A 144,179-nucleotide genomic window follows, 5' to 3' on the forward strand; every position below is an offset into this window, starting at 1 on the left:
GTCCACTATCTACCACACTAGTTCATGTGTCTATACTATGTCCATTAGCTACCACACTAGTTCATGTGTCTATACTATGTCCACTAGCTATCACACTAGTTCATGTGTCTATACTATATCCACTAGCTATCACACTAGTTCATGTGTCTATACTATGTCCACTATCTACCACACTAGTTCATGTGTCTATACTATATCCACTAGCTATCACACTAGTTCACGTGTCTACACTATGTCCACTAGCTACCACACTAGTTCATGTGTCTATACTATGTCCACTAGCTACCACACTAGTTCATGTGTCTGTAGTATGTCCACTAGCTACCACACTAGTTCATGTGTCTATACTATGTCCACTAGCTATCACACTAGTTCATGTGTCTATACTATGTCCACTAGCTATCACACTAGTTCATGGGTCTATACTATGTCCACTATCACACTAGTTCACGTGTCTATACTATGTCCACTAGCTACCACACTAGTTCATGTGTCTATACTATGTCCACTAGCTAATGCACTAGTTCATGTGTCTATACTATGTCCACTAGCTATCACACTAGTTCATGTGTCTATACTATGTCCACTAGCTATCACACTAGTTCATGTGTCTATACAATGTCCACTAGCTACCACACTAGTTCATGTGTCTATACTATGTCCACTAGCTATCACACTAGTTCATGTGTCTATACAATGTCCACTAGCTACCACACTAGTTCATGTGGCTATACTATGTCCACTAGCTATCACGTTAGTTCATGTGTCTATACTATGTCCACTAGCTATCACGTTAGTTCATGTGTCTGTAGTATGTCCACTAGCTATCACACTAGTTCATGTGTCTGTAGTATGTCCACTAGCTATCACACTAGTTCATGGGTCTATACTATGTCCACTAGCTATCACACTAGTTCATGTGTCTATACTATGTCCACTAGCTATCACACTAGTTCATGTGTCTATACTATGTCCACTAGCTATCACACTAGTTCATGGGTCTATACTATGTCCACTAGCTATCACACTAGTTCACGTGTCTATACTATGTCCACTAGCTACCACACTAGTTCATGTGTCTATACTATGTCCACTAGCTAATACACTAGTTCATGTGTCTGTAGTATGTCCACTAGCTATCACACTAGTTCATGTGTCTATATTATGTCCACTAGCTATCACACTAGTTCATGTGGCTATACTATGTCCACTAGCTACCACACTAGTTCATGTGTCTATACTATGTCCACAAGCTATCACACTAGTTCATGTGTCTGTAGTATGTCCACTAGCTATCACACTAGTTCATGTGTCTATACTATGTCCACTAGCTACCACACTAGTTCATGTGTCTATACTATGTCCACTAGCTAATACACTAGTTCATGTGTCTGTAGTATGTCCACTAGCTATCACACTAGTTCATGTGTCTATACTATGTCTACTAGCTATCACACTAGTTCATGTGGCTATACTATGTCCACTAGCTATCACACTAGTTCACGTGTCTACACTATGTCCACTAGCTACCACACTAGTTCATGTGTCTATACTATGTCCACTAGCTACCACACTAGTTCATGTGTCTGTAGTATGTCCACTAGCTACCACACTAGTTCATGTGTCTATACTATGTCCACTAGCTATCACACTAGTTCATGTGTCTATACTATATCCACTAGCTATCACACTAGTTCATGTGTCTATACTATGTCCACTATCTACCACACTAGTTCATGTGTCTATACTATGTCCACTATCTACCACACTAGTTCATGTGTCTATACTATGTCCACTAGCTATCACACTAGTTCATGTGTCTATACTATGTCCACTAGCTACCACACTAGTTCATGTGTCTATTCTATGTCCACTAGCTACCACGTTAGTTCATGTGTCTATACTATGTCCACTAGCTATCACACTAGTTCATGTGTCTATTATGTCCACTAGTTACCACACTAGTTCATGTGTCTATTATGTCCACTAGCTATCACACTAGTTCATGTGTCTGTAGTATGTCCACTAGCTATCACACTAGTTCATGTGTCTATACTATGTCCACTAGCTACCACACTAGTTCATGTGTCTATACTATGTCCACTAGCTACCACACTAGTTCATGTGTCTATACTATGTCCACTAGCTATCACACTAGTTCATGGCTCTATACTATGTCCACTAGCTACCACGTTAGATCATGTGTCTATACTATGTCCCCTAGCTATCACACTAGTTCATGTGTCTTCTATGTCCACTAGTTACTACACTAGTTCATGTGTCTATACTATGTCCACTAGCTACCACACTAGTTCATGTGTCTATACTATGTCCACTAGCTACCACACTAGTTCATGTGTCTATACTATGTCCACTAGCTACCACACTAGTTCATGTGTCTATTCTATGTCCACTAGCTACCACACTAGTTCATGTGTCTATACTATGTCCACTAGCTACCACACTAGTTCATGTGTCTATTCTATGTCCACTAGCTACCACGTTAGTTCATGTGTCTATACTATGTCCACTAGCTATCACACTAGTTCATGTGTCTATTCTATGACCACTAGTTACCACACTAGTTCATGTGTCTATTATGTCCACTAGTTACCACACTAGTTCATGTGTCTATTATGTCCACTAGCTATCACACTAGTTCATGTGGCTATACTATGTCCACTAGCTATCACACTAGTTCATGTGTCTATACTATGTCCACTAGCTATCACACTAGTTCATGTGTCTGTAGTATGTCCACTAGATATCACACTAGTTCATGTGTCTATACTATGTCCACTAGCTACCACACTAGTTCATGTGTCTATACTATGTCCACTAGCTAATACACTAGTTCATGTGTCTGTAGTATGTCCACTAGCTATCACACTAGTTCATGTGTCTATACTATGTCCACTAGCTATCACACTAGTTAATGTGTCTATACTATGTCCACTAGCTACCACACTAGTTCATGTGTCTGTAGTATGTCCACTAGCTACTACACTAGTTCATGTGTCTATACTATGTCCACTAGCTATCATACTAGTTCATGTGTCTATACTATATCCACTAGCTATCACACTAGTTCATGTGTCTATACTATGTCCACTATCTACCACACTAGTTCATGTGTCTATACTATGTCCACTATCTACCACACTAGTTCATGTGTCTATACTATGTCCACTAGCTATCACACTAGTTCATGTGTCTATACTATGTCCTCTAGCTACCACACTAGTTCATGTGTCTATACTAGGTCCACTATCTACCACACTAGTTCATGTGTCTATACTATGTCCATTAGCTATCACACTAGTTCATGGCTCTATACTATGTCCACTAGCTACCACGTTAGATCATGTGTCTATACTATGTCCCCTAGCTATCACACTAGTTCATGTGTCTTCTATGTCCACTAGTTACCACACTAGTTCATGTGTCTATACTATGTCCACTAGCTACCACACTAGTTCATGTGTCTATACTATGTCCACTAGTTACCACACTAGTTCATGTGTCTATTATGTCCACTAGCTATCACACTAGTTCATGTGGCTATACTATGTCCACTAGCTATCACACTAGTTCATGTGTCTATACTATGTCCACTAGCTATCACACTAGTTCATGTGTCTGTAGTATGTCCACTAGCTATCACACTAGTTCATGTGTCTATATTATGTCCACTAGCTATCACACTAGTTCATGTGGCTATACTATGTCCACTAGCTACCACACTAGTTCATGTGTCTATACTATGTCCACTAGCTATCACACTAGTTCATGTGTCTGTAGTATGTCCACTAGATATCACACTAGTTCATGTGTCTATACTATGTCCACTAGCTACCACACTAGTTCATGTGTCTATACTATGTCCACTAGCTAATACACTAGTTCATGTGTCTGTAGTATGTCCACTAGCTATCACACTAGTTCATGTGTCTATACTATGTCCACTAGCTATCACACTAGTTAATGTGTCTATACTATGTCCACTAGCTACCACACTAGTTCATGTGTCTGTAGTATGTCCACTAGCTACTACACTAGTTCATGTGTCTATACTATGTCCACTAGCTATCATACTAGTTCATGTGTCTATACTATATCCACTAGCTATCACACTAGTTCATGTGTCTATACTATGTCCACTATCTACCACACTAGTTCATGTGTCTATACTATGTCCACTAGCTATCACACTAGTTCATGTGTCTATACTATGTCCACTAGCTACCACACTAGTTCATGTGTCTATACTAGGTCCACTATCTACCACACTAGTTCATGTGTCTATACTATGTCCATTAGCTACCACACTAGTTCATGTGTCTATACTATGTCCACTAGCTACCACACTAGTTCATGTGTCTATTTTATGTCCACTAGCTACCACACTAGTTCATGTGTCTATTCTATGTCCACTAGCTATCACACTAGTTCATGTGTCTATAGTATGTCCACTAGCTATCACACTAGTTCATGTGTCTATACTATGTCCACTAGCTATCACACTAGTTCATGGGTCTATACTATGTCCACTAGCTACCACGTTAGATCATGTGTCTATACTATGTCCCCTAGCTATCACACTAGTTCATGTGTCTTCTATGTCCACTAGTTACCACACTAGTTCATGTGTCTATACTATGTCCACTAGCTACCACGTTAGTTCATGTGTCTATACTATGTCCACTAGCTATCACACTAGTTCATGGGTCTATACTATGTCCACTAGCTATCACACTAGTTCATGTGTCTATTCTATGTCCACTAGTTACCACACTAGTTCATGTGTCTATACTATGTCCACTAGCTATCACACTAGTTCATGTGTCTATTCTATGTCCACTAGTTACCACACTAGTTCATGTGTCTATTATGTCCACTAGCTATCACACTAGTTCATGTGTCTATACTATGTCCACTAGCTACCACACTAGTTCATGTGTCTATACTATGTCCACTAGCTATCACACTAGTTCATGTGTCTATACTATGTCCACTAGCTATCACACTAGTTCATGTGGCTATACTATGTCCACTAGCTATCACACTAATTCACGTGTCTATACTATGTCCACTATCTACCACACTAGTTCATGTGTCTATACTATGTCCACTAGCTAATACACTAGTTCATGTGTCTGTAGTATGTCCACTAGCTATCACACTAGTTCATGTGTCTATACTATGTCCACTAGCTATCACACTAGTTCACGTGTCTATACTATGTCCACTAGCTACCACACTAGTTCACGTGTCTATACTATGTCCACTAGCTATCACACTAGTTCATGTGGCTATACTATGTCCACTAGCTATCACACTAGTTCACGTGTCTATACTATGTCCACTAGCTACCACACTAGTTCATGTGTCTATACTATGTCCACTAGCTACCACACTAGTTCATGTGTCTGTAGTATGTCCACTAGCTACCACACTAGTTCATGTGTCTATACTATGTCCACTAGCTATCACACTAGTTCATGTGTCTATACTATATCCACTAGCTATCACACTAGTTCATGTGTCTATACTATGTCCACTATCTACCACACTAGTTCATTTCTATACTATGTCCACTATCTACCACACTAGTTCATGTGTCTATACTATGTCCACTAGCTATCACACTAGTTCATGTGTCTATACTATGTCCACTAGCTACCACACTAGTTCATGTGTCTATACTATGTCCACTATATACCACACTAGTTCATGTGTCTATACTATGTCCACTAGCTACCACACTAGTTCATGTGTATATACTATGTCCACTAGCTATCACACTAGTTCATGTGTCTATACTATGTCCACTAGCTATCACACTAGTTCATGTGTCTATACTATGTCCACTAGCTACCACACTAGTTCATGTGGCTATACTATGTCCACTAGCTATCACGTTAGTTCATGTGTCTATACTATTTCCACTAGCTATCACGTTAGTTCATGTGTCTATACTTTGTCCACTAGCTATCACACTAGTTCATGTGTCTATACTATGTCCACTAGCTATCACACTAGTTCATGTGTCTATACTATGTCCACTAGCTATCACACTAGTTCATGTGTCTATACTATGTCCACTAGCTACCACACTAGTTCATGTGGCTATACTATGTCCACTAGCTATCACGTTAGTTCATGTGTCTATACTATTTCCACTAGCTATCACGTTAGTTCATGTGTCTATACTTTGTCCACTAGCTATCACACTAGTTCATGTGTCTATACTATGTCCACTAGCTATCACACTAGTTCATGTGTCTATACTATGTCCGCTAGCTATCACACTAGTTCATGTGTCTATACTATGTCCACTAGCTATCACGTTAGTTCATGTGTCTATACTTTGTCCACTAGCTATCACACTAGTTCATGTGTCTGTAGTATGTCCACTAGCTATCACACTAGTTCATGGGTCTATACTATGTCCACTAGCTATCACACTAGTTCATGTGTCTATACTATGTCCACTAGCTATCACGTTAGTTCATGTGTCTATACTATGTCCACTAGCTATCACACTAGTTCATGTGTCAATACTATGTCCACTAGCTATCACACTAGTTCATGTGTCTATACTATGTCCACTAGCTACCACACTAGTTCATGTGTCTGTAGTATGTCCACTAGCTATCACACTAGTTCATGGGTCTATACTATGTCCACTAGCTATCACACTAGTTCATGTGTCTATACTATGTCCACTAGCTATCACACTAGTTCATGTGTCTATACTATGTCCACTAGCTATCACACTAGTTCATGGGTCTATACTATGTCCACTATCACACTAGTTCACGTGTCTATACTATGTCCACTAGCTACCACACTAGTTCATGTGTCTATACTATGTCCACTAGCTAATGCACTAGTTCATGTGTCTATACTATGTCCACTAGCTATCACACTAGTTCATGTGTCTATACTATGTCCACTAGCTATCACACTAGTTCATGTGTCTATACAATGTCCACTAGCTACCACACTAGTTCATGTGTCTATACTATGTCCACTAGCTATCACACTAGTTCATGTGTCTATACAATGTCCACTAGCTACCACACTAGTTCATGTGGCTATACTATGTCCACTAGCTATCACGTTAGTTCATGTGTCTATACTATGTCCACTAGCTATCACGTTAGTTCATGTGTCTGTAGTATGTCCACTAGCTATCACACTAGTTCATGTGTCTGTAGTATGTCCACTAGCTATCACACTAGTTCATGGGTCTATACTATGTCCACTAGCTATCACACTAGTTCATGTGTCTATACTATGTCCACTAGCTATCACACTAGTTCATGTGTCTATACTATGTCCACTAGCTATCACACTAGTTCATGGGTCTATACTATGTCCACTAGCTATCACACTAGTTCACGTGTCTATACTATGTCCACTAGCTACCACACTAGTTCATGTGTCTATACTATGTCCACTAGCTAATACACTAGTTCATGTGTCTGTAGTATGTCCACTAGCTATCACACTAGTTCATGTGTCTATATTATGTCCACTAGCTATCACACTAGTTCATGTGGCTATACTATGTCCACTAGCTACCACACTAGTTCATGTGTCTATACTATGTCCACAAGCTATCACACTAGTTCATGTGTCTGTAGTATGTCCACTAGCTATCACACTAGTTCATGTGTCTATACTATGTCCACTAGCTACCACACTAGTTCATGTGTCTATACTATGTCCACTAGCTAATACACTAGTTCATGTGTCTGTAGTATGTCCACTAGCTATCACACTAGTTCATGTGTCTATACTATGTCTACTAGCTATCACACTAGTTCATGTGGCTATACTATGTCCACTAGCTATCACACTAGTTCACGTGTCTACACTATGTCCACTAGCTACCACACTAGTTCATGTGTCTATACTATGTCCACTAGCTACCACACTAGTTCATGTGTCTGTAGTATGTCCACTAGCTACCACACTAGTTCATGTGTCTATACTATGTCCACTAGCTATCACACTAGTTCATGTGTCTATACTATATCCACTAGCTATCACACTAGTTCATGTGTCTATACTATGTCCACTATCTACCACACTAGTTCATGTGTCTATACTATGTCCACTATCTACCACACTAGTTCATGTGTCTATACTATGTCCACTAGCTATCACACTAGTTCATGTGTCTATACTATGTCCACTATCTACCACACTAGTTCATGTGTCTATACTATGTCCATTAGCTACCACACTAGTTCATGTGTCTATACTATGTCCACTAGCTACCACACTAGTTCATGTGTCTATAGTATGTCCACTAGCTATCACACTAGTTCATGTGTCTATACTATGTCCACTAGCTATCACACTAGTTCATGTGTCTATAGTATGTCCACTAGCTATCACACTAGTTCATGTGTCTATACTATGTCCCCTAGCTATCACACTAGTTCATGTGTCTTCTATGTCCACTAGTTACCACACTAGTTCATGTGTCTATACTATGTCCACTAGCTACCACACTAGTTCATGTGTCTATACTATGTCCACTAGCTACCACACTAGTTCATGTGTCTATTCTATGTCCACTAGCTACCACACTAGTTCATGTGTCTATACTATGTCCACTAGCTACCACACTAGTTCATGTGTCTATTCTATGTCCACTAGCTACCACGTTAGTTCATGTGTCTATACTATGTCCACTAGCTATCACACTAGTTCATGTGTCTATTATGTCCACTAGTTACCACACTAGTTCATGTGTCTATTATGTCCACTAGCTATCACACTAGTTCATGTGTCTGTAGTATGTCCACTAGCTATCACACTAGTTCATGTGTCTATACTATGTCCACTAGCTACCACACTAGTTCATGTGTCTATTATGTCCACTAGCTAATACACTAGTTCATGTGTCTGTAGTATGTCCACTAGCTATCACACTAGTTCATGTGTCTATACTATGTCCACTAGCTATCACGTTAGTTCATGTGTCTATACTATGTCCACTAGCTATCACGTTAGTTCATGTGTCTGTAGTATGTCCACTAGCTATCACACTAGTTCATGTGTCTGTAGTATGTCCACTAGCTACCACACTAGTTCATGTGTCTATACTATGTCCACTAGCTACCACACTAGTTCATGTGTCTGTAGTATGTCCACTAGCTACCACACTAGTTCATGTGTCTATACTATATCCACTAGCTATCACACTAGTTCATGTGTCTATACTATGTCCACTAGCTATCACACTAGTTCATGTGTCTATACTATGTCCACTATCTACCACACTAGTTCATGTGTCTATACTATGTCCACTAGCTATCACACTAGTTCATGTGTCTATACTATGTCCACTAGCTATCACACTAGTTCATGTGTCTATACTATGTCCACTAGCTACCACACTAGTTCATGTGTCTATACTATGTCCACTATCTACCACACTAGTTCATGTGTCTATACTATGTCCATTAGCTACCACACTAGTTCATGTGTCTATACTATGTCCACTAGCTACCACACTAGTTCATGTGTCTATACTATGTCCACTAGCTATCACACTAGTTCATGGCTCTATACTATGTCCACTAGCTACCACGTTAGATCATGTGTCTATACTATGTCCCCTAGCTATCACACTAGTTCATGTGTCTTCTATGTCCACTAGTTACTACACTAGTTCATGTGTCTATACTATGTCCACTAGCTACCACACTAGTTCATGTGTCTATACTATGTCCACTAGCTACCACACTAGTTCATGTGTCTATACTATGTCCACTAGCTACCACACTAGTTCATGTGTCTATTCTATGTCCACTAGCTACCACACTAGTTCATGTGTCTATACTATGTCCACTAGCTACCACACTAGTTCATGTGTCTATTCTATGTCCACTAGCTACCACGTTAGTTCATGTGTCTATACTATGTCCACTAGCTATCACACTAGTTCATGTGTCTATTCTATGTCCACTAGTTACCACACTAGTTCATGTGTCTATTATGTCCACTAGTTACCACACTAGTTCATGTGTCTATTATGTCCACTAGCTATCACACTAGTTCATGTGGCTATACTATGTCCACTAGCTATCACACTAGTTCATGTGTCTATACTATGTCCACTAGCTATCACACTAGTTCATGTGTCTGTAGTATGTCCACTAGCTATCACACTAGTTCATGTGTCTATACTATGTCCACTAGCTACCACACTAGTTCATGTGTCTATACTATGTCCACTAGCTAATACACTAGTTCATGTGTCTATAGTATGTCCACTAGCTATCACACTAGTTCATGTGTCTATACTATGTCCACTAGCTATCATACTAGTTCATGTGTCTATACTATATCCACTAGCTATCACACTAGTTCATGTGTCTATACTATGTCCACTATCTACCACACTAGTTCATGTGTCTATACTATGTCCACTATCTACCACACTAGTTCATGTGTCTATACTATGTCCACTAGCTATCACACTAGTTCATATGTCTATACTATGTCCACTAGCTACCACACTAGTTCATGTGTCTATACTATGTCCACTATCTACCACACTAGTTCATGTGTCTATACTATGTCCACTAGCTATCACACTAGTTCATGTGTCTATACTATGTCCACTAGCTACCACACTAGTTCATGTGTCTATACTAGGTCCACTATCTACCACACTAGTTCATGTGTCTATACTATGTCCATTAGCTACCACACTAGTTCATGTGTCTATACTATGTCCACTAGCTACCACACTAGTTCATGTGTCTATTTTATGTCCACTAGCTACCACACTAGTTCATGTGTCTATTCTATGTCCATTAGCTATCACACTAGTTCATGTGTCTATAGTATGTCCACTTGCTATCACACTAGTTCATGTGTCTATACTATGTCCACTAGCTATCACACTAGTTCATGGGTCTATACTATGTCCACTAGCTACCACGTTAGATCATGTGTCTATACTATGTCCCCTATCTATCACACTAGTTCATGTGTCTTCTATGTCCACTAGTTACCACACTAGTTCATGTGTCTATACTATGTCCACTAGCTACCACACTAGTTCATGTGTCTATACTATGTCCACTAGCTATCACACTAGTTCATGGGTCTATACTATGTCCACTAGCTATCACACTAGTTCATGTGTCTATTCTATGTCCACTAGTTACCACACTAGTTCATGTGTCTATACTATGTCCACTAGCTATCACACTAGTTCATGTGTCTATTCTATGTCCACTAGTTACCACACTAGTTCATGTGTCTATTATGTCCACTAGCTATCACACTAGTTCATGTGTCTATACTATGTCCACTAGCTACCACACTAGTTCATGTGTCTATACTATGTCCACTAGCTATCACACTAGTTCATGTGTCTATACTATGTCCACTAGCTATCACACTAGTTCATGTGGCTATACTATGTCCACTAGCTATCACACTAATTCACGTGTCTATACTATGTCCACTATCTACCACACTAGTTCATGTGTCTATACTATGTCCACTAGCTAATACACTAGTTCATGTGTCTGTAGTATGTCCACTAGCTATCACACTAGTTCATGTGTCTATACTATGTCCACTAGCTATCACACTAGTTCATGTGGGTATACTATGTCCACTAGCTATCACACTAGTTCACGTGTCTATACTATGTCCACTAGCTACCACACTAGTTCACGTGTCTATACTATGTCCACTAGCTATCACACTAGTTCATGTGGCTATACTATGTCCACTAGCTATCACACTAGTTCACGTGTCTATACTATGTCCACTAGCTACCACACTAGTTCATGTGTCTATACTATGTCCACTAGCTACCACACTAGTTCATGTGTCTGTAGTATGTCCACTAGCTACCACACTAGTTCATGTGTCTATACTATGTCCACTAGCTATCACACTAGTTCATGTGTCTATACTATATCCACTAGCTATCACACTAGTTCATGTGTCTATACTATGTCCACTATCTACCACACTAGTTCATGTCTATACTATGTCCACTATCTACCACACTAGTTCATGTGTCTATACTATGTCCACTAGCTATCACACTAGTTCATGTGTCTATACTATGTCCACTAGCTACCACACTAGTTCATGTGTCTATACTATGTCCACTATCTACCACACTAGTTCATGTGTCTATACTATGTCCATTAGCTACCACACTAGTTCATGTGTTTATACTATGTCCACTAGCTACCACACTAGTTCATGTGTCTATTTTATGTCCACTAGCTACCACACTAGTTCATGTGTCTATTCTATGTCCACTAGCTATCACACTAGTTCATGTGTCTATAGTATGTCCACTAGCTATCACACTAGTTCATGTGTCTATACTATGTCCACTAGCTATCACACTAGTTCATGGGTCTATACTATGTCCACTAGCTACCACGTTAGATCATGTGTCTATACTATGTCCACTAGCTACCACACTAGTTCATGTGTCTATACTATGTCCACTAGCTATCACACTAGTTCATGTGTCTGTAGTATGTCCACTAGCTATCACACTAGTTCATGTGTCTATACTATGTCCACTAGCTACCACACTAGTTCATGTGTCTATACTATGTCCACTAGCTAATACACTAGTTCATGTGTCTGTAGTATGTCCACTAGCTATCACACTAGTTCATGTGTCTATACTATGTCCACTAGCTATCACACTAGTTCATGTGGCTATACTATGTCCACTAGCTATCACACTAGTTCACGTGTCTATACTATGTCCACTAGCTACCACACTAGTTCACGTGTCTATACTATGTCCACTAGCTATCACACTAGTTCATGTGGCTATACTATGTCCACTAGCTATCACACTAGTTCACGTGTCTATACTATGTCCACTATCTACCACACTAGTTCATGTGTCTATACTATGTCCACTATCTACCACACTAGTTCATGTGTCTATACTATGTCCACTAGCTACCACACTAGTTCATGTGTCTATACTATGTCCACTAGCTATCACACTAGTTCATGTGGCTATACTATGTCCACTAGCTACCACACTAGTTCACGTGTCTATACTATGTCCACTAGCTATCACACTAGTTCATGTGGCTATACTATGTCCACTAGCTATCACACTAGTTCACGTGTCTATACTATGTCCACTATCTACCACACTAGTTCATGTGTCTATACTATGTCCACTATCTACCACACTAGTTCATGTGTCTATACTATGTCCACTAGCTACCACACTAGTTCATGTGTCTATACTATGTCCACTATCTACCACACTAGTTCATGTGTCTATACTATGTCCATTAGCTACCACACTAGTTCATGTGTCTATACTATGTCCACTAGCTACCACACTAGTTCATGTGTCTATTTTATGTCCACTAGCTACCACACTAGTTCATGTGTCTATTCTATGTCCACTAGCTATAACACTAGTTCATGTGTCTATAGTATGTCCACTAGCTATCACACTAGTTCATGTGTCTATACTATGTCCACTAGCTATCACACTAGTTCATGGGTCTATACTATGTCCACTAGCTACCACGTTAGATCATGTGTCTATACTATGTCCCCTAGCTATCACACTAGTTCATGTGTCTTCTATGTCCACTAGTTACCACACTAGTTCATGTGTCTATACTATGTCCACTAGCTACCACACTAGTTCATGTGTCTATACTATGTCCACTAGTTATCACACTAGTTCATGTGTCTATACTATCACACTAGTTCATGTGTCTATTCTATGTCCACTAGTTACCACACTAGTTCATGTGTCTATACTATGTCCACTAGCTATCACACTAGTTCATGTGTCTATACTATGTCCACTAGCTACCACACTAGTTCATGTGTCTATACTATGTCCACTAGCTATCACACTAGTTCATGTGTCTATACTATGTCCACTAGCTATCACACTAGTTCATGTGGCTATACTATGTCCACTAGCTATCACACTAATTCACGTGTCTATACTATGTCCACTATCTACCATACTAGTTCATGTCTATACTATGTCCACTAGCTACCACACTAGTTCATGTGTCTATACTATGTCCACTAGCTACCACACTAGTTCATGTGTCTATACTATGTCCACTAGCTACCACACTAGTTCATGAGTCTATTCTATGTCCACTAGCTACCACACTAGTTCATGTGTCTATACTATGTCCACTAGCTACCACACTAGTTCATGTGTCTATTATGTCCACTAGCTATCACACTAGTTCATGTGTCTATACTATGTCCACTAGCTAGCACACTAGTTCATGTGTCTATACTATGTCCACTATCTACCACACTAGTTCATGTGTCTATACTATGTCCACTAGCTAGCACACTAGTTCATGTGTCTATACTATGTCCACTAGCTATCACACTAGTTCATGTGTCTATACTATGTCCACTAGCTATCACACTAGTTCATGTGCCTATACTATGTCCACTAGCTACCACACTAGTTCATGTGTCTATACTATGTCCACTAGCTACCACACTAGTTCATGGGTCTATACTATGTCCACTAGCTATCACACTAGTTCATGTGGCTATACTATGTCCACTAGCTATCACACTAGTTCACGTGTCTATACTATGTCCACTAGCTACCACACTAGTTCACGTGTCTATACTATGTCCACTAGCTATCACACTAGTTCATGTGGCTATACTATGTCCACTATCTATCACACTAGTTCACGTGTCTATACTATGTCCACTATCTACCACACTAGTTCATGTGTCTATACTATGTCCACTATCTACCACACTAGTTCATGTGTCTATACTATGTCCACTAGCTACCACACTAGTTCATGTGTCTATACTATGTCCACTAGCTATCACACTAGTTCATGTGGCTATACTATGTCCACTAGCTACCACACTAGTTCACGTGTCTATACTATGTCCACTATCTATCACACTAGTTCATGTGGCTATACTATGTCCACTAGCTATCACACTAGTTCACGTGTCTATACTATGTCCACTATCTACCACACTAGTTCATGTGTCTATACTATGTCCACTATCTACCACACTAGTTCATGTGTCTATACTATGTGCACTAGCTACCACACTAGTTCATGTGTCTATAATATGTCCACTATCTACCACACTAGTTCATGTGTCTATACTATGTCCATTAGCTACCACACTAGTTCATGTGTCTATACTATGTCCACTATCTACCACACTAGTTCATGTGTCTATACTATGTCCACTAGCTACCACACTAGTTCATGTGTCTATACTATGTCCACTAGCTACCACACTAGTTCATGTGTCTATACTATGTCCACTATCTACCACACTAGTTCATGTGTCTATACTATGTCCATTAGCTACCACACTAGTTCATGTGTCTATACTATGTCCACTAGCTACCACACTAGTTCATGTGTCTATTTTATGTCCACTAGCTACCACACTAGTTCATGTGTCTATTCTATGTCCACTAGCTATCACACTAGTTCATGTGTCTATAGTATGTCCACTAGCTATCACACTAGTTCATGTGTCTATACTATGTCCACTAGCTATCACACTAGTTCATGGGTCTATACTATATCCACTAGCTACCACGTTAGATCATGTGTCTATACTATGTCCCCTAGCTATCACACTAGTTCATGTGTCTTCTATGTCCACTAGTTACCACACTAGTTCATGTGTCTATACTATGTCCACTAGCTACCACACTAGTTCATGTGTCTATACTATGTCCACTAGTTATCACACTAGTTCATGTGTCTATACTATCACACTAGTTCATGTGTCTATTCTATGTCCACTAGTTACCACACTAGTTCATGTGTCTATACTATGTCCACTAGCTATCACACTAGTTCATGTGTCTATTCTATGTCCACTAGTTACCACACTAGTTCATGTGTCTATACTATGTCCACTAGCTATCACACTAGTTCATGTGTCTATACTATGTCCACTAGCTACCACACTAGTTCATGTGTCTATACTATGTCCACTAGCTATCACACTAGTTCATATGTCTATACTATGTCCACTAGCTACCACACTAGTTCATGTGTCTATACTATGTCCACTATCTACCACACTAGTTCATGTGTCTATACTATGTCCACTAGCTAATACACTAGTTCATGTGTCTGTAGTATGTCCACTAGCTATCACACTAGTTCATGTGTCTATACTATGTCCACTAGCTATCACACTAGTTCATGTGGCTATACTATGTCCACTAGCTATCACACTAGTTCACGTGTCTATACTATGTCCACTAGCTACCACACTAGTTCACGTGTCTATACTATGTCCACTAGCTATCACACTAGTTCATGTGGCTATACTATGTCCACTAGCTATCACACTAGTTCACGTGTCTATACTATGTCCACTAGCTACCACACTAGTTCATGTGTCTATACTATGTCCACTAGCTACCACACTAGTTCATGTGTCTGTAGTATGTCCACTAGCTACCACACTAGTTCATGTGTCTATACTATGTCCACTAGCTATCACACTAGTTCATGTGTCTATACTATATCCACTAGCTATCACACTAGTTCATGTGTCTATACTATGTCCACTATCTACCACACTAGTTCATGTCTATACTATGTCCACTATCTACCACACTAGTTCATGTGTCTATACTATGTCCACTAGCTATCACACTAGTTCATGTGTCTATACTATGTCCACTAGCTACCACACTAGTTCATGTGTCTATACTATGTCCACTATCTACCACACTAGTTCATGTGTCTATACTATGTCCATTAGCTACCACACTAGTTCATGTGTTTATACTATGTCCACTAGCTACCACACTAGTTCATGTGTCTATTTTATGTCCACTAGCTATCACACTAGTTCATGTGTCTATAGTATGTCCACTAGCTATCACACTAGTTCATGTGTCTATACTATGTCCACTAGCTATCACACTAGTTCATGGGTCTATACTATGTCCACTAGCTACCACACTAGTTCATGTGTCTATACTATGTCCACTAGCTATCACACTAGTTCATGTGTCTATAGTATGTCCACTAGCTATCACACTAGTTCATGTGTCTATACTATGTCCACTAGCTACCACGTTAGATCATGTGTCTATACTATGTCCACTAGCTACCACACTAGTTCATGTGTCTATACTATGTCCACTAGCTATCACACTAGTTCATGTGTCTGTAGTATGTCCACTAGCTATCACACTAGTTCATGTGTCTATACTATGTCCACTAGCTACCACACTAGTTCATGTGTCTATACTATGTCCACTAGCTAATACACTAGTTCATGTGTCTGTAGTATGTCCACTAGCTATCACACTAGTTCATGTGTCTATACTATGTCCACTAGCTATCACACTAGTTCATGTGGCTATACTATGTCCACTAGCTATCACACTAGTTCACGTGTCTATACTATGTCCACTAGCTACCACACTAGTTCACGTGTCTATACTATGTCCACTAGCTATCACACTAGTTCATGTGGCTATACTATGTCCACTAGCTATCACACTAGTTCACGTGTCTATACTATGTCCACTATCTACCACACTAGTTCATGTGTCTATACTATGTCCACTATCTACCACACTAGTTCATGTGTCTATACTATGTCCACTAGCTACCACACTAGTTCATGTGTCTATACTATGTCCACTAGCTATCACACTAGTTCATGTGGCTATACTATGTCCACTAGCTACCACACTAGTTCACGTGTCTATACTATGTCCACTAGCTATCACACTAGTTCATGTGGCTATACTATGTCCACTAGCTATCACACTAGTTCACGTGTCTATACTATGTCCACTATCTACCACACTAGTTCATGTGTCTATACTATGTCCACTATCTACCACACTAGTTCATGTGTCTATACTATGTCCACTAGCTACCACACTAGTTCATGTGTCTATACTATGTCCACTATCTACCACACTAGTTCATGTGTCTATACTATGTCCATTAGCTACCACACTAGTTCATGTGTCTATACTATGTCCACTATCTACCACACTAGTTCATGTGTCTATACTATGTCCACTAGCTACCACACTAGTTCATGTGTCTATACTATGTCCACTATCTACCACACTAGTTCATGTGTCTATACTATGTCCATTAGCTACCACACTAGTTCATGTGTCTATTTTATGTCCACTAGCTACCACACTAGTTCATGTGTCTATTCTATGTCCACTAGCTATCACACTAGTTCATGTGTCTATAGTATGTCCACTAGCTATCACACTAGTTCATGTGTCTATACTATGTCCACTAGCTATCACACTAGTTCATGGGTCTATACTATGTCCACTAGCTACCACGTTAGATCATGTGTCTATACTATGTCCCCTAGCTATCACACTAGTTCATGTGTCTTCTATGTCCACTAGTTACCACACTAGTTCATGTGTCTATACTATGTCCACTAGCTACCACACTAGTTCATGTGTCTATACTATGTCCACTAGTTATCACACTAGTTCATGTGTCTATACTATCACACTAGTTCATGTGTCTATTCTATGTCCACTAGTTACCACACTAGTTCATGTGTCTATACTATGTCCACTAGCTATCACACTAGTTCATGTGTCTATACTATGTCCACTAGCTACCACACTAGTTCATGTGTCTATACTATGTCCACTAGCTATCACACTAGTTCATGTGTCTATACTATGTCCACTAGCTATCACACTAGTTCATGTGGCTATACTATGTCCACTAGCTATCACACTAATTCACGTGTCTATACTATGTCCACTATCTACCATACTAGTTCATGTCTATACTATGTCCACTAGCTACCACACTAGTTCATGTGTCTATACTATGTCCACTAGCTACCACACTAGTTCATGTGTCTATACTATGTTCACTAGCTACCACACTAGTTCATGTGTCTATTCTATGTCCACTAGCTACCACACTAGTTCATGTGTCTATACTATGTCCACTAGCTACCACACTAGTTCATGTGTCTATTATGTCCACTAGCTATCACACTAGTTCATGTGTCTATACTATGTCCACTAGCTAGCACACTAGTTCATGTGTCTATACTATGTCCACTATCTACCACACTAGTTCATGTGTCTATACTATGTCCACTAGCTAGCACACTAGTTCATGTGTCTATACTATGTCCACTAGCTATCACACTAGTTCATGTGTCTATACTATGTCCACTAGCTATCACACTAGTTCATGTGTCTATACTATGTCCACTAGCTACCACACTAGTTCATGTGTCTATACTATGTCCACTAGCTACCACACTAGTTCATGGGTCTATACTATGTCCACTAGCTATCACACTAGTTCACGTGTCTATACTATGTCCACTAGCTACCACACTAGTTCACGTGTCTATACTATGTCCACTAGCTATCACACTCGTTCATGTGGCTATACTATGTCCACTAGCTATCACACTAGTTCACGTGTCTATACTATGTCCACTATCTACCACACTAGTTCATGTGTCTATACTATGTCCACTATCTACCACACTAGTTCATGTGTCTATACTATGTCCACTAGCTATCACACTAGTTCATGTGGCTATACTATGTCCACTAGCTACCACACTAGTTCACGTGTCTATACTATGTCCACTATCTATCACACTAGTTCATGTGGCTATACTATGTCCACTATCTACCACACTAGTTCATGTGTCTATACTATGTCCACTAGCTACCACACTAGTTCATGTGTCTATACTATGTCCACTATCTACCACACTAGTTCATGTGTCTATACTATGTCCATTAGCTACCACACTAGTTCATGTGTCTATACTATGTCCACTATCTACCACACTAGTTCATGTGTCTATACTATGTCCACTAGCTACCACACTAGTTCATGTGTCTATACTATGTCCACTATCTACCACACTAGTTCATGTGTCTATTTTATGTCCACTAGCTACCACACTAGTTCATGTGTCTATTCTATGTCCACTAGTTACCACACTAGTTCATGTGTCTATACTATGTCCACTAGCTATCACACTAGTTCATGTGTCTATACTATGTCCACTAGCTACCACACTAGTTCATGTGTCTATACTATGTCCACTAGCTATCACACTAGTTCATGTGTCTATACTATGTCCACTAGCTATCACACTAGTTCATGTGTCTATACTATGTCCACTAGCTATCACACTAGTTCATGTGTCTATACTATGTCCACTAGCTATCACACTAGTTCATGGGTCTATACTATGTCCACTAGCTACCACGTTAGATCATGTGTCTATACTATGTCCCCTAGCTATCACACTAGTTCATGTGTCTTCTATGTCCACTAGTTACCACACTAGTTCATGTGTCTATACTATGTCCACTAGCTACCACACTAGTTCATGTGTCTATACTATGTCCACTAGTTATCACACTAGTTCATGTGTCTATACTATCACACTAGTTCATGTGTCTATTCTATGTCCACTAGTTACCACACTAGTTCATGTGTCTATACTATGTCCACTAGCTATCACACTAGTTCATGTGTCTATACTATGTCCACTAGCTACCACACTAGTTCATGTGTCTATACTATGTCCACTAGCTATCACACTAGTTCATGTGTCTATACTATGTCCACTAGCTATCACACTAGTTCATGTGGCTATACTATGTCCACTAGCTATCACACTAATTCACGTGTCTATACTATGTCCACTATCTACCATACTAGTTCATGTCTATACTATGTCCACTAGCTACCACACTAGTTCATGTGTCTATACTATGTCCACTAGCTACCACACTAGTTCATGTGTCTATACTATGTTCACTAGCTACCACACTAGTTCATGTGTCTATTCTATGTCCACTAGCTACCACACTAGTTCATGTGTCTATACTATGTCCACTAGCTACCACACTAGTTCATGTGTCTATTATGTCCACTAGCTATCACACTAGTTCATGTGTCTATACTATGTCCACTAGCTAGCACACTAGTTCATGTGTCTATACTATGTCCACTATCTACCACACTAGTTCATGTGTCTATACTATGTCCACTAGCTAGCACACTAGTTCATGTGTCTATACTATGTCCACTAGCTATCACACTAGTTCATGTGTCTATACTATGTCCACTAGCTATCACACTAGTTCATGTGTCTATACTATGTCCACTAGCTACCACACTAGTTCATGTGTCTATACTATGTCCACTAGCTACCACACTAGTTCATGGGTCTATACTATGTCCACTAGCTATCACACTAGTTCACGTGTCTATACTATGTCCACTAGCTACCACACTAGTTCACGTGTCTATACTATGTCCACTAGCTATCACACTCGTTCATGTGGCTATACTATGTCCACTAGCTATCACACTAGTTCACGTGTCTATACTATGTCCACTATCTACCACACTAGTTCATGTGTCTATACTATGTCCACTATCTACCACACTAGTTCATGTGTCTATACTATGTCCACTAGCTATCACACTAGTTCATGTGGCTATACTATGTCCACTAGCTACCACACTAGTTCACGTGTCTATACTATGTCCACTATCTATCACACTAGTTCATGTGGCTATACTATGTCCACTATCTACCACACTAGTTCATGTGTCTATACTATGTCCACTAGCTACCACACTAGTTCATGTGTCTATACTATGTCCACTATCTACCACACTAGTTCATGTGTCTATACTATGTCCATTAGCTACCACACTAGTTCATGTGTCTATACTATGTCCACTATCTACCACACTAGTTCATGTGTCTATACTATGTCCACTAGCTACCACACTAGTTCATGTGTCTATACTATGTCCACTATCTACCACACTAGTTCATGTGTCTATTTTATGTCCACTAGCTACCACACTAGTTCATGTGTCTATTCTATGTCCACTAGTTACCACACTAGTTCATGTGTCTATACTATGTCCACTAGCTATCACACTAGTTCATGTGTCTATACTATGTCCACTAGCTACCACACTAGTTCATGTGTCTATACTATGTCCACTAGCTATCACACTAGTTCATGTGTCTATACTATGTCCACTAGCTATCACACTAGTTCATGTGGCTATACTATGTCCACTAGCTATCACACTAATTCACGTGTCTATACTATGTCCACTATCTACCACACTAGTTCATGTCTATACTATGTCCACTAGCTACCACACTAGTTCATGTGTCTATACTATGTCCACTAGCTACCACACTAGTTCATGTGTCTATACTATGTCCACTAGCTACCACACTAGTTCATGTGTCTATTCCATGTCCACTAGCTACCACACTAGTTCATGTGTCTATACTATGTCCACTAGCTACCACACTAGTTCATGTGTCTATTATGTCCACTAGCTATCACACTAGTTCATGTGTCTATACTATGTCCACTAGCTAGCACACTAGTTCATGTGTCTATACTATGTCCACTATCTACCACACTAGTTCATGTGTCTATACTATGTCCACTAGCTAGCACACTAGTTCATGTGTCTATACTATGTCCACTAGCTATCACACTAGTTCATGTGTCTATACTATGTCCACTAGCTATCACACTAGTTCATGTGTCTATACTATGTCCACTAGCTACCACACTAGTTCATGTGTCTATACTATGTCCACTAGCTACCACACTAGTTCATGGGTCTATACTATTTCCACTAGCTACCACACTAGTTCATGTGTCTATACTATGTCCACTAGCTATCACACTAGCTCATGGGTCTATACTATTTCCACTAGCTACACAAATCCATGAAAACAGTATGTCCTCATCTGCCACTACTCATGGCACTGGTACTTCCACTTCTGCTCTTTTCCTACCTGGCTATTACCCACCAGACAAATATAATTGATTTCAGAAAGAAATAACAGTACAGAAAATAAGGAGAATTAAGCTAAGAGCCTGGAGAAAATATGAGAATTTAGGGAAGTTCTAACTTTTTGAGGAACCATCTCTAAATTGGTAGACCCATTATGAAAGTGGACCATATATGTGTCAATAATTTGTCCAATCCAAGTGATAATGAGTAGTTGAGGTGATAAAGTGATGGGTAAAAATTCATAACTATTGCCTTTCATGAGTGTAAAGTTAACAATTAGGTTGTGTTCACACATTGCAGTTAAAAACCAGGAAGCAAAGCAACACAATTTTTACTGTGAATTGCCAGAGTTTTGTGATGCCGTTATTGGTTGCACAGTTTTTGCAGGTGAAACACGTTAAAACCGTGTGAACAAACATGTAACATATAACGAGCAAATTCTTTATAAATAAAAAATAAAGACAAGTTATTACAATTTCTGATATAAAATAATGTAACCATGAATTAAAGAAAAGCCTCTAACTTCATATCGGGTAAGTAGTTGGCTTCAACATAATGCTTTCTTACCTTCCACAGAGCCAGGACTAAGAGAGCCAGTAGCAGTAGCCCACCTATTGTACTGCTGACTATAATCCATATTGGAACCTCCCACTCCTCCTGCTTGGAAATTTCAAAGGTGATCTAAATGTAAAAACATGTAGATTCTTTTAGATCTGTGCAGGCAATATGACATGACAAGGTATATTGACGTTCTTTCCCGTAGGAGGCAGTAAAATCCTGTAGACTTCCTCACTGCATGACTTCTTAGATCTCAAGTTACTATGGTGTCTCCTGCGCTATTTTATTAGTATGGTTTTTCAATAAAGTTCATGAGATGTATGAGGAGCCTTAGTTTTTCAATTAAAAAATTAGGATAATATTTTTTTTATAGGACCCTATAAACACAGCATACGTTCACGATCCCTTTTCAAATGATACACAAAAAAACACCAGTTGCATAAATAATGTTTATTTATTGTTAACTATTATAAAGCTGGTCATTAATAAGTCATGCAGTGAAATATATATTCCATGATGGGATTGATCTCCTAAAAGGTTTGATCGTAGGATGTAATCACTAATGACCAGGATGATACTTTCATTATCTGGAATCTGACTCCTGTACATGACCATATTACGGCTTAAAGGGGTTTTTCAGTCCCTAAAAAATTATGGCCTATCCTGAGGCCATCAATAGCTGATCATTTTCATTTAGGATACGTCTCTTACAACACCCAGGGGGAGTAACTATTTTATTATACAACAGGACACAAGCCCAAAAAATTTACACCTGCGGTCTCATGCACACGAAGGTATTTTTGTCCTCCCGTAAATACTGGTGTAAATACGGGTCCGGTGTCACACGTATTCGACCCGTATTTACGGGCACTTTTTCGCTGCATAATTGCACTGCACTAATCGGCAGCCCCTTCTCTCTATCAGTGCAGGATAAAGAGAAGGGCAGCCCTTTCCGTAGTAAAAGTAAAAGAAATTCATACTTACCCGGCCGTTGTCTTGGTGACGCGTCCCTCTCTTGACATCCAGCCCGACTTCCCTGGATGACGCGGCAGTCCATGTGACCGCTGCAGCCTGTGATTGGCCTGTGATTGGCTGCGGAGGTCACATGGGCTGAAACGTCATCCCGGGACGCCAGACTGGAGGAAGAAGCAGGGAGCTCTGGGTAAGTATGAACTTCTATTTTTTTTACACGTTGATCTATATTGTGATCGGAAGTCACTGTCCAGGGTGCTGAAACAGTTACTGCCGATCGTTTAACTCTTTCAGTTAAACTATCCACTGACGTCACCTAGCAACACTCCCGTAATTACGGGTGCACACACGTAGTCACCAGTAATTACGGGCGCCCCATAGACTTCTATGGGCCTGCCCGTGCCGTAATTACGGCCTGAAATAGGACATGTTCTATATTTTTCAACGGCATGGGCACCTTCCCGTAAGCATACGGGGAGGTACCCGTGGCCAATAGAAGTCCATGGCCCCGTAAAAACGTGCCGTAATTACGGGCGTTTTTACGTTCGTGTGCATGGGGCCTTACTGTGTGGTAATAGTTTTAAAAAAAAACCCACAAAAAAAACCCTTTTATTGACGTCACTAATACGAAGCTATATTTAATTGATGTATTCACCACATACAAGACAGACAATTGTGAGTTAAAAAAAAAAGTGTCCATGGACTGCCAATAATTGACAATATTTTTACAGTCTTAATAATAGGGTAATAGATAAATATTTTGGGGAAACCCCTACTTCAGAATCTCTCCTAAAGAATTTGATGAATTACTAAATAACAGATGGAGGCATTCCTCCCGATCGTACCATTAGCTAATACAGAGGGACTAGTGTTTTTAATGTTGCCCTATAGTTGTGAACATTTAAATTGTCACAGAAGTCAAATTGGATTTTCTACCTAAAAAATGGAGGCATTCCTCCAACTAATACTGATATAAGTGAACAATTGCAAATATTGTCCGATAATTCTGAAGTTCCAAACTCCTCAGGTTATATGAGTTATTAACTAGAGAATGGTGGCATTCCTCCCATTCATACAGCGAGCTGAGCTCAACGCTCGCTTCTATCTCTGCCCTCAATAAGTACCTATAAATTGTTTGGTTAATCTACATGGATTTGTGAATGAAAATTGAAAACCCTAATCAGCCTCCCTCAATGTTTCACCACCTATAGTGGCATCTTCAGGGAGATGGCTGTTTGCGTTACACCAGCAGATATGATGGCATCTCCTTAAATAACTTCCCCTCCCATCCTCAATGCTGCGTGCATAGACAAACATTTACCCAATCAGAGCGGTCATAACAAATATTCTAAAAGTTATTTGCTTCCCTATTGGGTGCCACACTTGGGAGCTGTGTCATTGTCACGCCTGGTAAGCGGAAGTGGCCACGAGGGAGAGGAGGGATTGGATGAACTAGTCACTAATTTCCGCACAGATCGTCACTAGGCTAGGAGGAGAAGCAACGACGCCTCCTCTAGATACTAGACACGTCGCTATCGTAAACTGACTTAATAATGAATTATGTAACTATCAAGAGAGCTCATCATTGGCTTACAAAGCTGTATAATAAAACATAGAAGAAGCCTATTATAACGGAGGGAGAGAAATTAACATCCATAATGAGAAACACCAATCCTGTCACATGTAGCGGCGATTCACAGTATTGCAGTCCCATTGAAATGAATGGGAGAAGAGGGCTGCAATACCGTGAATCGCTGCTACATCTGTGTCGACTATCCACAGTGAGCAAGTAGAACGGAAGGGGAAGCAGTGCTCTTACGAGCGCTGCACCCCCTTCAAAACAGCTGATCGGTGGGGGTCCCGGGAATCAGACCCTGAGTGATCAGCGATTGATCGCCTATCCTGAGGATAGGCCATCAATTTTTAGGGACTGGACAACCCCTTTAATACAACCTCTGACAGCCATAATATGATACCCATAGAGGTGAATGGGGGCCCTATTGTACCCCCATATCCCCCCCATTTTATACAGAGGAATTCAAAATATTCTGGCACACTTCATTGGATACTGTATTATGCAGAAATGTTTCTAGGGGAGAATATCTCCTTAGTACATTGCCATTCAGAGGAACCACACTTCAGCGTATGGCATGTCTATGGCTCTGTTGTATGAAGCCACAGGGACACTGTGTGCCTTCATATAGGCTCTATGTATGAAACCTTAGGTTGTACAATTCATAGTGACCTATTGGGAAAAAAAGAACTCAAAGACACAGTATGCAATGTTCTTTGGGTCTTAAGAAAAATAAAATATAATTCTGATGGATCTGATGTAAACTCCCATGGTAATGAAAGGGATCCATTGACTGATCTATCACAATCTGTTTATTATATTAACAATGTACATATCAAAAATACATACAAAATTCTAGTGTAAACTACACATAACCCATGCCATACATGGCTGCAAGGCACAATGTCAATTTTATACATGCCAAGTAAGTAACTTAGTCAAATAATAACATAGATCTTGATTTTTGTCAAGTTTATCAGGATCTATAACATTTCCCCCAATATGAAATATAACATTTTCATCACCTGGCGACTGGGTTCCTCCTCTCGAAAAACAAAAGGACTGTGGAATTTTCGTTGTAAGGTAGCAAAACTAACCAGAATGACAGAGCGGAAATTCATCTGCAAAGGGAATGTTAATAATATTCAGAAACGTTTTTTTGTTTTTTTTTATCCCTATAGTAATTAATATATGTAATCTTGAATCTCCGCAATCCTATCATATCTCTTATGTAATCCCTATCTCCATGGGGGTATGTTCACACATAGAAAAAGAAGCGTCTGAAAATTACGGAGCTGTTTACAAGGGAAAACAACCTCTGATTTCAAGTCATTTTTGAAGCTGAAAATGAAGCTTTTTGTCATCTGAAGCTTCTTTTGAGGCTTTTTTTGAGGCGTTTTTCATAGTGTCAATGGAAAATTAGCTCTGGAAACGAATTCAGCAGCGTAAAAATACGCCTCATATGAACAGCACAGCATATTTCTCATTGAATTCAATGGGAAGCTCTTTGTAGGTGCTTTGCTAATGTTTTTCCAGGCGTATTTAATGGCGCATACGCTCAGAAATACGCCAGAAAAAAAACTACCGTATGTGTGAACATACCCTTATACTACCATATCAGCTGATTCTTACCACTTGGAAAGATCTTCTCCACAGACGTCCACGCAGAGTAAGTGTTCCCTCCTGATTGGACGCAAGGCTCACAGTGCATTCAATGGACACCACGTCTGAGTTAGTGTGATTCTGAAAAAGACACAAACTGATCGGTTATCAATGCTGAGAGTTAATGGAACAGCCCACAGCATGAAATGTATTGATCACTTATTTCTTATCCGCTCCCAAACTCGCAACTTCTATTCCATAAGTAGGTGCAATGCTGGACTAGAGTAATATTAGCCCACCAGCATTGCATGAAAACCACTTTGGCCTTGTTCATATCACATTTGTGGTGTACTCTTCACCCATAGGAGTAAATGCGAAGCATAACCATAGAGCTCCATAAGCCCGACTGAGTCCAAAAGAGTGTCGTTTTGACCTCCGTTGGGTCGGTATACCTAAAAAAAAACGTATGAAATAGCGTAAACTATGATACAGCCGTGTCATATAAGTTGTTTTAAAAATGAGAGATTATGGGTGATGCACCCCACTGTATGCCTATACAGTGGGATATGATGCAACCTTCCGTCACAGGTATACGTCAGAAGATCCTCCCAAATTATACCTCTGACTGGTTATAAACGCGATGTGAACAGAGCCTTACAATGTTTTGTGGTGAGAACTATGTGGTACACAAGATATTAACTTGAAAATATTACAATTTGGTGAGTTTTCGTTAATAAGGATTCATTCTATAAAAACCTCTCCAGTCCTCCTCAGTAACTGCTGTAGACATTACCAGCTGTGGAATGTGAGTGAGGTCCTCTTCAGAAGGCTTCCTGCGGTAATCTGTACTATTACCCCAGACATTGCAGCTTTCATTCCCCTAATGCAGCAAACACAGAGGTTTATATCATTTACAGACATTTGGATGTGGTGTCTCCTAAGTCTTTTCATATTAAGAAGCACTGCGGTACCTGGTCATTGACTAGCTCTTGTAAAAGAAGCAATCGGTTTCCACCACGAGTAGCAACTGGGACAGTGATCCTAATGATGACATCCTCTGGAAAGAAGCCCAGATTTTGGATCTATAATCAAATATACTCAGTTTTAGAATTTCAGCCATTTAGAGAACAACTTCAGTATATTCATCTTTGAATGACATATTACAAAATATACATGTATGTGTGTGTGTATATATATATATATATATATATATATATTTTTTTTAATTATATATATATATAAGAAGTTGTGTAGCATTTTAAAAACATTTCTTTAACTATATTGTACTTATACTGAGTTACAGATTTGAGTTGTATTTTTATAGTTCAGAGCTACATTCACATTTGTGCTGCTTGTTATTGGAGACTTTCAACAAGCTTGTTGACAGATATACCGCTAAGGCTTCGTTCACATCTGCATCAGGGTTCCGTTCTGACATTCCGTCAAGGCTTCTCGTCAGAACGGGACCCTGACTGAAACAAACGGAAACCATAGGTTTCCATTTGCATCACCATTGATTTCAATGGTGACGGATCCGGTGCAAATGGTTTCCTTTTGTCCTAGCTGTGCAAGGGTTCCGTCGACTTTGAAAACATTTTTTGTTTTTGTAAATAAAAATGTGTATCAGTTTGTTTGGTGCAACTTTCTAATTGCCTTTTTATTAAAAATAATTTTTTGTTTTTGAGATACAACTGCTTTGTATCCTGTATACAGAGAAGAGTAGCTGTATCGTGCACTGAGACCTGAATCCGTCAGGTCAGCGGGACTGACGGGCTCAGTGACAGCGGGTCCTGCGTGTATGACACGCGGGATCGAGCTGTTACCGATCACATCTAAGTTCATAACATGCATTACCCGCTGACCTGACGGATAGAGACATGACGGACAGAGACATGCAGGACCCGCTGACCTGACGGATAGAGCTTTCAGCTCAAGAAACAGCTGCTCTGTATACAGGATACAAAGCAGCTGTACCTCGAAAAAGTAAAAATAATTAGAAAGTTGCACCAAACCCACTGATACAAATTTTTAAATTAAAAAAATATATATTTCAAAGGTGTACATAGCCTTTAAGGATCGGAGCAAGAAATTTACAAAATGGGTAATCGATCACATAAAAGTGGTAATTTAATAATTCTCCTTTAATCTTCTATGTGTGTTGTTAATAACGCAGACACTGTTATTTGCCTTAAAGGTGCTGTTGAACGGAGGTCCAATTGCATTGTATCTGTCGGCTGACCCTTGAGAGGTGATCTCATACTGGTCCGGGCTGGAATATCTGTAATAGAAGAAAAGCTGTCAGGTACTTGTAATTATAACCACACAACACCATTAAATGGAAGCACCTGAGCTAGTAAAGGAAGGCAATGAGAGGGAGATCGTGGATTGTGTCCATCATTCTGTTTCCTGAATAGATTTTCATCATAAACATGTGTCACAATAAAAGGTTCATTCTCTCACATCAGGTTTTAACAAATGGGATTCTATATCAACTGACTGTACAAGAAGCTCTTCTGCGGCCACACATGTCCCGGTCTGAAATGTGTGCAGGCAATAAAAGTGACTGTCCTAATGTGTCAAGTATGGGACAGGCACAGCCAGACATCTCAAAGAGAGTGCTCCTTCTGGCTCCAGATTAAAGCGCCTATCATTTCTGCACAGCGCACATTCCAAGTATATTTGGGGGTCACCCAAAGGTTTCGGAATTTCTGTGTCTCTACATAATAACTGGAAACAAAACAAGTTAAAATAAGAACCAAGATGAAGTAACACATACATTTGGAGAACTGCCTCATGTCTGCCTAGAAGCAGTGGCTAAACAAAACAGTGGAAGGGGCAAGATCCCCCAAAATGTTGCCATGTCTAATAGGAAAATAATTACTGTAACATTACGCTTCTGGTCTCATGTATCAAAACAGTCTCAGGCAAATTTGTGTTCTTGTTGAGCACAGCAACCAATCAGAATTCAGCTGTCATTTCCAAAAAAGAGCTAAATGGCCTGTTCAGATCAGTGTTGGCTTTCCGTTCTGGGGCTCCGTCTGAGGTTTCCGTCGGGTGAACCCCGCAACGGAAAGTCAAACTGAAACAACAGCTTCCGTTTCAGTCACCATTGTTATCAATGGTGACGGAAACATTGCTAATGGTTTCCGTTCGTCAGCATTCCGGAAGGTTCCCGTTTGTCACCATTCCGGCAGGTTTCCCGTTTTCATGACGGAATCAATAGCACAGTCGACTCCGCTATTGATTGGGTCATTAAAACGGAAACCTGCCGGAATGGTGACGAACGGAAACCATTAGCAATGTTTGGGTCACCATTGAAACGGAAAGCCAACGGTGATGTGCACAGGCCCAAACTGTGCTTGCTTTTCAGCTCTGCCTCATTACGGCACAGCTACAATTAGTGAAACAGAGTCGGAGATTAGCAGTCTGTGTCAATCTTATGATTGCAGAGGATCAAACTGCTACTGTCCTTCCCAATGCTTTACACTGCAGCTTAGTTTTTTCATATTGGCTGCTGTGTATAAGAACAAAATCGGCAGGAGTTTAGTGCATGAGCAGATGATTTTCAGTACAGTATGCAGAGAATGATTGTAAACTACAAGCCTTAAAGGGGGTTGTCTCCCTAGAGACATTGATGACATATCATTAGGATGACAACTATGTCCTGATCGGTGGGGGATTGGCCACTTTGACCCCCGTTGATTGCTCGAGAATGAAGTCAGTGGCCCAGAACTTTTTTATCCCCACTGCCATTTCGTTCTAGCGATAGACAGGAGTCACAGGAGTCTGTTCTGCACTGCTCAGGACATTACTGGGATATCCTAGCCATGTGTCACCAAAGTCTCTAGTGAGACAACCCTTTTATTATGGCTTCCTAGAGTTCATCTTCAATGGTCGACAATACAGTTGCGAAAAAGACTTATAGTATGTATGACTAAACAACCCAAATACCTAGTAAACAGGAGATCGGATTCATACTTCAGGTTAAAGTCCAATAAAACTTCATTATCGTAAATTGTACTTTCCAGCTCTTCACTGTCACTATCAATAGAAATAGCATTATGTAATAACTATCACAATCACTACCATAGCTAGTTCTATATAAGGTATATACAGTATATCATATATATATATTTGGCAAGGACGTGGTGTCTGAGGCACAGTTAGCTCCGCCCACTGCCTGACCTGCAAGAAGCCTGTGAGGAAGGAGATGTGTGTGTGAGGGTCTGTCTGTTGTTTTTGCTTCTATTTGTCTCTGTGTCTCTGTGTTTTGTGTGTGTATAAGTTCCAGTATGTGTGTCTTTGTGTGTGTGTATTTGTGTGTCTAAGTACTTATATATGTATCTGTACAGTGGCGTAGCTATAAGGGTCGCAACGGTCGCAGTTGCGACCCGGCCCCCAAGCCTGGGGGGCCCGCCAGGCCACAAATAACTGAATGCCCTTACAAGATTATGGATTATTTTTTAGTACCTTGCTAAAAAGTGTTGGACTATCAGAATTTCAGAACTATTTGATGACACAGTACAGGAATTTTGTGTCAAATACTAGACAACCGTGATCTTCTTTTATATGTTGATTTTACTATATCTCTGTGCATAACATACACAGACTTTAAAGTGATAACTAATAAGAAAATTGTGAGGGCAGCTAGGTAAAGAATATTGTTTAAGGGTATGTTCACACGCACTTTTTACGCCTCGAATTACACCTGAAAAAACGGCTCCATTACGCCTGAAAACATCTGCCTATTGCTTTCAAAGGGTTTTACGATGTTCTGTTCCCACGAGGTGTTGTTTTACACGTCGCTGTCAAAATACAGGGCGTAAAAAGACGCCCGCAAAAAAGAAGTGCATGTCACTACTTTGGAAGTTTTTGGATCCGTTTTTCATTGACTCCATTGAAAAACAGCTCCAATAACGTCCGTAAAATACGCCGCAAAAAACGCGAGTTGCTACAAAAACGTCTGAAAATCAGGAGCTGTTTTCGCCTGACGTATTTTGTTAAGCCGTGTGACCATACCCTAACTGTGGTAATATTCTACAGACCACTTAGAGTATTTTCCAGTAGAGTCATCATATAACTTACCTGCTTGCTACAAGATGTATTTGCAAAGATGGAAAAAAGACATATTTGCTGAATTCAAAATCAAGCCGGAACGCCACCTATCAGGAATGTATACACTGGGATCAGTAACACATATTGGCAGCCTGCCTCACACATTCCGCACGCCTGCTGAGCTAGAACTTAAATAATAAAAGATCTGGGTTTTATTTCCCAGCTGAGCATAAAGCTTTTTGGAACAGATGAGTGCAGCCCCTTAACTTAGCCGGTGTACGAGGACAATTTATAAAAAAAAGATTCACTTTATTATGAACTAAGCAGAGGAGAAGGCAGAAGACACAGAATCATGTCCAGTAGTGAATATTATTATTTTCTCTTCTTAAATGGGTTGTCTCATCATGAAAACCTTTTTAAATGGAATCCGACCCAGCGATAAGTCGGCCCAGAGTTCAACCATGAATTAAACTTCAGATACCCTCAGCGATCATCTGTTATGAACAAGGAAAGCTGTGGCTGGCTATACATTTTCCCTGCAGCAGCCTCTGCAGGGGGAATGCAGAATTACATGCTGGCCATTGAGATCATTAGCTGACCATATAATATATAGACTTTGGGGCTGCCAAAGCGAGAGTGCTCTCTATTCCAGTTCTTGGAGCAGAGGACTCCCGTGTATTATATCGTAATAGGGCATATGGAAGGGGGGGGGGAGTTGTCTAAGACTAGGACTGAGCTGACCACTTCCCTGGACCACTCAAAACCACATCCAGCCCAACCATCTACACTCATATTTCTGCAGTACAGTAAATTTCCATCTTTGGTCAACTATGCTGATTTCAAGGTCTTAGAACGGTGACTATTCTACAGATATACATTATTCTCAAAGCTAATACTCAGACTTCCTCTACCAAAAGGAGGAACCTTAATTATATCAAGAGTCAGAACTCTGCTACTACATTGTTTGCCCACATTCTAAGTCTAGAACAGTAACTATATTGAACATGGCAATCTAGAGCGCTCATTCCAAACCAATTAACTGTTTACATACCTTGGCCTTGCCTCTGAAAAATGGGAAACTGACATTACAAATCTTGCTGTGAGGTATATGTTCATTATTTTTGCATTCAATCTTAACGTCTGATTCCTCCTGTAGTATAAAAACACATCAGTGAATTGAAAGTCTTAATAATAACTAGTAAACCACAGCTTATGGTAGTGATGTTGCCCAGGGAAATAACTTCTGTTCCTACATTGTATAAATAACTATACCATACACTGTCTAATTATTATTATATAGTATAAAATTATTAATAGTGCCATACATTGGCCAAATAACACTTCCATACTAAATAATAGTGCCGCCACCACCACCATATAGTTAAAAAAATAACATATTGTACAGTGCCTAAGCAGCAGTGCCACACAATGGAAATACCACATAGTGCTCAAATAATAGCATCATACATTGACCACATAATAGTTCCATATATAAGGTAAGACCCTGTTCACATCTGCGTAGCAGATTCTGACATTTTTGCTGGACAGAATAGAGCAGCATGCAGTGCTATGTTGTCCAGAAAAATGACGCACACCATGCCGGGAAACATGTAAAGTCAATGGGTTCTGTCGGCCGCTGTTGGTTTCCGTCATGCAAAAAATCCGGCAGTTCCATTTTTCCAGCTATTTTGGCGGAATAGGATAATGGAAATCATAACGCAGATGTGAAAGCCTAATCAAATACCAGTTCTGTACAATTTGTAAAATAAATCTGCCGTAAGATTTGTGGTGGTCAGAAGCTATGGGTACCAGGTCATCTTTGCCATTAGATAATTCAGTAATGCATTTTATTCAATCAGTATTGATTGCTGCTTACGATCATCTCAACGTGTAAATACTGATAGGCGACCACTTTCCATAGTAGAAATCGTTAGTATTTTAAAAGATCCACAAATCACTGTGTGTAAATGCAATCAGAAATTCGCAGCAAATAGTGCGTTTTTGTGAGAATATTGCTGTTAAAAGAAATGCAAATACGGAATCATTGCGCATTTTCAGCAGCTGTTTTACCTGTGAATTTAGTGTAAAGCATGAATTGTAGCAAGCTTTATGTTCACCTGCGGATTTCCAGGGGTTTTTACAGCATTCCTGCTGCATAAACTCTGTACAAACTGCGACAAAACTTTAGTGCAGAATTTATTCTCCCCATTTAAGTCTTTTGCCTAAACACGCAACATCTCTGCTCAGAATATGCAGCATACATTGACATGCTGTGGATTTAAAAAACTGCGCCACAGAAAACTTTCCACACTTTTTATATTCACAGCATGTGGCTGGGATTTGCAGAAATCTCATCCACTTTGGATTTTGGATCCACTTTTGGTTTTCGTTTGCAACACCATTGATTTCAATGGAGACGGATTCAGTGCAAATGGTTTCCGTTTGTCGCCGTTGTTTAAGGATTCCATCGTTTTGCCGTAATCAATAACGTAGTCGACTGCGCTATTTAATCCATCAAAACGATAGAACCCTTAAACAACGTGACAAACGGAAACCATTTGCACTGAATCCGTCACCATTTAAATCAATGGTGATGCAAACGGAAACCTATGGTTTCTGTTTGTTTCAGTCAGGGTTCAGTTCATGGATTCCCCTGATGGAAAGGTCCACCGACAGAAACCATGAACGGAGCCCTGACGCAGATGTGAACGAAGCTTTAGTTTAACGGGTCTAGGGTCTGTATTTAGGGCATCTGGTCTGGGGTCTGTATTAGTTTAAGCGGTCTGGGGTCTGTATTTAGGGGGTCTGTATATTTAGGTGGTCTGGGGTCTGTATATTGAGGGGGTCTTGTCTGGGGTCTGTATTCGTTTTAAGGGACTGGTGTCTGTATTTAAGGTGTCTGGTCTGGGGTCTGTATTTAGGGATCTGGTCTGGGGTCTACATTAGTTTATGGGGTCTGTATTTAGGGGGCCTGGTCTGGGGTCTGTATTCAATTAGGGGTCTTTATTTAGGGGGTCTGTATTAGTTTAGGGAGTCTGGTCTGGGAGTCTGTATTAGTTTAGGGAGTCAGGTCTGGGGTCATTATTAGTTTAGGGTCAGGTCTGGGATTTGTATTTAGGCGTCTGGTCTGTGGTCTGTATTTAGGGTGCTTGTTCTGGGATCTGTATTTGTTTAGGGGGGTCTGGTCTGGGGACTGCAATAGTTTAGAAGGTCTGGAGTCTGTATGTATTCTAGGATCTGGTCTGGGGTCCGAATTTATTAGTCTGAGTAAAAGGGGTTGTCTGGGCATATCGATAGCTTATCAGTATGAAAAACCGGTCCGTGCCCAGACAACCCCTTTAATGTATGGGCTTGGGCATTGGTGTCTGAATTTTTGTGTTTCTATTAGGGCTGGAAATGGCTGCAGAAGCGATGAGCAAAGATGTCTCATCAGGAGAAGTCACCATAACGGTCTGTGTCAGATGTAGAAGAAAAGAGAATGACTCCCATCAGAGAAGACATCACTTGTGAGTCACTGGATTTGTTCACACAGAGGTTTATGATTGTTCACCTTGGTAATCAGACTGGCAAATTGAAGGTTCTGAGAGTAGGAAATGTTGAGTACAGTGTTATATGCATTCTCTCCTCTGTTGTCTAATGTGACCTCTAGGGCCACTCGCCTTCTGCTTCTCTCAATGATAAAGACTGAGTTGTCAAAGGAACGAGTAAAAATGGTGCAGTCTGAATGAGATCTTCTGAGAGAGCGCTGGCAGAACTCCCTAAGAGTGAGAAAAACAACGTCAAAAATACAATAATCCAATAATTCCTTGATAGACCAGTACCGGGACTGCTCATCAGGATTAGAGCGAGTTTTCATACATTTTAGCATTACTATCATTCCAAAAAAATGTCCTTGACTTCATTACTGTGACACGAGATCTACTCTCGGTTAATTTCTTAAGGTTTGGATTCTACATTTAGTCATAATTTGTCCTATTTACAAATTTCCACTCACTTAATATTTGAAAAATACCATTCTTGGAAAAGAACAGGCAACCTGAGTTAGAGTGAATTAGAATAAGAGCTCTCTATTATGAATTATTATTTAGGTGCCCATAAACATGGATGTCAAATAGCAGGAAACTGGCCCGGAGTCTCCAGACCCAAAATACAGCCAAAAAGTATTTGTTCAAAAGGGGATCATTAGAAGATATAGCACATGAATGATCAAGCAGTAGTCTCCAGCTGCGGTTGGGTGGCAAGAACCTGTTCAGGACTCCTGTCTCCAGAGGAACTGCGTTATTACCAAAGAAGATGTTGCTCATTTTTGTGGTGTAAAGAATTGGCCCAAGGGTCATGGTGGGGGGGGGGGGAATAAACACTTCTGACACTCTCTTTCTACTATGTATATCACTGACCAAGTGTGTATGTGCTATATAATCAATTGTTCCTTTAAATTATATTCAGGTTACATCGATAGTTTCCTTGTTTTTTCTGTCCTTTTTGCTTTTTTTAAGAGGTTATGTACCAGAAATATAAAAGGAAATTGATTGGATGAAATGTTTTAAATATAGAAAAACGTTACTTTTGGATCACTTGCCCTTTAATTGAAGCCTGTTGAGTTAGCAGTAAGGGCATGACCACACATGGCGGAATTCCTCCGCAACTGTCCGCATCAATGCCGCACCTAATCCGGGTTGCGGATTACGGCTGCGGATCTGCACAAAATGTGCAGAAAATTGATGCGGACTGGCCGCTGCGGACTGCAGGAAAAGTGCTTCCCTTCTCCCTATCAGTGCAGGATAGAGAGAAGGGACAGCACTTTCCCTAGTGAAAGTAAAAGAAATTCATACTTACCGCCCGTTGTCTTGATGACGCGTCCCTCCTTCGGCATCCAGCCCGACCTCCCTGGATGACGCGCCAGTCCATGTGACCGCTGCAGCCTGTGCTTGGCCTGTGATTGGCTGCAGCCGTCACTTCCACTGAAACGTCATCCTGGGAGGCCGGACTGGAGACAGAAACAGGGAGTTCTCGGTAAGTATGAACTTATATGTTTTTTTACAGATACATGTATATTGGGATCGGTAGTCACTGTCCCGGGTGCAGAAACAGTTACTGCCGATCGCTTAACTCTTTCAGCACCCTGGACAGTGACTATTTACTGACGTCTCCTAGCAACGCTCCCGTCATTACGGGAGCCCCATTGACTTCCTCAGTCTGGCTGTAGACCTAGAAATACATAGGTCCAGCCAGAATGAAGAAATGTCATGTTAAAAAACCAATACGCTCCGCACCACACATAACATGTGCATGACAGCTGCGGACTTCATTGCGGAACTTAGAATCTCCATTGAAGTCAATGGAGAAATTCCGCCATGAGTCCGCAACCAGTCCGCCACTGCTCCGCAACAGACAGAGCATGCTGCGGACACCACATTCCGCTCCGCAGCCTATGCTCCGCAGCGGAATTGTACGCATCGTGTAAACGAACACTGCGAAATTAAAGTGAAAGTCAATGGAGAAACGGCTCCGCTGCGGATTAACGCTGCGGAGTGTCCGCAGCGGAATTTAAGTGAAAATCCGCCATGTGTGAACCCGCCCTAAGACCTGTTGTGAAATAATGTGAGGACTGCAGATCCATATAGAGGAGTCCTGAAACAGTATACTTTAACCAGCTGATCATGCGCTACTGTGTCTTTTTGTTAGCGTGCAGAAAAAATTATGGAAACATTTACATTACAGAAACATGTGTTCTCAATAAATCCCCACTTCATTATGTGAATAACTGAAACAATCTGGATTAGTTAATCCAGCGAAGAAAAGAGAAATTTATAGTGCACTGTTTAAAAAAAAAAAAAAAAGAAAGTATATTATATATATATATATATATATATATATATATATACATACATATATCAGAAATAACGAAGACAAAAAACAAAAATAAAGGTAGTTTTTTGGAACAAATAACTAACTGTGGCTGCTATCACTATTATGGGACCACCAGGGCATCTGAAGAAGGAACATACAAAAAAGTTGCCCTGTCCTCCAAGTGACACATGTACCTGTCTATTAACCCCCTAGTAGATCACCTAACTCGGTCTCCTCAGAAAGTAGGTCCCAAACTGAAATTCTATTATTGGCTGATTTAACTCCTCGAAACTCCTTGATTCTTCGCAAAAATTAGCAGTACAGTGTATCAATACAATAACTTTTTCTACATATTTATTTCCTATACATTTATTATAAACATTGCAAGAGTAAAGGCAAAATGGTGGAAGAATAGTCAGTGTTCAAAGCATATATCAATGTCCTACAACATCAACCAAGGCAGCTTTAATTTTACTACAGAACTCTTATGCCTTTTGAAGACAGAAACCGGGAAGTCTTTTTTTTTCCAAAGGACATATACTGTATCAAGAATATATTTTTTCCAGCTGCACTGGAAATAAAATTAGACTATAGTATCATCATATTCTGATTTGTGGCGTCCAGCAAAGCTAAAAAAAACGTTCTGAATGATAATTCTATAGCTCTGGTGTGCTGATGATTCAGAGGGGTTGCGTGCAGACAGGGTCCATGAATAACAGACCTAAAGTAATGACATTCATCAATATATACATAAAAGTTTCTGCAGGTTCTTAGAAGTGGAGATGTTTAAAGTAGTGATCATGGAGGGAGAGATCTTTTTCAAGAACTTGTGAGTTTATGCTCTCCAATATCTCCTACAATCATAAGGATGTCCAGACAAATATTGGTTGTAGTTCTGAAATGAATGGCCTGCTATTCCCCACAATGGGGTTTACCTTCCAGCCACTAACAATCATGTCCATGGGGTTGTCAGACTCTCACATGATGATGTATGCTGGGGAGACTATTTCGAACTAGTTGGATTTTTCCTCTTTAACTCTATTGTTTACCACATTTTCTGGCAGCCGCTCATCTCCCTAGCCTCCAAAAAACAAGTACAAGTTTGTATGGCTAGAGCTAAAAAAAATAAAAATGTTAATTTTACTAAATGAAGACTGGAGAACCATGCAGATCTCTATGGTAAATGTGAAATAGTTCTTACCTTTAACTGTTGCAGCCAGGACTGCTTTAACCATGGGGCAAACTTTGACAGGCACTCTTGGGCACATCTGTGGCAGGTACTCTGGTGGGCTTCTGAGGCAAGCACTCTGAAGGGCATTGTGGCGGGCAATCTGAGGGGCATCTGAGGCTGAGGCACTATATCGGGGCAAATTTGGCAGGCACTCTGGGGGACATCTGTGGCAAGCGCTCCGAGGGGCATCTGCGGTGAGCACTCTGAGGGCCATCTGAGGCTGACACTGTATGGGGGCATCTATGGCTGGGACTCTGAGGAACATCTGCAGCAGGCAATCTAGGGACTGACTGAGGCACTGCTTAAGGGCATATGTGGTCAGGTCTCTGGGGAGTATCTTAGTGACAGCCAATTATGGAAGCATCTGTGGGTGTGGGGCACGCTACACCCACAGCACTGGGCCTACCAATGTGTTTATATGACCCTTGTTGAGGCCCTTTTTGGGGCTGCCAACTGGTCCTGTCTCATGAGGGCACAGGGGCAGCTGGGGTGCAAACAGTCCCTGACAGGCAGATTAGTGGAACGTATATTATCCATGTACCAGAATGATTTGCAGGGTTTTCCAGTCAATAACTCCATTTAAATAACTTTTTAAATGTAAAAATTCTTAATTCTTCAATATAAGGCAAATTCTATATTTTGATTTAGTGAACATTTAATAGCAGACTAATAAACTAATGGTAGGATATATACAATGTTTTACAATGTACATTCTTTAATGAATGCTGATGAGATTACCTACAATTAGAACGGGTTATATATATTTTTTTATATTAGACTCACTTGCATATTATATAATATGAACATTATATATAATGATTTATATAAAATTGTTAGCCATTGCATACACTCACAGTGCAGTTGGGATATCGTGTTTCACATCCAAGAAGAGATCGGGTACACAGCGCTCGTCCTGATTACACCCATTCCAAAAAGGAACCTGAGCCAGCAGAAAAGACATTATCACAAGACATCAACACTGAGATGCTAAACAAATATGCATTACTGCTAAATTTACTTACAAAAGTAAGTCTGCCCTGGGTGATTTAAATTAGTTTAGTGCCGGTTCCTACCATCCCCAGATATATATGTAGGCTTAGTCCCAGTTCTGGGTGTATGTGCAGAGTAGGTCCCCTAAGAACGTGCACTAAGAACCTCCCTATTGTAAGTAGATTTAGCAGTAATGCACATTTATTTCTATTTAGTGGTCTGCTGTATATTTGCAGTCACAGTTCTTGCACCTGCATACACGTTTTGTATCATTTTGTTGGAATGTGCTATTTTTATGAGATGCTAAACAAGATGATCAGCAAAACGCATGAGTCCTGCACAGCCCGCACCCTATCAATATTACTGCGCTTTTGGATTATTCACTCTAGGAATCTGAGCCAATCTATGAATGACATACTGCTATCTAACTTTGTAACCAAGACAAGAGTAAAGGGAAGCTCTGATTTGGAACCATTTTAGAGCATATATTAGGGAATGGTCCAGTAATAGCAAATTTTCTAATATAGTCTCTCTATCAGAAATGACACCAGAGATTTTCAATAATAGCATGCAGGGCTGGGAAGAAGTTAAAATTCCCAGAGCTTTGACGTGCAGATCAGTCAACAGGATACAAACCCTCTTTATGACAGTGTTCTGTTTGTTCCCTGCAAAAACATTCTGTCTCAACAGACTACAGCCTATTCTACAGTGGGATTCACGAATGAAATGACCATAGCAATTAGATCGCTGCTGTTCCTTTCTAATCTTCAAATAAAACTTAACACGTATAAAAACATAGTTACTGGAATCTGATTGGATGCAACAGGAAAATGTTCACCTAAGCTTCTACCTGTGGAATCCCAACCAACATCCACTAGTAGACAACACACATGGGAAATTCATTAAAAGGGTCATCCACAAATTTCTATCAATGTGGGATTCCCAGGACCCCCACCAACCGATTATTATTTATTTCTGTTTCTTTTATAGCGTCAACATATTCCGCAGTGCTGTACAGAGGTTATCGTCAATAATTGTCCCTATTGGGGCTCACAATCTAAACTCCCTAGCTGCATGTTTTTGGAATGGAACCAGAGTACCTGGATAAAACCCACGCAACACAGGGAGAACATACAAACAGTGCAGCCCGTCATTTGTTAAATACATGCAGTTTTTTGCCTAGTAACTTTTCTCATCTTGAGCTCAGACCCTTTCACTTGAAAGAGGTTTAGCTGCAGTACCAGACATAGCCACATGTATGGATAACACGACTTTGTCTAGATCATTCTTCTGCTAACCGGTAGACGGCCCGAGAATTAAACCCCAATTTTCACACATTAGTGGTCTATCTGAAGGGGAGGCCAACAAATGGAAATTCTTGGAAAAACCCCTTTAATAGGCAGCTATCTTACCACAGTGGCCCACATTAATTTAATATTGGCTTATTTTGCACCACTAAAATTGGAGAGGGTAGATGGCCAGAAATAAGACTCATTTATTAAAAAGTGCGTACCATTAATAAATCCGGGCCATTTGGAATTTTCTAATTGCTTAAATTTCTTTCTATGCCTGCTATGAGCAGCCGTACATTTGTGGCCCCTATTTTTTGCCTTTTTTATCCTTTGCCTTTGATAAACTAATTTAAAAGTACATTTATAGCTTGACCCCCCCCCCACACTTTTCTCACTTTTTTTTTTGGTGCAATTTTAGAGTAATTGGGATACTCTAAAACAAAACTCTACGCACATGTCCATATTGATTACATTCAATTGACATATAGATGTATTTTTATATTATTCATATTAGTATTGTCTTAATCAGCAATGTAAAACCGGAAGTAATCTATGTTAATTTTAATCATGTGTTATCCTATGGTTGTCATTAATATTGTGTAATATCAAAGCCACTACTATTGACTGGCGACATTCCCATATATACCAAACACAATACAATTTTTTTATAGCATTGTTTTCTGTCACTGTCACTGCCCTCCAAGTGTGTAAACAATGAAATTTACCAGAATTGGGCAACAGACTAATAAATAGTGACATTTTTTATTTGGAAAGTGAAATATAATAAGTTGCAGAAGTTGAGGTTTGTATTGAACTTGTTTGCACATAATATAATATTGTGTGTGAATCTGTGGGTGTAATGTCTCATTGTATACAAACATTCCTCCATGAGGGTTTTATATGTAGGGTTGTTTTTCTAAACACTTTTTTTACTTTTCCAGAATTTTCAATACAAAGTTCTGAAGCTCAAGGCTTGGAAGACTCTTTTGGCAGATCATAGCTCATTTATTATGGAACTACATTTATATAAATTCTCTAACATTTACCTGTGACCTCATTCAGACAGACATATTGTGGCCTCAATTTAACGTTAGTATTACGGTCGCAAGAGCCGACCCGACTGCGGGTCTAATCCGAACTAACTGCGTCTTAGGGATGATTCTTGAGGTAGCAGTTCTACCAGGTCACTTGGCTATTTTTGAAGCCAGAATTAAACCTTGGAAATACCAATGTGCTACAAAACTTGTAACCCAAAAAGAGATGTTTCTTGCTTTTTGAATAGACGGAAATCTTTCCATAAATTTAGTTAATAACTCATCATCTATACACAGTTTTCTAAAAAGTTAAGGTACCTGTAGCGTCCATGGCCGCGGACCATCGGGATTACTCACCCCCCGGCAACCGCAGCTATGGATCTGTGAGCGCTGGCCCGCATCTCCTCCCCAGGAGACGCCAGCGCTCACTTCCGCTCCGGTCCGCTGTGTCCCGTGGGGTGCGCGCACACGCTTCTGCCTGGCCTTAAAGGGCCAGTGCGCGCACATGGGAATCATCATTAATTAGCCCATGATCACACTGGACTATAAGAAGGGCCCTGCCCCTTTGCTCATTGCATGGGCGTTGTTGTGTTTACCTATGTTAGTCTTGCAAATGCTCCCTTAGCGTTATCCTTTTCCCATTGTTTCCGTGCCCTGCTACCTGTACCCTGTATCCCGTGCTATTTGTTCCTGTGCCTTAAACCTGTTGGAGTCATGTTGTGCCACATGTTCCGCCTGCTGTGTTACACCACATCTGGTGTCTGCTGTCAAGGTCCCATCTGTGCCTAGCCGTTGCTGCTGTCTGAACCAGTACAGGTACCCTTGTGCTTGGACTATTTATATATTGACTTGGCACTCTGTTGCTGCTACGGCGGTATGGCCCAGTGGGTCCACATACCCACAGATCGTGACAGTACCCCTTGTCAAATTACATGTTTTGCTAATTTATAAAGTGAAAATAAGTTGCAACAACCTCTGCAGCTTTTAATGCGCAGTTACTGTTTATTTTCCGAATTTATCATAGTGGAAAAAAATGATCCGATGCCCAAACTTTTGCACATGACAAAATTTTGTTTTATGTTGAATTTTTTCTTAACTTTTCTTTTCTTATTATTATTTTTGTTTTTTATATAACATACCGACACTTTGAGAGATGTTGGCCAACCCTCATCCAGTACAGGTCCCTGGTCTGGAAATGCAAGCTCATACTCCAAGAAAAAGGAAATAGGCTTCACATAGTCTGCAGTATCCTACAGAGAAGGTGTCAGGCATAAAAATAAAACATAGATTAATAAGTACAAACATATCTAAAATCAGTGAAAAGACCTATCTGATGCAGTGGCGTCAATTCTGTAGAAGAGAGGGGGCACCATAGCAAATATCAAAATGGACCTCCCATTATGATACCAGTATGGGATCAACCAGGGCTGGGCCTCTCTGCAAGGACCCCATATTAGCTGCCCTTGGTCTGATGATGTTCTTATACAAAGCTCTATAAAAATAACAAGGGGACATTGTATTGTTACAGAGGAAACTTTTTCACCATCAGCAAGGATTTTTTTTGTTTTTACTAGGGCACTAAATGTATGGACATTTCTGAAATTGCAAGCAGTGGTGGTTGGTTCTTTAAATTAATTTTAAAAGGATTTGGATTCCTTTCTGGAAATAGATGGTCCTTATGACCTATAAAAAAAAAAAGGGTCTCCTACCAAGGGAACTTTTGTCATGCTGGATTGGGTTGGTAGAAGTCCCTGGGGAAAAAAAGTTGGGATGGGCCCCCATCCCACCTCTGAGACATGGACCCCTCCTGATCCCATATTTCAGCCACTTATAGGAATGTGGCTTTCTCCATAGAAGTCTATGACAGCTATGGAGGCTGATAAGCCAGCGGCTCCTTTAGACATCAAAAGAGATAGCCACATGCAAGCGTGGCCACCTCTTCTTTAGTATATGATCACCGAATGACAACCCGAAGCGTGGATGGTGGAGGACTCATTACATAATACACAGGTCTTCTTTGATTACGAAGCTTCAACTGTATTCATGTTTATGTTATATTATTATATTATCTCTACCCATTGAGTTTGACAGATATTTGCTTGTTACAATTTCCATAAAGATAAATTCATGCATAGACTGTGCATAGATTCAAGTCAAATGGTTCTTTTTAATCAGAAATTAGTCTAGTTCACAACTATTCTCTTTGATGTCAACAATGTTTAAATGTTATGGATTTCTTGGGGAAAATGTTTCCCTTCTCAGGTTAAAAACAGAAAAATAAAACCTTGTTTGTTTCTAAGAGGCTAGGTGAGTAATGTCATCGCTGAGAATGGCTTCCCAGAATTAGGACATAGAGCTACATTTGGATTAGCCATTCTCCTGAGAAGAGGAACCCAAGATGATGCCAATGTTACAACAAATTCACACCCACCAGCACATGGAAATTGAGCTGTTGGCACTGGCTGTGTCCACTCGTGGCTCTGATGGTTTTAATGAAGTGCTTGTCTCCTCCAATGTCATCAATCACAGCACGAGGGGTATATCTCTTCTCATCAATCGTCACATTGTATTTAATGGCTGGGAGTAGATACAGATCATAAGTCGTGTACACAGTATTATTAGACAAACCAACACATTTCTCTCATTGTAATTACAATTTAGTAAAATAATAATTAAACTGACCTATCATACTTGTCACGTGTGTGATAATATTCCAACTTAGTACATGCAATGTGTAGGTATAGATTCATTCAAGCATGTACAGTGGAGGAAATAAGTATTTGATCCCTTGCTGATTTTGTAAGTTTGCCCACTGTCAAAGTCATGAACAGTCTAGAATTTTTAGGCTAGGTTAATTTTACCAGTGAGAGATAGATTATATAAAAAAATAAAAATAAAATCACATTGTCAAAATTATATATATTTATTTGCATTGTGCACAGAGAAATAAGTATTTGATCCCCTGCCAACCATTAAGAGTTCAGCCTCCTCCAGACCAGTTACACGCTCCAAATCAACTTGGTGCCTGCATTAAAGACAGCTGTCTTACATGGTCACCTGTATAAAAGACTCCTGTCCACAGACTCAATTAATCAGTCTGACTCTAACCTCTACAACATGGGCAAGACCAAAGAGCTTTCTAAGGATGTCAGGGACAAGATCATAGACCTGCACAAGGCTGGAATGGGCTACAAAACCATAAGTAAGACGCTGGGTGAGAAGGAGACGACTGTTGGTGCAATAGTAAGAAAATGGAAGACATACAAAATGACTGTCAATCGACATCGATCTGGGGCTCCATGCAAAATCTCACCTCGTGGGGTATCCTTGATCCTGAGGAAGGTGAGAGCTCAGCCGAAAACTACACGGGGGGAACTTGTTAATGATCTCAAGGCAGCTGGGACCACAGTCACCAAGAAAACCATTGGTAACATATTACGCCGTAATGGATTAAAATCCTGCAGTGCCCGCAATGTCCCCCTGCTCAAGAAGGCACATGTACAGGCCCATCTGAAGTTTGCAAATGAACATCTGGATGATTCTGAGAGTGATTGGGAGAAGGTGCTGTGGTCAGATGAGACTAAAATTGAGCTCTTTGGCATTAACTCAACTCGCAGTTTTTGGAGGAAGAGAAATGCTGCCTATGACCCAAAGAACACCGTCCCCACTGTCAAGCATGGAGGTGGAAACATTATGTTTTGGGGGTGTTTCTCTGCTAAGGGCACAGGACTACTTCACCGCATCAATGGGAGAATGGATGGAGCCATGTACCGTCAAATCCTGAGTGACAACCTCCTTCCCTCCACCAGGACATTAAAAATGGCTCGTGGCTGGGTCTTCCAGCACGACAATGACCCGAAACATACAGCCAAGGCAACAAAGGAGTGGCTCAAAAAGAAGCACATTAAGGTCATGGAGTGGCCTAGCCAGTCTCCAGACCTTAATCCCATCGAAAACTTATGGAGGGAGCTGAAGATCCGAGTTGCCAAGCGACAGCCTCGAAATCTTAATGATTTACAGATGATCTGCAAAGAGGAGTGGGCCAAAATTCCATCTAACATGTGTGCAAACCTCATCATCAACTACTAAAAATGTCTGACTGCTGTGCTTGCCAACAAGGGTTTTGCCACCAAGTATTAAGTCTTGTTTGCCAAAGGGATCAAATATTTATTTCTCTGTGCACAATGCAAATAAATATATATAATTTTGACAATGTTATTTTTTTTTATTATTTTTATATAATCTATCTCTCACTGGTAAAATTAACCTAGCCTAAAAATTCTAGACTGTTCATGTCTTTGACAGTGGGCAAAATCAGCAAGGGATCAAATACTTATTTCCTCCACTGTACAATGATGGGGATAGGAAGGGGAGAGTTTTCTCACTGTGATTGACTGCCAAGGAGAGTTGAGAGAGGGAGCTGGGCTTACACAAATCTTGTTGTTTTACCCTACCCACACATGGGCAAGATCCTTATCTATTAATATATAAATATATCTACTTTTCAAACACGTGTGCAGTAGAATAAATGCAACTTTTTTTTTATAAACCTTAACTATTATTGGTTTGAAGAAAAAATGTGGACTTACCAACGCCCTGCCCTTGAAACTGTGGGGCTTTAAACATTGGGGAGAAGCAGACGAATGCTGACATACATGTTGCTTCCCGTCCATTCCTGCGACATTCTTTACTAAAAATGTTGATTTTCGGAGGCTCAAATCTGATGGTTGTGTTGATTTGAATAATGCTGCGAGTCCTACACAACATAGAAAATCAGAAAATATAGAACAGAGAGTAATCAAGTGATAGCAAATATAAACAGTATGAATTAGAGAACAAATGGTGAAAAAGTATAATTGTGCTATCATACTAAAACTATATATATTTTACTGACTTTAGGACGCACTGGACCATAAGATGCAGCCATAAATTTTAGCATAAAAGAGGAGAAAAAAGGTTTTGCCTTTAACTGTACATTTCCTGGGTAATATTGAGACAATAGGGTACCACAGTGCCCCAATATAATGCCAGCCACAATGCCCCATAACAATGTCAGACACAGAAATACAAGATATTGGCAGCTATAGTCAGTGGCGGATCCTCATATGGATGGATCGGGCGGCCGCCCAGGGACCAAGGCTCCCAGGGGGCCCATGGCCGCCTGAACCACACATAACCTCAATAAACTATGTAGGGCTGTTTCCGGCCACATTCTAGCGGTCATCGATCTCACCTGCTGATGAAGAGGTGGGGGGAGGTGCAGCGGTAGTCATTTGCAGGGATGAGCTAGGCCAGGGAACAGGGGGCACATAACATCAACTGTACAGAGCAGACTGTCATAGAGAGTGATGGGCAGGCGCTGGAGTCACTCTCCCTGACAGTCTGCTCCTCTGTGAACTGTCCCACCTGTCTACACCGCCAGCAGCTGCTTGATAACGGCAAGACTGCAACTAAGAGGTGAAAGACCTGTGGTGACATCACAGCCACATGATCAAGGTCATGTAGGCTGCCAGAGCACAAGCACCGCAGAGGAAGACGCTCTGGTGAGTGTGGTGTGTGTGTATATATAGTGTGTGTGTATGTGTGTGTGTGTATAGTGTATATAGTGTCTGTATAGTGCATATAGTGTGTGTATATATAGTGTGTGTGTGTGTGTATAGTGTGTGTGAGTATAGTGCATATTGTGTGTGTGTGTGTGTGTGTGTATAGTGGATATAGTGTGTGTGTGGAGAGGGGGGGCCTAAGCATGGGGAACAGCCCAGGGCCTATGGTCTCCTTAATCCACCACTGGCTATAGTGCTCTCACCCTCCCCTGAACTCACCAGACATCAGAGATGTGGAGAGGCAGGGGTTAATGGTGTTGAATCTGCTATTACTGATCATTCATAGGAGGCGGCGTGGCTAGAAGGTCCTTGCAGATCAGTACCTGCACAGATTTACTGTGCTGTGTGTACTAATGTTTGTGTTATTTGCTCACTGAATAGTCAGATTTGACAGAACTTTGTGTGTAAGGGCCCATTCAAACGTGAATAACGTCCGTTTGCTGCGCATGGAAATCAAGCGCAGCACACGGACCCATTGATTTCAATAAGGCTGTTCACACATGCGTGAGTTTTCACGCAGCGAGAGTTTTCATGCACCTACGCGCCCATTGAAGTCAATGGGTGCGTAAAAACCACGAACCGCAGACGGATGAACATCCGTGTGCGGTGCGCAATTTGCGCATCAATTCGATTGAAAAAAAAAAAAGATGTGTTCTGCGAGTGCGTGAATGCCACCCGCATGCCACCCGCATAGCACACTGATGCATACGCAACACACACGGACCAGATTCACGCCTGTGAATCTGATAAGCTTGTGTGAATGTAGCCTAAGATGTGACTGTTCAGTGAGCAAATAACTCAGAGATCTTTTACACACAGCATGATTCTATATGACTGTTTAAATGTAAGCATTGCATTTTGAGTTTGGTATCAGAAGAACAGAGTGGTGACCCCTATGAGGAATTCAGTACCTATTCAGATTAAATATAATTAAATTATAGGTGCATAAAACTCCTCTACAAACCCCGGCAACATCCCAAATCACCAGGTATATTAGGTGTAAATCAATTGTCCGTAAATTCCCAGATATTTAGTATAAAGGGGGGGGGGGTGCATTTTGCCATCTCCACTGTAGGCACCAATGTGCTTGGAAACCCGCCTTCAAGAATCCTGCATTTGCCCCTGGCCTCTATGGTAGCTGTCAGCCCTTATTTGTGTATCTATAATTCTAATGGCAGCTGGAGTTGTGAACATTGGAGCCACTATCATAGTGATGGAATGGGTCAGTAAAAGAAGCGAATGGAATAAGAAAAGGTAAAATTATCCTTTGAGCACATATAACAATATATTTAGGCTTCGCACAGTTAGATTTGTACAGTATAATTTACGCACCATAGCAGAACTGCATTTCCCATGGAGCCCACTGCCAGATCCACCAGTCCATCCTCATTCATATCCATCTCACAGTGAATATTACAACCGAAATATACGAGTTTGGAAGACAAGTCTGCTGCAGCAATGCGCTAGGTTGAAAGAACATAGCAAACATAAGAAAAGTGCTAAGAAAAGTGCCATAGATATCCCCCCTCAGCCTCAACACATACACACATGATGATTATAGGGATTGTACAGGATTGGAAAAACATGTCTGTCTATGGGTTGTGCCTAGTATTGCAACTTGACTGTCAAAGTGAATGGGGCTTTGCCGCAATACCACACACAACCTGTGGACAGGTGTGGCACTGCTTTTAGAAGAAAGGAGCCATGTTTTTCACTACAGCTATTACTTTATATAAACTGTAAGTTTTTATTTCTAGTTTCTTTGTTCTTTTGACACTATGCTAACTGTACATAAAGAGGGTCTGCCACCAGTTTATAACTTCTCTATCTCCTACCTAATCTAATAGGCGCTTTGATGTAGATGACTACTGTTTGTTTTTTAAATGTTTATTATTGACCAGCCGCTGCAGATTCGGACAAACGTCCTGGCATGGCTGGAGGGGATGTCTGTTCAGTCTTCCGTCGCTCCGGTAAAGGACCTGCGGGAGGAAGTCACGTCGCAGCGCGATCTTGTGAAATCATGCTGTGCTATGAATCAAGCTGGGCTGATTGGTCGGCGTCATACACTTTTCTATACAATGCCCACTTGGTGAATAGAAAAGAAATGCCCAGTTGGGCATTTAGAAAAAGTTTGCATAAATCGAAAAATCAAGCACAGTAGAAGGAAGTCGGCACCACTCTCAATCTTCACAGCATGGAACAGGCAGATAGATGCAAGTGGAGGCAGAGTTTCCTCATTTAAGCAAACTTCGGGCGGTGCTCAGCATAAAAACAGACAGTCTTGTAGTATAATATAGATGAAAGAAATGAAAATGCGGCACTCACCCGTTTGCAAATCTTTTTAACTTTATTGTGTCACCTTGGCGAGGGTAAAAGCATTACAGGGAGGACAGCTAGTTGTAGGTTACAGCCTGTTTCGCACTGGAGATTGCGCTTCTTCTTCAGAAGAAGCGCAATCTCCAGTGCGAAACAGGCTGTAACCTACAACTAGCTGTCCTCCCTGTAATTCAGAAGAAGCGCAGAAGAAGCGCAATCTCCAGCGCGAAACAGGCTGTAACCTACAACTAGCTGTCCTCCCTGTAATGCTTTTACCCTCGCCAAGGTGACACAATAAAGTTAAAAAGATTTGCAAACGGGTGAGTGCCGCATTTTCATTTCTTTCATCTATAAATCGAAAAATTTTCATAACTTGGTCAATAATATACCTTAAAAAAACCAACAAAAACAGTAGTTATCTACATCAAAGCGCCTATTAGATTAGGTAGGAGATAGAGAAGTATTAAACTGGTGACAGAGCCTCCTTAAGGTCAAAGCACCTGTAATGTATTTTTTTCTTCTTACCTGTTTGTATTTTTTCAAAATATTCCTCTTAAATCCGTGAAATATGTAGATTGCACCTTTGTGGTCATCTTCAAGAGGAGCCCCAACCACCACATCATTGAAGGAGTCCTGGTTAAGATCTGGGACTGCAGTTATAGCATATCCAAAACGTGCGTTCTGTGAGCTGTCAAAGTCCTGAAGAATACCATCTGGAATAAACCGCTTCTGTAACAAAAGCAGAATACAGGCATTAGAACTAATCTAGAACATAGCAAATAGCCAAGATGCTGTAAGAAATTCAGGAGTTTTCTATTCAACTTTAATGGTGTAATTTTGAAGTTGACATACAGTAAGAAAAGATGTTTCCAGTTGGACTATGTGCATCCTATGCATTCCAACATGACATGAAAGTGTGAGGCATCTGGTTTGTAGTCTGATCAGGGCTCATAATATACTTCACTTGCCACTTTATAATATTGTTGTACTAAAGACGAGAAGGTAAACTGTAAGATAGTTTGAAACAAAAGATATGTTTGAAGGGGTTGAACTAATTTTTTTACACCCTATTAGGGAATTCTGAGTTAGTAGATAAAGATCATCTGTTCATGATCCTATCCCTCAGCCAAAGTGGAGGGCAGTTACAAAGAGCATCTCTCGCTTAGGAGGACCTGTCCTGCATTACACAGACAATTCATTGGTATGAATAGGCACTGTGTAATGCTCAATTTGCACTGTGGTGGCGCTGCCTGTAAACTTAACACTTACTGCCAGGTTTCCCCACAGATTACAGCTGATCATTGGGATTCCCAGCAGTGGGACACTTTGTGATTTGCTTATTGTGAGGTTACTCTTCTAACAAGTAAGAATTGTCCAAAGCTTAGAACCCCTTTAAATAAATTTCAGCATCTTATTCTGTTCCCTGTGTCTGCCTGAGGTACCTTGTGCCCAGCAGAGGAAGTATCTGAGGGCCCACTAAGAATATATACAGAACATGTGTATGTCCACTTTTGACTGCATCTTATACTACGGTGTTATTATTGCATTTACAGGATGATATCATTAATACATTCTAATAGGTTATTTTTTAATAAATTCTGTTAGAATTGTCCATAGTGGAAAGTGATTGTTTTCCAAATCAGCATCAAATAGGGATGTCTTCTGCTGGACCTTTGGGGCCCATTATTGTATCAGAACATGGGTCCACTAGAGGATCCTCTGGTACTCTGGTGGGCCAGGTTGACCCTGTAGTCTGTACCAAATAGTTAGAAAAATTACTTTACAGCATAGAATGGAGACATAGTACATTAGGAGTATTTCTTTTTAATTATTTTTATATATTTTTACCCATGCAACACAACATCTGTATACCATAATTTGCTATTATATTTCAGTTTGCCTTCATTTCAAGTTATAAAAATTGGCAATGTTTACCGTCTAAATATGCATCTTGGTTGCTCATACCAATGACAGGAACTATATAAATTGCAAACATTTCAGTTTGATGACCTGAACACTCATAGAAACCAGATGACATCACGTAGAACTTACAAAAGATGTCTCTTTATACTGAAGAGCATGAGAAATATGTACATGGAGAAGGTCCAAGATGTGGGGACATAAATTTTGTCTGGTTCAACACAATCATGTCAACTCTCCATACAAATCTTATGTTTACAATTTTTTTTTTACAAAATAATTAAAACATGGAATTGTTGGGGTCATTGCTTTTTATTCATGTCCAACATTTTTGTAGAATCATCATAAATAATATAATCTATTTTTACAACATCCATTGTTAAAGTTGTTGTCCAGTTTTGACAAATCATTTTCAAGGGTAGCCCTAAAGTGGAAAGTGGGCTCATACAGTTTGACCAAATAAAGTATGTATCAAAAGAAATTCAGATTAGTTTTTAAAGGGGTTGTCCAGTTTCTATTTATGTCTTTACATATTAGTAGAATAGGATATCATACAGTTTTCTAATATACATGTATTAGAAATTCTACACACATACTCTATGGAATAGTATAGCCACAGATCAGTCCTGTGACCAGACACACACACACGCACACGCACACGCACACGCACACACACGCAGCATGGGCTATGTGGATATAAACAACTACTTCACTGTGTGTGTATTCACGGTCTCTAGATGATTTATAAAATAACTGCCTGTCTCTAGCGGATGTTGCCATGTTGTTAATAAAGTTGAATTAAAAAACCACAACACACAGAGGAGACGGAGAAGAATGTAAGAGCCGCTCCTCACAGACACTGACAGACATGATGATGAGACGTTGCTGTAGGTAGAAATACTTTAGAACTTCTGCTCCTCAATAATCTATCATTCACCTGACAGTGTTACCTGAATGCCAGGGGTCACATGATGTGGGTCACATGACTGTCCATTCAGTTATCCTATGGGTGCTTTTTTATGGACAAATCTGTGGACTATACCATTTTTTTTATTTATAGACAGAGGCTCCGGCACTGATATAAGAAAGGTATGTGAGCCGAATTTTAAATACATGATTTAAAGGGGTTTTCCCATAATCAATATTTATCACCAATCCACAGGACAAGTGGGAGTCCGACTGCTGGGACCCCCCACCGATCACGAGAATGGGCTTACCTTGCTGTTCATGGGAGCCCCATATGAATGGAGCAGTATTGCACATGCTCGGCCACTGCTTCATTGATTGGTGGGGTTCAAGCGGTTGGACCCCCACCTATCAGATATTTATCACCTTTCGTTGGAGAGGTGATAATTAATGATTATAGGGAAAAACCTTTAATGTCTATAGCCAATGTTTATGTCAAAAGTGGACATTTTCATTTATGTTTCTTAAAACATGAATGTTTGTAATAAACATAGGGCGGTCCTGATCACTGATTAACAGCCTTCCGTGTATAAGTGTGCATACAGAAATAACTGTCAATCACTGAGTAGGACCGCCCACTGGACTCTTAAGTCCAGAATGAGCAGAGGTATAAATTAATAAATGACAAGATATACTGAATCTTTTACCAAAAAACTTTATATCAATCTGCTCAGCACCTCCTGCTCTATAAAATCCTCCCCACAGATTGGTCTGAATTTTTAAGGTGACAGGTTCCCTTTAACCAGTTCTTATGACCCCTTTTTTGATGCAACTAGTCTATTTCAGTAGTAATTTACATAGGTAATACTAACAGATACTTACTTCTCTCATAACATACACAGACACACGACCTCGCTCCCGTCCATCACTGAAGAACATAGGCGCTCCAACCAATAGGACATCCGTTACCCCATCACCATCTACATCTGCAGAGCCAATTTCACTGCCGAAATATGATCCAATCTACCAGGGACAGAAGAATAACACATTTCACCATTATGGTAGTATTGGTAGTAGCAAATCAGGTTCAGGAAGGAATGAAATACAGATGGTTGCTACGAGAGTATGGGTAGTACTTTTTCCATCTAATTGTTATTATACAAGCAGGGTCAACGCATAATGTCCCAGTGCCTTTATTGCCCCCATTGGTATTGCATCCTACATGTCTGTTATCCTTCTTGTAAACTATCATGTCCACTGCAATGTTATATGATTACCTGAACCCCTAGAAGAGACTGGTGGATGATGAGGTTGTCCACTCCCTGCATGCTGAAGATGATCACTTTTCCTGTGTGGTTGAACCGTGGGGCTCCAGCAACATATAATCTGACACGTTGTGGTGTCGTAATAGACGTAACTGTGTAACCTGTTCAAGAAAGAGGGAGAACTGTGACGTCAAGAGCTGATCATGTGCCAAGCAATATTAGAAAGTGATGACATAGTGAAATTTATATAATAATCTAGGTATGTTTTATTACAACAGCTAGCAGTCACCAAATCCAAAGTTGTATGTTATTCAATGACATCTGAATTATTCTTGTCTTGACTACTGTAACTCATTATTAATCTGTCTTCCACTTACTAACTCTCCCCTCTCCAATCTATCCTTAATTCAGCAGCCAGGTTCATCTTTCTGACCAACCGCTATACCAATGCCTCTACCCTCTGCCAGTCACTGCACTGGTTGCCCATACTCTCCAGTATTAAATTCAAACATATTACTCTCACCCACAAAGCTCTCCACAGTGCTGCACGTCCTTACATCTCCTCCTTCATCTCTGTCTACCACCCTATCCGCTCTCTACGTTCTGCCAACAACCTCAGATTAACATCTACCATAATCCAAACCTCCCACTCCCATCTCCAAGATTTCTCTCGTGCTGCACCAGTTCTCTATAATGCACTACCCAAGACAATCAGATTAATTCCCAACATCCACAGTTTTAAACATGCCCTAAAAACACATCTCTTTAGACAGGCCTATAACATTCCCTAATCTGACTACTTTCCCTGGACCCCTTTACATTAGACATTGAGGACTTGACCCCTTCATTCAGCAGTATCCCCCACACTCCTTGCACCCTAATGCACTTCATGTCTGTCATACACAGACACTGGCTGGTGACCGGCTCATGCAGCTTTATGTGCTACTCCATGTGTATAAAAGATGGCTGGACCATTGTACTGAACAAGCACTTTTCACATTTTGCCTCTCCCTTATTTCCTCATAGATTGTAAGCTCTTGCGAGCAGGGTCCTCACTCTTGTTTGAATTGTAAATTAGATTTGTCAATATGTAATGTCAGATATTGTCCGTACAATGTACCCCCTGAATTGTAAAGTGCTGTGGAATATGTTGGCGCTATATAAATAAAGATTATTATTATTATCATCACTGAGGATCCTGGAGAATGTGCTAATGTTAAAGGGTTTCTATAGTCTATAAAACATTAATAAACAATAAACGCTATACAATTTTGAATTTACTTCTTTAGAAAATTTGGCACATGATCCCGAAATCTCAGCGATAGGTGGTGCATGGAGAGCGTGTTTATTATTGTACACACACACACACACACACACACACACACACACACACACACACACACACACACACACACACACACACACACCCATACAGTTTAGGCTAAGCTCACGCCACATTTGTCTCTGTCAAATACATACATCTGTATACCCAAAAAATAGAAAAAAAACATCCAGATATATACTGTAATGTACCCAAAGGTTTCTATTGTGCAGATCTATGACAAAACAGTGGCTGCTATGCTTTTCAGATCCCCAAAAATATTTTTTTTTTTTACAAATAAAGTCAATAAGTCAATGGAATATGTATGCAATTGTATAGGAATATATATTTTTTTAAATGTAATTAAGTCCTAATACAAGGATGAGCTGAGTACATATGTAATCTATTTTCTGCAGTAAGCCTCACATTCGTAGAGTACATTCATATAGGTCTATGAATATGGATTATCCATGCACTAAGCTGTATGGGCAGTCATATGTATTGAACTCCTTAGAAGAAGTAAATTGCAAAATGATATAAGATCTATTGTTCATTAAAATGATTCGGATAAATTGCTGAGCCAAAACCACTAGTATATAGAAGGGTTAATATTTAAAGGTGATGAATCTTGGAAGAGTCTGAGGAGCAGGCTGAGGACTTTTATGCATAGCGTTGTTTGAGACTGCTGGCTCACTGCCTTCCATAACATTATTGTACAAGCCTGAAGTATGGGGGTAAGACAATACTAATGCAGGAGCAGCTCTCATCTCTCCCACATTCCCCCGGCAGCAAATGTGGTGGTGTGGTGAGCGACTCCAGGCAAGGGGCCAGACGTCTTTTCCACAAGACCCAAAGCAATAAGATCCATCCTGGACATTGCGGATATAAAACACTTATTTTCCCCCTCAATTTTCCAAGCAATGTTCCAAGACATAGATCAAAATTCAGAGCTGGGCATTAACCTGCGAGGCGCCCATAATCCTCTATTTTGAACAGAGGGTAATTTACTGATAGGATGAACAGCGTCATAAAAATCTATTTTCAAATTAACTCTGTGCCAAATATTATTAGGAAGAATTAAGAAATAATGATCTATAGCTCCTAGAGGTATTTTAGCATTTACAAAGTGATTTACAGCACATAGCGATATACTTGAAGTGAAGGTATAGTCTGTGCGCATCAGATGTGATATAAGGAGCAGCTAGTAAATCAGGGGAGAAGTTGGGAAAAAATGTATTATGAGCCAATAAAGATTTTAAAGGTAGACAGGATCTGGGCAAGTAGAGCTACGGATTAATTTTCTATATTAGTGGAAATTGTTTGAGATATTTAAGTTTGTAAACTCCATGATGTGTAACAATGACTTTCCAAGATTGAATTTATTTAATATTATAAGCCTCATTGGTTGATAATTGTATAAGCAGACAGGTTTGTCCAGGTTTTTATGTTGGCAGGTGACACATTTGGCTGTAGTATACAACTCTGTATTCAAAATGAAAAATCATTACTGAGTTAAGACCTACTGTAAAAAATCCAAACTTCTTAGCTCATTTAGTGGGTATTATGACAGTCACACGACTGTGACGTAGTTTTAAATTCCTAGGTAAATAAAAACACCCGCTCTAGTCCTGCTGGGAAGATCGCTGGTCTCCATCCTGTGGCAAAACGACAACTTCATGCTGGGAATACTGGGAGTTGTAGTTTTGCAACAGTTGCAGAGTAACAGGTTGGGTATTACTGGTGTATATTATGTCACATTACACGAGGGTGTATAATGTGAATTTTCTATGGCAAATACCGCATTGTGCTGAGCATTTTAATCTAGAGGGTGAGTACCACACTTGGGGCTCCCACTTTCGATCCTCATTATCAGCTGTCTGGATTGCTATAACCTCCACCAAGGGCACCGTCAGCATAAATAGCTCCGCCACATATCTCTTCAGAATAAGAGAAGGCAAAGATCAGGCAAAGACCTTCTAGTTCCCCAAACTAAGATCATCAGAGATGTGGGGCTTTGCAGCATTAAACCGGCCAGGCAGCAAAGTAGAGCAGAAAAGTGAGGGGTGGTTTAGTGGCTCCCGTCTGCCTTTGCCAGGTTTCATCGAAGGGGCAAATCCTGTCTCATTGGGCCATCATAAATAAAGGCATTCACAAGTAGGTCACGTCTATAATTTTTTAACCTGATCTTGGAAAACTGTAGTAAAGAGTTAATTTATTTTATTAAGCTGTTTTTCTCCTGGATGCACTGTCTTTACTATTGTGAGACTGAGACTTGCATGTTAGGAATTTGTCTTGTATACAGAATGGACAAAAACATCTAACCTTGCTGGATAACATTACAATCGATTGATAATAAATTGACCCATGAGTGTTCAGACTGCACAAAAACCATAGCTACAGTATAGTCACATTTTGTGGACTTTTTGTCCACCAGCATTACCGAGATAAGCTCCATGGTTCTTTAGCTCATCGGGAAACTCTTTGAGATAAGACTCTCTTCGTGGTATCACCTTTCCACTACTAGTCTCTTTCAGAACAGCCCCATTCCAGTCATATGCGCCAACAGCTCCAAGCAAAATCCCATCCTAGAGGAAAGACATGCAATAAACTTGTCACAGATAATAAATAACTTGTTAACACAAGTGTTCAATGAGCATAGAACAGTGGTCAACAAACTTGTGCATGGACATAACATTTTTGAAAGCCTGGAGACTAGGACAGAGTCTGATATCTTGAGGTATGAAATTCTAGAGAATGGGAGATACACGAAAGTCCTGGAAGTGAGAGCGTAGACTAGCGAAGAAAGGACAGTCTTGTGAAGCGCAAAGGTTACTTGTGGGGTGGTATTTGGAGATGTATGGAGGAGCCAGATTGAGAAGCACTTTGTGTGTCATTGCGAGAATTTTGAACTTTCTTTTACTAGGCAATGAGTAACCAGTGAAGTAACTAGAAAGGAGAGGTGGTAGAAGAGGAGTGATAGAAAGGCTTATGGGGGAATCACATTTTGATGTCTTAAAAGTAGTTAGTCTTTTTATATTGCTTTATTTTTTAGATATCATTTATACAATAGATTGTTTTCCAAACCACAAAGAAGCAGAGCAAGGTACAAATTTCCTACTGGAATATTTAATCCTTCCACTTTAGAATATACGGTTGAATCTCGTGCTCCTATTGACCACTATAGCCGAAAGGATTTGTGGCTTGCAGACTAAGGCCCCATGCACACGACCGTACAAATTCTCCATAATTGCGGACCGTAACACAGTCCAAAATTACGGACCGATTCCGTTCTATTGGCCGCGGACACATTTCCATATCGCTACGAATGGGTGTATGTGCTGTAGAAATGTTCAGAAAATTATGTGCTCCCATACTTTGCACGACCGTGTGTATGGGGCCTTAGATCTGACATTCAATTTGTGAGGGCCAGGCCTGAGTGAAGGGCTGACAATGCGGCTGAGATATGTTTCAACCAGCGCAACATGTAGGAAATAATAAAATTATATAAGTCATTATTTTTTCACTAACACATTACATCAATATAAGAATACATGTGGGTATATGAGGTATAGAATGTTTAGATGCCTCTTGCTTTAAGGTCTACTTCTCACCTAGCCGTAGCCTCCTGATTTGCTAGTAATCATTGAAGGAGTATTGGGGTTTCAGCAAATGAACGTTATTGTTGGTATAATGAAAAGTTACACAATTTTCTAATATACTTTCTGCATCAATTCCTCGCAAGTTTTAAAATCTCTGCTTGCTGTCATTTATTTGAAATCTTCATTGTTTACTTCCAGTGAATATGCAAAGCAACTTTTCTCCAGAAAGAAGAAACTTTGCGAGAGTCTGTATATGTGGTATATCACACAGCCAACCAAAACCCTACTCTGTACTATGAGGTAGAAACTACTCAGAAACAGTGCTCTCTACACATGGGTGTCTTTGGTTTGGGTGTCTTTGGTTTGGGTGTCTTTGGTTTGGCTGATAACCCAAGTCATTGACTTGCAGTGTAGCTATCAACTAGAGAGAGACGGTTCTCTTCCTTGAGGAGGAGAGTGATTTTTCATACTTTTTTGCTGGAAGCATTGCCCTCAAGACTAAAGATCTCCCAGCTTGATCTACGCAAGGAATTTCAGTACCTTCCGAGAGTCCTTCCAGTAGATAAAAATATTTCCTGGCTATGTGCTGGACACACAGATAAATAGCTAGTTACAAGGCACAGTTCTGATAAGCTGTGTATCCATCTTTAAACCAGAACATATTTTTATCCACTGCAGGTAAACAATAAAGGATATCTAATGAATGTCAGCATATAGAGATTAGTAATCTAAAAATCAACAATAAGGAATTGATTCAGAAAGTTCATTACAAAATTGTAAAACTTTTCATTATACAAAGAATTATATATTTTTTTTTGCTGAAACCATGATACGCCCTTATTGTTGCTCCCAGGCATATTTAGCAGTGATTGTCTGTGGGGTTATGGCTCTGAAGAAGCCAACTTATCAACAGGTTATGATCTCCACTAGAGCTATGAAATTTGGAATATGATTCGATTGTTATGGGGAATACCACATTGTTTTGCAATAGTTTGCATACATGACCTCCTTTATAAGTGACCTTACAAACTACTAAACTCACCTCCACTACATGTGATGAGAACCCTGCCTGGGACATTTCAAGCCCAAATGATGTCTCATTCTTATTGGTTCCTGCAAATTAAAAAAAAGTCATTAACTGAGAAATTTCTGTAAATTATTGCAAATTGAGTGTGTCAAAACGTGCTACTACTAATTAAAACTAATACTATGATTCAGCATCATTTTTTTAATGGAATTTATGAATTCATGAATTTTCACTGATAAAGTGTCAATGACTAGAGTAAACATACATACAGTAGAAATTATCTGATTAAAAAAAACACACATAACAGTACAGTCATATCGTAGAAATTTTTTACACATTTTTAAAAAAAAATTGAACCCAACGGTCCTTACGTGTCTCTAGCTCTATAATACACACCACTATCACATTATCTTGAGTCTTTATCTTGGCATGGAATTCCACAGTGCCCACTTCCTGCATTCCAACCTCTCAAGAGACAGAAAACCTTTCTTCCCCTTGATTTAGAAGATACTAATCTACACAGTCAATCTACCAGCTCCAATTTGGATATATAAATGGAACAGAGAACTTTGTTTTATCAAACTCAAAAAATCATATTTTTCCATTGACCTACAAATACTTTCTTTCTTCTCAACACTTTGAAATCCTCCTACAAAGTCCTACCCTTTCAGATATAGATGCCCTATTATTCTACCGTTTTAGTATATTACGGATACGACCGGCAAACATTTTGGGTAGATGTCTACAGTCAACATGACTACATGAAACCTTGACCCTTTGGATCCTTTCATTTTAGATTCTAGTAGTTCATCATGGCCGATGTTACATTTAAATCTCCATACATCTAGTTGGGCATATTGCACATGAATGTGATTACTGATAATACATATGTAATGCGTGCATTGTACTCCAAGAGAAGTACTACATTTGTCAGTAAAATTTGTGCAGTGGAGTATACCACCTTCTAGATTGAATATTCTTTCACCAAGGGCATCCACAATGTCCTTTAAGGCAGCTTCATCTGTCACATTAAAGAAATGCTTGTCATCAGGATCACTGGCAATGAACTTGATCTCATTGAGAAAAGCTTTAGGATTAATCTTTCTCCGATTATAATATCCCAAAACCTGAGGACGAAAGAAAGCATATTATATTATATTCACTGCATTAATATTTGCTTTTCAGCTAAGCCCTATTCAAGTAACTGGGGCTTAGCTGCAATACTAGACACAAAACCACAGAAGTGGACGGGCACTCTAAACATGTACGGAGGGCAAAATCTTTGCCCTATATAATATAACCAAAAAACAAAGAGCAGAAATAATTGAATTTCACATGCAGCCAATACAAATAACAGCACAATTTTATTATAACCAGAAAACAATTAAAAACATTGTATACAAAAATACATAAAGCAATCCATTGCTGTGGGTATTTTTGTATACAATGTTTTTAATTGTTTTCTGGTTATAACAAAATTGTGCTATTATTTGCATTGGCTAGGCTAGATGTGCATTTCCATTCTTTTTTCCCTACCTTCTTGGTAATAATCAACAATACTCGACACAGCCATGGGAAGGAGCGGTGCTATGATGTACAAGCCTTTTAACAAATTCAGATTGAATGTTATATGCGTAGACAACTACTTACGGCCACTGCATATCGTGTTATGTTATCTCTTTCGCTTCTCTCTATCACTCTTTTGAGGTCTGGGCTGTCATGGGACTCTCCATCTGTAATAACGATCATCACTTTCTTGGCTCCCTTTCGCCCACCCCGCTGGAATGCTTCAGTACTACACAAGATAATAATTATCAATGCATAATCGTAACGAGTCATTTCTAAGACAAGTATAAACCTTCAGACTTGAAGATAAAATGCATACTATTTCTCTATGTACACAAGTTCATGTATACTCACCAGGCCTTCTCAATCCCCAGTGCAGTACGTGTCTCTTCTCCTCCCCTTTGCTCAATACGTTTTGCAGCCTCCACCACCTCACTCACCGAACGAAAGTCTTTTAAGTAAAATTCATGAACTACCTTCTCCCCATACTGCAGAACTCCAACCTATCACAGACATATGGGAGTATTAGGCCAAATGTAGCTTTGATTCACAGGTAGATGCCCTTTTATCATTTGTACCTGTATCTGCCCAGGAGCAATGTAGAATTTCTGTAGAATGCTGATGAGGAAGCTCTGCACTTCTTCCCAAGGGTAGATGCTGTTGGATCCATCCAGAACAATCACAATATCCATGAAAGTTGGACATCCTTAAAAAAGAAATCATGCTAGTAAGCTACAGATGTTGGAACATTTGCGTTAAGGAACTAGCCAAACATGGCATCAAGATTTCACCTGTCCGAAGGATTTATCCAGCCCAAATGCCTTCAAAAAAAATAATGATTATAGAAGCAACATTTTTTACATCATGAATGTTAAACTGAATGTATAATTTATTTAATTTTAGTTTTATTAATATATTATATACAAGAGAAATAATGTGTTTGTTCTTTTTTTTTTATAATGTAGCTATTTATTTTTGTATAACTTCATTGGGGTGGCCATATTAGAAATAGACACTTCCTGTATTGTCTGTATACAGACAGTGCAGCAGGCTGTGCGTGCTTTATGGCAGCTGAAATAAATTGGAGTTAATTGACAGAGAAACGTCATAGTTTAATACAGTCTCCAGGAAGTGTTGGGAGTACAGCCTTTTCCCCCAGAGACTAGAGAGTGTTAGGGGAGATTCATAGAGAGCCTTATCTATCTGTATAGTAATGCTGTCCTGCCGTATCTAGGCCTCCAGCAGTACAATGAGATGTCTCTGCTCATTATGTCCCAGCATATACAGCAAAGCTGAGCAGATTTTTTTTTTAAAAACATGTTTATAAGAAAAACCTATTTTAAATAATGTTTCATTTTCTGATGATATCTTCCCTCTAAACTACTTCTGAAGACACATATTGTATAGACTGACCTCATCTTTATTGCAGTAAACATAATCAGATATTAACCAGTTATTTGTGGTTACCCACATGAACACTGCAGACTACACAACATATTGATACAGTTCAAGCTTACTTTGTAAAGCAGGAGCCACAATCTTGGAGAAACGGAAACTGGAACTGACCCTGGAGCACATCCCTGTGGTATAATAGGAACTTCCACATTCATGGGACCAAAGTGGGCTGCAAGCCTACAACATGAAATATACCAAAACTTGACTGAGCACCTAAAAACACAATCGGGCCTCGTTTTTTAAAACTGTTAACAGTTTGTTGACCAGTTAACTGGGTTTGTTGACCATAGCAGCCAATCACAGTGCAGCTGTCATTAAGCAGAGCTCTGATTGGCTGCTATCGGCAACAAGGACAGTTTTTGTGTTAGACCGTTTTGATAAATGAGGCCCTATAATGTGTATAAACTATATAGAGCAATATAATGCAAGGCCGAATCATTAAAGAAAATAGTCTCTGCAGGAGTTACTGAATGCAGGGGCAAGGCAATAGTAGTTGCAAATAAGTCTGGCGTATTGGTGACATGCAAGGATGATTGAGGGTGGAATAGCATCAATGAATCATAAACAAACCCAAATATAGCATGCAGCAGAGAATTATATGAGGTATATGGCTAAAAGCATTAGTACATAGCAGACACAATATATAACATAAAATTACCACAAAGCTATTATCTTTGGGATTTGTGACTAGGCTCATTCCCAAGCGCATGTTGTCCTTTCGTTCCGAGACGTTGGCCAGCGTCACCCTGCCTGAGAGACCTCCAGTTACCAGAGACACAGACTTCTGAGACCTCCACAGAGACCTGAGAAACCTCTGAGTTACCAAAGAGACCTTAGAGACAATCAAACTTCCACATAGACCTCATGCTTAATATATGGTTCCCGAGAGAGACAACATCCTGTGTGCTAGTGGATTGAGTCAATAAGAATGCATTCAATATGCTCCATATGCCCTATAAATGCCAGTGAATGTTTAGTCAGGTGCCAGTGGAAAAGTTTTATTTCAAAGGGATTGGGGAAGCAGGGAAATGTGTCATATCCCCCCCCCCCTCTCAGCTCTGCTTAAAGTTTATGTCCATATTTGCAACCAATTTTTTTTCCATTGCTTCAATGCATTTAAAATAATAGGTGAACAAACTTTCAAAGTCTTTATTAATATTGCCCTACTATTTTGTGTCTACAGCTACTATGCAAACCTATGTGTCTCCATGGTAACACACAATAAACAAATTTGTAATACAAATTAGCACTAAACTCTCCTCTTTTGTTATCCAGTTTGCTGGACTGTTGGCAAATTTCCTAGCAAGAAGTAGGGGACAGATTGAAGGAAGTATGACTGCAGGGAAGTATGACTACCCAGGGTTTGTACTAGTCTGTAGCCATGAAGATACATAGGTCTGCATAGGAGCTCTAGACACAAAACGGTAGGATATTTTTAATCAATAGTATTTACAAAAGTGCGTCATTTTGTATTTTAGATGCATTGGAACAGTTAAAAAAAAGGTTGTGAAAGTGAACATATCCTTTAATGGGTGAGAGGGCCCAAAGGAAAGGATGGGTATATGGGTGATAGGAAACCATTTATTAGGTGCTATCACACCATCAGTATTGTAATTAATATACCTTTTAACATTTTATGTTGTTACAAGAAATTAAATTAGATATCACTGCATATCATATTGTTGTAAGTAACTTGTAAACCTGAGGTAAAAGACAGGTATGGTAATATGTACGGGGGGGGGGGGAATGGAGGTAATGTCACCTACCGATTCCAAGCTTGCTGCAGTCAGTAGAGGTATCATTGCTGACTGAACATTTGTAGATATCTCCTGTTCTCTGAGCTCCATTTTGATCAAAGGGGGCACCAACCACCAACCTGAATGAAGTAACAGAATAAAAAAAAAATTGATGACTTTGGCACTTAAAGGGAATTTGTCTGCTGTTTTGAGACCTCAAAACGGCTGATAGAGCGATATAGGGGAGGAGGAAGGCATTGTAAACATGCCTTAAAATATTTATTGATGATACTATATAATATGACCACACGGCGATACGCGTGGGGCTTACAATCCCCTTTTCCCCTCTCGGTTCAGGACCAGGATATGTTGGTTTGATGCAACATTTTTTTTGCTATATGTTTCATATATAGAACGCTTGTTGAGGGGTTTAGGTGAGTGAGTGGGGGTGTCTATTGTTTGCCACTTATCAGGGTGGCCCCCCTCCCAGAGATTCCTGTTTATCATTCTTATGCTAATTTTTTTATGTTTTTATAATTTATGTGGTGTATTAACTTTAAAGAAATATATTTGTTTGTTACTAATACAGTTATTTCATGGTATTTTCTTTGCCTCATATAGATACCCATTTGGTGTTTTGAGTTTTCATACTGTGGTTTACAGGGTATGTGGCAATATTCAGGCGGTGCCCGCCGGTGGTTTATACATATCTTAAAATAATATTTCATTGCCCCGGCACCACAATCGCAAGTGCCACTAAGGCAGGCATTTGATGTGCAAGTGCTCCTGCACTGCACACTGCCATCCCTGCCCTACAGCTATGAGTGATGGCTCTAGTAGTATTCCGATTGAGTGACGGCTCTAGTAGTATTCCGATTGGCCGCTAGAGCCGTCACTCAGCGTAGAGAGTGGCACTTGCGACTGCCGTGTCGTGGAAATCAGATGTTTTCTCTTTTAATGCAACTATTGTGACCGGGACAAAAGGTATATTTACAATGCTACCCGCTCCCCCATATCACTCTGTCAGCAGGTTCGAGGCCCCAGAACTGCTGACAGGTTCCCTTTAAGGCTAATAATGAAAGGCTCATGTAAGGAACCAGCTCTTGTTTAGTATGTACGCAGAGAACAATGCATTAAGGAAATGCCCTATATAGCTATTTTTTAGTTAAATACTCGTAAAAGTAAGGTTGTAGTTTTGATCAAGAAAGACAGATATGGAGATATTAATATTCATATTTGTGTGGTGTCAAATTTTAGCACTAGTAATAATGTCACATTATAAAAAGTAAATAATACATCATCATGACTCTTAGTAAAGACCTATAAAGTTTCCCTTTCTGTACGTTGGCTCTTTCACCTGTGCTCCAGTGTTCCATATTATTCACTTCACGTTCTATACAGATTTATTTTTATGTTTATTTCACTCGACATTCCTTGGGTGAATATAATACATATAGTTCATATCTCAATCTCTAGATCAGGCAATGCTAAGTCTCGAAAGCCAGAACTAAATGTTTGCATGAATAGTTTATGATACTGAGGTCATCAGTTACTTCAGACTGTCAACTGGATGTAACTGTGTGCAACTATTTATATTGAATTTCTATCTTGATATTCTGTCATCTTAAATGAAAATGTATACAAGCAAGCAATGTGAGCTTAATCATAGAGAATGGAAGATATTTACTCTACTAAGTCTGGAATGAGGTGATTTAATTCATAGAAAAAATAGGAGAGCAGTATTAGTATGCGCGGCTTCTGCCAACAGTGAGGATCAGCAGTGGTTCTCTGTAGGGACTGCATTTGTTGCTGTGATTTGGTCAGAACTAATAGAATCCAAAATACTGACAAGTCACTTCAACACCATCAGGGAGACGTCTGAAAAGTCCCAACTATATGCAGGTTAACAGCAGCTACAAACACATGGCCAACATCATAAAAAACATCTTCTGTGAAAAAAGAGACCATGGTCCACAGAGCCTTGATCTCAACATCATCGATTGTCTCCATAATACGTCAAATGCGCAGAAGAACTGTGGCAAGTGCTCATAGATGCTCAGAAGAACAAACCAGGCAAACACCAGGCAACTCCACAATTGATGTTCCTCAGTCAATGAAAGTCTTCGTTCACATCTGTGTCGGGACTCCATTCATGGTTTCCGTCTGAGCTTTCCATCAGGGGAACCCATGAACAGAATCCAAACTGGTTTCCGTTTGCATCCCCATTGATTTCAATGGTGACGGATCCGGGGCAAATGGTTTTCGTTTGTCACCGTTGTGCAAAGGTTCCGTCGTTTTGACGGAATGAATAGCGCAGTCGACTACAGTATTGATTTTGTCAAAATGACGGAATCCTTGCATAATGGTGACAGACGGAAACCATTTGCACCAGATCCGTCACCATTGAAACCAATGGTGATGCAAACGGAAACCTATGGTTTCCGTTTGTCTCAGTTTGTATTCCGTTCATGGGCTCCCCTGACGGAGAGCTCCAATGGAACCCATGAACGGAGTCCCGACGCAGATGTGAACGAAGCCAAAGATGGATTGAAATGCCCATCCATTTGTAAACAGGTCAGTTTTTGTTTTCTTTTTATACAAAAAGTTGAAAGCTGTAATGAAATATGGAGCTGCTTCTTCCATCTTCTCTTAACAGATTTTTTTTTTTTACATGTGACTAAGCCATTTACTCCTATTGTATATCCAGTAAAGTCCAAGAAGAGAAATGGACAATTAACATTCATTCCTAAAGGGGTATTCCAGCTGCAGTAGATGGATAATAAATGTGTGTATACCACTTTAAGGCTACACAGGTATGGAAATATAGCAAATATATTTGAGAATTTAAAGACATTACCAAGAGGATTGTAAGATTGGTAAGATTCAGGAGGTTTGATAAAAACTACAAGTGACATGTAGAAGCAGCTTGTGGGTTTTACAGAAGTTTGAGGTTAGTAACTCCAGTCAGGCCCAACTCATATAAAGTTTCTAGACATGATTTACAGTATCTTACTAATGTTGACAATGCTTGTTAGTTGGATTATGTCCTTCTAAATTTAAAAGGTGCCGAGCAAAGGAAAATGAAATCACATCCTGAAAATATGATTGTCATATGCGCAACCATAATCCTGATATATTGTACACACATAGCAGACACATAGCAGCGATGAGTTTGTCTGTGTAGTAATGCTGAGTTTGATAAGATGAGATCAAGTTATTCTGGAGAACCAACAAATCCTTCCATCAATGGCACGTTCTGGCCCATTCTGAGGGATTTCGATGACCTCTTCATCCAAGGCTGTGCAGTTAATGCATGTTGGACTTCAAGTTTAGGGCTTGAAGAGGCCCCCGACTTTTGCTTCCCACTGCTACCTTCCAGACATTTTTTTTACATATCACATTGGTGGTTCCCAAGGGAGCAAGAACTTTCAAATTAGACGAATCACTCAAACCTAAATGTTGTACCTAACTCCACAAAATGTAATCTCCCTTATATGGTTCATGCACATGGCATTGCGGCGTGTACGGACCTGGTACAGTGGCACACAGACTTCAGTGTGTCACCACATGATTGCTCCTTGATGCACCCCAATGCTTCTAGGGGAGAATGCCAGTGGAATACAACATGTGTTTGAACATGCCACCATCATTTTTAAAATAATCCTGTATCATGTGCCTCAGAGGCATACGGAGGTATATTATGGCCCCATAGCAGGCTGTGGGTGCCCTATTACATATCCACAATAATCCATAAAACTGGATGTTCATGAGGCTGAAGATGCATCTATGGATTCAAGAACCTCACTCCAGACTTTGCAATGTACATTTATAATTGTCCCACTGTATTTTATTCTTTCTGAAGTCCTTCAGACTCCCGATGGTTATTTTATGCCAGGTACAGTGAGAATGTATTTGAGCCACTGTTAGGTAAGGCTTACTCCTGTGTTGATGGTGTTTAATGATGATGATAATGGTGCCACCAGGCACTTTAGTACCGAAGCTTCCTCCTTGCACTAAAGTTAAGAAACAACAATGCATCATTTTCCTTAATGTGGTGTGTGTAGAAGAGTTAATAAGTTGTAGCTGGATATTGGGTCTCACTTCCAGAGCAGGTGCGGACACAGACAACTGAAGGCCCCTGTGCAAATACAGCATACCTACATCATCTTGTATTTATAATAAAGACTGTAAAAAAAAAACAATATCTCTGGAAAATGGGCAGGTAGTCTAAATTTCCTCTGCAATTATGGATAAGATCCCTAGTGTTCTAGCAGAGTGACGGGGTTAATGATAACATTCCTGGTGGGCTAGAGCTTAATGGTAACATCCATTGTAGTCTAGGGATTTAAATGGGTTAATGAGAAGATCCCTGGTGGGCTAGGGTACTCTAGCTCTGGTGGCCCGCAGCATCATTTACCTCTATGTCCTCTTCCTCCTCCTCCCCGGGGACGCCGGCATGTACTGCTTCCGCCTGCTGCTCGCTCCAGTAGGGTGCGCTCGCGTGTCCTGGTCTCTTCTTAAAGGGTCAGCGCACAACAATTACATTCCCTATCCTATCCCCGTGCACCCTGCCCTACTAAAAATCCGTCCTGCCCTCCTTCCTGTGCCTGAGCATTGTTGTTGTCTTCCCATGTTAGTTTAAGTAAATGATCCCTTAGTTGTATCCTGTTCCGTGTGCCCATATCCTGTAACAGTGTTTGTTCCTAAGCTGAAGTCTAGTGTTGGAGTCGTGTTTGTTCCATCTGCCACATCCAGTGTCATCTGCCACGTCCAGTGTCATCTGCCATGCTAAGTGTCATCTGCTGAGCCACTCATAGCAAAGACCAGACCGGAGGAGCAGAAGGATCTCCTCAATTAGTAGTAGGAACATGGTTAGGTGAGTATTTTTTTATTATTATTTATTAGGCAGTATGGTGGCATTATACTGGATATGGGGGAAACAAATGGGGAATTATATTGTATGTGGGCAGCTATTGGGCATTATACAGTATGGGACAGCTATGGAGGCATTATATGGTATAAGGAATATCTATAGGGGCATTATACTATTTGGGGCAGCGATGGGGCATTATACTGTATGGGGCAGCTATGGGTGCATTATACTGTATGGGGCAGCTACGGGGGCATTATGCTGTATGGGGCAGATATCGGGGCATTATACTGTATGTGGCAGCTATGGGGCATTATAATGGGTGGGGGCAGCTATGTGGCATTATACTGTATGGTAGCAGCTAGGATAGTTCTTGATGGGGACCACATGATGCGCCGGCATGGATGGTTATAGCAGTAAACAATGGAAGACAAAACTTTTCTATTGAAAAGTGAGAGCAAGAGAGAAAATCATACAACTTGAATTGTGCGCAGGTTGTCTCATGTGACTCAGCTTGTGCAGTATAAGTATCTGTCTAGGCCTATACTATATATTTTTCTGCTGAAAATTTTATATATATATTTTTATATTCTATCGTGAATCTGACCTGTAACCATGTAAGCGTTATTTAGAAGAGGCCTGCCATCTTTGTTAAAGATAATTGAAACACCATTGTAGAATGCAGGTGCAAAAATATATATTAAATAGAGTTAGACAATAGAATGGAACATACTATACAATTTCCTAATGGGTTGGGGTAAGAAATGCAGTCACATAAACCTCCATAAAGCAAGCTGCCAGTCTCATAATATTAACTTGGCTCCGACCAATGGAAATTTCTGTTCTCTCTACCTCTCTCTGCAATATGAATTAACATGACACCTGTGAGCACTGGTTCTTAATATTACAGACTGTATGACTTATCCAGACGAAACAAACACAAAATAACACACTGGCACGCCATTATCTGCTTCTTTTTCTCTTTATTAATTTTAATATGTTATGTAATACTTTTCATGACCCTTCATTGCTGGAAGCAATATAAGTTGTGCCTCATTTTACAATGGTATATTTTTGGATATTGATAGTCAATGTGCTTGTTAGGCTATGTTCACATCATGTTTTTGATATATGTTTTGAGTGTACGTTGGGAAAAGCGTCACCTATAGGCAATACAAGTCAATAGGCGATGTAGCCTACTGTGCGCCAATACATTGGGATACTCCAAGATCCTCCTTACATAGATATACCTCCGATGCAGGCTATAAACATGATGTGAACATAGTCTCAGATGTATACGTTGGGAGAATTTCCTGGTGTATACACCAAACAACTGTTTTTGTGAACCAAGCCTGAGAAATTTACCCCCTTGTTTTTTTGGGAGTCTATGTGATGGAAAAGAGCTATGTTTCCCAATGAAGAACACTACTAGCCCAAAATTCTGCTTACAGACAAAAATAGATTCCATTTATTTGCACAGCGATATATATGCTTTAGGTTTAATGTAATTGTAATTCACTAGTAGCTCTGGGAAAATAGTTGGTCACTAAGGGCACAACTTACATGTGTCTGTCCACTCCACTTAAAGAGGCTCTGTCACCAGATTTTGCAACCCCTATCTGCTATTGCAGCAGATCGGCGCTGCAATGGAGATAAGAGTAACGTTTTGTTTTTTTTTTAAACGAGCATTTTTGGCCAAGTTATGACCATTTTTATATTTATGCAAATTAGGCTTTCTAAAGTACAACTGGGCGTGTTTAACGTTATGTCCAAGTGGGCGTGTATTATGTGCGTACATCGGGGCGTTTTTACTACTTTTACTAGCTGGGCGTTCTGACGAGAAGTATCCACTTCTCTTCAGAACGCCCAGCTTCTGGCAGTGCAGACACACAGCGTGTTCTCGAGAGATCACACTGTGACTTCACTCGCTTCCTGCCCCAGGTCCTGCATCGTGTCGGACCAGCGAGGACACATCGGCACCAGAGGCTACAGTTGATTCTGCAGCAGCATCAGCGTTTGCAGGTAAATCAGCGTTTGCAGGGGGGGGGGGGGGTCTGATGTTTATTCTGCCTGTGACTGTGCCTGATCAGTTCTGTATTTAAGGGCGGGTTGGGCCAGGAGCAGGAGGGCATGACCCCCCCAGGCCGGTCGCCCCAGTAGATGTGTGGAGCCGCTCGGCGCATTGGTCATGTCCCATGCCAGCACGCAAGGTCATGGCGCTATCCTTCAGACATTGTGTGCGGCAGTTTCGATGCACACGAGGTTCTGAAACTGGCCAGTTTGTCAGGACATTCTGTGTGGAGCTCATCTCTGCCGTCCTTTCCCTCGCTTACTCACGTTGATCTGTGTCCTCCACCTACTCCTCCTGGCTGCTCTAAGAATCATCCGGCTCCCGCTCCCCTATTGATGGTGGTGAGTCCTCTAGTCTTCACTGAGTTGCCAGCTAATAGCGGCCAACAACTTACTATGCTTCCTGTAATACTAATGTGCTCTGTGCAGTAATTTTAAAGTTTGTTAAATTAGTGCTGAACCACCAGTTATACAAAGTGTAAGGATGTAGTCAAACGTAGCGGCACCTTGCGAACTCACGGGAAAATGCTGCCTTTTTTTACAATATCGTGGCAAAACCATGGCATTTTGACACAATTTGGTGGTAGTTGTGGAAAAAATCTGCAAAATGACTGCAATGTCTGAATATACCCAGTTCATTTATTTTTTGTTGACTAATTGGCTAAAATATAGAGGCAACTTTGAGGCGCTGGGTGCCCTCCTTGCATGGAATATGTTTTTTTCAGCGCTAAGTCTATATTTAGAAGATCGTTAGAAGACACAGATCTGATGCACACACTGTAACTGTAACGAGCCGAGCACCGGTGCGTCCATCACATGACCCGGGACAGAATTTATCTACTGGAAGTAAACAATGAATGTTCCTACTAAATAACAACAAGCAGTAATCTTAAAAAATTTGATGAATACAGAAAATATATTGGAAAATTGTATAACTTTTAATTATACAAAAAAAATAACATTCATTTGCTGAAAGTGGACAACCCCTTTAATTTCCTCTGTGGTGGCACTGTAGCAGAATTATCTAGCATTTTTGTAATATATCTTGATTACCATTTTGCAGCTTTCCCTCTTTACTCTCCTGTGCTGTTTGGAAACTGTCAGCAAGCAGTCCAGTTGCTTTTGAGAGATACTATGGTTATTATTGATGGATACTATGGTTATTATTATCATTATTGATTATTTTGCGTGCATGAAGATGAAATGCTCTGAATTGGCTATGAGTCTAACTGGCTTGTTAGCACATGAACACCATATGAAGCGCCGTTTATTAACACATGAATACCAGATGAGGTCTAGCTCATATATTCATGAATACCACATGAATCCCGGACTCATCGCCAATGAATAACGACACAACTTTGCTTATAAACACATCAGTACATGGCTAGCGTAGTTAACATATGCATACCTTATACCTGCCCTCGGTATCCGGCTTATACCGTAGCAGTAAAACCCCGTAAATTATAAGATCAATAAGCAGCAGCAAACCTGCTTAATTTTTGTGCCCTGGTAAAGACATCAAGGCAGATTTACTTTTCAAACTGATATAGAATTCTGGAGTAAATGCCATGCTCCACATTTCTTAACAGTTTTAGAGACTTGTCTATGATGCATAGCTGAGGCCCCATGCACACGACAGCAAAAAACCTCCGTTTTTGCGGACCGCAATTGCGGTCCACAAAAACGGAGCCATTCACTTTCATTGAACACTGACACCTTTCCGTAGCACTACGGAAGGGTGTCAGTGCCGTGGAAATGTTCCGGGAATTATGGAACATGTCCATTCCTTCGCATTTTGCGGGCCGTGCTCCCATACTTTGTATGGGAGCACGGCCCGGAAATGCGGCTGTCAGTCAGCGGCCGGCCGTGCCCGCAATCGCGGGCCGTGATTGCAGGCACGGTCGTGTGCATGGCTCCATGCACACGACTGTGCCCGTAATTACAACCCGCCATTACTGGCACAGACGGCTGCGGGCAGCCGGCCCTTTTTATGGGCCGTGCTCCCATTATAAAGTATAGCAGCACGGTCTGTCAAATAAAAAAATAGGACATGTCCTATTTTTTCGGCCGGTTTCTACGGCACGGACACCCTCCCGTAGACAAACGGGAAGGTGTTCGTTGGCCATAGAAATGAACGGGCCCGTAATTTTACGGTCGTGTGCATGGGGCCTTACAGGGAAAGGTGGTATGCCGTAAAATGCCCCACATTGCACCAAAAGTTGGTCTAAAGTAAGCCAACTAAAGCAGGTATATTATAAAGATGATACATTTATATTTGATGAGTATATCACCAAATTCATCAAAGGTGCAGGTGAACCCTTAAGGTTCGGAAGAATGTTTCCAATTGCATCAAAGAGTAAAACAAATAATTAACCTTTTATGTAGTTTACGTTCAGTTAAAGCTTCTAATATAGTTTGGTTACACCAGGATAATATTACACATTGCCGCATGCCTGTTCCAGGAAGGTCTGGTGATTCCATAACTTCATGAATCCGGTGCTCAGGATTTCGCTGCACGTTCACAGTTGCAGTTGGTAGTGGATAAGATGTAATTTTATTTGATAGGTTTTGGTTCATTTTTAGTGGGTTTGGGAGTCTATCCATGAGACTGGAAGCAGCAGCCAAAGACTACTCACAAAACCAGATGTGAGGGGAGTGTGTGTATTGGCTCTTTGGGCAACAATGAGCATAGCAGGAAACGTAACCCTATGAACAATGGAAATATACACTACAAAACCCCCAAAGATGCACTCCTATCTACTGGTCCCTATAATGAGTAGCAGTTATGTATCCTTGATGTCTCCCCACACACAGTCAGAACCTCATGCTGTGCACATGTGGCCACGCTGGTGATGGGGACATTCCAAAGCGACAGACATAAAGGAGGAACCTTCAAACATCTGGTCTAAGGGAGCAGAGCCAGGAAAAAATAAGCAGCAGCAAAATTGTAACCCAGCAACGGGGCGGACTCATAAAACTATGAAGTGAGAGCTGCTCAGAGCAGCTGACAGTATCCCCGGATCTGTAGAGATGACACCCCATAAAAACATTTACTTCATTCGCAACCAAGCCAATGAGATTATGCCACAACTTGTACGTACCTTCATAAAGATAATGAAAAATAAATATCAGGATTTATTGTGAATGTTTCTCAATTCATTGAGAGTAAATGTGATCTTAGTGCTTAATGTAGACCATCAAGACTATTGTCAAAAGATATTGGAGAATGCAGGAGCCATATTTTATCTGAGATTGAGACATAATACTCGGTATGCTACAAAACATTGGACGGAGAGAATACTCAGTAATTAGAAATGTATTATTAAGATTGTCTAATAAAGTTCCATATTTCTGCTGGTATAAGGTAAAAAATCATCATAAATGGATCAGCATGTGTTCCTATATTGTTTTTAGACACTTTAACGTAAGGTGGACCTCTACATAAGACCTTTGTACTGTAATGTTTTAAAGGGTTATTTCACAGTAAAGGACACAATTGACTATTGCTTTGATATTTCATATTTTGTTAAAGGGGTTTTCCAGCTTCTGACAACTGATGGCCTATCCGGTGGATAGGTCATCAGTACATGATCTGTGGGGGTCCAACACCCGGACCCCGCACAGATCAGCTGGTCTGGACGTACATCCCGGAAGCAGTTAGCAGCACGGCCGCTATGCTATGTACGGAGCCAACTGCCTCCGGGCTCCGTACATAGCATTATGTGCCACAACATCCCGTGCCTGCAGGCGACCGGAGTGGCATCTATGACATACTGATGACCTATCCGGTGGATAGGTCATCAGTTGTCAGAAGGTGGACAACCCCATTAACTATATTGCAATTTTTATTATAATCAGACGTTGGTGAAATCCATCATGCTCATAACACCATTCTATTATTTCAGTTTTAAAGAGTGATGAGTTGATGATGTCACTTAAAGGGGTTGTCTAGGATTAGAAAAACATGGTTGCTTTCTTCCAAAAACCGTGCTACACCTGTCCACAGGTTGTGTATGGTTTGGCAGCTCAGCCCTATTCACTTCAATAGATCCAAGCTGCAATATCAGACACAACCCATGGACAGGTGTGGTGCTGTTTCTGGAAGAAAGCAGCCATACTTTTCTAATTCTGGACAACACCTTTAAATTAAAAAAATGTCTTCCATAGGAAAAATGAAGGAGTCAGTCAATGAATAATTCAGAAACCCACTCTTTAGATTGCTCAGGATAGGTTGCTTTCCTTGTATAATCAGGGCCGTTTAACACATTAGTGGGCCCAGTGCAAAGGTTTAATGAGTGCCCTCCCCAGTGCTATAAAGTAACTACCCATATCAAATAAACATTTAACGTCAGTTTTTCTCATGGGTTTTTAGGGCCTTATTGGCCCTTACACTAATTCAAATAATAGATATATAGATGGGTGTAATATCCCTGTGGATCTGGGTAGTACATGTTTGGTCACTATTGACTTGTCATATTGACGGGTCTTTATTATATTATTATTTTTAAGAATTTATGTTTATTTCCCTAAAAAACGAAAATATAATATTTTTTCTATGTACAAAAAATATTTTCTAATTTATATTGGGTTATACACATTTCCTCTAGGCATAGGTATTTACACAATTTTAAATTATGTAGTGCGTGAGTGTATGCATGCCATTTGTGTATGTATGGATATGCATGGATGATCATGTATATATGAGTTGGCCTATGTACGTGGATATGCCTTTATAATTATGCTGATATATAATCTTCACTTTTTATTTGTGCGCATGTGTTCACTTTTCACTTTTATTTTTCACATTTATTTTATTATTTTTTTCACTTATGTTCATCACATAATACACTTTGCAACAATATACTGTTTTTCTATGACCTAACATACAAATTTTAATCATATGTATTGATGACAATAACCACTCATAGGTATCTTTATATGTTATGTTGTTCTACCTATGTAGTCCATTAAACAATGGGCCTTTCAGATTAGGGCTATTTCTTACCCCTCTCTCCCTGAACTAAAATGGTGGCTGCGGAGTGCCTGTGTATGGCGCATGCGCTGGCCCGGCTTCTCCCCTTCCGGCTGTGTGTGTGATGCGGACGCGCATGGACATGTGCGGTTTGCATCTTCCGGACGCCGTGATGGGAGGGTCGGGGCAGTTATGTCCGCCATGGACAGGCGCCATATAGAGAGCGGTCTCATGACTTTATTTGACTCAGGTGGGTAAACAATTTCCATACACATAAGCTTTACGTTAGAGGTGATTGTTATGCATGTATTACATGTGTGTTCTAATTAGAATAGCTCTTCCTTATATAAAAAAAATCTTCCTATAAAAGTTACACCCATCCCACCACACAGTACCCCTTGAAAAAGCTGATGGCGAAACGCGCATCTGGGCTCTTTGGTGGTTGTCTGTTATTATTAGGGGCACATTATGCAGCACAGTGGTTGGTATTGACCCCTAGTACTATCTCTTATGCAACATCTTTCTATTTCTGAGACGACACTGATATACAGTAATTTACTGTGTGTACAATATACTTTTTTGTCTTTGATGTAGTAACTACAGTTATTATATGTGACATTCAGTGTTCTCTGATTAATGTTGATTGTGACATACTGCTCTGTATATTGTGGTCCCCTGACCACCACCATATTGTTTTAAATTTGTCTGTCATTTTAGGTCTTGATGGCCCTTGTCTTTTACTTTTGGTTTATTATAATAAAAATCTTTTGACTGAGATGTTCCCCAGAGTGAATCCAACAGTGAATAAGTTGGTAGGGTTATAACTGTAAGTGGCCCTATGTATAGTAATATTATTTTATGACATTCAGTCATTCTTTTGCACTTTACTACATGACATGATAAGGAGATATGATATAAATGGGAAGAAGGAAGGAGGCTGGCACTGCCAAAACCGCTCAATCGGAATGGGAGTATAGAAGTATGGCTTTCTTTCTATTTGGATAATTGCAGGTAAATTGCCACGGAGTTGCTCATCGAAAGTGTAGCACAATCGGCTGAATATATTGTAGAGGAATAATCGAGGCACTCACCGAAGCTGGCAAAACAATTTCTTTATTACAAAAAGATCTCGGTCAGGATGTGGAATTGCCTACGGCCGTTTCACGTGCGTACACGCTTTCTCAAGGGCCTTGAGAAAGCGTGTACGCACGTGAAACGGCCGTAGGCAATTCCACATCCTGACCGAGATCTTTTTGTAATAAAGAAATTGTTTTGCCAGCTTCGGTGAGTGCCTCGATTATTCCTCTACAATATAAGGAGATATGAATTGGCTCGCATCGGACAATACCTTTCTGTAAAGAGTTGTCCCCAAAAATAACCTGATTACAGGGTGTCCTGCCACAGAGATCAGCTGTAGTCTGTGGATGGACCTGGCAGCAGGTGTCCAATTATCCTACAGCGTTTCCACAGGAAATATTAAGCATTACATGGTTCCCATTAAAATCAATAGACTGTCCATGTAATGTAAGGGAGATACTCTCCACTCTGGCTAATAGATAAGGGTCCTAAAAGGGGGCAGAAATAGCATTGAAGAAGCTGTCAATCCGTAAGCAAATAAAGACAGTTAGTATTTTATAGTACCCCTTAATTCTACTCAATGCTTCTTATGCATTTAATACATTGATACATAGTTATCAGTAATGAGTTTATCCCTTGAATTAACCCATTAATATACTGCATTCACCATCCTGTAATACTCAGTACCCCACAATAGTGCAGAGCACCCGTCACCCTACACTACACAGGGCACCTACAAAGTATACCAAAGTAGTTAGTATACATACTTACTAATACGCTATAAGCAAACTTCTCTGGAACGCTAGATTTTAAATGTGACCAAATTCTTGAATCTATTCCAAGAGTACTGCGTGTGAATTTCCGGGTCCTAATCCTCACACAAGCACCATGTGAAGAGGGAATAAACCATGATTTGTGATGTCATATCAATGATAGGGTGAAAAGCTGGCGGACATTTCGTATAGCGCCAGCATCAAGACAAAGTCCAGGCCATCACCAGAAGGAAGAATAACATCCGCTCTGCCTCCATCTCCCCATTTATCTTTCCTGATTGGGTGTCTGGCCCCTTTTCTGGATCTCATTGCATTGACTCAGAACCGCTCGAATGATGCTATTCAATCTCTTCTCTCCCACACAATCTGTCCAAGCTGTTGTTTACAAAGAATTATTCTTACATCACCTCTCTGTCCTGAAGGCAGAGCAGAGCTGGCACATTTCACACACTTTACGCCTTCTGATCTAGGAAACTTACACATCAAATAAACTCATTCCATATTCCTGCCATTTAATAAGTAACTTCCCTTGAGTCAATTTAAGCTTACCCTAAATCCTGGGCTCATGAATACTTGTTACATAACAGGCATGGTATCTGTACTGATCACACTTGACCAACAGATTCTGTCACTGGCCCAGGGGGCTGTAACTAATTCCTGCACGTACTAAGCCTTACCAGATGATTAGATTACATAATTCTGTCCTTCAGATTAATTGTACATCATGCATATGTACATAAAGACTAGAGAGATTAAACACTAACAGAAAATCATGTCATTTATGGCTTCGCATATGAATAACCAACACAGAATGGCCAGACTAGAGTTCCATGATCTGGAGAATCATATTGTGTATTGCTCATAGGATCCATGGATAGTTTAATTTTGTAAGGCTCTGGGTCGTGGAGATCAATTTTTACAATATTCTGCAATAGTTTGCAATAGATGCTTATCTATAGGTTTAATCATATGAAATTTGTTTCTGAAGTATACTACTTTCTAACTCCCCTAACAATCTTGCACCCCCACTAAGTCACTGTGGTCCCTGGTAAACTTTTTTTCTTCCACTCGCAATGAAATTGTAAAGGATCTGCCAGGCACAACTTCTGTGTATACTCCCATAGGTAATCAGTCTGCACCTGAGTCTATGTCTCTGAGACTGATCCCATCTTCCACCACTCAGGATGGCAGGCTTATGAGTGGGAGAGCCTATCGCAGCCTGGCCAGACGGAGCTAGCTCCCGCCCTCTGTCTATTTATACCTGCCTTTCCTGTTCCTCCTTTGCTTGTGATTCTTCTCGTGTGGTTTCCTGGCCCAGCTACAGCTTCTATTTGATCCTGCTCCATACTGACCCTGGCTTACTGACTACTCTCCTGCTCTGCGTTTGGTACCTCGTGCACTCCTGGTTTGACTCGGCTCGTTCACCACTCTTGTTGCTCACGGTGTTGCCGTGGGCAACTGCCCCTTTCCCTTTGCTTTGTGTTCCCTTGTCTGTTTGTCTCGTGCACTTACTGAGCGTAGGGACCGCCGCCCAGTTGTACCCCGTCGCCTAGGGCGGGTCGTTGCAAGTAGGCAAGGACAGAGTGGCGGGTAGATTAGGACTCACTTGTCTGTTTCCCTACCCCCGTCATTACAGTAATGGCTTTGAAGTCATTATTTCACTAGTCACAAGCAACCACTTGGATTTCTTCATGTCAGTTCATCAGGCAGTCACAGAAACAGGTAAAACAACACTTTAGTGCAAGGACCTTGAAAACGGCAGCATAGATCTCAGTATCCTTAATCACTGTGACTTTAGTCTTCACGTTGTTGGAGGAGTCACAGAAGATTGTTCCTAAATACTTAGGTTTCAATGAATTAATAGATCCAGAAAAGTAAGACATAACCACTAAGGCGGCACAGTGGCACATTTGCAATGGCGGATTATAATATGGGCGGTTCGGGCGGCTGCCCGGGGCCCGAGGCTCCCAGGGGGCCCATCGCCTCCCAAACCGCACACAATCTTAAAAAACTATGCCGCGCTGCCCGCTTCCAACTGAATCTGCGTCCGCAGGACGCAGATTCAGTTGGTTTGAATGCTGGAGCCTCGCTCCAGCATTCACTCTGCCGTGAGCGGCTCGGTGCAGGCAGGCGCGATGTAGTGACGTCATCGCGCCTGTCTGCACGGAGTCACTCACGGGACAGTGCAGAGGAGGAGAAGCATCCCCCACCGTCGTGGGAACCGGGATAGGTAAGTAATTATGTTTTTTTTAATTTATTAGGTACGTACATATGGAGGCATTATACTGTCACAGCTATGGGGCATTATACTGTGTCACAGCTATGGGGGCATTATACTGTGTCACAGCTATGGGGGCATTATACTGTGTCACAGCTATGGGGGCATTATAATGTGTCACAGCTATGGGGGCATTATACTGTGTCACAGCTATGGGGGCATTATACTGTGTCACAGCTATGGGGGCATTATACTGTGTCACAGCTATGGGGGCATTATACTGTGTCGCAGCTATGGGGGCATTATACTGTGTAGCAGCTATGGAGGCATTATACTATGTCACAGCTATGGGGGCATTATACTGTGTTGCAGCTATGGGGGCATTATACTGTGTTGCAGCTATGGAGGCATTATACTGTGTCGCAGCTATGGAGGCATTATACTGTGTTGCAGCTATGGAGGCATTATACTGTGTAGCAGCTATGGGGACATTATACTGTGTTGCAGCTATGGAGGCATTATACTGTGTTGCAGCTATGGAGGCATTATACTGTGTCGCAGCTATGGAGGCATTATACTGTGTAGGGTCAGCTAAGGGTAAAATTATACTGTGTAGAGGCAGCTATGAAGGGCATTATACTGTGGGGGCAGCTATGGGGGACATTATACTGAGCAATTACAAGAGCTGCAGGTCCAAGGGGGAGACGCTGTGTAGCACAATATACAAGGGGTGATTGATGTATAGCACTATATAGAAGGGAGCGCTGTGTATCACTATATCTAAGGGGCATTGCTGTGTAGCACTATATACAAGAGGGGGAGGGCTATGTGACGCTATTTACAGAGGGGGAGGACTGTGTAGCGCTATTTACAGGGGGCTGTGTGTGGTGCTATCTACAGTGTTTGACACAATTATATTCAGGGGCGCAGTCTATGGTGCTATAATATTTAGGGGCACAGTGTTTGTACTATTTTATTCAGGGGCGCAGTGTTTGGTGCTATTATATTTAGGGGCACAGTGTGTGGCACCATGATAATATTATCTTTGTTTATAGGTGTGGAAATGTTGGAAAAGTGAGGAGCCAAAGACATCTGAGTGGCAAATTCTGCAGAAATGGGTCATGGTCGGGAAAAGTCGTCATGAAGTCTGGACTGGATGGAGAAGAAAAGAGGAAAAAAACTATGTCGTCACCTGTGAGTCACTAGATTTATAGACAATCTGTCATCTCTACTGACATGTTTATTATAGGAAATCCTTGTATTTCACAAAGTCTTTGTGCAGTCCAGGACTGATAGACAAATAAGTGTTACTATTCCCCTTGTCAGGAAAATGTGTCCCTACACGGTGCGATACTGTCAGCGATGGTTGGAGACTGTCAGTATGTGGGGACACAGCCTTTTGACAAGGGGAGTAGTAACACCCATTTGTTAATGTCTGGACAAAAAGGAAGTGTTAACAATAGTTACAGGGCGGCGGTGGAGAAGGGGGGCCCAACTATGGGTAACAGCCCAGGGCCTATGGTCTACTTAATCCGCCACTGCACATTTGTATGGTACAGAGGCTCAGTCCTATTCAAGGTGAGGTTTTTCTTTACTAATATATTTCTTTGTTTCACAAAACACCCCAACACTATATAAACATGATTTGCTGCTATTATTGGGTATGGGAACTGCCGCCAAGATGGCACTGTAAAAAAAGCTGTGTGTATCTGAGCCCTTGCTCTGATGCTACGAGTTCCATAAATAAATAGAAACTGTTGGGAGTTCTTTGAATTCTGGCTTTTTATTGGGCGAATTCTAGTTTGCTTGTTTTTTAATTCGTTTTTAAGTTATATTTATATGATAAAGAAATTTTATTAATTTTTAACAAGATTCTAACTTCCATCTATATTCTGCACTCCTTATAATTCTAAAAAATGAATACTGAAGTAGATTTCATAGATATGATTTGTAAAATATATATATGTAGTAGATAATAGAAAAAACTAAAAATATTAAAATGTGAGCGAGAAGTATATATCTCGCCATTGTCATTCAGGAGTCTGGGATATCTGGGTGACATTTCTGTGGGAGCTGCAATGGTGGTGATATTATTATTCTCACTCAGCTTTCTCAAACACAAATATAATTAAAAAAAATTATTGAAGAGAATTTTTATATTTTAGGGAGGTAAGTTTTTTCCCAATTTGATCGCAGGCAGCTGAAGATAGAGAACACATGGTGCAATCTTGGATTTTGGTCATATAAAAATTTACTTTTAATATTTCTTTGAAAGTTTTTTTCTATAGATAAGGGATATTTGAACATTTTAAGATCTTGAGATTTTTAATGAGTTAATAAATTGGGATGTGATAAATACGGGTATATTCACAAAGTGCAGTTTTGGTGAAGTTTTTAAATGCAGTTTTTAAAGCCACAACCAGGAATGGATTAACAAAAGGGAGAAAAAGTAGAATCTTTCCTATATACAATGAAACCTTTTTGAGCCAACCATCCAAAATTGCACAAAAAAATTGTATTGAGATGGTCCGCTCAAAGAAAAAAGTACACAGAATGCAGGTTAAAGTGGGTAATGCAGTCAGCAATCATGCACAGCACACAAATAAACAGTCCTCTCATTCTCAGCACCCAACATGGCTTCCCTCTCATTCCTAGTCCACAACATGGCTCCCCACTCATTCCTTGCCCCCAGCATCGCTTCCCTCTCCTAGTTCCACAGCATGGCTCCCCACTCATTCCTAGCCCCCAGAATAGCTTCCCTCTCCTTGTTCCCCACCATGGCTCCCCTCTCACTCCTACTCCCCAGCATGGCTCCCCTCTTGGTTCCCAGGATTGGTATCTTAGACCACACACTGGCTCCACTCTCCATATCCCACCTCACTGCTAACCTTGATACCCCAGTGGCAGTCTGCAGGCTCCCTTGCTCAGCAATCCCGTGTGCTGTTTAGTGTATCATTATGTGTGTTTCAACCTCCCCTTCATTGACAGCCTCCCTCCTCCTCACCTCTCCTTTCCTATGCTGCTCTGTAGTGCTAGAAATGCTCTTCCTTCTGCTTTCTGTGCCCCAATGATGCGGCATTATGCTGGCAGCTTCTATCCCCTTATGTGCCAAGCAAGTCTCCTCTTACACCCAGGTCTGGTGATACGGCATGGTATGCACCCACGTCTAAATCACAGGATATGTGATAAATATCTGATCGATCAGAGTCCTGCCGCTGGGACCCCCACGATAACGAAAACGGGCTTACTTTGCCGCTCCTGTGGGGCTCCATTCCTATGGGGCTGCCAGGAACGGCAAGGTAAGCCCGTTCTTGTGATCAGTGGGTGTCCCAGTGGTCAGACCCCCACAAATCAGATAGTTATCACCTATCCTATGGATAGGTGATGAATACTGATTATGGGAAAACCCCTTTAAGTCATCGTCATCTCCTTATGAAGAACTAACCCAGCTGTGACAAACAAAATAAATTGGCTGAGCAGTCAGGGTCCAGAGGAAACTTCTGAGAATCCACTACAACCATATTATTGCTGCAGAAACACCTAGAGTATCTCTAAGTGGCATTTCTGCTATTATGGGAGTGGGTCCATTTGAACAGAATACTTAGTAACAAGTTAAAAAAAACAATAGTTTATCTGGGCTCACATTATTTGACTTTCCAGCTCATATGGAATCATGGCCAGAATCTAAACTCCTCCTCAACTTAATTCCTTCAGATAAGATTTATCCAGCACTGGAGATTCCTACAGATCCCAAATGAGATACAAACACACCACAAAAATGCAAACATATGGAGGACTCTTTTTGGCCTTTTCTTGTTCTAATAAACTTAACCCCTTTACTGTACTGGTTGCACTATTCTGAATATCCTGCTGTGGTTAGTGCTGAATATACAGTGCCTTATCAGGGTTATCTGATATATATACAGTGCATATATATATATATATATATATATATATATATATATATATAATCCAAAAATAATTTTTTAAATATATATATATATATATGTGTATATATATATATATATATATATATACACATACACACAGAATAAATAAATATATATACATATATGTATGATAAGCAGTTACCATTTCTTGTCTCCAACGAGATGCTGCTGTATTGTATATCCAAAGAATGCATCCTTGGATCCTTCGATAATTCTTGGTTTTTTGTCATCAATGTTGAATGTGTCAGTCAGACCTAAAAGAGAAAAAAAGAAAAGATGGAGTACTGAGTACGGAGTAAAGCATGACATATAAAATCTGTGTATATAAATGGATTGATCCTGATTTCTTAATTTTTGCGAACATTAGCTGTGTAGCTTTAATTGGAATCTTTTTCCAGTAAAGTACTAACTTTAACCGGTTTGCCTCCTGTTGTGCTGAGATGCCAGTAATGCCAATGCATATATAACAATGGCAACTGTCATGATTCTCCAATGTTTGGTATTGCATAATGGACTGAAATTAGAAGTGTTGTGATGACATGAAATCATCGATCATCAATATAGTCTCAAAGTACTAGAAGTGGTGGCTTCACCAATAGCAGTAATATCGGTAACAAAAGTTTCTCTGAACTGTTATAACCTTGAACATACTATTTACATGTATATGGCCTATTTTACTGGTTGGACAGTTAATTGTGTCAATATCAAGTCATTAACCAAGGAAATTGGCAATGCCACATTTCTGCCATCTCATTGTTGAAAAAAGATGTGAGATTCTTAGCATTGCCCCTAGGAAATTTATAGAATTAGCTGCCCTCCACAGTCCTCCTACCTAGTCAATCCATGGTTCATAGCATTTAGAAGTTCTCCTCCGTTTGGATGACAGCTATTCTCAAGAGCACATATTCTAATCATGTTCAGCTCATGTACTATAACAATACTATACTATACATGTACAATATATACAGTGAAGGAAATAAGTATTTCATCCCTTGCTGATTTTGTAAGTTTGCCCACTGTCAAAGACATGAACAGTCTAGAATTTTTAGGCTGGGTTAATTTTACCAGTGAGAAATAGATTATATAAAGAAAAAAACAGAAAATCACATTGTCAAAATTATAAATATTTATTTGCATTGTGCACAGAGAAATAAGTATTTGATCCCTTTGCCAAACAAGACTTAATACTTGGTGGCAAAACCCTTGTTGGCAAGCACAGCAGTCAGACGTTTTTGTAGTTGATGATGAGGTTTGCACACATGTCAGATGGAATTTTGGCCCACTCCTCTTTGCAGATCATCTGTAAATCATTAAGATTTCGAGGCTGTCACTTGGCAACTCGGATCTTCAGCTCCCTCCATAAGTTTTCGATGGGATTAAGGTCTGGAGACTGGCTAGGCCACTCCATGACCTTAATGTGCTTCTTTTTGAGCCACTCCTTTGTTGCCTTGGCTGTATGTTTCGGGTCATTGTCGTGCTGGAAGACCCAGCCACGAGCCATTTTCAATGTCCTGGTGGAGGGAAGGAGGTTGTCACTCAGGATTTGACGGTACATGGCTCCATCCATTCTCCCATTGATGCGGTGAAGTAGTCCTATGCCCTTAGCAGAGAAACACCCCCAAAACATAATGTTTCCACCTCCATGCTTGACAGTGGGGACAGTATTCTTTGGGTCATAGGCAGCATTTCTCTTCCTCCAAACACGGCGAGTTGAGTTAATGTCAAAGAGCTCAATTTTAGTCTCATCTGACCACAGCACCTTCTCCCAATCACTCTCAGAATCATCCAGATGTTCATTTGCAAACTTCAGACGGGCCTATACATGTGCCTTCTTGAGCAGGTGGACCTTGCGGGCACTGCAGGATTTTAATCCATTACGGCGTAATGTGTTACCAATGGTTTTCTTGGTGACTGTGGTCCCAGCTGCCTTGAGATCATTAACAAGTTCCTCCCGTGTAGTTTTCGGCTGAGCTCTCACCTTCCTCAGGATCAAGGATACCCCACGAGGTGAGATTTTGCATGGAGCCCCAGATCGATGTCAATTGACAGCCATTTTGTATGTCTTCCATTTTCTTACTATTGCACCAACAGTTGTCTCCTTCTCACCCAGCGTCTTACTTATGGTTTTGTAGCCCATTCCAGCCTTGTGCAGGTCTATGATCTTGTCCCTGACATCCTTAGAAAGCTCTTTGGTCTTGCCCATGTTGTAGAGGTTAGAGTCAGACTGATTAATTGAGTCTGTGGACAGGAGTCTTTTATACAGGTGACCATGTAAGAGCTGTCTTTAATGCAGGCACCAAGTTGATTTGGAGCGTGTAACTGGTCTGGAGGAGGCTGAACTCTTAATGGTTGGTAGGGGATCAAATACTTATTTCTCTGTGCACAATGCAAATAAATATATATAATTTTGACTATGTGATTTTCAGTTTTTTTTAAAATATAATCTATCTCTCACTGGTAAAATTAACCTAGCCTAAAAATTCTAGACTGTTCATGACTTCGACAGTGGGCAAACTTACAAAATCAGCAAGGGATCAAATACTTATTTCCTTCACTGTATATATATGTATATATATATATATATATATATATATATATATATATATATATATATATATATATCAAAAGAAGATATGCGGCACTCCAATGAAGAAAATGATAAAGATCCTATTGTAGGATTGAAACGTTGCTTTTGTATTGGAATTGAATAAACCACCATTTTCTTCATTGGAGTGCCGCATATCTTCTTTTGCTATATCCGACATTTCGTCCGAGGATCGGGACGTTTTTGCTGGGCACCCGTTCATTGATTTCCATGCTGCTGCTTTCTCTTTGTATATATATACATATATATATATATATATATATATATATATATATATATAAAAAGTATATATACTTGGTTTGGTGGGACGGCCAGCTCTAGGAATTGCCCTTGTTGTTTCAAACTTTTTCCATATAAGAATTATGGAGGCCACTGTGCTCTTGGGTACTTTCAGTGCAGCAGACATTTTTTTGTACCCTTCTCCAGATCTGTGCCTCCACACAATCCTGTCTCTGAGCTCTACAGGCAGTTATTTCCTCCTCATGGCTTGGTTTTTGCTCTTATATGCATTGTCAGCTGTGAGACCTTATATAGACAGGGGTGTGTCTTTCCAAATCCTGTCCAATCAAATGAATTTACCACAGGTGGACTCCAATCAAGGTGTAGAAACAATTCAAAGATGATCTAGAGAAATGGGAGGCCCCGGAGCTACATTTGAAGTGTCATAGCAAAGGGACTGAATACTTACTGTATGTCCATGCGAGATAAGAGTTTATAATTTTTAATAAATTTGATAAATATTTTAAAGCTCTGTTTTCACTTTGACATTATGGGGTATGGACTGCAGAATGATGGGGGAAAACGTGATTTTTTTTTTATTTTAGCACAAAGCCTCAACATAACAAAATGAAAAAAGTGAAAGGGTCTGAAGACTTTGGGCATGACTTTAGGTAAATAGCTCAGGAAATACTCTGAATATATTTCTCCAACATGCCCATAAACTTTTATTAGCTATACATATACCAATTTAGTCCATTTGGGATACGTTTGGTCAGTATATGTCGTGATACCTATTTTTTTTAATAAGAGTCGATGGGAGATGTATGCAGCTGTATAGGTATACGTCGAGGCATCCTGTGGAACGTATTGCTTAAAGAGGCTCTGTCACCACATTATAAGTGGCCTATCTGCTACATAATCTGATCGGCGCTATAATGTAGGTGACAGTAATGCTTTTTATTTAAAAAAAACGATCTGTTTTCACCACTTTATTAGCGATTTTAGATTTATGCTAATGAGTTGGTTAATGCCCAAGTGGGCGTGTTTTTACTTTAGTCAGCGTCATACACTCCCCTGTAGAACGCCCACTTGGTCTAAAGTAAAAACACGCCCACTTGGACATTAAGCAACTCATTAGCATAAATCTAAAATCGCTAATAAAGTGGTGAAAACAGATCGTTTTTTTTAAAATAAAAAGCACTGCTGTCACCTACATTATAGCGCCGATCCTTATGTAGGAGATAGGGCACTTATAATGTGGTGACAGAGCCTCTTTAAACATGCTGTGAACTTGGCCTAATACTATTACTGTTATGCCTTGTTCTGGAGTTGCCAATGTCCTGCAAAGATGAGACAATCCTAGTTCTAGTGTTACAGAAACTGAAGTACATCTGCTTTTATCCCGTGCTCAGTTTCATGGCACTCCTAATGTTCTCTGCAGCACAAATGTTGTTAAACTATCTCAGAAACAGAACAACAAATGCAATAAAGTCTTTTGAAGACTATTTTAACTCTGCGTTAGAACTAAGGAAACAATAGAAATCTTCTGAAATCTTCTGAAATTCTAGGTATTAAGTCTCAAAGGCCCTATTAGGCTAAATTCACACTGCGTTTGCTGTTTATGTTCGGCGGGATAGTTTTAAACGGTCCCCACGAATGTATGGCCAGGCATGTGCAACTATGTGCCTATACAGTTACATAAATATTAGATCCTATGTGTAGACATTTTTTTACTTCCCCTTTCCCATCCCTTGGTTGAACTTGATGGACATGTGTCTTTTTTCAACCGTACAAACTATGTAACTATGTAATATGTAAAATATGTCTGACTCTGACTGCCATAAAATCCCTCCTCCCAAAAAAAGTATACCGCACAGTAAGTTTTGTTTTGTATTGAATTGTATTGAAAAGCAAAGTCAGCATCCTTTATGTTAGTCCATTAAACTCTATGGACATGTCGACATATATGCCAGAAGATTTTCCAAGCGTATATGCCAGCAGTGCACCGCAGACTATGAATCTAGCCTTAATGGTGCGTAGTGCTTATGTTTGATCAAGTTATTATCTATATTTAATGCTATGACCAAAGTCTATGTTTTAGTTTTGACTGCAAATTTCATATTATCCTATAGATGACCCTTTCCCCCCTTCTTATCAAGTCATGTTTTCTTTTCTATGAGGTCAAGTGGTACAAAACCTAAATGTAGAATTATTAGCTATAGTGACTGGGACAATATATACTATACAGTGATCAGGTGAAGATAGATTTGCTCCATATATTATATTCACCTAGATGACTCTGCGATGTAGTATTAGTGCTCTGTCTTATATGGTGATTTTTACATTTAGGACGTTGCAGCGCTCTCATCGTGCTGGTAGGAGGGAATCTGCTTCTCCGCCAGCCGCCGCTGATTGACAGCTTTCTCCCTATTACTGTGTATAGGGAGAAAGCAGTCAATCAAGGACTGGATGGTGGGGGAGCAGCAGCTTATGAATACGCCAGACTCCTTTTTTCATAGCACTCGCATCGTGTTGCAATTTCTAAAAAAAATTGCAGAACTCCAGTTTAAGATATAAGTGACAGACTGATGAAATCAGCCTGTCTATCACTACCTCATGCTGCCCTGAGAGTGGGCAGCATAAAGTTACTGACAAGTTTCCCATTTAGACTAATAAGTTGGCTGTTGATTCCAATTATTTATGCATCTGTGATAACAAAACCCCTAAAAAATTAGTGGATGGTCTTATCCCTGGTACTGCCACTGATTGCATGGTTCTATACCTATGACCTGTCCGCCACACTTGCCACTGCTTTCTGGTACCAGTCCACCAGCAGAAGCTTGCTGAAAATGATGACACAGGGAGGTGTTCAGCATGGCTGTGAAGAGCGATAAGGATGATGAACTCAATGCTAGAACTAGGTTGGTAAGTAACAAATATTGACTTAAAGGAGCACTCCGGTCAAAATGTATACACTCTGTTGTGTCTAGTGCAGACCCTGAGGGGGCGGTGGAATGACACTGTGACTCAAAGAACACCAAAGAGAGAATCCCTGTGTCAAGCACCACCCCCTCTGGCACTGAACTAGGCCTAATACAGTATTAGTTTTGCCTGGAATGTTCCTTTAAAAACACATAGTAACATGTAGTAGAATATGGTAGTTTTCTGCAGTCGTTCAATATTAAGAGAGTTGAAGACTTTCCAGGGATTGATTTTTAAGCCCTGATAATATATATATATATATATATATATATATATATATATATATACACACACAAAAATAGAGTCCAGAAGCACAGGCTTAAAGAGTCTCTGTCACCACATTATAAGTGCCCTGTCTCCTACATAAGGAGATTGGCGCTATAATGTAGGTGACAGTAATGCTTTTTATTTAAAAAACTATCTTTTTTCACAACGTTAGGAGCGATTTTGGTTTATGCTAATGAGCTTTCTTAATGCCCAAGTGGGCGTACTTTACTTTCGACCAAGTGGGCGTTGTACAGAGGAGTGCATGACGCTGACCAATCGGCATCATGCACTCCTCTCCATTCGTTTACACTGCACTAGCGATATAGATATATCGCTATGTGCAGCCTCATACACAAACCCTAACATTACTACAGTGTCCTGATAATGAATACACATGAAATCCAGCCTGGACGTCATGTGTACTCAGAATCCTGACACTTCTGAATCTTTTTTTGTGAGATTCCGGCAAGTGAAACCAAATCTCGCGAGATCACGGAGCTAAACGAGATTTGGTTTCACTTGCCGGAATCTCACAAAAAAAGAGTCAGAAGTGTCAGGATTCTGAGTACACATGACGTCCAGGCTGGATTTCATGTGTATTCATTATCAGGACACTGTAGTAATGTTAGGGCTTGTGTATGAGGCTGCACATAGTGATATAACTATATCGCTAGTGCAGTGTAAATGAATGGAGAGGAGTGCATGATGCCGATTGGTCAGCGTCATGCACTCCTCTGTACAACGCCCACTTGGGCATTAAGAAAGCTCATTAGCATAAACCAAAATCGCTCCTAACGTTGTGAAAAAAGATCGTTTTTTTAAATAAAAAGCATTACTGTCCCCTACATTACAGCGCCGGTCTCCTTATATAGGAGATAGCGCACTTATAATGTGGTGACAGAGTCTCTTTAAATGAAAGGGGGTTCAAGCCTTAGGGAACTAACAACTCTCCCTCTAGACAAAAAGCAGTAAATAGGCAGCACTCACAAAGGCTTATGTGAAAAAAGAGGGTGCTTTATTGACCCCAAAAGTGCAACATTTCGGCTCACACAACCTGAGCCTTTCTCAGGCCTAGATATATATAAAGATTAGTAAGTTGATGACTCTGCAGTATTTTCTTCTGAAAGACGTACATATGGAATTGCGGCTATACAAGTCTGCTTACGTTTACGCCCTCTTCATACAATGATGATCTAATAAAACAACAATTTAGTAATTGGGGTAGAACTGTGGATTGTAAGCACAGGCAGACATGAGTCGCTCCTTACAAGTTTCCAAATAACCACAAACCAAAACAGCTTGTTTCAGCAGTATAAAAGTAATGCTAGATGTAAAACACACTGGAATAATCCTACTATGTCCAACTCTTTTCCTATGCTCTAGACATGGAATAACACAAGGTATTCAAGACAGTGATAGGGGCAGCTGAATAAACTTTACAAGCACCACAATTATATATTCAGACAGGCATTACTGGGAAGATCAATTTATACCACTATGGAGACTACCCCTTTAATATGAGAGACGCCACAGCAGTCATTATTGTCTGCAACCCAGGACCCCAGCTGATTTTGCCACCAAAGAGCCAACTCACTATACATCCCCAGGAGAAATGTAGTATTACTTTATAGTAATACATAAACGTCCTGAATCTTACAGAAATGGTACTTGCTAGTGGCTCTCAGGTCTCAGCTCTTAGGGGGCGGTCCTGTACGTGACATCCATATGCCCTATTAGGGGTTGTCCTAAAGTGGACGTATGGTATGGAAGGCTTTAGCATGATATTGCCAGGATCACAATATTTTTAGCCTCATGGAGCCATAATACATCAATGTGAAAAAAAATAAAGACATCCATAGTATCCATGGTCCATGGAAAATATGTGCCCAGGTCTGGCGTCAGCACCAGGCAAACCAGGGCTGATTACAGGGCCCAGTAGGCTTGTGTGGCCCATGGGAATCTTGGTTAACTTTCTCAATGCTTGTCAAGCCAAGGGTGGTGGCCCTCAATGACTCAGACTTGTCAGGGTGCCTGCATACTCCTGACAACCATGACTACTAATGTGTGTGAGTTCAAGAAATGGGAAATGTTATAATTATTATGTTCTTTACTTTTCTTATTCACTCCCTCTTTTCCTTCTTATGCACATTGTATTTCTTACCCCTACTTCATCTATCCATCTTGATATTTCTTCTTTTACAAACCTCCTCATATACTGGGCTTAATAACTACTAAGTCTACATGTATTCTATGGAGGCCAGTTAGGGAGGCTAGTTACTCCACCTTTGGCAATATGGGTATAGAGTTGGGAGTCCTCAGATACTTGGCCCATAACTAGTGCTACCCTGGTAGTTATACCCAAGAGCTTTACATTTCCTTTTACAATGAAGGTCTTTTTAGTTTTCCATAATTAGCACTCATCCCCTTTCTATAGGATGGGTGATAAATGTTAGATTGGTAGGGTCAGATCACCCTACCTAATTATGTTGTCCGCTAATGATAGGAGATGCATAGAATGGTAGGTAACTATGGGCACGGCCCACTCTATATAAGCCTATGGGAGATAAGGAATCAAACCAGTATGGCCAGTATTAGTGTTTTTCTAGTGGCACCTTTCGGAGATGCAGGTCAGTTTCTAGAGAAGCACCTCCTGTGCACAGATAATACATTCAGAAAATCATATATTATGCCTTTGCTAAGAATAGTTAGTTACTCACAGAATTATGTCCTGAGAAAACCTCCAGACGGAAAGTGCACAACCCACAGGAATGCCGTAAAAAAATGATCTGAACGGGAGCTGATGTTAAATTAACCCATATGTGTTCTCAGGAAAGGGTTCAGGCTGTTCTGCAAGACCTTGTATTATGTATTACTTGTAGCTTATGTTACAGCAGGGCAATGACATAGAGAGTATGGTGTTTTGTCAGGCATGATGACAGTCAATACATCGGAAGACACTAATTCTGCATCTCTGTTCTAGAAGGTCATTCATGGTCATATTCTTCACACTTTCTCCTCCTCTGACATTAGCCACAATTCTAGCAGAGAAGCAATATAGTGTTAGGTACTGTACTTCATTATATGCTTCATATTTAACTTTATGAAAGATACAATTTAGCCAGCGAGAGGCAAAAACAAATGTATAGAGCATGTTCTCTGATCCGTGAGGAGAGATTGTAGAGTATTTTGTCAACGTGTAATCTTTGCACATGTTTTATGTTGAATGAAAGCCAGAATCTCCTCTGTGGCTTTCTACATATGTATAGCAGTAGGACAATTAAAGGGGTAGTCATGAAATTCCTATATTTTATTTTATTTCTATATACAGCCCATTATGACATAATCAAAGAAGAAAAAAGGGATACCTACAGAAACCTGTTCTAAAGGCAGAAATTTACCTTCATCATATAGTGTCCCCCTGTTGAAGGGAATATGTCAGGTATTTAAATTTAGTTTAATTAACTGTAAGAATTTAGAAGAGGAATAATGAGGTTTTTTTTTAATGTTGCAGCTATTTCTTTTTCATTTAACAACAAAAAGAAAGAAATAGTGACTGCCACATTGGAGGCACAAACATCCTTTATGCATTGTCCATATATACACAATGTGTGTGCTTTATGGCAGCTGCAATGAATGAGAGTTGATGGTCAGAAAAGTGTCAATAGACTAATACAGTCTCCAGCAAGAGAGAGAGAGTACAGCCCTTTCCCACGGGGACCAAGGAGGGGCAGGGGATTTGCATACAGAGACTTGTCTGTGAGCATAGTGTTGATATTCTCCCTTATCTAGACCTTCAGAAGTAAAAACAAAGCTGTCATCAAATTGTCTGCACTCTAATGATGCAGACTCTGTCCCAGTCTACACAGTAAAGCTGAAAAGTAAGCAGTAAAAAAACCTGAAAATATCAGCCTATTGTATTTACTTCAATGGCTAGTGTAAAAACTGGAATATTTCAGGATATTTTTTATTTGGATAGGCACAAAAAAAATATAATGTATAACATAATAAATGTTAGCATGTCATTTTCTTCTGATATATTCCCTTTAAAGAGGTTTTATGAGAATAAATCTTCATTGTATAATACAAAGTTAGTATATTGCTGTCAATGAATAAGACCATTCTTGTTTATATACAAAGTCCAAAAATAGATACAGACCTAATACATCTCACATAGAGTTTACTTCACTTGTATTTAGTCTAAGCAACCCTCTGTGAGCTAAACAGCCTGTTCTCCAGAATGAGACATTTCATCTACACTGATAGGTGGCCGCAAAGTATCAGGACAGAAGAGAGATTTGTGCAGCTGATGTATTTAACTTAGAGACGATAGGCAGGACACCTCCTCTGTCGGAGAAGTCTTAGGCCTCTAGGAATGTTCCCATTCACTGGCAACAAGCAGAGATTGTAAAAATGTTGAGGGATTTTTGTTGCCGTGGAACATGGTATAAGGTTTTGGATAGGCAAAAACTTTTGTTTAGCATCAGTTGCTGTCCTTAGGAATGCATTGAGGCAGATATAAGGGCAATTTACATGCTATAGTTGTAACATTTCTTTTCTTGACATGGTCAGATAATATTTTACTATGCTTTGCAAGCAACTTTTCCCATCTGTAGAGTAATATGATAGTCACACGTACATACAACTTTCATGTGATTTGTTAAGCAACAAAGTGTTGGTTTACAGTTGAAAAAATTAAAAAGTGTTATTCAACTAAAATGACATGCAAGTGGTATATTTTAGAGCCTGATACAATTCTAGTTTTCTACCTTCAGTTTGGAGGTAATTGACACAAAATATTAAGAAATTGTATGAAAAGGAGCGCCTAGTAAAGAGTTTCTCAACCTGTGGTATGATCACTCTAGGAAGTAAGGGCTACCGGTCAAGGGGGCATGTGGCGTGCCCCCAGGCCAGTGGCGTAGCTATAGGGGTTGCAGTTGTGACCGTGCCCATAAGCCTGGGGAGCCCACGGGGCCCCCGTTGCCATACAGCATGCTGATTAAATAAATTTTCTGTGCCGTGAAGCCGGCACTTCCTCGTTATGGTCACATGGTACACTTAGTGTACCATGTAACTGTGACGTCACGTGAGGGGCGTTCCAGCCAGGGTGGAAGAGCTGGTGCGGAGGACTCCAGGTGAGCTGCAGAGTCTGTATTGTAATGTATTGTGTTGTCTTGTAATGTATTGTGTTGTATTTTCTTGTAATGTATTGTGTTGTATTGTGCTGTCTGTGTTTGTAGTGGAGAGGGGTGGGGCCCGTTAAATTACAGCCCCCCCTCCTCTCTTCACCGCAAACTGCACAATACAACACAATACATTACAAACTGTGTGTCGCTTCCCCCTGGGGGTTCGTGTGAAGACCTCCGTGGGGTCGCGAGTCACTCACCAAGGTCCATTCAATGCTGGAGCAAGGAGCTGACGGCTGCGCCAAGTCACTCATAGCACACACTGGAGAAGGCGATTGAACATTCACCCAGCGTGGGAATGGGGATAGGTAAGTAATTATGTTGTTTTTCTATTATGCACATATGGGGGCATTATACTGTATGGGGGGCCTGATATGGTGGGGGGGGGGTGCATTATACTGGATGGGGGGAGAATATGCAGGGGGGCATTATACTTTATGGGGGGCTGATACGGGGGCATTATACTGTATGGGGGCTGATATGGGGGGACATTATACTGTATGGAGAGCTGATATGGAGGGGCATTATACTGTATGGGGAGCTGATATTGAGGGGTATTATACTGTATGGGGAGCTGTATGGGGTGCATTATACTGTATGGGGGGCTGATATGGGGGGAATTATACTGTATGGGGAGCTGATATAGAGGGGCATTATACTGTATGGGGGCCTCATATGGGGGGCATTATACTGTATGGGGGACTGATATGGAGGGGCATTATACTGTATGGGGAGGTGATATGGGGGGCATTATACTGTATGGGGAGCTGATATGGGGGCATTATACTGTATGGGGGGCTGATATGAGGGGCATTATACTGTATGAGGAGCTGATATGGAGGGGCATTATACTGTATAGGGAGCTCATATGGGGGCATTATACTGTATGGGAAGCTCATATGGGGGGCATTATACTGTGTGGGAAGCTCATATGGGGGGCATTATACTGTATAGGGGGCTGATATGGGGGGGGCATTATACAGTATGGGTAGCTGATATGGGGGAGCATTATACTGTATGGGGAGCTGATATGAGGGGCATTATACTGTATGGGGGCTGATATGGGGGGCACTATACTGTATGGGGGCAGCTATGTGGGACATTATACTGTGGGGGCTGATATGGGGAGCATTATATGGTATAGGGCAGTTATGGGGGGCATTATACTGTATGGGGCAGTTATGGGGGCATTATACTGTGGGGGCAACTATGAGAGTATTATACTGTGCCGGGGCATTATACTATGGGGGCTGTTGGGCAAGGCTGCTGGGCATAGGCACCCGCAGGGGTCTGGTGATGGTGGTGGTGGGGAGGGGTAGGGGGCCCAAGCTGAATTCTTGCACCCAGGCCCATGAGCCTTTAGCTACGCCCCTGCCCCAGGCCATGCTTTTCTCACAGACTTATTCCTTCTTCTTGTACTGTTGCAGTCTACCCTTGCTATATGTACACTGTTACAAACTGACTCAGACTGGCTATGTTATGGAGGAACTGTTACAGGTTGGATATGTTATGGAGGCACTGTTACAGGCTGGCTATGTTAACGAGGCACTGTTACAGGCTGGCTATGTTAGGGAGGCACTGTTACAGGCTGGCTATGTTAAGGAGGCACTGTTACATGCTGGCTATGTTAAAGGGGTGTGTGTGGCACTATTTACAAGGGGTGTGTCTGGCACTATCTACAAGGGAGGTGCGTGGCACAATTTACAGGGGGTGTGTGTGGCACTAACTACAGAGGACTGTGTGTGGAACTATATACAAGTGGGGTGTGTGGCACTATCAACAGGGGTGTGTGGCCCTTTTTACAGAGGCGTGAGGCCCTTTCTACAGGGGATGGGTGGCACTATCTACAAGGGACTGTGTGGCACTATCTACAGGGGGCAGTGGGTGCACTAGCTACACTGGTTTTTACGCTACCAGTAGTTGTCAGCACATATCACCTATTCATTTTTTTAATTAGAACTTGTGATATAAAGTGCTCGGCTGGTGGATACGTGCAGACTAATACTCGTAGCGTAAAAAACAGAGGGTACGTAAATAACTTGGTTTGAAAGTATGTGTTTTGAAACCCTTCTTTAGAAATCCTACATTTGCCCCTGACAGTATACTTACCGATCTCGCTCCTTAGTTGGGTCCAGGCACAGCACGGGTCCTGACGGCTTTCAGCGTCATGGCGTCACCCTATGTGCGCCGCGCATGACGTCGTGACGCTGAATGGTGTCAGGACCCGCACTGCACCCGGAGCCGAAGAGAACCCGGCGCAGGAGCGAAGAGGGTAAGTATAAGAATACTGTCTGTTGGGGCCCTGTATCTAAGCCTACCATGTGGTTGGCTTAGATACAGGGCCCAGCAGACAGTGTCACACATGTCTGCAGGCAATAAATGGAAGTTGGGGGGGCCAAAGAAGGGCTTTTGCACCCGGGCCCATGAGCCTTTAGCTACGCCCCTGGGCACATATACAGGCTACCTCTGTTATGTGGACATTGTTGCCACCTAATAGTCACAGCACAGTGAAAATCTGTGTAAATTTCTATTAAAATCATGACTAATTGTAGTCTTTGAGGTACAATAACTTTTAGTAGGGGGTACTTTGCATACAAATGTTACGAAAACCTGCCCTAGTATATTCTTATTAATACTATTCCACCTGCTACTAGCTGTAACAATCCATAATAGAAAGCAGGGCAGCCTGGGCAATGAGACATTTTCCAGTTTGCCTGAGTTCACAGACTATAGACAATCCTACTGTAAATCAGTCTGCTGAATGTCTGACAGGGAAGCTTCAGGGAGCTTGAAATTCCTATAATATATTGTAAAGTAGAAGCATCTGTTTTCATATAGGTTATTACACTACCAATATACAATCCAGAGACTTCTCCTTTGCAGTTTTCCAACTGAGCATTTACTTTGCACTGATGAGTTCATTCGAGGGGTGGACTGAGGCATGCAAGCTACATTACGGATTACTAGGGGTCAGTTCTGGTTCCGGAATAGGAGCTATTTGCTTTCAACTCCACAGGATAGGTGATAATTGTCAGATCCATGGGGGCCCCACCGCTGGGACCCCCACCGATTGCGAAAACAAGGGTCCCCTCACTCCCAGGTCCTCCTCAGTGCACCGCACAGGGTAAAGGAGCTTGAATGAAGCGGCAGTTGATCATGCGCTCATCACTCTGTTCAATGTCTATGAGACTGACAGAAACAGCTGAGTGCTCTACTCAGCTGTTTCCGTCATTACCATTGACTTTGAATTGAGTAGTAGCATTCATGCTAGACTACTGCTCCATTCAACAGAGGTTCAGGACACATGTTCTCGTGATCGGTGGGGGTCCCAGTGGTGGTGCCTCCAGTGATCTGACAAGTATTGTCGATTCAGGAAATACTCCTCTAACCAATTTTGATATGAACTGCTTACAATGTCTAGTAATAATTTAAATAAGTCACATATATAAGGTGGTCAGGCTCAGTTTATCTATGTCTTTCTATATAAAGATAGGATGAAAACTAATGGCACAATTGATCTCATTGTTTTCTCGTTCCTATCACCTTTTGATTGGCTATGTTGTATTGTTTCTTAAAATCCAGTATTACTAAATGTTCCATTCATTAGTCAGAGAATCCATAAGACCATAATAAATATTATACTAGACTACTATTTCATACTGAAAAGATATCGGCATAATGTGCCAAAATCAGCCCTGGAAAGCATCATGAACAATTTATTTAGCATTGATATTCATATCTGGCTAAGAAAGCTGCCTACAACAAGGCTACAGGCTACTAAAATGCCATAGTTAAAGCAAATCTCTAGCCTTACATTGAAAATTGGTGCTGGGATATCACCTAACTAACTAACTAACTAACTAACTAACTAACTAACTAACTAACTAACTAACTAACTAACTAACTAACTAACTAACTAACTAACTAACCACCACCATCACCACCAAGTTGGCAGTGTCCCTCACGTGATATGGTTGGATAGGCAAAAATACTTGGTCTGGGCACTGAGGGAGGGGTCCTAGCAGAAGCATAACTTGAAGCTCCTGGGCCCCAATGCAAAATCTATAATAGGGCCCCCACCTACCATATATCATTTACAATACTGGTGTCTTATGTGGCTGAGGTCATTTTGGTACCCCTAATGCTCCAGGGCCCGGGTGCGACTACTACCTCTGCACCCCCTATAGCTACGCCCCTAGGTCCTAGTGTTGGTAAGCAGAACTGCTGAAGCTATGTGTCATAACCAGGCTTTCTGTTTGCCTGCTCCATGCATTAAAGCGTACTCACTCACATTAGCCACCTTGCCTACGTGAGTAAGTTGCACACAATTAGGTATATTTACTACTCAAAATACGCCAGAATTCTGGCATACATGTCATGCACCGCATTTAATAACTATTTTAAACTCTTTTTGCACCTAGTTTGATGAGGGGATGTGGCCTAGACGGAAAAAAAAAAGTCTAATTTAAAGGGGCATAGCTTAAAAAAATTTCCGCTGCAGTGCAAAATTGCATCAAAATGTTGGCATAAAAAACTGGCATAAACTAAGAGGTAGTATAAGGAAGAGAAGAAGTGTCTAACATGCCCAGCTAGATATGCCAAATTTTCCATACAGCGTGCGCCACTGTGATAAATTTGGCGCATCTATTGGCTGCCTTGTCTAGGTTTACGCTATCTAAATCTTAGACAGTAATAATATATCTGCCCCAATAAGTTTACTGTATTTTGAACATGGACAATATTTTTTCTTTAATATTTCCCTAATCCAATAAATCAACAATGAAAACTAGATGTTAAAGTGCTATTCCAGGGAATGCCACAATATTTTGTCATATCCTTGGTGTGTATAATGCGAAACTTATTCGATTTCACTTGACAATAAATTTTCCTACCGTCTTTCTTTCCTGTTCTGAAGCTCCGTTGCCTGGTGGTAGGATTGCTTCATGACGTCACTCGAAATTCAAATGACAGTAATGTAATTACACTGCATTAGAATGATGGTTTCTCAATGCTTCTAAGCTACTGTTAGTACCCCCTACTACAATAAAGTACCCCTAAGGCTATGAACATACACTGTACTGTGCCTATAAAAGGACAGTGTGAGTAGCCCTAGAGACATTTACCCCGTAGGGTGCACGTGTCATAAATGGGGAGTGGATTGCCAGAATTAAAAAGTTAAACCTTGTATTTACTGTATCATACAATGTAATTTTATAAATATATAACCAAAATCCAAAAGGAGTCATGAAACCATTACTGTATTGACTAAAAAATTTTTTTAAATTCATTTCATTAAAATATACAACGTTTATAAAAAGATAAGTGATGGATCAACACAAAAGGTCAGTATGCACACAAGGTCATACACCTCAAATCAGTAACAATAGGATATAAAGCTAATAGTCTGTAACGAAATATAATATATTGATGAGGGCACACTAAGAAAATATACATAAATAATGTTCAATTGGCAACAAATTTCATTATGCAGTGAATGTGAACTAAATATGGTAACACTATGATGCACGGAACACAAGTCAATGGTAAGACGGCATCTGAGTGTAGTCAAAGGAGGCGCTTAAGAAAAACTGCTAATGAATGAAAACACAGCTGGAGTGGTGCCAATAAAAAAAAATTCTTCGACGCGCGTTTCCCATTAGTTTTCCTCGCCTCCTGAGGAAATTTAATGGGAAACGCGCGTCGAGGCGATCAGGCACACCACAGACATTCGGTTTAGGGGAGCTATGCGCATTCTAGTGCCATCTTATGGTAGGACCACTAGTTTTTTATTGCCACCTCTCCAGCTGTGTTTTCATTCATTAGCAGTTTTTCTTAAACGCCTCCTTTGACTACACTCAGATGCCGTCTTACCATTGACTTGTGTTCCGTGCATCATAGTGTTACCATATTTAGTTCACATTCACTACATAATGAAATTTGTTGCCAATTGAACACTATTTATGTATATTTTCTTAGTGTGCCCTCATCAATATTATTATATATTATATTTCGTTACAGACTATTAGCTTTATATCCTATTTTTACTGATTTTAGGTGTATGACCTTGTGTGCATACTGACCTTTTGTGTTGATCCATCACTTATCTTTTTATAAACGTTGTATATTTTAATGAATTGAATTAAAACATATTTTTTTAGTCAATACAGTTATGGTTTTGGATATATATTTGAGTGGAGTTGTAACCCTGTTGCACTATTGGTTTGGACTGTATATATCAGTACTATAATGTAATTTTATCACAGTAAAGTGTTCTTAAACCGCTACGCTATGTTGTTGCTGCTGGCTTCTTTATCCCTCCACTAGGTGGCACTTGTGCAGTGGTGAAACAGTCTAGCAAAGATGGGAGAAGGTTATACTGCATTGGAGAAGAAGGTGGTAATCCGGCTACCGAAGATGTCGCATACATATTTCATCTTGTTGTGTTATTGACTGCTAATAGAAGGTTAGGCAAGGTGCTTAGCTTGTTGACATTAAAATTAGGGTACCGGGATGTATGCTCCGGATGCCAATTTAAGGCTGAAAAATTCTCTAACAAGATGATGGTGGATGCATAAGTGTGCATGCATCCTCACGCCTAGGCGTGGTGTTTAGAGTATAAAACAGCAATAAGTCCGCCAAAAAAAGTTCAGTGCTGGGAGGAAGTTGGCGTGATTTGAGCTCTGCGTTATCAAGAGAGAGAGTGAGAGAGGTGTTGCTGCAAGTGGGGAAGTGGAAAAAGCCGCTGCGGCAGTGAAAGGAGAGGGACTGACAGTAAGGCGCCGGAACTGAGGAGCATGTGTTGGACTGGTAAGGACTGCACTACATCAGTATCTATTGTTGTGCTGGGGTAGTGACAGGTCCTGAAGAGCAAGCAGGGGTGGTGTGTGAGGTCACACTATATGTATAGCTGGACCCCAGATAGTCAGAGAGTTGTTCCAGTCGTTGGCCAGCATTAGTGAAAGACTAAGGTTTGAGAGTTGGCCCATTTTGAGGCTTGCAGAGCCTTCTCCAGTGCAGCCAGCAGCCGCCATCTTGAGGGTCATTAAGCCTGAAGGAACGCAGATAGCAGCCGCCATCATGAGGCCTACTAGTCCGAAAGCAGATAGCCTTTGCATCAAAGAGGGGTTCTCTTGACTCTGTGTCTGCTGCTCATACAGAACAAGCCAGCCATCTTGCCTCCCTGAGCCGTAACAACGTTTTTGCGTCCCAAAGTGGGAAGAATTATAAATATTCTCTGTGGCCATTATCGCCGGCAAGAATTGGTAATATTTAAATTGAAAGGAAAGTTTGAAGTTTTGACTATAACTCCTGCTTCATTTTATCTTTCTCCGCAACATCCTGCAGGGTATCCACCATCGTGGCCCACCCTCCACCACCTTACACGCGTACCACAGGTTGAGAACCGAATCTCTAGTAGAAACACCTCACATAGCATGACTGGGGCTTTCCACATATCCCATTGTCCAACCTGGCTAATATTCATCTGCAGATATCATTAGTCCTACCGTAATTTATTTGTACCCATCTGTCTTGTACATGACAAGCAGTATAATTACTATGTTTCTGTCCCTTCATTAAGCATTACATGTAACCAACATTACTTTGTTACCAGAAAACTATCCACCAGTGCATGTGTATAATATGTGAAGAAACAACCTGGAGAATTAGAATATACCAAAACGAAATAAAAGGTGGAAAACTGTCTGAATTGAGGTGACATCAATATCACACAGGTCAGAAATCTCCAGGGTACATCTCACAGACACATATCTCCGCATGTAAAGTCTACATATTGTATAATCCAATCTACTAATCTCCACCAATGACTATTGTGTCTATCATTTACATCTCTACTACTACAGATCCGCAGTTGTGTAGGTCATGTATAATTCTGTGACGTCCTCCACCAGTTAGTCTCTATAATGTATTTACATCAGCAGTTTTTCCCTCCAGGTATCCCCTCTTCCCATCCTTCATATTCCCTCCGCTGTAACATGTGAAACCTCTCCTCATCTCTACTGCTCAGCCTGATGTGACACTGAGTCTCTCCTGACATACTTGTGGCTCCTAAAGTATCTGAGATGATGTCTGACCTGTCCTCCAGTGCCTCCTTTCGGTCCTGAGCTACCCCAATTCAGTAAAATCTTCAAAAGATGCCAAGCCTTCACCCCTGCCCCCCTATCTAACTCCGTCCACCACTCTCGCCTTTCATCTTTCTAGCCCCCTGCTCCTCACATTTCTGCTCTGCTTTGGGATTTTGGGCAGATTTTGTTTCGAGTTGCTGCCAGATGTTTAGCTCTCGTAGCGTCCAGCTTTAGACAGCAAAAGGGAAGATTTCTCTTCATTAAAGGGACAAAGCCTGCGATCCATAACACAGCAGCAGCCGCTCATATCCTTGTAAAACCTGACAACATGTTCAGATGCAGAAGCACTTCATCTATATATTTACATTGGCCGCTGTCTTTGACAATGGTAATAGTCAGTATCTCTGTGCCAGTCTATAAAGCTGGTATACGCCAGTCATAATATCAGTTTGACCAATCATTCTGAAGGATATGAATGGATCACAGTTCATAACTGTAAAATTATTCTTCATTCAGCAGCAAAGTGTCTCAGTTTAGACATCCCAATCATCCTGGAACACTGGATTTCCCTTTAAATCAGGTGGAATTTATGCACAAAACAATACGGTGAGCAATAAATGGCATTTTTGCTGGCAAAGTTTTCAGTTTTACATTTTATAATCTTCTATAACCAATATAAATTCACTAAAAAATGCCTCAATGTTTGCGTCTGGTACACACATGGTTATTAGTACAGTCTTCTAAGTTGCTTAGTTTTTTTAAAGTGACCCAATAAACTGTGCTACATCAAACAATCTAATAGAAGCATAAGATACATTTCTCCGTGCCAGTAAGGGTTAATAAGGGGATGATGAGTCTTTATTATGTCTGATATAAATGGTTCAGACGATTGCTCAGCTCACCTGGTAGGAAGAATAGAGCCCAGGCAGTGAGAAGCCCTCTCCAGTGATCCACGCTGCAGACTCTCATCCTGCCTGTAGGGAGCCCTCTGCCAGACTGGTAGCTGGAGAAGCTGCCACTTTCCCACTTCAGTCTCCGCTATTCCCTGGCTCCCAAACTTAAGAGTTACATAGTAGACTGAGGAAGTGGGAGGACCAGACTCTGGTAGGAGGTGTAAGTGGTACAGGGGACAGGACAAGAGTAAAATAGCAGGCAGTATAAGGACATTAATCATAAGGTCATCAATAAAAGACAAAGAATGTGAACCTCTCAGTGTGCCCCTTAAATAGACCCGTGGGTCAGATCATATACTGAAATCAAGGCGGATAAACTATTTCAGCTTCTGTGTCGCAATACTTTGGTTACCTGCTTCTCTTTTGTTTTTTGGGCCAAATGAGCTCAGAAAAATTTGCCGTCATTCTGATTCAATGTCAGTTATGAAATGATTTTACATCTGGCCACATCATATTACGCAATAACAGCTCTTCCGCAAGCCAGTGCACTACATCTGCACATCAGAAAATGTCACTGCTGTTATCTAAGACCAATTTCAGATGGCCATAACGTGGTCACATTTTAGTGTCCGTATTTAGGCTCCAACACTGGGAACCCCTGCTTTTCTATGGAACCAAATTCAGATCCCTATACTTCTCATGTACACATAGTAGCTGTGAGCATGGAGCCTGTATGGCAGTGTTTAGATTCTGTATGGCTCCCAAGTATTGGGTTTCGTATGTACGGAGCAGTGCATATAGGGGAGAATAGCTCCGCAAATACGGCACCTGAGGAAGCATACTACGATTCTTTTTCTGTCAGATTTGTAAGAGAGAGAAAAAAACTGAAATCCGAGACGACAAAGGAGGTCTGACGTGCCTATATGGCAGCCCTATTATGATTCTGCCATCTGCATGAGCCCTCGATGAGCATTTTTCCCTAGACTAAAAAACATCACCACTAAATAGAAGTCATTGGGCAATTTATTAAGACTGACGTTTCATACACCAGTCTTAATAAAAAGAAAAATTTGAGTAAAGTGCGACAAATTTATTAAGAGATGAAAGCTTCTTAATAGATGCGTCGCCTGTTTCGGCAAGGTTGTGCGCCATAATTGTGGCACAACGACTGCTGCCATACACCATCCATTCCCCAACATCGCCCATAAAATAGAAAAAGCTCTTATCTCCACTCCTCTTCTCCCCCTCCGGGTCTCTCTAGCGCGGCTCATACAAGGTCCTGATGCCTAGTAGCGTTGTAATGAGGAGCGGAGAAGAGAAGCGGTGAGGTGACTATAACATTGTAGTTATTTTTAATTGAATTTTTTATTTTAATTGTCCAATGAGGGAGGTAGTCGACTCAGGAGGGGCAAGTTAGGGGCTAAATTATAGCAAATGTTGTCAGTCCACGGAGGCCAAGTCCTCTTTCCCGATGCCACGGCAATTCTTTTTTTTCTTAAAGCTATATCTGTGTCTGGAAAAGCTGGGTGAAAACCAATATGGCTTATTTTCTATATCATATCACACTGCTTTCCTAGAGTTCTGTATAGGAAATCTGTGCAGTGATGGGGTGTGGGGGATGTATCACTTGTCAGCAACTTGTCAGATGTGCAGTTCTGTAGTCTGTTAAAAGCACCTGTAAGGGCCTGTTCAGACGTGGCAGAGTTTTTCCGCTGCAAATGTTGGTGCAGATTTGGGGCAACTACGCAACGAATCTGCATCAACATTTGTATATTTGACAGGTAATTGAGACGTTGCAGAAATCACCACGGACTTGCCACAGATTTCAGTTTTTGCATTGCAAAGGCTGAAATATGCAGTGAAATTCCGCTTCTTCTCCGCAACAGACAGTGCATACTGCGGACAGAAAATTCCGCACTGCAGCCTATGGTCCGCAGCAGAGTTTTCCGCAACGTCTGAACTAACTTGCCTAAAAATTTATTGAAACAAATGTAAAAAACGGCCGGAGGAGAATTCCACTGCCGACTGTCCGCAGCGGAATTCCACAGCAATTCCGCCACGTCTGAACGTGCCCTTAGAGTTGTAACCCGCCGGCACGGGCCCCCCCATGGCCGGAGGCTCCGCTAGCAGCCGCTATGGCTGCTACAGCGCGACGCCGCTGAAGGGGTTGTTCCTACAAAAGACATGCATCCCCTATCCACAGGATAGGGGATGCATGTGTGATCGTCGGGACATCCAGCGATAAGGAGAACGGGGGACCGAAAGTCCCCCGAAGTTCTCCATGACAAACCTCGGACTTCCGGGGTCTGTCTGCAGCTCCATAGAAATGAATTGTGCACTGGTCGTGCTTGTGCGCATGCGTGATCAGCGCACCTTTCATTTTTATTGAACTGCGCAGACTCCGGAAGTCCGAGGTTAGTCATGGAGAACTTCGGGGGACTTACGGTCCCCCGTTCTCCTTATCGCTGCCAGCGATCACACATGTATTCCCTATCCTGTGGATAGGACAAACTATAGGCTGTTTTTTTTTTGTTCGGGGGGGGGGTCTGTACAGGGGGGGGTCTGTATGGCGTTATCTACGGGGGAGGGGGTTCTATATGGTGTTATCTACAGGGGACTCTGTATGGCGTTATCTACAGGGGGTGGTCTGTATGGCGTTATCTACAGGAGAGGTCTGTATGGCGTTATCTGCAGGGGGGACTCTGTATGGCGTTATCTACAGGGGGGATTCTATATGGCGTTATCTACAGGGGGTCTGTATGGCGTTATCTACAGGGGGTCTGTATGGCGTTATCTACAGGGGGGTCTGTATGGCGTTATCTACAGGGGGACTCTGTATGGCGTTATCTACAGGGGGGTCTATATGGCGTTATCTACAGGGGGGCTGTATGCCATTATCTACAGGGGGGGCTGTATGCCATTATCTACAGGGGGGGCTGTATGGCATTATCTACAGGGGGGCTGTATGGCGTTATCTACAGGGGGGATTGGGGCTGTAAGACGTTATCTACAGGGGGCTGTGTATGGTGCTATCTATAGGGGGCGCTGTGTGGTGGAATCTGTAGGGAGGCACTATCTACAAGGGGGGGGGGGTTGTGTGATACCCAGCGGAGGGGGGGCCCAGTATTTCCTAGTTACGCCCCTGAGTTACATGTAATATTTTGACTTTCAATGTGAAGCTTTTATCCGGGGTCACTTCAACGATTACATTAACCACCTAACAGTCACATTAAAATTGAAAAAACACTCTTGAAAATGTAATTTTTTTTATTGCAGATTTAGAATTCATGTCTTAAGTTAATATAGCTGGCAGGGGCATAGCTAAAGGCTCATGGGCCCGGGTGCAAGAATTCAGCTAGGGCCCCCTATCCCTCCCCAACACCACCATCATCAGACCCCTGCACGCGCCTATGCCCAGACGCTTTGCCCAACAGCCCCCATAGTATAATGCCCCCACACAGTATAATGCTCCCATAGCTGCCCCCACACAGTATAATGCCCCATACAGTATAATGCCCCCCATAACAGCCCCATACCGTATAATGCTCCCCATATCAGCCCCCACAGTATAATGCCCCACATAGCTGCCCCATACAGTATAATGCCCCCCATACAGTATAATGCCCCATATGAGCTTCCCATACAATATACTGCCCCCATATGAGCTCCCCATACAGTATAATGCCCCCCATACAGTATAATGCCCCCTATATCAGCTCCCCATACAGTATAGTGCCCTCCATATCAACCCCCATACGGTATAATGCCCCCCATATCAGCTCCCCATACAGTATAATGCCCCCCATATCAGCACCCCATACAGTATAATGCCCCTCCATATCAGCCCCCCATACAGTATTATGCCCTCCCTATCAGCCCCCCATACAGTATAATGCCCCTCCATATCAGCTCCCATACAGTATAATGCCTCCATATCAGCTCCCCATACAGTATAATGCCCCCATATCAGCTCCCCATACAGTATAATGCACCCCATATGAGCTCCCCATACAGTATAATGCCCCCCATATCAGCCCCCCCATACAGTATAATTCCCCCATATCAGCCCCCATACAGTATAATGCCCCCTATGTCTGCCCCCCATACAGTATAATTCCCCCATATCAGACCCCATGCAGTATAATGCTCCCCCATCTTATCAGCCCCCATGCCATATCAGCCCCACATGCAGTATAATGCCCCCCATACACTATAATGCCCCCATATGTGCATAATAGAAAAATAGCATAATTACTTACCTATCCCCGTTCCTTCGCCTCCTCCGGTCTGTGCTATGAGTGACTCGGCGCAGACAGGTGCGATGATGTCGCTACATCCCGCCTGTCTGCATCGAGCCGCTCAGGGCACAGTGAATGCTGGAGCAAGGAGACATCAGCTCCTTGCTCCAGCATTGAATGGAATCGGGACCTCAGTGAGTGACTCGTGACCCCCCGGAGGTCTTCACTTGACCGCCCAGGGAAACGTGACTCACAGTTTGTAATGTATGGTGTTGTATTGTGCAGTTTGCGGTGGAGAGAGGAGGGGGGGGGGCTGTAATTTAACAGGCCCCCCCTCCACCGCAAACAGCACAATACAAGACAACACAATACATTACATTACAAGGCAACACAACACATTACATTACAAGACAACACAATACAAACAACACATTACAATACAGATTCTGCAGCTCACCTGGAGTCCTCCGCAGTGGCTCTTCCACTGCACTGGCTGGAAGACGTGTCATGTGACAACACGGTCACATGGTACACGAAGTGTACCATGTGACCAAAACCAGGAAGTGCCGGCTTCACGGTACAGAAAATGTATTTGCATGCTGTATGGCAACAGGGGCCCGTGGGGGGCTTAGGGGCTCGGTCGCAAATGCGACCGCTGCGACCCCTATAACTATGCCACTGATAGCTGGAGCATAACTTAGGTGTCTTAGCGGATCTGTCAGCTCCTTATGCGGATTTCAGCGGTCTGTCACTTATTTGTTAATGTGAAGTTGTTTTTGATATCTTATATGTTACCTTTGCAGGACGCAGCCAGCGCTGCAAACAAGCAGTCCAAAGATATTTATGATATGCAAGCCCCCCCTGCCCCACAGCCGCTGATTGACACATTCCTCCCTATCACTGTGCCCTCAGACAGGGCAGCATATTCCCCTTTAAGTGCATTTGAACCCCTTAGTGACCGAACTACTTTTAACCGTAATTAATTTTACGCAATGTGACGTAACTCATTTCAGTAAAATTACGGTCGTCATAACTTTTACATTTTTTCTTCAATGTAGCTGTATAAAGACCATGTATTTTGCAGGATACGTTTTTTTGTGTATCCGCATTCCAAGACCCATGACATTGATAACTGATAATTGATGACAATGATAACTTTTCAAATACCCAGAAGCATAACATAGATCCTGGCGGTAGGATGGGCAGCCCAGTCAACAGAAAAAGGTTCTAACTCCTCATCTATACAGACATTTCCGTCAAGGTCCATACACTAGGACACCACTTGTGATATCCACTCTTGATGACTTTATACTGTGTACAGCGAGGATAATAGGTCAAGTAGTTCCGATTAAACAGCAGAATGAACAACTTTTCTTTTAATGCTGTAATGGTCTAGATTCCCAGAAGTTTACCAATCGTAACCACACTACTCATGGTCTTCACTTCAAGTACTGGACTAGATAAGTTAATTGTCAAGAAGTTGGCCTTAGTAAAAAAACAGGAATTGAACATCAAGCAGGAACATGCACAATCCAATGCCCAGTTGACAGTTGCAAGAAGAGAGTATTCAGGTCCGAGAGGAGGACATACAGAGGAATCTAATATGTCAAGGGTTTACCAGAATCAAGCAAAGGCCATTCACAGAAGTTCAATGGCATATAAACAGGTTTGTAAGTAAATGTTAAGAAGCTTATACACAATAGAACATTGGCATTTAAGTACAAGGATATCCACAGGAGTAATAAGGTGTAATCATGAGGCAGTATATCTTCTGTCTGTTCTCTACTTCTTGCTAATATACATTCAGTAGGTTAGTGAGAAGTTATGTAAATATTGAAATTCATATGGCTACAGGATAAGACTACACAGTGTTTCTATGTTGTCTGTTACCATGGAGATGTGTAGGTCTGTATAGGAGCTGTATACACAAAACAATAGGATTTTTTTTTAATCAAGACTATTTGCAAAGTTGCTTCATATTTTACTTTAGATGCATAGGGGCAACGAAAAACAAATTGGTTGTGAAGCTGGACATAGCTTTAAAGGAGTGTACCCTATTGACACAAATTTCTTCTGAATACACCACAGGAATATGTTCCTGCTTACTTTATTGATAACTCATGGTGTAAATTTGGCTTAATATACTAAACAGATAAATGATCTAAAGGGGTTCACAGCCCGAGCACCCACCCACACACATATATAAAGAATATACTGTGTATATATATATATATATATATATAGATTAAATACTTTTTCAATTTAAAAGGTAATTTTAGGTCACAAGTAGTAAAAAAAGGTATGAAAGCTGCAGATTGCGGCAATATTACTTGATCAATGGAAAGAATAATGCCATGTTCTTTCCTTTTTACTGGACACTCTGTCCTAGGTCTAGATCAGATGTCCAAAAACCCCAAAAATAACGAGGCATTTAACACAAAAATCGTTTGTGGCTGAGGTGACTTCATCTCTATACAAAGATAGCATATGCGCCCTCAGACAGGAAGAGTTAATGCGATTAAATCACAGCTCGGGCTTGTGTGAGGTTTGGGAAAGAATGTGCACATGGATATTTTATCTGTTTATAGCTTACCTTGCGCAATGCAAGGGACAGACAAGAACGTTCTGAAAAGAGATGGAACAGGCCTCCTAGGACAGATGTGGATCAGAGGAACCATCTATAACTCAGCCCTAACCATTCCAATAAAGGGACGGATGATAAACCCCCGGAATGTCACAATGTGCCATGGTCATGACCTAACCATAAATTAATCTTCATCATCAATATTTTTTCCACACAGCAGTGGAATGTTCTGATCTGCGGCCCACTACTTACATAAACTTGATCCATTAACCCCTCATACCCCATGAGTTAGAGCCTCTAACACCACACCACAGTACTTTAGATAGAACACCAGGTATGTTTGTCTTTATAAATCCTATTTCTAACATATAATAATATACAGTATCAGAAAATAATACACAAAGCTAACACAATTTCCGGATGTCTATGATTTTAGGAGTTATCTCCTAAGTATCACAGAAAAAATGAAAGAGCCGAAACTGACAAACGGGAATAGGCCAAGTTATGAAGCGATGATACTACGGTTTCGATTTTAAGCTTTTATTGGAAGTGTTCTTTCCTTCTATCATTTTTAGTGTTATACCTTGGTTATTATACATGTTTGTGTTTTCACATCTATTTTGTTCCATATTAGGCTAAGGATACTCGGCGACATGTGTGGCGCATCGAGAAAATTGCAATGCCGCTTGCAACATAGTTAATAATTTCCTACGTGGTCGCGTTGCGACTTGTGACGTAGCACGACCGTCACAAAACAAATCCAAAGTTGTGGGATTTTGGGTCCCAGATCGCAAGTCGTTTGTGACATGCTTTCCATAGACAGCAATGTAAGTCACATGTGATTGCGACTTGCGTGCAGCAGGTCATTTATAAAGTCATGACAAAGAGAGTATTACTAGAGCAGTTCTAATAGCTGAATGCTGTGTGCGGACAGTGAGGTTCATTTGGGCTGGGTTACGCAAGGCAATTAAATGCTTAACCCCTCAATGCATTGTTACGTACATACGCATCACGAGAAGGGTCCCCTTTCCGAATTGTGACATGCTTGTACGTGATGGTGTTTGCACCGGCACAGAAACTGCCCACACGATCACCGCGAGAGCCCGTCTCCCACTGCAAGGGCCAGAATCGGAGAAACCTTTGATCGCAGTCATTTAACCCTTTGAATGCTGCAGTCAATAGCAACTGCAGCATTTAAATGGTTTGACAGATGGAAGGGGCTTCCTCTGTCACCGATCGACAGCCTGCAAAAGCGATTGCCAGCGCCAATAGGTTGCCTTGGTGGCCGGGGGCCTTATAATGGCCCCCAGGCCTGCCATGACTATATGCCTATTAGGCCATGCCAGAGGTATGGCCTAATAGACTGCCTGTGAGTTTTATACTGACAGGCAGTAATACTTTGGTATATTGAGTATAACAAAGCATAATATCAACGATCAGAAGATCGCATAGTGATGTCCTCTAGTGGGACTTTAAAGACTAAATACAGTTAAATAAATTTATTAAAAAAATAAACAGTTCACTGTAAAAATAAAATAAAACAATTTTTTCCATAAAAAGTGTTTTTATTTTGTACAAGTGTAAACATAAATGAATAAATAAATAAATAAATACACCTATATGGTATATTCGCGATAGTAACAATCTAAACAACAACGTTAACATGTGCCTGGAATTGTAGTTCGAATCCTATTCAAGTGAATGGGACTGAGCTGCAATCCCAGGCACAGCAGCTACGGATGTGCATGGTGCTGTAAACGGTAAACACTGAAAAGGCCGCGGTAACTAACGACGCGGCCCTTTCAGTCAGCTGATCGGCGTGGGTCCCGTCTGGTATCTATACCCATCTGGTATAGATGGCCTATCCTGAGGATATCCCATCAATAAAAATCCCCGGAGAACCCCTTTAATAACCTCCCTAATTGCGGCCCTATGTATTGTAGTTTTTCTCTACAAATCTCTCCTCCAGAATCCTACTCTGTGTTATGTAATCTTCTTTCCTGGAATAATTCCTATGTATTCTTTGGAGTTGTCCCCTCGTTACAATCCTAATCCATAATGGGTGATGACAGCTAGTTGTATCAATGTAAGGGTATGTTCACACGGCCTATTTACGGACGTAAATCGGGCGTTTTTGCCCCGAATTACGTCCGAAAATAGCGCCTCAATAGCGCTGACAAACATCTGCCCATTGAAAGCAATGGGCAGACGTTTATCTGTTCACACGAGGCATAATTTACGCGCCGCTGTCAAATGACGGCGCGTAAATAGACGCCCGCGTCAAAGAAATGACCTGTCACTTCTTTGGCCGTAATTGGAGCCGTTATTCATTGACTCCAATGAATAGCAGCGCCAATTACGTCCGTAATTGACGCGGCGTTCAAGCGCCTGCACATGCCGTTACGGCTGAAATTACGGGGATGTTTTCAGGCTGAAACATCCCCGTAATTTCAGCCGTAACGGACGCCCTCGTGTGAACATACCCTAAAAGTTTTCGTCTGTGGCCTTAAAAATAGTTTACTGCACATAATGCCTCCATCTACAGAAATATGTAAATCTAAGAGATTAACCCTCTCAGAGCTAATCTCCTAATTAAAAACAATATTCCAATCATTTTTATTATTGTACCCTACAAAATGAACCATCTCCTCTTTTTGATGTCCCTCCAAAAAACAGACAATCGTTTCTGTAACATCTCCAATATAATAGACCCTTATCACATAGTTTTGCCAACTGTCCCGAATTTACAGAGACAGTCCTGGCAAATTACTGTCCTGGACGTGTCCTGTCAACTGCCTTATGCAATTATATCTGCGTCCTCAAGACGCAGATACAATTGAATATTATGGCAGAGCAGGAAACTATCCACTCCCTGCTCTGCCATTCACTCTTCCTGGGGCGGAATTTCCGGCTCGAGCGTTGCTGAAGCTCTGGCCGGGGATTCCGCTCCTAGAGGTAACCTCTGACGTCACGATCCATATATGGACCGTGAGATAAGGAGCTCCTTCCTGCACCGGAATCCCCTGTAGATAGTGCCACACACACCCCCTGTAGAAAGCACAACCCCCGTGTAGATAGCGCCCCACACAGCCCCCTGTAGATAGCACATATATGGACAGTGACGTCAGGGGCTCCTCCTGGACCGGGATCCCCGGCCAGAAAGTTGCCGACGCTCTGTTTATATATGGACAGTGAGGTAAGGGACTCCACCTGGACCGGAATCCCCTGTAGAAAGTGCCACACACACACACCCCCGTAGAAATTGTCACACCAAACTGTATATAGCGCCCCACAAAACCCACCCTGTCGACAGCGCTACACCCCCCCCCCCTGTAGATAACTCCATTGGGGCTTCATCTAGGAGTGGAACCCCCAGCCAGAGCGTTGCTGACACCGTGGCACCATTTACAGAGGCCACTGTGGTATTATCTACAGAGGGCACTGTGGCATTATCTACAGAGGGGACTGTGGCACTATCTACAGAGGGCATGGTGGCATTATCTAGTGAAGGCACTGTAGCATTATCTACAGAGGGCACTGTGGCATTATCTGCAGAGGGCACTGTGGCATTATCTATAGAGGGCACTGGCAATATCGACAGAGGGCACTGTAGCAATATCTACAGAGAGCACTGTGTCATTATCTACAGAGGGCACTGTGGCATTATCTACAGAGGGCACTATGTCATTATCTACAGAGGGCACTGTGGCACTATTCAAAATGGGGCTATGTGGCACCATCTACAGGGGGGCTGTGTGGCTCTATTTACAGGGGGGCTGTGTGGCTCTATCGACAGGGGGCCATGTGGCACTATCTACTGTGGGCACTGTGGCATTATCTACAGGTAGCAGTTTGTGGCAATAACTACAGGGAGCAGTGTGTGGCAATATCTACGGGGAGCAGTGTGTGGCACTATCTACTGGGGGCATTGTAGAGCACCATCTTCAAGGGGCACTGAGTGTGGCACTATCTACGCTATTTGTTTTACCTTACCCGTAGTGGTCAGCACATATCACCTAGTCCTAGTGATAAAGTGAGACATCACCTGCCTTTAAATAACCGGATAATCAGAGAGCTACCAGCTACCATGGAAGTTGTCAGCCAAACTAGTGCAGACATTTTTGTTCGTGTATTTGTATGCAAAAATTCTGGGAAGAAAGCCACACCCCATTAGCCACGCCCCGCAGATAAGCCATGTCCGCATAAAACACACCCACAAAATTCACCACAGCCTAAGTGTCCCTGGAAACATTTTTCAAATGTTTAACTATGTTATCGGTACTTTCATCTAACAGGGATTAAATATAAGTATATATCCAATAAACTATAAAAAAAAGATTGTGAAACTGAGGGTGAATTTCATTTGCAGTTTAAAGCATTTTTACGTTTTTCTTCATGTATTTTTTGGCTCCTGTTTTTGTACAAGTGATTTTCCATGCATTTTTGAAGTTATATTGAAAATAAAGGCAATAAAACACAAAAAAACGAAAGGCTGTGTTTGTAGACATTCTCATCATTTATTATAGACTAGCAAATATATGGCAGTGTTTTAGCCCCCCAAAATTGCAGAGACAAAGGCTACAAACAAAAACGTTGTGTATTTACACTTTCTCATATTTTTCTGTAGACTTCCAAGTAGCGTATCCTGTGTGTGGTAACATAGCCTAAGGCCGGGTTCCCACATAGCGTAAACACTGCGGAATTATGTGCAGAAATTGCGCAGCATTTACAACAGCAACAAAGCGGATGAGATTTTGAAAATCTCATGCCCACGCTGCGGAAAAAGACCTGCTGTGTGGAATTTATATCCGCAGCATGTCAATTTATGCTGCATTTTCGTTGCTTTTCTGTTGCGTGTTTTTCCCATTGAATTCAATGGGGATGCACAACCCACAACAAATAGCCAAGTGTGGCGACTTCTGCGGCGGAATCGTAGCGATTCCGCCACAAAAATCGCAATTCAGAAAAAGAAAGCGTTTATACTTACCCAGAATGCTCTGCTTCTTTCTCCAGTCTGGCCTCTTGGCATGAAGTTTCATCCCATGTGACCGCTGCAGTCAATCACAGGCTGCAGATGTCACATTGGCTGCAGCTTAATCCAGGGAGGCCGTACTGGACGTCAAAAGAGGGACCCATCACCATGACAACAGCTGGGGTAAGTATGAATGTGTGGTTTTTTTTCCCACCCGAATTCCGTCTGGAAAACTGCACCACAATGTGGTGCAGTTTTTCGGACGGAATGTGCTGCGGGTTCGATGTCGGATACGCTGCGTAGTTTTACGCAGCGTATCCGACCCGTGTGAACCCAGCCGAGGGGCACGTTCAGACGTGGCGGAATTGATGTTGAATTCCGCTGTGGACAGTCCGCAGTGGAATTCTGCAGCAGACGTTTTTTACATTTGTTTCTATACATATTTAGGAAAGTTAGTTCAGACGTTGCAGATAACTGTGTGGAAATTAGGCTGCAGTGCAGATTTTTCCCTCCGCAGCATGCTCATGACGTTGCGGAGAAGAAGCGGAATTTCACTGCGGATTTCAGCCTTTGCAATGCAAAAACTGAAATCTGTGGCAAGTCCGCTGTGATATCTGCAACGTCTGAATTACCTGTCAAATATGCAAATGTTGGTGCAGATTCGTTGCCTAATTGCCCCAAATCTGAAAAATTCTGCCACGTCTGAATGTGCCCTAAGGGTTTATTCCCACAGTGCAGATTTGCTGCAGATTTTGTATGCCTTTTTAAGCCAAAACCAGAATTGGATCCAGGACAGCAGACCTATAATGCCTTCCTTTATATATTTCTTATGTTTAGGCTCTGTTCTTGGTTTTGGCTTAAAAAATACATGCAAAATTTGCAGCAAATCTGCACTGTGGGAACTCAGCCTTAGGGCATGTTCACACGATTAGCAAAATACGTCTGAAAATACGGATTCAAGGGAAAACAGCTCCTGATTTTCAGATGTTTTTTGAGCAACTCGCGTTTTTCACTGCGTTTTTTACGGCCGTTTTTGGAGCTGTTTTCAATAGAGTCTATGAGAAAACGGCTCCAAAAACGTCCCAAGAAGTGTCCTGCACTTATTTTGACGAGCCGTCATTTTACGTGCCGTATTTTGACAGCGACGCGTAAAATGACAGCTCGTCTGCACAGAACATCGTAAGACCCATTGCAAGCAGATGTTTGTCGACATATTGGAGCCGTCTTTTCAGACTTAATTCGAGGTGTAAAACGCATCCATTATGTCTGAAAAGAGGTCGTGTGCACATACCCTTATAATATTTAATCAGTGCTGGTAGAGCCAGACTTTGTAGGTACACACCCGATTAACAAGGGGAATGGTAACGTTCAACTCTCAATTTATTTGTATATTTCCAGGAGGAATAACAGAGGAGCAGCACAACACAGAGCTATAAGAAAATATTTTTCCCCATAAAATAACAATTCTGGATCATAAGTATTTACTATCACAGCCATATCAGGCAGAGTTCACAAATCCTTTTTAAGGGCCTGTTCACATCAGTCGGGCTTCCGTTCATCGGTTCCGTTCGACCTCTCCGTTGGAGGAACCGATGGACGGAAAGCCAAACGAAAACCATAGGTTCCGTTTGCATTACAATTTATTTCAATGGTAATGCTTCCATTTCAGTTGGTTTCTGTTTGTTTCCGTTTTTTAGCAGAAACAATAGCGTAGTCGACTACACTATTGTTTCCGCGTAAAAAAACGGAAACCTTACCGATGAATGGAAACCGATGAACGGAAGCCCGACGCTGATGTAAACCTAGCCTAAACACACCATTATCACACCAGAATAAAGACAGTGTTTCATACGATTTGCTATGTTTGCATGCTCCAAAACTTCCAGAAATACACAGGGGTAATAATTGCCATGGAAAAAAATCTATGTGTAAACCTGGCCATACACAGGACAAATGTATTTCTGAAATTATTCAGGTTTATGGCGCCATCTAGTAATGAACTGCGCTTGTCTAACATGTAAGAAACCTATATGGAGAAGTATCCGGCACACAAACAAATGTGGTTCAATTTTTCGATTTTATTAAATTTGATGCCATGGGCAATGTGCGTGCAACGTTTCGGTTCAACGACCTTCGTCAGGCACTAGATCCCACTTGGCGTATGATTCTTGAGTTATATCTCGCTGTAGTCAGTATGGCGGCTTGCCGCTTCGTTTTGGCGCCAAAACAAAGCGGCAAGCCGCCATACTGACTACAGCGCGATATAACTCAAGAATCATACGCCAAGTGGGATCTAGTGCCTGACGAAGGTCGTTGAACCGAAACGTTGCATGCACATTGCCCATGGCATCAAATTTAATAAAATCGAAAAATTGAACCACATTTGTTTGTGTGCCGGATACTTCTCCATATACAATTGGGTTGGGACCCTATTCGTGCACCTCCTTCTATCTTGTGCGCTCTGAACCAATACAGACATGTAAGAAACCTATGCAGGTAATAGGCACTATAATGTAGGGGCAAATAAGAGATTCACTTTTTCATCTTTTATTCTTCTTGCTTTGTTACTTGTTTTCATCGTTATTAAATAATAGGTTATTAGTGAGTTTGGGGCTAATTTAGAGCGTAGCGCTTACACCAAGTGCCCGGAGCCTGCGTGAACCCGCCATAGAGACTCCTACAGGTGCAGTCAGATGTACCGGAATGTAACGGGAATAGTGAACTTATTCTAAATTTGCTTGCAGAACCTTTGCTACTGTATACCATGACAGATAGAGCAGTAATTTTTTAGACATCATCATTACTTAATGTTTATTCCTCGGGTTTTGAAGACTCCCAGATAAAGTAGAGGCTTTAGAATACAGACCTATATCTGATTATACTGCAACTTGTGAGTAGAGCATTGTGAAAAGGCCAAGCGGACTGTCCACTGGGAAAGAAAAGGAAGGAAAAGAGGAGACTGAAGGAGACTTACAATCATGAGACCGTTCATGATATAAAGAATCTTTTGTAAGAATTGCCCCTTTTTAAGTCAATGAGTGAATATTTCAGTTGAATATAAATAATTTAAACCATATTTCACCTTTAAACACATTTTTTTATCTACATAAATAACTGTAACAAAAACTGCTGCACTATTGGTTTTAGAAATAAACTAATTTCTCTACAAGTTTTTATATGACTCTTTTCCATATAATTTGAGTGGGTAATAGACTGGAAATACAGGCCATCCATGTAAGATGTCACATCTGATGATGACTAGACACTCACATGACCAAGGTCTAACAAATATTTTTCTATAATGTAGCATAACTGTCTAGTATGTTCAAAAATATAAGGAATTTAACCATAATGTGTATGTAGATTTGATTTTGATGTAACATTTCTCCATAGAGATGATGTGCATTTCATGGTGTTTTTTATTTTTTAATTTTTTTTTACAAATCTTTAACCCCTTAGTGTCTAAGCCTGTTTTGGCCTTGTGGACACAGCTGATTTTTGCAAATCTGACATGTGTCACTTTATGTGGTAATAACTCCAGAATGCTTTTGCCTATCCAAGTGATTCTGAGATTGTTTTCTCGTGACATGTTGTACTTTATGATACTGAAAAAATGTTGTCGTTAAATTCAATATTTATTTGTAAAAAACACCAAAATTTAGAGAAAATTTGCAAAAATCTGCATTTTTCTAAATTGTAATGTATCTGCTTGTAAAACAGATCGTAATACCACACAAAATATTTACTAGTTAACATTTCCTATATGTCTACTTTATGGTTGCATCGTTTTTTGAATGTCCTTTTATTTTTCTAGGACGTTACAAGGCTTAGAACTTTAGCTGCAATTTCTCGCATTTTCAAGAAAATTTCAAAAGGCTATTTTTTCAGGGACCAGTTCAGTTCTGAAGTGGCTTTGAGGGCCTTATTTATTAGAAACCCCCTATAAAACACCCCATTTTAAAAACTGCACACCTCAAAGTATTCAAAACAGCATTCAGAAATTATTTTAACCCTTTAGGCATTTCACAGGAAATAAAGCACAGTAGAGGGGAAATTTACAAATTTAAATTTTTTTTTACAAAATTAATTTGTAATACAGTTTTTCCTGTAACACAGAAGGTTTTACGAGAGAAACGCAACTCAATACTTATTGCCCAGATTCTGCAATTTTTAGAAATATCCCACAAGTGGCCCTTGTGTCCTAATGGACTGAAACACCGGCCTCAGAAGCAAAGGAGCACCTGGTGGATTTTGGGGCCTCTATTTTATTAGAAAATATTTTAGGCACCATGTCAGGTTTGAAGAGGTCTTGTGGTGCCAAAACAGTGGAAACCCCCCAAAAGTGACCCCATTTTGGAAACTACACCCCTCAAGGAATTTTTCAAGAGGTATAGTTAGCATTTTTAACCCACAGGTTTTTTGCTAAATTTATTGGAACTAGTCTGTGAAAATGAAAATCTACTTTTTTTCTGAATAAACATACGATGTTTTAGTTTTTAAAAGGAATAATGGAGAAAAAGCACCCCAACATTTGTAAAGCAATGTCTCTAAATTACGGCAATACCCCATATGTGGTAATAAACTGCTGTTTGGACCCACGGCAGGGCTCAGAAGGGAATGAGGGCCATTTGGATTTTGGAGCGCAGATTTTGCTGGAATGGTTTTCGGTGCCATGTCCTGTTTGCAAAGCCCTGGAGGGACCATAACAGTGGAAACTCCCCAATAGTGACCCCATTTTGGAAACTACACCCCTCAAGGAATTTTTCTAGGGGTATAGTTAGCATTTTGACCCTACACGGTTTTTGCTGAATTTATGGGAATTATGCCGTGAAATTGAAAATTTAAATTTTTTCTAATAAAATGTAGTTTTAGCGCAGATTTTTTCATTTACAATAGATAAGGGAGAAAAAACACCCCAATATTTGTAAAGCAAACTCTTCTGAGCACAGCAATACCCCATATGTGGTAATAAACTGCTGTTTGGACACATGGCGGAAGTTAGAAAGGACGGAGCGCCATTTGACTTTTGGAGCTCAAGTTTTGCTGGAATGGTTTGCGGCCCCATGTCACATTTGCAAAGCCACTGAGGGGCCAAAATAGTGTAAACCCGGCAAAAGTGACCCCATTTGGGAAACTATACCCCTCGTGGAATTTATCTAGCGGTATAGTGAGCTTTTTGACCCCACAGTTTTTTTGCTGAATTATTGGGATCATGCAGTGAAAATGAAAATCTACATTCTTTCCACTAAAATGTTGAATTGTTCTCATTTTCACAAGGAATAAAGGAGAAAAAGCGCCCAAACAATTGTAAAGCAATTTCTCCCGAGTACGGCAATACCCATATGTGGTCATAAACTGCTGCTTGGATACACCGCAGGGCTCAGAATGGCAGGAGTGCTACATGGCATGTAGATTTTGGTTGATTGTTTTTTGGGCGCCATGTCGCATTTGCAGAGCCCCTGAGGTACCCGTACAGTAGAAACCCTGAGAAGTGACTCGATTTTGGAAACTTTACCCCTCAGGGGTGTACTGAGCATTTTGATCCCACAGGTGTTTCATAGATTGTATTAGAATGAGGCAGCAGTGAAAATGAAAAAAATAAATTTTTCCCAAAAATATGTCGTTTTGCACCCAATTTTTTTTCCCACAAGGGGTAATAGGAGAAAAAACAACACATAATTTGTTACCCAATTTCTCCCGAGTACGGCAATACCCGATGTGTGGCCCTAAACTGCTGTTTGGGCACATGGCAGAGCTCAAAATGGAAGGAGTGCCATGTGGCTTTTAAAGCACAGATTTTGCTGGACTGGTGTATGGGCACCATGTCGCATTTGCAGAGCGCTCTTTGGTACCAGAGTAGAGTGTAAAACCATGAGAAGTGACCCCATTTTGTAAACTACACCCCTCAAGGCATTTATCATTTGCCTGGACATATGACAGGGCTTAGGAGTGAAAGGCGCATGTGAGACCTATTTTGGTGATTTTCGCAGCATTAGCCCACAATGGCAGAATCTGGGGTCAAATAGTAAAACAAACCCCCAAGTAGTGAACCCCATTTTAGAAACTGCACCCCTGAAGGCATTTTGACAACACAGGTGTTTTTTTTTTCTATTAGAAATGAATGCTCATTGGATGGTGCAAAGTGAAAATTGCAAATTTGCCATTTTAGTGCACAATATTTTGTGCACAGTTCGTGCCACTGAAGACAAATACCTCAAACTGTTAAGCAGGCAATGCCATATATGTGGACATAAACTGCTGCTTGGGCACGCTGCAGGGCTCAGAAGGGAGGGAGCGCCATTTGGCTTTTGGATCGTGGATTTTGCTCGCTAGTTGTTTTGTTTGGGGTTTTGCTGGTATTTCAGTTATGATGTGGGGGCATATGTAAGCTGTGCGGAGTACATTAGGGTATAATAAGAGGGTATAATAATTGGGTAAATAAATAATAATTCATAGATATGTGGCCAGTGTCGCACTGATAAATGGTGCCCAATCTTATCTGCTTTTGGACACTGCACATTTTGCATCGCCATATTCTGATAGCCAAAACGTCTTTATTTTTTCTCCACTGGAGCTGGGTGAGGGCTTATTTGTTGCGCGACAATCTGTAGATTTCATTGGTACCATTTTGGGGTACATGCGATTGTTTGATCACTTTGTATTTCATTTTTTTGGCAAGCAAGGTGACCAAAAACCTGCAATTCTGATGTTTTTTATTATTTATTTTTTTACGGCGTTCGCCATGCGCCATGAATGACCATTTTACTTTATTCTGCGGGTCGGTGCGATTACGGCGATACCATATGTATATAGTTTTTCTTATGCTTTGCAGCGTCTGCACAATAAAATCACTTTTGTTTCAAATAATTTATTTTTGGTGTCACCATATTCTGAGAGCCATAATTTTTTTATTTTTCCGTCAAAAAAGCTGTGGGAGGGCTTGTTTTTTGCGGGACGGGCTGCAGTTTTTAATGGTATAATTTTGGGGTACGTGCAACTTTTAGATCCCTTTTTTTATTCTGTTTTGCGAGGGGTAGTGACTAACAAACAGCGATTCTGGAATAGTTTTTTATTTAATTTTTTTACGGTGTTCACCGTACGGGTAAAATAGCATGATATTTTTATAGTTTGGGTTGTTACGGACGCGGGGATACCACATATGTGTACTTTTTTTTATGTTTTTTGTTTTTTCCTATAATAAAAGACTTATTATAGGAAAAAGGCAGTTAGTGTTTTTGAATATGAAACTTATTTTTTTAAACTTTTTTACAACATTTTTATTAACTTGTTTTAACTTTTTTTTGTCCCACTAGGGAACTTGAAGGCATGAAGCCCTGATCGCTATTCTAATACACTGCACTACCTACATAGTTCAGTGTATTAGAGCTGTCAGCTATTCACTGACAGCAAGCCTATTAGGCTTCGCCTCCCGGCGGGGCCTAATAGGCTTCCGTACTAGGAAGCGCTTGTTAGGCTACGGTTGCCATAGCAACCATCGGAACACCCGCGGGTGCCGATGGTTGTCATTTGCAACCATAGGGTACGATCTAATCACTTAGATGCAGCGATAGCTGCATCTAAGGGGTTAATCGGCCGGATCGGAGCCTAGCTCCGGTCCTGGCCGTTAGGGCACGATATCAGCTGTGGTTGCCGACAGGCTACAAGACACTTCGATGCATCGATCACGTTGATCGATGCATCAAAGGAGTTAATCAGCCGGATCGGAGCCTAGCTCCGGTCCTGGCCGTTGCTGAGGTGTGTCGGACAGCTGATACCAGCGGTGATAGCGCTGGCTCAGCTTCTGAGCTAGCGCCATCACATACACCACGTCATGGAGCTGTGATTGGTCAGTCTGCTTTGACTGACTAATCGCAGCGATCGCCGGCAGGAGACCGCTGTTATTGGTTCCCTGCCATCTTACTGTGCCGATCAACTGTCATAAACAGTTGACGGCACAGTTCTGTCACCTTGTCCTTTGACAGGGTGACAGTTTTTAGCCAGGACGCACCGGTACGTCAGGGTGCCTTAAAGCACTGCAATACAGGACGTACCGGTGCGTCCTGGTGCGGTAAGGGGTTAAAGTTGATTTTACAGAAGGAGTTTAAAAGGCCTTGTTAACTTTGGAAAATCCCTTTTCGTTAAGAGATTCCCACAATGATAAGTTTATCACAGGGTTTCGTGCTGCTAGGAACTCCAGCAATCAATTGTAATCTATGGTGGAACAACAAGTGTTCCGTTACACTGCAGCAAATCATTACCATGTTAGCCTGGTTGTACAGTGCAAAAGATGCTCTCCATAGCCGGTTCCCATCCTTACTGATAGATGAGGGTCCTAAAAAATGGACCCCCTATTAACTCAGAAATTCCTAATAGGCTATTTCATATGTGTTTAATAAACCAGAAAACCCCTTTAGGAACTGTGATGTGTACAACCAGGGCCGGCCCTAGGATAGATGGCGCCCTGTGCGAAATTATCTTTCGGCGCCCCACCCCATCATTAAAAAAAAATGCCCCATAAAAAAATTATAATGCCCCTTTAGTGCCCCCATACAGTATAATAATAATAATAATATAATATATTACAAACCCTTCAAGGACACAGTATTTTGTCCTCTAATTGTGCCCACAGTATTATGCCACCTGTAGTACCCCTACACAGTATAATGTCCGCTTAGTGGCCCCCACACAGTATAGTGCCCCCCTGTAGATTTTGCCATATAGCCTCCCTGTAAAGGATCTGCCAGGCACAGCTTCGGGGTTAACTCCCAGAACTAATCAGTCAGCACCTGAGAATAAGTCCCTGAGACTGACTCCTGCTTCCACCATTCAGGCTGGCAGGCTTAGGAGTGGGAGAGCCTATCGTAACCTGGCCAGACTCAGCTAGCTCCCGCCCTCGGTCTATTTAAGCCTGCCCTTCCTGTCCCTCGGTGCTTGTGATTCTTTCCTTGTGGTTTCCTGGCTCAGCTACAGCTCCTGCTATTTTTGATCCTGCTCCATACAGACCCTGGCTTACCGACTACTCTTCTGTTATTCGTTTTGTACCTCGCACACTCCTGGCTTGACTCGGCTCGTTCACCACTCTGGTTGCTCACGGTGTTGCCGTGGGCAACTGCCCCTTTTCCTTGCTTGTGTTCCTTTGTATGTTTGTCGTGTTTGTCGTGCACTTACTGAGCGCAGGGACCGCCGCCCAGTTGTACCCCGTCGCCTAGGGCGGGTCGTTGCAAGTAGGCAGGGACAGAGTGGCGGGTAGATTAGGGCTCACTTGTCCGTCTCCCTACCCCCTGCCATTACATAATCACAAGCCCATACCTAGTCTACCCCTGGTCCCTGACACCACTATGGATCCCCGTGAGACCCTGGCTCAGCAAATGCAGGGTCTCTCCCGACAGGTCCAGGCCCTGGCTCAGAGGGTCAACCAGCCTGATGCTACCCTGGTAGTTCCCCTCACCGCACCTCTTGAACCCCACCTCAAGTTGCCCGACCGGTTCTCAGGGGACCGGAGGGCTTTTCTCTCCTTTCGGGAGAGTTGTAGGCTTTACTTTCTTTTAAAGCCTCATTCCTCAGTTTCTGAGAGCCAGCGGGTGGGTATAATTATGTCCCGGCTCCAGGAAGGGCCCCAAGAGTGGGCCTTCTCCTTGGCTCTTGACGCCCCTGAACTTTCCTCCGTTGATTGTTTCTTTTCTGCTCTCGGACTTATTTATGACGAGACTGACAGGACTGCCTTTGCCGAGAGTCAGCTGGTGACCTTAAGTCAGGGTAAGAGACCTGTTGAGGAGTATTGCGCTGACTTTCGGAAGTGGTGCGTAGCTTCTCGGTGGAATGACCCTGCCTTAAGGTGCCAGTTTAGGTTGGGTCTGTCGAATGCCCTGAAAGACCTGCTAGTTAGCTATCCCTCTTCTGACTCCCTAGACCAGGTTATGGCTTTAGCGGTACGACTTGACCGACGTCTAAGGGAACGACAACGTGAACGTTTATGTGTTTTCTCCTCCGACTCCCCCATGATGCCTCCCGAAGCTCCGTTTCTTCGTTCCTCCCTGAAAGATTCAGAGATACCTATGCAACTCGGGGCCTCCGTGTCCCCCCAACAACGTAGAGAATTCCGCAGGAAGAATGGTCTCTGCTTCTACTGTGGGGACGACAAGCATCAAGTGAACAACTGCCCTAAGCGTAAGATTGCAGCCAGAGAACTTCCGCGTCTAAGTGATCATCGGGGAGGTCACTTGGGCGCACAGGTATTTCCCGTAAATATGAAACGTACTAAGATCTTGCTTCCCTTTCAGGTCTCTTTTGGTGGTAGGTCTGCTACCGGCAATGCCTTCGTGGATTCAGGGTCCTCTACTAATATCATGTCTGTGGAATTTGCTATGTCCCTTGCTATGCCTCTGATTGATTTGCCTAAACCTGTCCCGGTAGTGGGTATCGACTCCACTCCTCTTGCTAATGGTTATTTTACACAGCATACCCCTGTTATTGAACTCCTTGTTGGCTCCATGCATTTGGAGCAATGCTCTGTACTGTTGATGCAGGGATTATCGTACGATTTGGTTCTAGGTCTTCCCTGGTTGCAGTTGCATAATCCCACGTTTGACTGGAATACTGGGGAGCTAACCAAATGGGGTAATGAATGTTGTACGTCATGTTTTTCTGTTAATTCTATTTCTCCCCCTAAGGAGGCGAATACGCTACCCGAGTTTGTTCAGGACTTCGCTGATGTTTTCTCTAGGGAGGCCTCCGAAGTGTTACCTCCTCATAGAGAATACGATTGCGCTATCGAATTGGTACCAGGAGCTAAGCTCCCTAAGGGTAGGATATTTAATCTTTCTTGTCCCGAACGTGAAGCTATGAGAGTGTATATCCAGGAATCCCTGGCCAAGGGTTACATTCGTCCCTCTTCTTCTCCGGTAGGTGCTGGCTTCTTCTTCGTGGGGAAGAAGGATGGTGGTCTTAGGCCATGCATTGACTACCGTAGCCTGAATAAGGTCACGGTAAGGAACCAGTATCCCCTTCCTTTGATTCCTGATCTCTTTAATCAGGTTCAGGGGGCCCAATGGTTTTCTAAATTGGATCTACGGGGGGCGTATAACCTTATTCGCATGAAAGAGGGGGATGAGTGGAAGACTGCGTTTAACACGCCCGAAGGCCATTTCGAATACCTCGTCATGCCCTTTGGGTTGTGTAATGCCCCTGCGGTCTTCCAGAATTTCATAAATGAGATTTTGAGAAATTACCTGGGGATTTTCCTGGTAGTGTACCTTGATGACATACTGGTGTTTTCCAAGGACTGGTCCTCCAACATTGAGCATGTCAGGAAGGTGCTCCAGGTCCTTCGGGAAAACAAACTGTTTGCCAAAACAGAAAAATGTGTGTTTGGGGTACAGGAGATTCCATTTTTGGGTCAAATCCTCACTCCTCATGAATTCCGCATGGACCCCGCCAAGGTTCAGGCTGTGGCGGAATGGGTCCAACCTGCCTCCCTGAAGGCGTTAGTGTTTTTTGGGGTTCGCTAATTATTACAGGAGATTTATTGCTAACTTCTCGGTCATCGCTAAGCCCCTTACGGACCTCACTTGCAAAGGTGCTGATCTCCTCCACTGGCCTCCTGAGGCTGTCCAGGCTTTTGAGGTCCTTAAGAAGTGCTTTGTCTCGGCCCCGGTGCTGGTTCAGCCCAACCAAATGGAGCCATTTGTCGTGGAAGTTGACGCATCTGAGGTGGGAGTGGGGGCTGTCTTGTCCCAGGGTACCAGGTCCCTCACCCATCTCCGCCCCTGTGCCTACTTCTCCAGGAAGTTTTCGCCAACTGAAAGTAACTATGATATTGGCAACCGCGAACTCTTAGCCATTAAATGGGCATTTGAAGAGTGGAGCCACTTCCTGGAGGGGGCTAGGCACCAGGTAACGGTCCTTACCGACCACAAGAATCTGTTTTTCCTAGAATCTGCCTGGAGGCTAAACCCGAGACAAGCTCGATGGGCGTTATTTTTTACCAGATTAAATTTTTTGGTTACCTATAGGGCTGGGTCTAAAAATATTAAGGCTGATGCACTGTCGCGTAGCTTCATGGCCAGCCCACCTTCGGAGGAAGATCCTGCTTGTATTTTGCCTCCAGGTATAATCATTTCCTCGATCGATTCTGATTTAGTCTCTGATATTGCTGCTGATCAAGGTGCAGCTCCCGGGAACCTTCCTGAGAACAAGCTGTTTGTTCCCCTGCAATTCTGGCTAAGGGTACTTAGGGAAAATCATGACTCCGCACTATCTGGCCATCCAGGCATCCTGGGTACCAAACACCTCATTACCAGAAATTATTGGTGGCCTGGGTTGCCTAAAGACGTTAAGGCCTACGTCGCCGCTTGTGAGGTTTGTGCTAGGTCCAAGACTCCCAGGTCCCGACCAGCGGGCTTACTGCGTTCGTTGCCCATTCCCCAGAGACCTTGGACACATATCTCCATGGATTTTATCACCGATTTGCCTCCATCCCAAGGCAAGCCGGTGGTGTGGATGGTGGTGGACCGCTTCAGTAAGATGTGCCACTTTGTGCCCCTCAAGAAACTACCCAACGCCAAAACGTTGGCTACCTTGTTTGTCAAACACATCCTGCGTCTCCATGGGGTCCCTGTCAATATTGTTTCGGACAGAGGGGTACAATTTGTTTCATTGTTTTGGAGAGCCTTCTGTATGAAGTTGGGGATTGATCTGTCCTTCTCCTCTGCCTTCCATCCTGAAACCAATGGCCAAACGGAGAGGACTAATCAATCTCTAGAACAATACTTAAGGTGTTTTGTCTCTGACTGTCAATTTGATTGGGTCTCTTTCATTCTCCTCGCCGAATTTTCCCTTAATAACCGGGTCAGTAACTCGTCAGGGGTCTCTCCTTTTTTTTGTAATTTTGGGTTTAATCCACGGTTCTCCTCCGTTTCACCTGGTAGTTACAACAATCCTGAGGTAGAGGTCGTTCATCGGGAACTGTGCACAGTCTGGGCCCAGGTTCAGAAAAACCTAGAGGTGTCTCAGAGCGTACAAAAAACTCAGGCTGATAAAAAACGTTCTGCTAACCCCCTGTTTATGGTCGGGGATCTGGTGTGGTTGTTGTCTAGGAACTTGCGTCTTAAGGTTCCGTCCAAGAAGTTTGCTCCCCGGTTTATTGGGCCGTATAAGGTCATTGAGGTCCTCAATCCTGTCTCCTTCCGGCTTGAGTTACCCCCGTCTTTTCAGATACACAACGTGTTTCATGCCTCCCTCCTCAAACGCTGCTCCCCGTCCTTGGCTCCCTCGAGGAGACCTCCTGTTCCCGTCCTCACCCCTGAGGGGGTGGAATTCGAGGTGGCCAGGATTGTGGACAGCAAGATGGTCCAAGGCTCCCTCCAGTACCTGGTCCATTGGAGAGGATACGGGCCCGAGGAGAGGACTTGGGTACCTGCCCGGGATGTTCACGCTGGGGTATTGGTCAGGAGGTTCCACCTGCGTTTCCCCAGTAAGCCAGGTCCACTTAGAAAGGGTCCGGTGGCCCCTCATAAAAGGGGGGGGTACTGTAAAGGATCTGCCAGGCACAGCTTCGGGGTTAACTCCCAGAACTAATCAGTCAGCACCTGAGAATACATCCCTGAGACTGACTCCTGCTTCCACCATTCAGGCTGGCAGGCTTAGGAGTGGGAGAGCCTATCGTAACCTGGCCAGACTCAGCTAGCTCCCGCCCTCGGTCTATTTAAGCCTGCCCTTCCTGTCCCTCGGTGCTTGTGATTCTTTCCTTGTGGTTTCCTGGCCCAGCTACAGCTCCTGCTATTTTTGATCCTGCTCCATACAGACCCTGGCTTACCGACTACTCTTCTGCTTTTCGTTTTGTACCTCGCACACTCCTGGCTTGACTCGGCTCGTTCACCACTCTGGTTGCTCATGGTGTTGCCGTGGGCAACTGCCCCTTTTCCTTGCTTGTGGTCCTTTGTATGTTTGTCGTGTTTGTCGTGCACTTACTGAGCGCAGGGACCGCCGCCCAGTTGTACCCCGTCGCCTAGGGCGGGTCGTTGCAAGTAGGCAGGGACAGAGTGGCGGGTAGATTAGGGCTCACTTGTCCGTCTCCCTACCCCCTGCCATTACACTCCCTGTAGACAGTGCCATAATCCCCACCTCCTTTTTGTAGGTCGTGCCATACAACCCCCCCACCTCCCCCTCGTAGACAGTGCCATACAGTCCCCCACCTCCCCCTTGTAGACAGTGCCCCCAAACAAAAACAAAAATTGTACTCACCTAGGCCCCGTTCCGATGACAAACTGAGCTGCTCCATGACGGGATCCTGTAGCCTAGTACAGAGTTTCCCAACCTTTTCGGACTCGAGGCAGCACTGGAAAAATAAAATTTCCTCAGGGCCCCCCTTTACCAAAAAATGTTTTGAGAAAGACAGAAAACGGCTAAGTATAAGCACTACACTCGCAGGGTCTGTTCACACACATTTTTTGTAAGGCAAAAAAAATCTGCTTCAAAATTCCTTCAGCAATTGACAGCGTTGTGTGACCTTTTTTTTTGTGTTTTTTCCTAAGCTGTTGAAGCTAATGCAAAAGACGCAGGAAAAAATGCTCCAAACGAGCGCCGCAGGTATTTTCTGCCTCCTATTAATTTCAATTGGAGGTCAGAGGCGGAAACCACTTGAAGACCATCAGCCCCCCACTCACATTAAAATGACCATCAGCCCACCACTCACAGATCCCCCTGTAGGTAGCGCCACACAGCCCCTTGTGGGTAACGCCACACAGCCCCCTTGTGGGTATCACCACACAGCCCCTTGTAGGTAGCACCACACAGCCCCCTTGTGGGTAGCGCCAGGCAGCCCCCTTGTGGGTAGCGCCACACAGCCCCCTTGTAGATAGCGCCACACAGCCCCCTTGTAGGTAGCGCCACACAGCCCCTTGTAGATAGCGCCACACAGCCCCCTGTAGAGTGCGCCACACAGCCCTTTGTAGGTAGCGCCACACAGCCCTTTGTAGGTAGCGCCACACAGCCCCTTGTGGGTAGCGCCACACAGCCCCTTGTGGGTAGCGCCAGACAGCCCCCTTGTAGGTAGCGCCACACAGCCCCCTTGTAGGTAGCGCCACACAGCCCCCTGTAAAGAGCGCCATACAGCCCCTGTAGAGTGCGCCACACAGCCCCCTGTAGGGAGTGCCGCACAGCCCCCTGTAGGGAGTGCCGCACAGCCCCCTGGTAGGAAGTGCCGCACAGCCCCCTGGTAGGAAGTGCCGCACAGCCCCCTGGTAGGAAGTGCCGCACAGCCCCCTGGTAGGAAGTGCCGCACAGCCGCCTGCTAGGAAGTGCCGCACAGCCCCCTGCTAGGAAGTGCCGCACAGCCCCCTGGTAGGAAGTGCCGCACAGCCCCCTGGTAGGAAGTGCCGCACAGCCCCCTGGTAGGAAGTGCCGCACAGCCCCCTGGTAGGAAGTGCCGCACAGCCCCCTGCTAGGGAGTGCCGCACAGCCCCCTGCTAGGGAGTGCCGCACAGCCCCCTGCTAGGGAGTGCCGCACAGCCCCCTGCTAGGGAGTGCCGCACAGCCCCCTGGTAGGGAGTGTGGCAAAGACCCCAGGTAGGGAGTGCCGCAAAGACCCCAGGTAGGGAGGGCCGCAAAGACCCCTGGTAGGGAGGGCCGCAAAGAACCCTGGTAGGGCGTGCCGCAAAGACCCCTGGTAGGGAGTGCCTCACAGCCCACAGCCCCCTGGTAGGGAGTGCCACACAGCCCACAGCCCCCTGGTTGGTAGTGCCCCACAGCCCCCTGGTTGGTAGTGCCCCACAGCCCCCTGGTTGGTAGTGCCCCACAGCCCCCTGGTTGGTAGTGACCCACAGTCCCCTGGTTGGTAGTGCCACACAGCCCACAACCCCCTGGTTGGTAGTGCCACACAGCCCACAGCCCCCTGGTTGGTAGTGCCACACAGCCCCCTGGTTGGTAGTGCCACACAGCCCACAGACCCTTGGTTGGTAGTGCCACACAGCCCACAGCCCCCTGGTTGGTAGTGCCACACAGCCCCCTGGTTGGTAGTGCCACACAGCCCACAGCCCCCTGGTTGGTAGAGCCACACAGCCCACAGTCCACTGGTTGGTAGTGCCACACAGCCCACAGCCCCCTGGTAGGTAGTGCCACACTGCCCACAGCCCCCTGTTTGGTAGTACCACATAGCCCACAGCCTACTGGTAGGTAGTGCCACACTTCCCACAGCCCCCTTGTAGGTAGTGCAAGGACTATGAAATGACCCTGATAGCTGGTGGGCAATAGACATTCAAAAAAGGACAACTGTGCAGGAGCACACAAAATACCCAGCTTTCCGAGCTATCAAATAAACGTGTGGAAATAAACTAAAACATAACTTTTATTTAATCTAGCTAAAAGGATTAATCCTTTATCTAGATTAAATAAAAGTTATATCTTAGTTTATTTCCACACATCCGGGAAAGCTGGGTATTTTGTGTGCTCCTGCACAGTTGTCCTTTTTTGTAGGTAGTGCCACACAGCCCACAGCCCCCTAGTAGATAGCAACCCCCCCTTCCAGTATAGATAGCGCCACTGTAGCTCCCTGAAGGAGCGGAATCTCCGTGTGGCCGGGGATTCCACTCCTGGATGTCTCTGTCCATATATGGACAGTGACATCAGGGGAAACTCCTGCAGCGGAATCCCCGTCCACAGCGTTGCAGACGCTGTCACCGTCGATTCCCCCCCGAAGCTCCTGTCGTCTGTGTCCATGACGTCATTTGCTTCTCCTGGAGTGGAATCCCCGGTCATAGCGTCTGCAACACTCTGACCGGGGATTCCGCTTCAGGAGTTTCCCCTGATGTCACTGTCCATATATGGACAGAGACATCAAGCAGGGCTCCAGGAGCGGAATCCCTGACCACACGGGGATTCCGCTCCTTCAGGGAGCTACAGTGGCGCTAGTAGATAGCAGAGCAGGGAGATACCTCCCTGCTCTGCTATAGTGCCGTCGGTACCGCTATAGCAGCCACAGCGGCTGCTAGTGGCGCCACCTGCCCTCATGCCCGGTGTCGCTGCTAGCAGCCGCTATGGCTGCTACAGCGGTAACCCGGGCGGAAAGGCGACTGCACTTAGTGTGTATATCCCCGCTGGTAGTTGCAACGGTGCGGGGATACACACACCCGCTGGCGCCCCTCTTGCAGTGTGGATGTTGGCGCCCTGTGCGACCACACTGGTCGAACGTATCTAAGGTCGGCCATGTGTACAACACTGAAGTATAGCCATGTACATAAAAAAATAAGTCCACACTTAATGAGTTTCTACTAAGAGTAGGGACTCACATCACATTTTCCTAAATTATTGAATTAATGGAATAAGAAACCACTTAGTTATAAACCTCTTTCAGTGTGGTCTTGTGGTCTACAGTGTTGTTAGAAAAGTCAAGCTCTCTGGAGATACCATAAATAACAAACCACAGAGCTAAACCCTAAATAGCCAACAAAAAATTATACGTATAATTCTTACGCAGATCTTTAACCCAATATGATATCACATTATTAAAAATGTTTTAACTTTTGGGCCGTTTATTTTCATAAAACAGCTTAGCGAAAGGAGCGTGGCGATTCTGGATCTAAGTGAGAAACTTTCAACACTGCGGGCAATTGATAACATGGAGAGGAGTTTGCTACTCAATGAGCAAGCACTCATTGTGGCAGATGCAGGGGAGAATGGTAGCATGGAGGTTCAGGCTGTTGAGGCAGCTAGCTGGGTAACAGTTAGGGTATGTGCACACGATGAGAGGCTTTTACGTCTGAAAAGACAGATTGTTTTCAGGAGAAAACAGCTGTGTCGTTTCAGACGTAAAAGCTCCTCCTCGCATTATGCGAGGAGTCTTTGACGCTCGTAAATCTTGAGCTGCTCTTCATTGACTTCAATGAAGAACGGCTCAAATTACGTTGCAAAGAAGTGTCCTGCACTTCTTTGACGAGGCAGTCATTTTACGCGTCGTCGTTTGACAGCTGTCAAACGACGATGCGTAAATAACAGGTCGTCTGCACAGTACGTCGGCAAACCCATTCAAATGAATGGGCAGATGTTTGCCGACGTATTGCAGCCCTATTTTCAGACGTAAAACGAGGCATAATACGCCTCGTTTACGTCTGAAAATAGGTCGTGTGAACCCAGCCTTAGAAGACGGGGTAGAGGAAAAAGTGTCAGGGAGACTAGTCCTGATCTGGAACACCCCAACAAGCTTGCCATGTTGGTGAATGAGGGGGACCTCCAGTAAGGGCTAGCACTGCTGTAGCTAGGCAACTCCTCTAGCAACCAGGAGAATGTCTGCTCCAGTAAGGAGGGGAATGGGAGCATAGGAAAGGCCAAACAGGTCCTGGTAGTGGGAGACTCTATTATTAGGGGAACAGATAAGGCAATCTGTCAAAAAGACCGGGAATACCGAACAGTTTGCTGTCTTCCGGGTACTCGAGTTCGGCATATCGCGGATTGGGTTGACAAATTATTGGGAGGGGCTGGTGAAGACCCAGCGGACATGGAGCACATTGGCACAAATAATAAGGTTAGAGGTAGGTGGAAGGTCCTAGAACAAGAGTTCAGGGACTTGGGTAACAAGCTCAGTGCAAGGACCTCAAATGTAGCTTTTTTAGAAATACTGCCTGTACCAAATGCCACACCAGAGAGACAGCGGGAGATTAGGGAGGTGAATAAGTGGCTAAAGAATTGGTGTAGGAAGGAGGGGTATGGGTTCTTTGAGAACTGGGCCGCATCGGAATCAGCGCCAAAAGACGACCGAAATCGCCCCCCATTGATTTCAATTAGCCGCTCGCGGGAAAAAAAAAAGTGGCATGTCCTTTCTTTGACCTCTCATTGACTCAATGTGAGGCAGAAATACCCTAAGGTGCTAGTTTTTCACTGCCTCTTTTGCCCGTGGTCCTTGAATTAACTTCAATATCCGCAGGCAAAAACGCTGTGAAAACCGTAGAAAAAAAGCACATGTAGTTCAACATCGGCCTGATGGAATTTCTCAGGCAGATTTTTTCCACCTGCAAAAAACTCAGTGTGAACAGGGCCCTTAGGTTTCCACAACAGGAAGGAGACAGTTGTCTGGCAGCTATCAATGTCAGCCATATTATATGTTTTGGACCAGTTTTTCTGTCTTCAAATCACCAAAAGAGTCCCGCTCCCCGTGTAGAGACATGTTTTATTGAACCTCTGCCTATAGAATGTGAAGCATGATGGGGTATAAGTGACCAAAAGTTTATTTGTCCATCATCCAAGAACAGCTTTAACCCCTTCGCGCTCAGCGACTTAACGGAATATTCGGCCATCTTCCCGACACATGCAGGAGCTGTGACAGCTGCTGTGTCCCCGCTGATTAACCCCTTAAAAGCCGTGTTCAATAGCGATCACGTCTTTTTAGGGGTTAAGCTACAATCGCCAGCCTGCTACATGATAGCGGCCTGCGATGGTGACTATGGCAACTGGACACCTAACAATGGCGTCCGGCTATGCCATCGACGGAAGCCTAGTGGGTCCTGACAAAGTCCCAAAAAATGGAATAAAAAGAGATCAAAAAGTCGCATGTACCTAAAAATGGTGCTGATCGAAACGACGGTTCGTTACGAGAAAAATAAGTCCTCGCACGGCTTTCTTGATGGAAAAATAAAAAATTTCTGGCTCTTAGAATAAGGTAACACAAAAAGTAAATGATTATTTACAAAAAGTATTTTATTGTGCAAACGGCATAAGACATAAAAAAAACTATAAACATATGGTATCGCCGTAATTGTATCGCCCCGCAGAATAAATTGAATATGTCATTTATAGTGCACGGTGAACGCTGTAAAAAAATAAAAATAAAAAAACAATAGTACAATTGCTGTTTTTTAGTCACTACGCCACTTAAAAATAGAATAAAAACTGATCAAAAAGGCACATGCACCCCATGAAAACTACAATAAATGTTTCAAGGTGTCCAGTTTCCAAAATGGGGTCACATTTGGGGGGTTTCCACTGTTTTGGCACCACAAGACCTCTTCAAACCGGACATGGTGACTAGTAAAAAGGAAGCCTCAAAATCCTCTAGGTGCGCCTTTGCTTCGGAGGCCGGTGCTTCCGTCCATTACCGCACTAGGGACACATGTGGGATATTTCTCAAAACTGCAGAATCTGGGCAATAAGTATTGAGTTGTGTTTCTCTGGTAAAATCTTTTGTGTTATAAAACAAATGGTATAAAAAGGATTTTCTGACAAAAAAATAAATGTAAATTTCACCTCTACTTTGCTCTAAATTCCTGTGAAACACCTAAAGGGTACATAAACTTTCTAAATGCTGTTGTGAATACTTTGAGGGGTCTAGTTTCTAAAATGGGGTGTTTCATAGGGGTTTCTAATATATAGGTCCCTCAAAGCAACTTCAGATGTGAACTGGAACCTAAAAAAATAAATAAATTAGGCAATACTTCGCTTCTTACATTATACTGATAATCAGAGACCCCTATTAGACCGTTTCAGTGCCCGGTTTTCCCAAGCATACACCCCAGAGAAGTGTATTTCTATTGATGAGTCCTTGGTAGATTTTAAAGGGAGGGTTCAATTCCGCCAGTACCTGCCGGGTAAGAGGGAAGGTATGGCGTGAAGATGTACAGTATAAGCTGTGCGAGAGTGCATCAGGGTATACCTACAAATTTAGGATATATAAAGGGAAGGACACCAGTATGCAACCCCCATAATGCCCCCCCCCCTTTACTGGGAGTTAATGCAAAGATTGTGTGGAATTTGGTGCACCCACTGCTGGACCAGGATTACCACCTCTACCTGGATAATTTTTATACCAGCGTCCCACTCTTCAACTGCCTCGCTTCCAGTCCTGCGGCATACGGCACTGCTAGAAGAAATCTGAGAGACCTCCCTAAGACTCTGCTTGGGCAAACACTCAGAATGGGTGAGAGCAGGGCACATTCTAGCAGCAGTATATTGTGTGTCAAGTACAAGGACAAGAGAGATGTCACACCAGTACCCATGTACCTGTACAAGGTACCAGAACAGAGACCCCCAAACTGGACTGCATCCTGGACTACAATAGGTACATGGGAGGGGTGGACTTGTCAGATCAAGCCCTGAAGTCCTACAGCGCCATGCGGTGTGGTATAAGAAACTGGCCATGCACATCATACAGATGGCTTTGTACAATGTGTACGTGCTACTTCGATGTACAGGCCAGAGGGGAACTTTCCTGGAATCTCAAGAGGTGATTAACAAGAACCTAATCTTTAGGGACCAAGAAGGGGGGGGGGGCACCCAGTACTTCTGGAAGCAAGGCCACACACATCGTACCAGGGCAACACTTTCCAGGAGAAGTTCCCAAAGCTGGCAAGAAGGGAAAAAGTCAAAAGAGGTGCAAAGTCTGCTATAAGAGGGAGATAAGGGAGGACACAATATATCAATGTGACACGTGTCCCGAAAAACCAGAGCTCTGTATGAAAGAGTGTTTTAAAATTTATCATACATCCCTTGGTTTTTAATTTACCCCAATTTTACTTACCCTGATGTACTCCGCACAGCTTATCCCCCCTCGTCTTTCCCTTCTGAGCCCTGCTGCGTGCCCAGGCAACTGTTAACAGCCACATTGAGGGTATTGCCGTACCCGTGAGAACCAACATTACAGTTTATGGGGTGTATGTCTCCAGTCAAAATGCTCACTACACCTCTAGATGAATGCCTTAAGGGTGTAGTTTTTAAAACTGGGTCTCTTCTTGGGGGTTTCAACTGTACTGGTACCTCAGGGGCTTCTGCATACATGACTTCGCACCAGAAAATCCCCAGTAGGCCAAATGGTGGTCCTTTCGTTCTGAGCCCTCCCATGGGCCCAAACGGCAGTTTATCACCACAAATGGGGTATTGCTTCACTCAGGACAAATAGCGCAACAGAATGGGGTATTTTATTTCTTGTAAAAATAAGAAATTTTCAGCCAAAACGACATATTATTGGAAAAAATTTATTTTGTTTTAATTCCCAGCCCAATTCAAATAAGTTCTGTGAAAAAACTATGGGGTCAAAATGGTCACAACACCCATAAATTAATTCCTTGAGGGGTGTAGTTTCCAAAATGAGGTTACTTCTGGTGGGTTTCCATTGCTTTGATACCTCTGGGGCTCTGCAAATGCGACATGGCACCCGAAAACCAATCCAGCAAAGTCTGGACTCCAAAGAACAAATAGCACTCCTTTTCTTCTGAGCCCTCCCATGGGCCCAAATGGCAGTTTATCACCACAAATGGGGTATTGCCGCACTCAGGACAAATTGGGCAACAAAATTGAGTATTTTGTTCCCTGTGAAAATGAGAATTTTTGAGCTAAAACGACATATTATTGGAAAAAATATATTTTTTTTAATTCCCAGCCCAATTCAAATAAGTTCTGTGAAGAAACTATGGGGTCTAAATGGTCACATTACCCATAAATGAATTCCTTGAGGGGTGTAGTTTCCAAAATGGGGTCACTTCTGGTCGGTTTCCATTGCTTTGATACCTCTGGGGCTCTGCAAATGTGACATGGTATCCGAAAACCAATCCAGCAAAATCTGGACTCCAACAAACACATAGCGCTCCTTTCCTTCTGAGCCCTCCCATGGGCCCAAAAGGCAGTTTATCACCACAAATTTGGTATTGCCGCACTAAGGAGAAATTTGGCAACAAAATGGGGTATTTTGTTCCCTGTGAAAATAAGAAATTTTGATCACAAATGACATCTTATTGGAAAAAATGGGACCAATAGAGACAGTGGCTGTAAAGGATCTGCCAGGCACAGCTTTTGTGTCAACGCCCATAGGTAATCAGTCTGCACCTGCTTCTATGTCTGTGAGACTGACTGACTCCATCTTCCACCACTCAGGATGGCAGGCTTAGGAGTGGGAGAGCCTATCACAGCCTGGCCAGACGGAGCTAGCTCCCGCCCTCTGTCTATTTATACCTGCCTTTCCTGTTCCTCCTTGCTTGTGATTCTTCTCGTTTGGTTTCCTGGCCCTGCTGCAGCTTCTGAACTATTTGACCCTGCTTCATTCTGACCCTGGCTTACTGACTACTCTCCTGCTCTGCGTTTGGTACCTCGTACACTCCTGGTTTGACTCGGCTTGTTCACTACTCTCCTGCTCTGCGTTTGGTACCTCGTACACTCCTGGCTTGACTCGACTCGTTCACCACTCTTGTTGCTCACGGTGTTGCCATGGGCAACTGCCCCTTTTCCCTTAACTTCTGTGTACCCTTGTCTGTTTGTCTGTCGTGTACTTACTGAGCGTAGGGACCGTCGCCCAGTTGTACCCCGTCGCCTAGGGCGGGTCGTTGCAAGTAGGCAGGGACTGAGTGGCGGGTAGATTAGGGCTCACTTGTCTGTTTCCCTACCCCCATCATTACATAATCACAAGCCCATATACCTAGTCTACCCTGGTCCCTCACACTACTATGGACCCCCTTGAGACCCTGGCTCAGGAAATGCAGGGTCTCTCCCTACAGGTCCAGGCCCTGGCTCAGAGGCTCAACCAGCCTGACGCTACCATGGTAGTGCCCCTCACCTCTTGAACCCCGCCTCAAGTTGCCTGACCGGTTCTCAGGGGATCGGAAGACTTTTCTCTCCTTTCGGGAGAGTAGTAGGCTCTATTTCTGCTAATATCATGTCTGTGAATTTGCTATGTCTCTAGCTATGCCTTTGATTGATTTGCCTAAACCTGTCCCGGTAGTGGGTATCGACTCCACTCCTCTTGCTAATGGTTATTTTACACAGCATACCCCTGTTTTTGAACTCCTTGTTGGCTCCATGCATTTGGAGCAGTGCTCTGTACTGTTGATGCAGGGATTATCATCCGATTTGGTTTTAGGCCTTCCCTGGTTGCAGTTGCATAATCCCACGTTTGACTGGAATACTGGGGAGCTTACCAGATGGGGTAATGAATGCTTGACGTCATGTTTTTCTGTTAATTCTATTTCTCCCCCTGAGGAGGTGAACACGCTAACTGAGTTTGTTCAGTACTTCGCTGATGTTTTCTCTAAGGAGGCCTCCGAAGTGTTACCTCCTCATAGAGAATACGATTGCGCTATCGATTTGGTACCAGGAGCTAAGCTCCCTAAGGGTAGGATATTTAATCTCTCTTGTCCCGAATGTGAAGCCATGAGAGAGTATATCCAGGAATGCCTGGCCAAGGGTTACATTCGCCCCTCTACTTCTCCGGTAGGTGCTGGCTTCTTCTTCGTAGGGAAGAAGGATGGTGGTCTTAGGCCATGCATTGACTACCGTAACTTGAATAAGGTCACTGTAAGGAACCAGTATCCCCTACCTTTGATTCCTGATCTCTTTAATCAGTTTCAGGGGGCCCAATGGTTCTCTAAGTTTGATCTACGGGGGGCGTATAACCTTATCCGCATCAAAGAGGGGGATGAGTGGAAGACTGCGTTTAACACGCCCGAAGGTCATTTCGAATACCTCGTCATGCCCTTTGGTTTGTGTAATGCTCCCGCGGTCTTCCAGAATTTCATAAATGAGATTTTAAGTGATTACCTGGGGGTATTTCTTGTAGTGTACCTTGATGACATACTTGTGTTTTCCAAGGACTTGTAATCCCACATTGAGCATGTCAGGAAGGTGCTCCAGGTCCTTCGGGAAAACAAACTGTTTCCGAAGACCGAAAAATGTGTGTTTGGGGTGCAGGAGATACCATTTTTGGGTCAAATCCTCACTCCTCATGAATTCCGCATGGACCCCGCCAAGGTCCAGGCTGTGGCGGAATGGGTCCAACCTGCCTCCCTGAAGGTGTTACAGTGCTTCTTGGGGTTCGCTAATTATTACAGGAGATTTATTGCTAACTTCTCGGTCATCGCTAAGCCTCTTACGGACCTCACTCGCAAAGGTGCTGATCTCCTCCACTGGCCTCCTGAGGCTGTCCAGGCTTTTGAGGTCCTTAAGAAGTGCTTTATCTCGGCCCCGATGCTGGTTCAGCCCAACCAAATGGAGCCATTTATCGTGGAGGTTGACGCATCCGAGGTGGGAGTGGGGGCTGTCTTGTCCCAGGGTACCAGGTCCCACACCCATCTCCGTCCCTGTGCCTACTTCTCCAGGAAGTTTTCGCCCACTGAGAGTAACTATGATATTGGCAACCGCGAACTCTTAGCCATTAAATGGGCATTTGAAGAGTGGCGCCACTTCCTGGAGGGGGCTAAGCACCAGGTAACGGTCCTTACTGACCACAAGAATCTGGTTTTCCTAGAATCTGCCCGGAGGCTGAACCCGAGACAAGCTCGATGGGCGTTATTTTTTACCAGATTCAACTTTTTGGGTACCTATAGGGCTGGGTCTAGAAATATTAAGGCTGATGCACTGTCGCGTAGCTTCATGGCCAGCCCTCCTTCGGAGGAAGATCCTGCTTGCATTTTGCCTCCAGGTATAATCATTTCCTCTATTGATGCTGATTTAGTCTCTGAAATTGCGGCTGATCAAGGTTCAGCTCCCGGTAACCTTCCTGAGAACAAGCTGTTTGTTCCCCTGCAATTCCGGCTAAGGGTACTTAGGGAAAATCATGACTCCGCACTATCTGGTCATCCAGGCATCCTGGGTACCAAGCATCTCATTGCCAGAAACTATTGGTGGCCTGGGTTGCCTAAAGACGTTAAGGCCTACGTCGCCGCTTGTGAGGTTTGTGCTAGGTCCAAGACTCCCAGGTCCCGACCAGCGGGCTTACTACGTTCTTTGCCCATTCCCCAGAGACCTTGGACCCATATCTCCATGGATTTTATCACCGATTTGCCTCCATCTCAAGGCAAGTCGGTGGTGTGGGTTGTAGTAGACCGCTTCAGTAAGATGTGCCACTTTGTGCCCCTCAAGAAACTACCCAATGCTAAGACGTTAGCTACCTTGTTTTTCAAACACATCCTGCGTCTCCATGGGGTCCCTGTCAATATTGTTTCGGACAGAGGGGTACAATTTGTTTCATTGTTTTGGAGAGCCTTCTGTAAAAAGTTAGAGATTGATCTGTCCTTCTCCTCTGCCTTCCATCCTGAAACTAATGGCCAAACTGAGAGGACTAATCAGTCTCTAGAACAATATTTAAGGTGTTTTATCTCTGACTGTCAATATGATTGGGTCTCATTCATTCCCCTCGCCGAATTTTCCCTTAATAACCAGGTCAGTAACTCGTCAGGGGGTCTCCCCCTTTTTCTGTAATTTTGGGTTTAATCCACGGTTCTCCTCCATTTCACCTGGTAGTTCCAACAATCCCGAGGTAGAGGTCGTTCATCGGGAACTGTGCACAGTCTGGGCCCAGGTTCAGAAGAACCTAGAGGCGTCCCAGAGCGTACAAAAGACTCAGGCAGATAGAAGACGTTCTGCTAACCCCTTGTTTATGGTCGGGGATCTGGTATGGCTATCGTCTAAGAACTTGCTCCTTAAAGTCCCGTCCAAGAAGTTTGCTCCCCGGTTTATAGGGCCGTACAAGGTCATTGAAGTCCTCAATC

At 42.0% G+C, this 144,179-nt stretch overlaps 1 protein-coding gene across 1 annotated transcript; it reads right to left on the minus strand.

The window, feature by feature from the left end:
• Nucleotides 1-23,399: 23,399 nt before the first annotated feature.
• Nucleotides 23,400-106,057, minus strand: ITGA11 (integrin subunit alpha 11). Its single transcript, XM_075859480.1, has 29 exons — nucleotides 105,942-106,057; nucleotides 85,842-85,953; nucleotides 65,797-65,906; nucleotides 64,689-64,780; nucleotides 64,093-64,207; nucleotides 63,154-63,281; nucleotides 62,930-63,078; nucleotides 62,660-62,804; nucleotides 61,968-62,136; nucleotides 61,025-61,095; nucleotides 58,824-58,968; nucleotides 55,075-55,223; nucleotides 54,680-54,820; nucleotides 51,497-51,700; nucleotides 49,988-50,118; nucleotides 47,642-47,808; nucleotides 45,484-45,629; nucleotides 44,192-44,302; nucleotides 40,591-40,676; nucleotides 36,206-36,413; nucleotides 33,707-33,805; nucleotides 32,686-32,762; nucleotides 31,552-31,641; nucleotides 29,788-29,878; nucleotides 28,572-28,682; nucleotides 28,394-28,480; nucleotides 27,631-27,741; nucleotides 27,024-27,119; nucleotides 23,400-23,576 (listed from the first exon to the last, which is right to left on the minus strand). The coding sequence occupies exons 1-29, from the start codon at nucleotides 106,006-106,008 to the stop codon at nucleotides 23,400-23,402; spliced, it is 3,585 nt and encodes a 1,194-aa protein (XP_075715595.1). The 5' UTR covers nucleotides 106,009-106,057.
• Nucleotides 106,058-144,179: the final 38,122 nt, after the last annotated feature.

Source organism: Rhinoderma darwinii, chromosome 3 (genome assembly GCF_050947455.1).
Source record: "Rhinoderma darwinii isolate aRhiDar2 chromosome 3, aRhiDar2.hap1, whole genome shotgun sequence".
NCBI lineage: Eukaryota > Metazoa > Chordata > Amphibia > Anura > Rhinodermatidae > Rhinoderma > Rhinoderma darwinii.

Bases quoted from the DNA above. Each gene is read 5' to 3' on its own strand.
- ITGA11 (XM_075859480.1), bottom strand. From the start codon at position 106,008: ATGAGAGTCTGCAGCGTGGATCACTGGAGAGGGCTTCTCACTGCCTGG. The intron at 28,683-29,787 runs GCAAATAACAGT...ATTTGATTATAG, and splicing joins CGTTCAACAGCACCTTTAAG to ATCCAAAATCTGGGCTTCTT. The intron at 27,120-27,630 runs GTAAGAATCAGC...TTCCCTTTGCAG, and splicing joins GGAGAAGATCTTTCCAAGTG to ATGAATTTCCGCTCTGTCAT.